Source organism: Dasypus novemcinctus, chromosome 13, assembly GCF_030445035.2.
Source record: "Dasypus novemcinctus isolate mDasNov1 chromosome 13, mDasNov1.1.hap2, whole genome shotgun sequence".
Lineage (NCBI taxonomy): Eukaryota > Metazoa > Chordata > Mammalia > Cingulata > Dasypodidae > Dasypus > Dasypus novemcinctus.
Window position 1 is genome coordinate 29,932,075 of NC_080685.1, and position 142,385 is coordinate 30,074,459.

The window sequence follows — 142,385 nt, forward strand, 5'->3', positions numbered from 1 at the left end:
CCAACGCTTGTTTGTAGTCCTCTGTTTCTTTAATAGCCTCCAGTCTAACGGGTATAAGATGATATTTCGTTGTAGTTTTTTTTTTTAAAGATTTATTTATTTATTTAATTTCCCCCCCTCCCCCGGTTGTCTGTTCTTGGTGTCTATTTGCTGCGTCTTGTTTCTTTGTCCGCTTCTGTTGTCGTCAGCGGCACGGGAAGTGTGGGCGGCGCCATTCCTGGGCAGGCTGCTCTTTCTTTTCACGCTGGGCGGCTCTCCTCACGGGTGCACTCCTTGCGCGTGGGCTCCCCTACGCGGGGGACACCCTTGCGTGGTGCGGCACTCCTTGCGCGCATCAGCACTGCGCATGGCCAGCTCCACCCGGGTCAAGGAGGCCCGGGGTTTGAACCTCGGACCTCCCATATGGTAGACGGACGCCCTAACCACTGGGCCAAAGTCCGTTTCCCTCGTTGTAGTTTTGATTTGCATTTCCCTAATAGCTAGTGATGGTGAGTATATTTTCATGTGCTTTTTAGCCATTTGTATTTCTTCTTTGAAGAAGTGTCTAATCAAATCACTTGCCCATTTTTTAAATGGGTTGTTTATCCTTTTATTTTTGAGATGTAGGATTTCATTATATATACTGGATATTAGACCCCTGTTGGATAGATGGTTACCAAATATTTTTTTCATCGAGTAGGCTGCCTTCTCACTTTCTTGACAAACTCCTTTGAAGTGCAAAAAAAAAAAAATTTTTTTTAATTTTGAGGGGGTTCCATTTACCTATTTTTTCTTTTGTTCCTTGTGCTTTGGGTGAAAAGTTTATGAAACCATTTCCTACTATAAGATCTTGTAGGGAAGTGGATGTGGCTCAGGCAACTGGGCTTCCGCCTACCACATGGGAGGCCGCTGGTTCTGATCCAGATGCCTCCTAAAGAAGACAGCAAGCTGGTGCATCAGGCAGGCATGGCAAGCTGACACAACAAGAGACACAAGAAGGAAAAACATAACAAGAGATGCAACAAAAGCAGGGAGCAGAGGTTCCTGGTGCCTCCTAAAGAAGACAGCAAGCTGACATGATGGGCAGGTGTGGTAAGACGATGCACCAAGAGACATGGTAGAGAAAAAGCAGAATGAGAGACAACAAAGCAGGGAGGAGAGGTGGTTCAAGTGATTAGGCACCTACCTCCCACATCAGAGGTCCCAGGTTCAGCTCCCAGTGCTTCCTAAAGGAACAAGGAAGACGAACAGACACAGCAAATGCAAAACTGAGGGTCTGGGGAGAAGAAAGAAAGAAAAGAAAGAAAAGAAAGAAAAGAAAGAAAAGAAAGAAAAGAAAGAAAGAAAGAAAGAAAGAAAGAAAGAAAGAAAGAAAGAAAGAAAGAAAGAAAGTCTTAAAAAAAAAAAAAGATCTTATAGATGTTTCCCTACATTATCTTCCAAGAGGTTTATGGTCTTGGATCTTATATTTAGATTGTTGATTCATCTTGCATTAATTTTTGTATAGAGCATGGGATGGTGATCCTCTCCATTCTTTTGGATATGGGTATCCAGTTCTCCTAGCACCATTTGTTGAAGAGGTCATTTTCTTCCAGTTGAGTGGGCTTAATGGCTTTGTCAAATATAAGATGACTGTATATGCAAGGATCTATATCCGAACTCTCAATTTGGTTCCATTGGTCAGTATGTCTATCCTTGTGCCAGTACCATGCAATTTTGACCACTGTAGCTGTGTAATATGTTTTAAAGTCAGGTAGTATGATTTCTCTGATTTCATTTTTCTTTTTCAATATGTCTTTGGCTATTCACACCCCTTGCCCCTCCAAATAAATTTCATAGTTAGCTTTTCCATTTCAATAAAAAATGCTGTGGTAATTTTTCTTATTTTGCGGCGGCTTGCTCGGTCGGTAGAGGTGGGGTCTGGCTGCGGACGAGGGGTCGGTCCAGTTCTGGACGAGGGGTCGGTCCCGCTTGGGACGAGGGGTCGGTCCCACTTGGGACGAGGGGTCGGTCCGGCAGCAGACGAGGGGTCGGTCCGGCAGCAGACGAGGGATCGGTCTCACAAGGGGTTGCGCGGTTTGGCTGATGGGGTCGCCCGGCGAAGCCGGCGACGAGGGGGTCGCCCGGAGAAGCAGGCGACGAACTGGGGACAAGGGAGGCCAGGCCCTTGTCGGGGGCTCTCAGGACTGGAGGGCGCACGGCAGAAGAACTACCGCGGAGACAAGGTAAACACGCAAGTCCACTTTATTGAGGGAGAGGCAACAGTTTTATAGGGGCTGGGGAAGGCTGATTGGTCGAAGCCACGCCCTGTTCTGATTGGTTGCCGGCGAAAGGTCAGTTGGCGGTACTGGACGGGGGAGGGGTGGTGGTTAGGGATTGGCTGTCGCTGTTGCTGGGGGAAGGGGCAGGGTTTAGGGATTGGTGGCTGCTGTTGCTGGGGTGGAGGGCAGACTTGAGTTTCCCACCCACGCCTGGCTGTTGCTGCTGTCGGGGGGGAGGGAAAAGGGCAGACTGGATTTTTCCGCCCACACCTGGCTGTTGCTGCTGTCAGGGGAGGGGAAAAGGGCAGACTGGAATTTTCCGCCCTGCGCCTGTGCAGGGAGAAAGAAGAAGAAGGGTGCCGCCCCACAGGCATCGTGTGGCTCCATCCGGGAGGAGGGGCGGCCGCGGAAGCATGGCTGCCGAGAAGGGGAGACCCGAGGGCACTCTGCGCCCATGCCGAGCTCCCTTCAGGGGTGGCGGTGAGTCCGACCAGCCACCCTATTATGGGGGCAGCGGCTTGGCCTGCTGCAGCTGCTCCCCTGCCAGGCCAGCAAACCACACTTCAGCCCGAGGGGTGACCTCATTATTTTATTATTTTATACAGATTGTTAAATCTGTAAATTAGTTTGGGTAGGATAGACATCTTTTTTTTTTTTTTTTAAAGATTTTTATTTTTATTTATTTTAATTCCCCTCCCCTCCCCCGGTTGTCTGTTTTCTGTGTCTTGCTGCGTCTTGTTGCTGCGTCTTGTTTCTTTCTCCGCTTCTGTTGTCGTCAGCGGCACGGGAAGTGTGGGCAGCGCCATTCCTGGGCAGGCTGCTCCCTCCTTCGCGCTGGGCGGCTCTCCTTATGGGTGCACTCCTTGCGCATGGGGCTCCCCTACGCGGGGGACACCCCTGTGTAGCACGGCACTCCTTGCGCGCATCAGCACTGCGCATGGGCCAGCTCCACACGGGTCAAGGAGGCCCGGGGCTTGAACCGCGGACCTCCCATGTGGTAGACGGACGCCCTAACCACTGGGCCAAAGTCCGTTTCCCAGGATAGACATCTTAATGATGTTTGGTCTTCCTATCCATGAACAGGAAATGTTCTTCCATTTATTTAGGTTTTCTTTGATTTCCTTTAACAGTGTTGTGTAGTTTTCTGATACAAGTTGTTTACATCTTTAACTTCATTCCTAGGTATTTGATTCTTTTAGTTGTAAATGGGATTTTTTCTTGATTTCCTCCTCAGATTGCTCATTATTGGTATACAGAAATGCTACTGATTTTTGCACATTGATCTTATAACCTGCCACTTCACTGAACTAATTTATAAGCTCTAGAAGCTTTGTTGTAGATTTCTCAGGGTTTTCGATGTATAGGATCACATGATCTGGAAATAGTGAAATTTTTACTTCTTTTCCAATTTGGATGCCTTTTATGTCTTTTTCTTGTCTAAGTGCTTGAGCAAGTATTTCTAACACAATGTTAAATAAAAGTAGTGGAAGTGGACATCCTTGTCTTGTTCCAGATCTTAGAGGAAAAGTTTTTAGGATTTCACCATTGAACATGTTAGCTGTGGGGTTTTCATATATACTTTTTGTCATGTTGAGGAAGTTTCCTTCTATTATCTTTTGAAGTGTTTTTATCAGGAAAGGATGCTGTGTTTGTCAAGTGCTTTTTCTGTATCTATAGAGATGATCATGTGATTTTTTCCTTTGATCTGTTTATGTGGTATATTACTTTGATTGATGTTCTTATGTTGAACCATCCTTGCATACCAGGGATGAACCCACTTGGTCATGGTGTATAATTCATTAGATGTATTATTGAATATGATTAGCAAGTATTTTGTTGAGGATTTTAGTATCTAGGTTCATTAGAGAGATTGGTCTATAGTTTTCCTTTCTTGTGGCAAATTTGATTGGCTTTCGTATTAGGGTGATGTTGGCATCATAGAATGAATTAGACAATGTTTTCTCCACTTCTATTTTTCAAAGGATTTTTAGCAGAATTGTTGTTAGTTCTTGCTAGAATGTTTGGTAGAATTCACCTGTGAAGCCATCTGGTCCTGGGCTCTTCTTAGTTGGGAGATTTTTGATGACAAATTCCATCTTGTTAATTGTGATTGGTCTGTTGAGTTCATCAATTTCTTTTGTCAGTGTAGGCTGCTTGTGTGTTTCTAGGAATTTGTCCATTTCATCCAAGTTATCCATCTTGTTGGCATGCAATTTTTCTAAGTATCCTCTTACGATACCTTTATTTCTTTGGGGGCAGTAGTGATATCCCCTTCCTTGTTTCTTATTTTATGTATTTGCATCTTCTCTTTTTCTTTGTTAGTCTAGCTAAGGGTCTGTCAATTTTATTAATCTTCTCAAAGAACCAGCTTTTGGTTTTGTTAATTTTTTCTAGTGCTTTCTTATTTTCAGTTTCATTTATTTCTACTCTAAACTTTATTACTTCTTTCCTTCTGTTTGTTTGGGGTTTGCTGTTCTTCTTCCAGTTCCTCCAGGTGTTCAGGTAGGTCTATGAGTTTAGCTGTTTCTTCTTTTTTAAATATAAGCATTTAGGGCTATAAATTTCCCCCTCAGCACTGCCTTTGCTGTATCCCCTAAGTTTTGATAAGCTGTGTCTTGTTTTCTTTTATCTCAAGATATTTACTAATTTCTCTTTGTAAATAGATATTTTGTAATTTCTCTTTGTAAATAGTAAATAGATATTTATTATTTCTTCTGATTGTTTAGGAGTATGTTGTTTAGCCTCCACACATTTGTGAATTTTCCCCTTTCCTGTCTATTATTGATTTCCAGCTTCATTCTGTTATGATCTAAAAAAGTGCTTTGTGTAATTTCAATCTTTTAATATTTATTGAGACCTACTTTGTGACTCAGTATGTCTCTATCCTGGAGAAAGTTCCATGAGAACTTGAGAAGAATGTGTAACCTGCTGATTTGGGTTACAATGTTCTGTATATGTCTTTTAGGTCTAGCTCATTTATCATATTGTTCAGGTTCTCTGTTTCCTTGTTTACCTTCTGTTTGGTTGTTCTATCTAATGATATGAGTGGGGTGTTGAAGTTTCCAACAATTATTGTAGAGATGTCTATTTCTCCTTTCAGTTTTTCCAGAGTTTGTCTCATGTATTTTGGGCCACCCTGGTTAGGTGCATAGATATTTATGACTGTTACTTGTTCCTGGTGGATTGTCCCTTTTATTAGTAAATAATGGCCTTCTGCATCTCTTATAACTTTTTTGCATTTTAGTTCTGTTTGTCTGAAACAAGTATAGCTACCCCTGCTCTTTTATGGTTGCTGTTTGCAGGGAATATATTTTTCCAACCTTTCACTTTCAGCTGATTTGTATCCCTAGATCTCAGGTAAGTCTCTTATAGACAGCATATGGGTGACTTGTGTTTTTTCCAAATCCATTCTGACAATCTATATATATATTTTAAGGTTTATTTGATTTATTTATTTATCCCCACCCCCTTTCTGTTTTTCACTTGCCATGTCTGCTTGTCTTCCTTGTTTCTTTAGGGGGCACTGGGAGCCAAACCTGGGACCTCTGCTGTGGGAGGGAGGTGCCTAACTTTTGAGCCACCTCCGCTCCCTGCTTTGTTATGTCTCTCATTATGTTTTTCCTCCCCGCATCTCTTTTTGCATCATCTTGTTATGTCATCTCGCTGCACCTGCCCATCATGCCTACCTGTCATATCAGCTCACTGTCTTCTTTTTAGGAGGCACTGGGAACCTTTGCTCCCTGCTTTGTTGTGTCTCTCATGTTTTTTCTTCTTGTGTCACTTGTTGTGTCAGCTTGCTGCACCTACTGTCGCACAAGCTTGCTGTCTTCTTTAGGAGGCACCAGCATCCGAATCAGTGACCTCCCATGTGGTAGGCGGGAGCCCAGTCACCTGAGCCACACCCACTCCCCAGTCTATATCTTTTGTTTGGGAAGTTTAATCCATTCACATTCAATGATATTACTAGAAATGCATATAAATACCACCATTTTATTCTTTGGCTTTCATATGTCATATCTTATTTTTGTCTGTCTTTTTATTCTTTTTGGTTATCCTTTCTCATAGTCTTACCTTCTACACTCTCTTCCAAGCCCCTCTCTCCTGTCTTTTTCTTTCAGGCTGTAAGGCTCCCTTTAAATGCTTCCTGCAAATCTGGGTTCTTTTCTTTGAATTCTCTTAGTTTCTGTTTGTTTATGAATATTATAAACTCACCTTCATATTTGAAGGACAATTTTGCTGGATAACAATTCTTGGCTGGCAATTTTTCTCTTTCAGTATCCTAATTATATCATACCACTGTCTTCTTGCCTCCATGGTTTCTGATGAGAAATCCACACTAAGTCTTACTGGGTGTCTCTTTTATGTGATGGTTTGCTTCTCCCTTACTGCTCTCAGAATTTTCTCTTTATCTTTGGCATTTGACATTCTGAGTGGTATGTGTATGAGTAGGTCTATTCAGATTTATTCTGATTGAGTACACTGTGCTTCTTGGATATGTAAATTCATTTCTTTCATGAGAGTTGGGAATTTTTCAACCATTATTTCCTTAAACAATTTTTAGCCCCTCTCCCTTCTCTTCTCCTTCTGGGACTCCCATGATACATGTGATGTTGTGCTTCATGTTATCATTCAACTCCCTAAGCCCTTGCTCGTTTTTTCCATTCTTTTCTCGCTGTTCTTTTCTGTCTTCAATTTCACCTCTTCTATCTTCTGCATCACTTATTCTTTTCTATCATTTCGAGTCCGCTGTTGCATGCTTCTAATATGTTTTATTCCATCCCCTCCCCCTCCCTTGCCCTGCTGTTTTGCTGTCTGTGTCCATTTGCTGTGTGATCTTCTGTATCTATTTCTCTTTTTGTCTTCTCTTCTCATCTTTCTCTTCTAGGATTCATCAGGATTCAATCCTGGGGACCTCTGATGTGGAAAGAGTTTCCCTGTCAATTTTGCCACCTCAGTTCTTGGTTTTTGCTGTGCTTCACCTTGACTCTCCCCTTCATCTTTCTTTTGTTGTGTCATCATCTTGCTGCATGACTCACTTGCGTGGGCACTCACTCACTGCACGGGCACTCAGCTTGCTGTGTGGGCACTCAGCTCACCGCACAGGCGCTGGCTCACCATGCGGGAAATCGTGTGGGCACTTGGCTAACCACACGGGCACTGGCTAACCACGCAGGCACTCAGCTTGCCATGTGGGCACTCACATGGGCACTCAGCTCACTGTGTGGGCACCTGGCTCACCATGCAGGCACTTGGCTTGCCATGCAGGCATTCATTTGGGCACTCAGCTCACCACGTGGGCATCCACAGGGGCACTCAGCTCACCTTGCAGGCACGCTTTCTGTTCTTCTTTTTCAGCAGGAGGCCTCAGGGATAGAACCTGGGCCCTCCCATATGGTAGGCAGAGGCCTTATCACTTGAGCCACATCTGCTTCCCTCTAACATGTTTTTTTTTAAAAAGATTTATTTATTTATTTCTCTCACCCCTGCCCCCCCCCCCATGTCTGCTTTCTGTGCCTTTTTGCTGTGTGTTCTTCTGTGTCCACTTGTATTCTCGGCACTGGGGATCTGTGTCTCTTTTTGTTGCGTCATCTTGCTGTGTCAGCTCTCCATGTGTGTGGCACCACACCTGGGTGGGCTGCAGTTTCACGTGGGGTGGCTCTTCTTGTGCAAGGGCCACTCCTTGTGCAGGGAACATCCCTTAGTGGGCTGGCACTCCTGGCACACAGAAGCACTGCGTGTGGGCCAGCTCACCACACGAGCCAGAAGGTCCTGGGTATCGAACCCTTGGACCTCCTATATGGTAGGCAGACACTCGATCTGTTGAGTTGCATCTGCTTCCCTCTAATGTGTTTTTGACCTTACCTATTGTGTCTTTCATTCTCATAAGCTCTGTTATTTTTCTATTCAGGTTTTCAAATTCTTCTTTGTGCTCACCTAGTGTCTTCTTGATGTCCTTTGTTTCTTTAGCCATACTGTCTTTCAATTCATGGATTTGATTTATGAGATATGTATGAAACTTGTTGATTAGTTGTCTCAATTCTGTTTCTCATCTGGAGCTTTGATGCATTCATTCCTTTGCTTGGGCCATATCTTCCATTTTCTTAGTACGGCTTACAATTTTTTGCTGATTCTAGCCATTTGATTATGATGGTGAGTTTACTCTGATGCTCAATTTCTCTCTCTTGCATATGATTTAGTGGTGGGAGACTGTGTTACTGCCATTCTTTGATTCTTGGTTCAACCTGTTATAGCTCTTTAGTATTATCCCTGTTTAGCTGCTCAATTCTGGACCATGGACCCAGTAATGGGTTGCAGACGCACTTTCAAGGGCCTTGGGGAGAGAGGCTTTAAAGACCCCCAAAAGCCTCCCTCATTTATTTACTTTTAATTTATTCTCATATACTTCCTTGGTTCACCAGCAGATGGCCCTCTTTGGCAGCCCTCTCAATTCAAAGCCTGGTGGGAGTGTGTTCGCTGCTTCACAGACATAACAATGTGACAGAGGATCCTGCCTCAAGGTTATTCAGAGCCTCATAAATCAAACTTTCTCAGGGGCTGTTCTCCAATCTTTGCTGGCAGCTCCCACTTTTTTTCCTGGATAGGAAATAATTCCACTTCCTTTGAGTCCTCAACAACCAGTCATGATCATTAGGAAGATTGTTTGTGAGCGTTGGATCTCTTTAGTCTCTTTAGTCTTGTGCCATTTCCCAGAGCAAACAATGGCATGGACTCATCCAGCCTGGAAGGACTCGAGGGACACAGCAGACCAGATTGGTTGGCCAAAACCTGAATCAGCCTTAGGCTGCATCTTTCTGTACCTTTCCTGGGGAGGTAGACCAAAGCAGCCCCCTCTGTCCATGGCCAGAGGCTGGAGAATTCAAAGCTGTCTGTTGTGAATGTGGAGGGATGGGCACCAGCAGCTGCAGCTGCAGATTTATTCACAGAGTTTTCCTGCTGAGTTTCTTTTCCTTTGCCCCTCTTTCTTCTGGGGGGTGTCCAGTCTTCCCCTGGTGCCCTAAACCCTAAAGTATTTTTTCAGGCTGTTTCTGACTGTCCTTTAGTTATTTTTCAGGGAGAGAAATGAGTCTTGTGTCTCTCTAATCCACATCTTCCTGGAAGTACTGACAATTACTTCTTCATAGCTCTTGTCACCATCTGAGATTAACTTTTTTCTTTGTCTGTTGGTTTGGGGGTATTAATTGCCTCATTCAAACGTCAGCTCTATTAGGGCTGGACTTGGTCTTGGTCACTGTGGTTTCCTTGTGCCTAGGACAGTATTGCAGAGGAGGCCTTCAATAAGTAGATGTAGAATGAATGTGGGCATCTTTAGAAAGGGCAGTTTCAGGGGAGGGTTGAGTTCTACTAGTCAGGCAAAGGTGTGCTGATGCAAAGTACCAGAACTCAGTTGGCTTTCTTTTTTTTAAAGATTTATTTATTTTTATTTATTTCTCTCCCCTTCCGCCTCCCACCCTGGTTGTCTATTTTCTGTGTCTATTTGCGCGTCTTCTTCTTTGTCTGCTTCTGTTGTTGTCAGCGGCACCGGGAATCTGTGTTTCTTTTTTGTTGCATCATCTTGTTGTGTCAGCTCTCCATGTGTGCGGCGCCATTCCTGGGCAGGCTGCACTTTCTTTCGTGCTGGGCGGCTCTCCTTACGTGCACTCCTTGCATGTGGGGCTCCCCTACGCGGGGACACCCCTGCGTGGCAGGGCACTCCTTGCGCGCATCAGCGCTGCGCATGGGCCAGCTCCACACGGGTCAAGGAGGCCCGGGGTTTGAACCGCAGACCTCCCATGTGGTAGACGGACGCCCTAACCAATGGGCCAAGTCCGCCGCCTCAGTTGGCTTTTATAAAGAGTGTTTATTTGGGGTAGAAGTTTACAGTCACAAAGTCCAACTCAAGGTACCATAAGAGGTACTTTCTTACCCAAAGTCTGTTGCCTCGTGTTGACACAAGACAGCAGGTGATGTCCATGAGGGTGGAGCCTTCCTTCTTCCTCTTAAGGCTCCGTGGTCCCAGCTTCTTTCAGTCTCAGCCGTAGCCTGGCACAAGGCCCATCTCTTTCCCTGGGGATACTTTCTTTCTGGGCTCAGCTGCTCTCTTCTCTTCACAAGGTCAGCTATAGACTATCAGGGTCCTCTCTCTTCCAGGGGCCTCTTCAGTGTCTAATGAGCTGTCTTTCTCCGTGTTCTTCATCTCCGCATGTCTACTTCCACGTGAGTCTGTTTTATTTGCCCACCAAGGGGGCTGGGACTCAATGCTAAGTCACACTCTAATGACATGGTTGAATCAAAGCCCTAATCTTAACATAATTTAATCAGACCTCTCAGCTGAAACTAATACAATCAAAGGGTGTCATGCACAGAGGAACAGACAAGTTTACAAACATAATATCTCTTTTCGGAATTAAAAAATAATATCGAACTGCCATGCTCCACCCTCTGAATTCCAAAAAGATATTACAATATTCAAAAAAAACTTTAAATCAGCAACAATGCTAAGAACAAAATCATATCACAATCAGTGTAAAGAAATACAGTTTCTCTTGGGGCAAAGCCTCATCCCATCTGGCTGTAGATCTCTGAAACTTACAAAACAACTTTCCTGCTTCTAATATACCAAAGGACAGACAGAGGATACATATTTGCATTACCATAAAGAGAAATTGGAAGGGAAACATGAGTCACTGGTCCCCTACAGTTCCATAAACCTTCAGGGCATACTCCATTAGATTTCAAAGTCTGAGAGTCATTCTCAAGGTAATGTTTTTTTTCTCCCTGAGGACTCATGGGTGTCCAACTTTTCCACAGGCTTGCCCAATGGTTATTTCCTTGGTTCTACCCCCATCAAGCATTTGGGTGGCGACTGAGTTCCAGACTTCACCCTCTAAGAATGTTGGGGTGATAGCCACACTTTACCAAATCTTTGGGGTAGAATCTCAATCCCCGTAGTACAGTGAGGGGGAAGCAACATTCTCCCTAACTCTGGCCTACAGGCCGAACCCTCTCAGAGCAATGAGTTGGTGACCCGGCCTTCCCTAATCTGTGGGGGGCAGGCCCACCCCTCTCTGACCTATGGGGTGTCGGCCTTATTCTCCCCAATCTTGGAGTGCTCCACCCTCTCTATAGTCTGGGGCAGCAAAGCTTGCCCTGAATAGTGTGTTGGAACATCCACCCTCTTCAAATGCCGGGGCAAACTCACCCTCTCTGAGCACATGGGTGGGGTCCTTCTCTTGGACCAAGGAGAAGTCTTAATTCCAGACCTCAGCTTCCATGATTTCCTTCTTAAAGCCGTTTTCCCTCCCATATCTCCCTTCCATGTCCCTTTTAGTCCAGGCTGACAGTGGTTTTATTCATACAGCTCTTGCAAAAAGCTTGATGATTTAGCATGTAGGAAGCAGGTGTCAAAGCCATCAGGCAGTTAGACTTCCACAAGTCTTTCCCCAACAACTGCATTTTCAATCCCAATTTACAAGTTCCAAGTTTAGTTAAGTTCTCAAATGGGGCACTATCACCTGGGAGCTTGATTTCCAAAGGCTTAGAATTTCTGAACTCAGTTTCTGGTTTCATTGTACCCAACAATTCAGTTCTCAGCTTATCTCTCTCATCTAGCATTTTACTATAAGCTGCAAGGAGAAGCCAAGCTGTGTTCTCTGAGTTTACTTTGGAAAGTTCTTCAGCTAAATGCCCAAGCTTGCCATTTTCAAATTCTGTCTTCCGTAAAATATCAGGAGTTATTCTTGCTAAATTCTCTGTTACTTTAAAACACAGATCGCCTTTCCTCCAGTTTCCAATAATAGTTTCATCATTTATTTCTAAGGCCTCATAAAGAGTCTCTTTAGCATCCATATTCCTACCAATAGTCTCTTCAAAGCGATCTAGGCCTTTTCCATCAAGCATCTCACAATTCCTCCAAAAAATACCCCTTATGCATTTATAAAACTGTTCCAGGATTTTGGTTATTGCAAAAGCACCACCCCACTCTCTGGTACCAAATTCTGTATTAATCAGCCAAAGGGGTGCTGATGCAAAGTACCAGAACTCTGCTGGCTTTCATAAAGGGTATTTATTTGGGGTAGAATCTTATAGTCACAAGGTCCTAAAGAGTCCAACTCAAGGTACCATATGAGGTACTTTCTCACATAAAGACCATTGCCTCATGTTGACGCAAGAGGGCAGGCAACATCTGCAAGGGTTCAACCTTCCTTCTTCCTCTTAAGGTTCTGTGGTCCCGGCTTCTTCCGATCTCAGCTGGAGGCTGGCATAAGGCTTGTCTCTCTACCCGAGGCTCATTTCTTTCTGGGCTCAGCAGTAGACTGCAGATTAGAATGGAATGAGAAAGGAATGGGAGGTGAGGAACAGAGACATCAAGCAAGTTCCCCTCATTCAATTACTGTAGTGAGAAGTTTGACTATAAGCAGAAAAGAGATGGGGAAGTAACTGGAAAGGGCCATGAGGCACAGGGAAAGTTGTTTCTCAAGATGGGGGAGACTAAAGCCTGTCCAATATTTATGGAAAGGATCCAGTGCAGAGGAAGAGGGAGGAGAGGATAACTTAGGGCCTGAGGTTCTGGAGAAGGCAGAATGGTAGGTTCTTTGGAGGTGTTAGCCTTAGGCCAGAGGAGCACGATCAGTGTCTTTGAATTTTTTGTGGTAGCAAGTCCAAAATTTGGTACATGGCATCTGATAAATATTTATTAGAAATGTAATTACAGGGAAGCGGCTGTGGCTCAATCAGTTGGGTTCCTGTCTGCCATATGGGAGGCCGTTTGCATCCTGGGGTCTCCTTGCGAAGGCAGGCTCGCCCGCCAGCGCCGCGGAGTGCTACCTGGCCTGCCTGCACCGCGGGAAGCCGACTCAGCAAGGTGACACAACAAAAAGGGAGACAAGCAAAAACACAGAAGAGCACGCAGCAAATGGACACAGAGAACAGACAACAAGCAAGCCACGGGGTGGGGAATAAAATAAATACAGACAGAAGAATGCACAGCGAATGGACACAGAGAGCAGACAGGAAGCAAAAAAGCCACAAGTGGTGGTGGTGGTGGTGGTGGGGAGTAAATGTAATTACATTCCTTAGCAATATATTGACTTAATATTCTATGCCTGGCACTATACTAAGGAATCCATGGACATTATCTCATTGAATCCTCACATCCACCCTTTGATTTGGGTCCTACTGTTGGTCCTGCTTTACATCAGGAGAACGAGACTGGGAGAGATAAAAAATAGTAATAATACAAGGATTTGAATCCAAGTAGGCCTGACCCAAAGCTTTCATTTTTTTAATTTAATTTAATTTTTTATTTTCAACGTACAAGTCCTGTGTGTTTTATTAGATTTACACTTAATTTTTAAAAAGTATATTTTTATTTATTTTTAAAAGATACTTAGATTACATAAAATGTTACATAAGAAAATGTAAAGGATTCCCATATGTCCACTCCCCACACCCTTCACTTATTCCCACATTAACAACTTCTTTCCTTAGTGTGGTACATTCATTGCAATTGATGAACACAATTTGGAGCATTGCCACTAAGCATGGATTATAGTTTACATTGTAGTTTGCACTTTCTCCCACTCCATTCTGTAGGTTATGGTAGGGTATATAATGTCCTGTATCTGTCTTTGCAATGTCATTCAGGACAATTCCAACTCTTGAAAATGCCCCCAGATTTACAGTTAAGCAGTTAAATATTTTGAGTGATGGTATTGTATTTTCAATTTCAGTGTTTATGTGCTCACTGTTAGTACATAGAACTGCTGTTGGTATTTTGCATGCTTTCCTTATATCCTGTGACCTTGCTAAAATCACTTATTAGATCTAGAGTATTTTTTGTAGATTCCATGTGATTTTCTTTTTTTTTTTAAAGATTTATTTTTTATTTATTTCTCTCCCCTCCCTCATCCCCCCAGTTGTCTGCTCTCTGTGTCCATTTGCTCTGTTTTCTTCTGTGACCACATTTATCCTTATCAGCGGCACCAGGAATCTGTGTTTCTTTTTGTTGCATCATCTTGTTGTGTCAACTCTCCGTGTGTGTGGCGCCATTCTTGGGCAGGCTGCACTTTCTTTCCCGCTGGGCGGCTCTCCTTACGGGGCGCACTCCTTGCGTGTGGGCTCCCCTACGTGGGGGACACCCCTGTGTGGCACGGCTTTCCCCACACGCATCAGCACTGCGCATGGGCCAACTCCACACAGGTAAAGGAGGCCGGGGGTTTGAACCGTGGACCTCCCATGTGGTAGACGGACGCCCTAACCACTGGGCCAAGTCCACTTCCCTCCATGTGATTTTCTATACAGATAATCCTATTATCTGCAAATAGGGAAAGTTTTATATTATCCTTTCTGATCGGCATGCCTTGTATTTCCTTTTCTTTTTCTTTTCTCTCTTTTTTCATTTTTATTAAAGTTAATAGATCACATAGAATGTTACATTAAAAAAACATAAGAGCGGGCAGCGGACTTGGCCCAGTGGTTAGGGCATCTGTCTACCACACAGGAGGTCTGCGGTTCAAACCCGGGGCCTCCTTGACCTGTGTGGAGCTGGCCCATGCGCAGTGCTGATGCGCGCAAGGAGTGCCGTGCCACGTGGGGGACACTAGGGGAGCCCCATGCGCAAGGAGTGTGCCCTGTAAGGAGAGCCGCCCAGCGCGAAAGAAAGTGCAGCCTGCCTAAGAATGGCGCCACCCACACAGAGAAATGACACAACAAAATGACACAGCCAAAAAGAAACACAGATTCCTGTGCTGCTGACAACAACAGAAGCGGACAAAAGAAGATGCAGCAAATAGACACAGAGAACAGACAACTTGGGTCGGGGAGAAGGGGGAGAGAAATAAATAAATAAATAAATCTTTTTTTAAAAAAAACAAAAACATAAGAGGTTCCCATATAACCCACCCCCCACCCCTCACCCCTGTCATTTTGTAAATTGTATTTTTTTGAAGATACATACATCACAAAAAAGTTACATTATAAAAAGCATAAGAGGTTCCAAAACTTTTAAAATTTATTTTTTAAACAGTTTCATTATGATATAATTCACATGGCATACAATTCACCCATTTACACCATGCCATTCAATGGTTTTTAGTACATTTACAGATATATGCAACCATCAACACAATCAATTTTTATCACCTCAAAAAGAAAACCCCTGGGAAGCAGATGTGACTCAAGCAATAGGGTACCTGCCTACCACATGGGACGTCCTGGATTCAGTTTCCAGTGCCTCCTAGAAAAGATTCACAAGACAGGGAGCTGATGTGATGGGCTGGCACAGTGAGCTGACACAGCAAGATGATGCAGTGAGATGATGCACCAAAACGACACAGAGAGGAAACACAATGAGAAACACAACAAGCAGGGAGCAGAGGTGGCTCAAGTGATTGGGTGCCTCCCTCCCACATGGGAGGTCCCGGTTCGGTTCCCAGTGCCTCCTGAAAAAATAAGATGAACAGAGAGCAGGAAGCAAATGCAAACAACAAAGTTGGGGGGCGGGGGGGGATACATAAATAAGTCTTTTAAAAAAAGGCCCCCCAAAAGAAACCCTAGCTTTCAGCTATCACCTCCCACCTCTCCCCATCCCTCCCCCAGCCCTAAGCCATCATGAATCTACTTTCTGTCTCTACAGATTTCTCTATTCTGGAATTTCCCATGAATGACATCACATAATATATGGATATTTGTGACTAGCTTCTTTCACTTAGATTAGTGTTTTCAAGAGTCAATCAAGTTGTAGCATGCTTCAGTATGTTGTTCTTTTTCATGATCAAGTAATATTCCCTTGTATGGATATAGCATATTTTGTTTATTCATTTGTCTGTTGATGGACATTTGGTTGTTTCCACCTTTTGGCTATTAGGAATAGTGCTGCTGTAATCATTTGTTTACAAGTTTTTGTGTGGACATATGTTTTCAGTTCTCTTGGGTAGGGTAGAATAGGCAAATCTATGCGTAATCATTTGAGGAACTGCCAGACTTTTCCAAAGGGACTGCACCATTTTACATTCCTGCCAGCATTGTGTGAGGGTTCTGATTTTTCTACATCTGTAGATGTTATATGACTTTTTTAAAAAAAGATTTATTTATTTATTTATTCCCCCCTCTCATTGTTTGTGCTCACTGTCTGCTTTCTGTGTCCATTCACTGTGTGCTCTCTGTGCCTGCTTGTCTTCTCTTTAGGAGACACTGGGAATCCAATCTGGGACCTCCCATGTGGGAGAGAGGCGCTCAATTGCTTGAGCCAACTCCGCTCCCTGCTTTGTTGTCTCTCTCATTGCGTTTCCTCTTTAGGTCTCCTTGTTGCGTCATCTTGTTGCATCAGCTTGCTGTGCCAGCCTGTTTCACTAGCTTACTGTCTTGCTCATCTTTTCCCAGTGGCATTGGGAACCGAACCTAGGACCTCCCATGTGGTAGGCAGGAGCTCAACCACTTGAACCACATCCGCTTCCCTGACTTTTTAATTCTAGCTGTGTTGCCTTGCATTTAATAAAAATATGTTCAGCATGATCCACTTTCTGGGTCAGAAAAGTGAAAGTGTATAATATGTTTAGGAAGAGACTCGTGAAAATGGTTAAGATAAATAAAGTCTGACCTTTGAGGGAAATTTCAATTAACAGGAAAAAATAGCTTCTAAGTCACATCTACTCCATCAAAAAGGTGAGGTTATTGTACACGCAGATAATCATCATCATCAGGCTAACATTTACTGAGCACTTCCTGGGTACCAGGACTTTAGACAATTTAAGTGCTTTGTATTAGATAGTTTTCTCAGTTAATCTTCACAACATCCCTCTGCAATAGACACTTTTCAATTCCTTATTTACAGAGAGATTACGGAATTGTGCATGGTCCCTGGCTGGTCAGTGGCAGAGGTGGTTTTGAACTCAGGCAGTTTGGCTCACGAATCTGCTTAATCATGTGTGCCTACACACATGTAGCTATGCATATAGGAGTGATTGCGACAGAGCCAGCTCATGGGTGCAAATGCAGCAGCTCATCAGCAGCGCCAAGGGTAATTATTACTCAACCTTCATTCTGTGAAAATCGGGCGCGTGGGGCAGCCTCTGCTGGGAAGTGTAAGAACATACGGCTCATGTGTACTCGTGGAATCCAAATTTAGAATATCTTCCAGGAAAGGTGAAACAGCAGACTGAGGTAGTAGCAAAAGAGGCCCCAGCTCTGATAAGAGATCATGCTTAACAATAGTAGCAAATCCTGCTGCCACTGTTAAATCGACTAGTAGATTGTTCTCTAACACAGGACACGGGACTTCCATGGAGCTGGACTGGGATGCTCTATCAGTTGAGCCACGTCCGCTTGACAACATTTTGCAAATATTAAATAATTTAATTCTCATAAAAATCCTAGGAGGGCACTTTAAATTTTACCTATAACACAAATTTACCTATTTTACAGATGGAGACTTTGAGGCAGAGAGCAATTAAGTAACTTGTCCAAGGACACAAGGCTAGTAAGTGACAGAGCTGATACCAGAACCCAGACAGTCTGGCCCCAGAATCTGTGCGTGTAGAATTACGTTGTACAGTGTGCTAGAAAAGTCCACCCTCTAAAGGAATCTCATGTTATGTCTTTGAATAACGTGAGTCATCTTTCCTTCTCTGCCCACCCCATAGTGCATCTATTTTTTTTTTTTTTGGAGGTATGGGGCTGGGGATTGAACCCAGGACTTTGTATGTGAGATACTGGTGCTCAACTACTGAGTCGTATCAACTCCCCTGAGTTAGTCTCTTTGCTTGTTCACTTGTTTGTTTTCTGTTTTTTTAGGAAGCACTGGGAAGTGAACCTGTGACCTCCCATCTGTGAAGCAGGCACTCAGCCACTTGAACCACATCTGCTCCGTGCATCTATTTTCTACATCTGGATTTTCAAGTTCCTAGTTTGTTTAATCTTATAATTGTGATGCCTTTCTAATATTTATAAAAATTAAAACATTTTATAAATAATACCAGAAGGGGGAAAACTTTTATAACTCCCTTCTGAGAATGGTGCGAAACATCTCTTCTCTGGGGTTAAAACGCAGCTGGGTGATGCAGTGTAAGATGCGACAGGAAAACGTCTCGACTGCAGATGGGATGAGCCTGATTGTTGCAGCCGAGGTGGGGAGCTGGACGCGTCCACGGCCACCGTGAGAGCAGAGAGGCTGCCCTATGCAGGCTGAGGGTGCTGGACCTTGGCTGAGGCCCGACACTGGGGGGCGCCACTGGCCTGGAACACTGAGCTGTGCTGATCAGAGGACCGGGGCAAGCACACCTCTGCCTATCCCACCTACTGTCAGCCTCCTCCCCGGTGGATGAGAAAGGGAGGGGTATGGGTTCAGGGGATCAGGAGCACCTTCCTGAGATTATTGATTAACCAGGAGCAGACCAGAGGCTCGGGGATGGGCCAGAGGACCGGGGCGGGGGTGGGGGGGTGGGGGGGGTTGTAAGTTGGTCCAACCCCCCCCACTACTGCACCTCTCAGGATCATCGCTGCCCTGAAAGACAAACTCGGGAGGTGAATTGGTAACAAAGGATCTCGTTTTAAACTCTTGCAGCTGAGAAGGGCCCTCACATGGCACCCCAGGCCGGGAGGGAACCAGAAGCCATCTCCTTGAGTCAGGAGGTCTGGGTTTGTCACCGACTCGTCTGCGTGATCTTGGCAAGCTGCGTCTCCTCTGAGGCCTCAGTTTCCTTATCTGTAAGGTGAGGGAGGAGGAGCAGATGGTGACTAAGTCCCGTTTGGATCCAAAACAATCTTATGTATTTATTCTGTACGGCTTCCAGTAGGCCTCTGTCTTTGACAAAACTTAAGAAGCTTAATCTCTCCAGGCCAAAGGTGAGAGAGAATTTACTTGCTGGGACAGAGGTGGAACCAGCTTTCCCCTGTGTGGGAGAAGGAGGGTGGCTGTGGAACAGGAACCCCAGTGGGGGGTAGAGGGGAGGGGAGGGGTCTGGGAGACCCAAGAACGGGTAGAGTAAGGAACTCGGGGAGCTCAGCTCATCCACACACCAGGTTCCGTGTCTCACTTCCCCCCCACTCCCCACCCCCACCCCCGCCCCATCCCCAGGACCTAGCTGAGGGGGGTGGACAGGTCCCGGGCCTGCTGAGTCCTGCCTCCATGAGAGTCCTGGGCCAGGAGCCACACCCTGCCCTAGATCTGCCAGTTACCAGCTGTGTGATCTTGGACAAGTCACTTCCCCTCTCTGAGCCTCTGTGTACTCATCAGCAGATGGGGTCAGTCCTCCTAGCACGTAGTTAAGAAGTTCTTAGGCAGGAGTATTGCAGAAGCGCCGGGTCAACATCACAGTGACCCGAGGAAGGCGCCCTGGCTCAGACAGTTCTTTCTGCTCCGGTCTGAACGCCCCAGCCCCAGGCTGCTTCGGCCCTGTCTGATGCTCATCTGTTTCCTGGTGGCTGTGGCCGGTCCCCACCCTGCAGTTCACCCTGCAGCTCCTCCACATCTGCCCCCGGCCTGAGTCTTCTCCCCTGCCTGGGGTCGAGATGCAGCAAGAGGAGCTGCTGAGCCCGGGAGCGCTGCTCTCAGAAGCACACGTGTTTCCTGCCTCTCCTTCTCAATTTTTTTCATAGCAAAAGTCTGGAATGTCGGCCCAAGAATTTTGAACCTCCGCGTAGGGTAGAGCTCAGGTCTGCCTTGACCTTGGGCAGACAGATGGCTCAGCGAATACCCCGAGGGAGGCCGCATCCTCCAGAAAAGGGGCCTCACCAGGTGCCAGGCGCTGCCGAGCAGCGGGATGCAGACGAGCTTCACGGTATGGCAGGGAGAAGGGCTGACTGCAAGGAGCCACTGTGGAGTTTCTATCTATCTGTCTGTCTATCTATCTGTCTGTCTGTCTATCTATCTATCTATCTATCTATCTATCTATCTATCTATCTATCTATCTATCTATCTATCTATCTATCTATGTATCTATCTGTCTGTCTATCTGTCTATTTCTCTCCCCATTCCACCCCCTCCCGATTGTCACTTTCTTGTGTCCATTTGCTGTGTGTTCTTCTGTGTCCTCTTATAGTCTTGTCAGCGGCACGGGGAATCTGTGTCTCTTTGTTGCGTCATCTTGCTGCATCAGCTCTCCGTGTGTGTGACGCCACTGCTGGGCAGGCTGCACTTTTTTCGCACAGGGCAGCTCTCCTTAAGGGGCTCGCTCTTTGTGCGTGGGACTCCCCTACGCGGGGACACCCCTGCGTGGCAGGGCACCCCTTGTGCGCATCAGCACTGCGCGTGGGCCAGCTCCACACGGGTCAAGGAGGCCCTGGGTTTGAACCCTGGACCTCCTGTATGGTAGGTGGACACTCTTATCACTTGAGCCACATCCGCTTCCCAGCATGGAGTTTTGAGGGAGCACAGAGATGGGGCACCTAACTTGCCTTGTGGATAATGGATAATTGAGCCGAGACTTGAGGATGAGAAGGGTATAGGACCAGGGAAAGGAATTCCTGGTAGAGATAACAGTTCCATCATTGACATGGAGGTGAGAAGCCATACATAATACGGTAGAAACACAATTATATTCAAGGCATGGAGATGAAGAAAATGAGGCTGGGGAAAGAAGGATGGGCCAGATCTTTTAATTTGGACCTTGACACCAATAATGTGCATGCTGTTGCCCTCATTTTACAAATCAGGAAATAGAGGCTCAGAGAGGTTGGGTCACTTATCCCAAGTCACACAACCAGCAAGTGGCAGAGCTGGGAGTCTGTGTGACTCTAGGGCACAGGCTTCCCACCAGTGGGGTGGAGAGGAGGAGGCCCACTCGGGTGCAGAAGCCAGGTAGAGCCTGCAGCGCCTGTTTCGGGGCCTCAGCGTCCCTCTCTCAAGCTCCCTGTCTGAGCTGAGGGCTCCGCAGCCTTCCGGTTTCAGGTTGGCAGCTGGTAGTCCCTCTGTGATTATTTTCAGGTCTGCATCTGCCACAAATGGAGGGGAAGGGGGCAACCCCAGTGGGGCCCACCCCCCGCCCTGCTGCAACCCCATTTTCCACAGCAGGGAGAGGGCTAGCGGCCCCTGAAGGTCTACCCCGCCCCACGGCTTTCGTTCCCCGGTTGTGGCACAGCTGGAGGAAGCCCACCCAACCAGCCCCCACACAGGGGGTCAGTGCCTGGTTCTGACCGGCACTGCTGCTGGGTGGTCCCCACAGAGAGACCCCTGCGCATGGGGTCTGAGGGCTGCCCTTCGGAAGCTCTGTCCTCCGTGCCTGGTCCCAGCCCTTGGGCTCCTGTCTAGCCAGCACGAGTGATCCAGAGGCCTGTCGGTCTAGACCTCATTTCAGCATTTTACTTTCCCTCCAAACTCAGCTCTGAAGCCGCGCTATCAGCTCTCGCCCCGTGGGGAACCTCGGTGGACCCTTTCAAGAGGCCCTGAAGGCCAAGTGCCAGCTTCTATCTGCCAAGCCGGGAGGGCGACATCCGTCAAGCACCCCAGGCCAGACGCTGCGTCGGCGGCTTAGCCACCGCCTCCCGGGATCTTCCTAAGCGCGCTGTCCTGTCGAGGCTTTCTTGTGGCTCTCCAACATTCTGCACAGCAGTCAGGGATCGCGAGATGGCAGGTCTGGATGTGGCCCCAGGTTAGCCGCCTGACTCCCAAGCTCAAACTACTTCTTTGCCTCTGCTACAGCCCGCGGGAACCCAGCAGGGCACAGGGAGAAAACCTATCTTGACGATAGTAAGAGATTAAATCAGAATCCCTGCGGCGGGGGTGCGGGGGACCCCGACACGGCAGTGCTGAGGACTGCCCAGGGGACCCCAGTGGGCAGCCCGGGCTGCCAACCACTGCTTTACTGTAACTGCCAGCGGCAGGTCGCCTCCCCGAGGCCTCGCCAGGTGGGACTTTCACAGCTGTCGTCTTGTTCGCGAAACCAAAAATCAAAACCGAGCCGGAGGCGTCTCAGCCTCCCTTCCGCTCAATTGCAGGCCGGGGAGGAGGGGCGCTCGTCGGACTCGGCGCTGCGGGGCCAGGGTCCCCCGCCCTTGCCCCGCTCAGGTGCGGCGCGGGCAGGAAGCCGCCCCCTGCGGCGCGCGGGGCGGCGGCGCGCGGGGCTGTTGCGCCATCCGCTCGGGCTTTCGTAACCGCACCCTGAGGCGGGCGAGCGACGCTCCAGCGCGAGTTCCTCAAATGTTTTCCTGCGTTGCCAGGACCGTCCGCTGCTCTGAGTCATATCAAGTGGGAAGTTGCTCTGACACCGAACCCGGCCAGGGGGAGGCGCTGAGCCCGGGGACCTGCAGTGCGTGCCGAGCGCGCGGCCCCGGCGGGTCGGGGCTCCCTGGAGGCCTGCGCCCGCTGCCGCCGCGCCCCGAGCGCGGACCCCCTCCCGCCTCTGCCGGCGCTCATGGAGCGCTAGCCAAGAAGGAAGCATGCTGGCCGTCCGCCGCGCGCTGCTGGCCGCCCTGCTGGCCTGCCTGGGGGCGGCACTGGCTCCCGGGGACTGCCCCGCTCGGGGTAAGAGCTTCGGGCGCACCGGGGGCAGCTGGCGGGTGGGGGATACCGCCGTGGCCGCAGCAGGAGGGAAGGCGGGGTGGGGGTGGGGGACGGCAGGAAGGAGGAAAGGAGGGGTGACGGCTCCCCTTTAACGTGGTTAGCTTGGGTTACCGCGGCGCAAGGTGTGGGCCCTGGGCCGATCCAGCTGTTCCGACCGGGCGGTCGCTGGTTTCCCCTGCTGCGTGCTGCGCCCTCGGCCCCGCGCGCCCTCCCCGGGACTGCCCTGTGGCCCGGGAGCGTCCCGGACTCGGGGCGCCGTCGGCACCGTGACTGATGAGCTGATCCTGAACACTGCTGCGTCCTCTTCTCAGGACCCACCAGAACCTCTCAACAACTGCGCCCCGCGTCGCTCTTAGGGGAGCTGGCGGCGGGGAGGGCGCACAATGGAGGGGTTGTGTTCCCGCCTGGGGCGCCTTTTCTCCCAGCGTCCACCTTGCCCCTCAGTTTGTGGGGCCACCCTGTCCCCCCGCGGCCCCCCCCCCCCAGTTCCCTGGGTGTCTCTGTGGATGACAGAGCCCTGACTGTGAAGGGACTGACATCACGGGCGCTGAGTCATGGACCCTCCCCATCCTATGGGCTCACTTCAGCAGCACGGGCTCTGGCAAGCCGCATGCCCCAGCCTGGGAATTCACCTGAGCGCAGTGACTGGCACGGGATTGGGACCTCTTGGGGCTGGCACCCGCTGGACTCCCTTTCCAGATAAGGGCAGGTGGGGGGCGGTGAGGCCAGTAGGCACTTGACGCTCGTGTTCACTGTAATTGCCCAGCAGCCTTGCTCTGGGCTCTGGCCCCATGCCCAGCCCTGTGTCTGCTCTCTTGTGCCGACCAGGCGGGCAACGGCTTCGCCAGAGGTTTACTATATAGCGCCCCGCGGGCTTCTTGGATGAGACAGTGGAAAACCAAGGGGGCAGCAGGCAGGCTTGGGGGAACAGATGGCTGAGGTGACCCGCTGCCCTCGCCTGGGCGAACACCCTCAGCTCGATCTCTTCCGCTGGGAGTAACGTTCTGGAACAAGAGCCTGGAGTGCCTGCAGCTCTCTGCTTTCGGAGTAGATAGTTGTGGTCCTTGCAGTTAGCAGAGGAAAGTAAAGTGGCTCCTTTTTTCAGCACACGTTTATTGCTCCTGCCAGAAACAGTCGTGTTGATTGAGGGCTCCCTGCTTAACACTGCGTTCCAGTCCTCTCTCCCCCTGATCTCATTATAACTTTGTTCAACAAAGGAGACGGAGGTTCAGAGTGGCTGGGATGGGAGGTTGTCAGGCCCCAGTGATGGAGGCCTGCCCTCCCTTGGCTCTGTGCTCCATCTAGTGTGGTAGATCCCTAAGACTCCCAAAGGTGCAACTAGCCCAGCAGGTGGAGCTTGGGGTGCGGGGAGTACCCGGGGGCAAGCTGCGTGTCACTCTCAACTGGCTACACACAGGGGCAGAAGAGGCGAAGAGGCCGAGGGAGGGCAAGTGGAGGCCGGGGCTTGGGCACCTGCGGTGGCAGAGAGATGGTGGCAGAGAGATCGGAGGCCAGCCCCCGAGGGAACTGGCCCTCCTTTGCTGGGAAGGCCTCTGTTGCTAATCTCACCCCCCAGGGCATCTGCCCCAGGGAGGTGACTGCTGTGGCGGTGGCTCCTTTTCACTTCGAGGTGGTGGCAAGGCTCTAGGGGGCTGTGCAGTCAGCGCCCTGTTTCCCCTCGTGCTGGAGAGGGGCCAGGCAAGGCGGTCCCAGGGCCGGGCAGCCTGTGAAAGGCAGAACTGAGAGTTTGGGGAGGAAGTGAAAGCCCTCCCAGCTCCAAAGGAAAATGCAGGGAAGTAGAAAAGACCCGGCTCCCCTCCCACACCCACACAGACTCAGCCCACGAACTTGAGAGTACAAATAAAGACCTTGTACAGGAAGCATGGAGCAAATGACTGTGAGAGGTCTCGCTTTAGGGAAGTGAGGGGCAGAGGGGGTAGCAGAGGCTAGAATTGGCTTAGAGGGGAAATCCGCAGGCTTTCCGGGGCCGTGGGGCTGTTATCGCCCGGGAGGCGTGTTCTCCTTGGGATCAGCAGCTGGCGGCGCGGCCGGGAGCCCTGGGGCCTGGACCAGCTGGGGACTTAGGCTGGTGCCCGCTCTTGGTGGCAGGCGTGGGAGGCCTGGCTGCGCAGAACCTGGCCTGTGGATGACTCAGGTTCCCTCCCTCTTCTGCAATGCACGAAAATACAGAAAACAAGCATGCACACCTTCAAGTCTCTCAAAGCCCTGGCTCGACTTCCGAGTTGCCCTTTAGGGCCACCTCTTCCTGCCCCCCAATGCCTACAAACATTCCTAGCCTCACCCTAAATCAGTCCTTCTCAGGAGGGTAGTTCTGGGTCTAGCTGCCTCCGAGTTGGGGTGTGTGTTTTATGGGGGGGGAGCCGTGAATGGAGTTGGACAGAAATCTGATTCTGGCCTCCACCCTCGATTTACCAAATGGGGCGGGAGGCCCGGGAAAAGTCCTTTTCGCCAAGATGCCCCTTGTGATTGTTAATGCCCTGTGCAGTTGGAGGATGACTGGCTCAGAAGCGGTGTGATTGAGGAACTGCAAACCCTCCCCATCGAACTGTTGCCAGAAAAGTGTCCCTGCCTCTGGCTCTGCCCCTTGTTTATTCATTGTAGCAAATAGTCACGGAGTCTGTGCAAAGCCTGGGAGGCCCGGGTGGAATTGTCAAACCAGACTCCACCCTACAAGGAGTCTGAAAATGGTCGCGTATAAATCCTTCTGAGAGGGGCTGAGAAAACCCGGAGTCTCTAACCTGCTTGGCACAACCTGCTGGGGGCTCCCCTGACTGAGCACCCAGGTACACAGGCAGCGACGCACGGTGGCCCCGTGGCTCTGACCCTCGGTCTCTCTGTGAGCTGAGGGGACACTCGCCTCACAGGGTGTTCATGAGGGCCACACAAAGTAAAGTAGGCACTCACCGCTGTCACCGAGCGCCCCTTCCCCTTCTCCCCTTTGCCAGCATTTCCAGCCACCCAGTCTGCTTTTCCAAGCCAGCCCTAAAGGGCTAGAACTGCCTGGTCGAATGTGGTCGCTGCTTGAAATGTAGTTAGTGCAACCAAGGACCTGCATTTTTAATTTGATGGAGGTTTAATGATTTTAAACGTAAATAGCCACCTGTGGCTAGTGGCCCCTGTATTGGACAGCATGGGTATAGGACAGGTATGTCACTGCGGAAAGCTCCCCTGGGCAATAGTCTAGAGCGCTAAACAGCTTTATCCAGAGGTTTTCTAGTGCCCTTCCCTTATCCTTCGTCAGACCGTCTCTCTTCCACCTGAACACAGTTAGCCTTGTACAGCTAAGGCTTTGAGGCGGGGTACATCTCTGTCCAAAGCCCAGCCCTGCCGTTGTGAAAGTGACGTAACCTTAGGCAAGTGATTTAACCTGAGACTCATCTAGAAAATAGAAATAATTTTAGTTCCTCGCAGGGTGGTTACGAAGATTAAAAGAGCTAGGTAAGGTATCATACGGAGTCCAGAGAAGTGCCCAGAGCTTAAATAAGTATAGCTAATCATTCATTCGAAGCAAAATTTTTTTTGAGTGCCTACTGTGTGCTAGGCACCAGTCTAAGAGCTGGAGTTGTATCAGTGAACAAAACACACCAATCCCTGGCTAATTATTTGGGTTTCATTCTAGTGGGGGAGATAATCAGTAGACTATAAGTTAATATATTACGTATTCTATATATTAGATGTGTATGATATAGTATGATAGTGACGAGTGCTAAGGAGAAAAACAAGCCGGGCGGGAGCCAGGGACGTGTGTGGTGGGGCGGGTGCTGAGCTGATGTTTCAGTTGGGGAGGTGGGGGGCGGCCATGCAGAGGTGATACCTGAATGAAGGCCTGAAGGAAATGGAAAAATATTTAGGGATTCCCTATACTTTCGTCTTAGGCAAGAAGATTCTTGTTTCCTCTTTATTACCAGGCCTGGTATTACCTGAGGGTCTTTGGGGTCACACGGGTGTCCTCTGCCCTGGAAAATCTTGGGGGTGTCCTGGAAGAGGCAAGCCATTCAGCCCCATTAGAGGCCAACTGAGCAGGGAAGTGCTAAACGTTGTCTTGTGTGGTTAACAGCCAGTGAATTCGGAGGACTGGAGTGGCAAAGGGGGCTCTTAACCTTCAGACCCTCTGTCTCAGGGAAGCCCTGGGGGGAGTTTCTTGGGGTAGTTAATGTCTGTGCACTGCCTTCTCCTCCTCACTGGAGATCCGAAGCTTCCAGAGTCTCCGGCAGAGCCAGGGGACTTCTGTGGCCCTGGGTTCAGGCCTGACTTGTAGCTGAACCTCAGCTGTCTCCCCCACTGCCCCCAGCCCTTGCCAGCTCTGCCCTGTGGTGCTACCTTGGCGGGGGGGGGGGGGGGGGGGGGCGACTCCCTGCCTCCAAGCTGTCTCCCCACCACCTGTTCTCTTCATCGGGTCCCACTCTATCTCCCAACTCCCTTTCCTGAAAAGCATCCCTCGGTCTGCCCTCTCTACATGATAGCAACAAGAATTGCTACCATTTGTTGGGTACCAGCTAGGTGCCAAGAACTGTGCTAGGAGCTGGACATCCGCCATCTCACTGCCTGTTCCCAGTGGCCTGATGTGAGAGGAGGGGTAGCCCCTGTGTGTAGATGGGTGGGCTGCAGGGCAAGCAGGTGTTGTTGGAGATAACCGCAGGTCAATTGTGGGTGTGTTGAGACTGCGATGCCTATTAGCCACCCCAGAGAAGACGTTGAGAGGAGTTGGATATGGGAACCTGGAGTTTGAGAATGAGGACTGAGCTTGAGATAGGAATCCGACAGTTGTCTGCAGACAGATGGCATTTCAAACCTTGAGATGGCTGAGATCACCTGGAGGAAGGTGGAGAGGGAGAAGAGAAGAGGTCCCCGGGCTATGCCAACCTTACAAGACCAGAAGAGCGGGGAGGAACCAGCCAGGGCGACAGAGAGTGAGGCCAGGGAAGTAGGACACAGGGGAGCTGGTGTCCCAAAAACCAAGGTAGGACAGTATCAGTGGAGGGAGCAATCGATGGCATTAAGCACTGCTGAGAGGTCAGGCAAGAGGGAGATTGAGACTACACCAGTGGATTTAGCAACAGTCCCACAGTTGGTGACCTTGATCTGTGTACTTTTGGTGAAGGGCTGGGGGTCAAAGGCCGATGGGAGAGGATTCAAAACAATGGGAGGACAGCGATTGGAGACTGCACAGATAGGCAACCCTTTTAAAGAAATGAGTTATTTGCAGGCTGGAGAAGAGGGATCAAGAAAAGGAATTTTTTAATGAGTGAAATAACCTGTTCGCATGATCTGGTAGAGAGCAAAAAAATGTTGACAGAGGCGAGAATTGCGGAAGCAACGTCTTTGAGTAGGCGAGAGGAAACTGAGGCTCAGAAAGGTTAGATACCTCGCTCAAGATCACACAGCAAGGAAGTGACAGACCCTGGCTCTTTCCATGGTATCACGTGTGTCTCCAACAACCCCCACCCTTCCCAAAAACTTCCCAGTTTTCTCATTAGAGCCTCACCAACACCACACATATTTGGGGTGACAGAGACAACTGGCCTTTTGCCCCAGGAAGTGCCTGCTGCCTTCTCTTAAGTAGAGAAGGACCGCAGAGGCCACAGTGTGCGTTTCAGCCATTGCATGGTTACCCCTTCCTCTCCCCTCCATATCCGTACACTTTCCATCAGGGAAATATTTTGTAACCACATGTCTCTCTAAATGAGTCCTCTCTGTCTCCAAGAGAGGCAGCTGGTGGAGCAGAGAGAAAAACAACTTTGGGGGCCTGCAACCCGGGCCTGTCTCCTGGCTGCCCACCTCACCAGCTGGGCCACCTTTGGGCAAATCACTTAATGACGTGAAGCCTGGGAGACTAACACAGGCATCCAGGCATACCTCGGAGATATTGCGGGTTTGGTTCCAGACCAGCCATAGAGAGTCAATGATTTTTGGTTTCCCAGTGCCTATAAAAGTTATGCTTATACCATATGGTAGTCACCAAGCATGTAATGCCATAATGTAAAAACAGCATACACACCTTCATTTAAAAATACTTCATTGCTTAAAAATGCTCACCACCACCCGAGCCTTCAGTGAGTCGTAATCTTTTTGCTGGTGGAGGGTCTTGGGGCGATGTTGACGGCTGCTGACTGATCAGTGCCGTGGTTGCTGAAGGTTGGGGCGGCTGTGGCAATTTCTTAAAAAAGACAAGTGAAGTTTGCCGCATCAATTGACTTCCTTTCATGAAAGATTTCTTTGTAGCCTGCGATGCTGTTTGATAGCATTTTACCCACAGAACTTCTTTCAGAATTGGAGTCAATCCTCTCAAACCCTGCTGTTGCTTTATCAACTAAGTTTATATAATATGCTATATCCTTTGTTATCATTTCAACGATGTTCACAGCACCTTCACCAGGGATAGATTCCCTCTTGAGAAACCACTTTTTTTTTTTTTGGCTCATCTGTAAGAAGCAACTCCTCATCCATTAAAATGTTATCATGGGATTGCAGCAATTCAGTTACTTCTTCAGGCTCCACTTGTAATTCTAGTTCTCTTGCTGTTTCTACACATCTGCAGTTACTTCCTGCACTGAAATGTTGAACTCCTCTTAATGTTGGTATTTTAACCTCCTCCCATGAATAACGAATGTTCCTAATGATATCCAGAATGGCGAATCCTTTCTAGAAAGTTTTCATTTTGCTTTGCCCACCAGAGGAATCACTGTCTATGGCAGCTATAGCCTTATGAAATGTATTTCTTAAATAGTAAGACTTGAAAGTTGAAATGACTCCTTGAGCCATGGGCTTCAGAATGGATGTTGTGTCAGCAGGCATGAAAAGAACATTAATCTTGTTGTATATTTCCGTCAGAGGGCTTGGGTGACCAGGTGCATTGTCAATGTGCAGCACTATCTTGAAAGGAGACTTCTTTTCTGAGCTGTAGGTCTAAACAGTGGACTTAAAATATTCTGTAAACCATATTGTAAACAGATGAGTTATCATATAGGCTTTGTGTTTCCATTTATAGAGCACAGCAGAGTTGGTACAGCATAACTTTTAAGGCCTCTAGGATTTTTGGAATGGTAAATGAGGATTGGCCACCAACAAGAGGGTCAGCCTGTCTTTTGAAGCTTTGAAGCCTGGCATTGCCTTCTCCTCTCTAGCTAGGACAGTCCTAGATGGCATCTTCCAATAGAAGACCATGTCATCTACATTGAAATTCTGATGTTTGGTGTCGCCACTTCATAAATTATCTTAGCTAAATCTTTTGGATAACTTGCTGCTTCACCATGCCCTTTTATGCTATGGAGATGGCTTCTTTCCTTAACCCTCAAGAACCAACCTCATAGCTTCAAACTTTTTTTCTGTGTCTTCCTCACCTTCCTCAGCCTTCAGAGTTAGAGCCTTGTTCTGGATTAGGTTTTTGGCTTAAGGGAACCTTGTGGCTGGTTTGACCTTCTATCCAGACCACTAAAACTTTCTCCAGATCAGCACTAAGGCTGTTTCACTTTCTTACCATTTGTCTGTTCACTGGAGCAGCACTTTTCATTTCCATCAAGAATTTTCCCTTTGCATTCACATCTTGGCTAACTGTTTGGTCTAGCCTTACGCTCGGCTGTTGACATGCCGTCCTCACTAAGCTTAATCATTTCTAGCTTTTGAGTTAAAGTGAGAGACATGTGACTCTTCCTTTCACTTGAACACTTAGGGGCCATTCTAGGGTTATTAAATGGCCTAATTTCAATATCGTTGTGTCTCAGAGAATAGGGAGGCCCTAGGAGAGGGAGAGTCTGGGAACGGCAGTTGGTGGAACACTCAGAACATACAAAATTTATCAGTTAGGTTCACCGTCTTAGATGGGTACAGTGGTACCCCAAAACAAGTACAATAGGAACATCAGACTTCTGATCACAGATTATCGTAATGGATAATAGTAATGAAAACGTTTCAAATGTTGTGAGAATTACCAAAATGTGGCACAGAGGCACAAAGTGAACACATACTTTTGGAAGAAGTGTGCTGATAGACTTGCTCCAGGCAGGGTTGCCACAGACCTTCAATTTTTCAATTTGTAACACCTGCCCTCCGTGTCCTTCCCCTCCACTTCCCCCCTCCCCAGTAGCTCTGAAGCACAATAAAACAAGGTATGCCTGTGCTTCTTGAGGCTGTGACAGACAAAAGCAGGCACTCAATAGGTGTGATAAACAAAAGTAGTGCTCCTTATTTGCGTTACTTCTCAGAGCCTGTTTTGATGGGGAGAAGGGGAGACTGATGGCATGAAGACTTTCACACAGGGAAGGGGAAAAAGGCACTTAATGCAGCGGGCATAATTACAATCGCTCACCTGTTTTAATCGGGGAGTTCTGTTCTGAGAATAATGCTAAGGTTTTTACATTAATTAGCTAATGTAATCTTCACAACACTTTGAAGTAGGTGTTGTTATTTCCATTTCATGGACAGGAAACTGAGGTCTAGAGAGCTTGAGAAGCGAGTCCAAAGTCACGCAGCTAGTAAGTGCCTGAGCTGGGGTTGGAACGCGGGTATATCCAACTGTCTGACTCCTGGGCTCAAGCTCTTTAACCACTGCTCCAGATGGACTAGGAACGAAGTCATTCATTTATATTAACTTAAGAATTTCCTCTCATCTTTTTGTGTATTTCTTATGTGGATGCACTGAGTGTATTTATCCTGTCCCTTTTCATGGACATTTCATTTTTTCCAGTCTTGCTGTCACAGTGCTGCAGGGAGTAACTCTCCCTCATGTTGCACACATGTTAAGTACATCTGCAGGATAAAGTCTTCCAGGGAGAATCATTGGGTCAAAATCCACGTGCATTTGTAATTTTGAGAGCTGTCTTCCCTAGAAGTCGCACCAATTTATACTGCCACCAGCAAAGCGGGGCCTGTGTCACACTCATGCATGCCCAAACAGTGTGTTATAAACTGGTATCTACACAGAAAATGGTATCTGTGCAGAATGAATTTGCGTTTATCTTATTCTGAGTGAGGTTGTAGGGTTTTTCCTATGTTTAAGAGGCATTTTTGTATAATCCATTTCTGTAACACATCTGTTCATATCCATAGCACTATTGGATTCTTTTCCTTATTATTTATGGGAGCTTTTAACATAGTAAGGAATTTAGTCCTGTATCTATGATACAATCTGTGAATATTCTTCACCCATTTATCAGTTATCTTTTGACCCTTTTGGAGGGTAGTTTTTTTGTTTGTCTTTAAAGTATTGAATCATCAGTCTCTTTCATGGATTCTAGGTTTTGTGTAAGACTTAGATCTTTTGCATTCCAAAATTATTTTAAAAGATTCTCTTTTTATTTTTTCCTGGTACTTTTGAGAGTTTCTTTTTACCTTTAAATATTTGATCTGTTTGGAATTTGTCATGGAGCGTGTTATGAGGTATGGCTCCAACTTTTTTCCCCCCAATTGTCCCCCAATGTCCCTTTACAGTTCATTGAATAACCCCTTTTTCCCCCACTGATTTTAAAAGTTACTTTTAAAATCTACCAGATTTCTGCCCGTACCTGGGTTGAAATTTCTTGGTATAATAAATCCTTAAGAGCACAAATTCAGAGGCACAACTGCCTGGGTTTGACTCTAGACTCACTCTTAATGAGCTCTATAACCTCCGCCTCCTTGTCTGTAAAATGGACTTTAGGGAGGATCGAGTCATCCCTGCAGCATCTTGGAACAGCGCCTGAGTGTAAGGAACATTTAGACAAGGCTGCTGTTGGTTATTATTATTCTGGACTTGCTAGCCTCTGCCGCAGATCTGTCCATTCGTGTGCCTGCACTGCACTGTTTTAATTATTCTAGCTTTATAATATGCTTTAAAGTGTGGTAGGGCTAACTAATTTTCCTCCCATTTCTTTGCATTTTTGGAATTTTCATGGCTGTTCTTGTTTGTTTATTTTTCCATTTGAACTTTAGAATCAGCCTGCCTAGTTTTCAGAGGAAAAAAAAAGAGGCCCTTGCTATTTTTATTGGGGTAAAGTTAAATTTAGAGATGAACTTAGGGAATGTTGACATCTTTATAATGCTGAGGCTTCCCATCTCAGAACATAGTAGGCCTGACGGGGCTTATTTATGACGGGGGGTGGGCTGGGGGCCTTGGGGCAGGGAAGCTGGACATCCCCATTCCACAGTGTCACAGCGCCTGCTCCTCTTCCATTACCACCTCCTTCCTACACCCAGGTGTGGAGGGAGGCAGGCCGGTCTGGGTGTGTGCGAGTGTGCGTGTGCATGTGTGAGCACACAAGCAGGTGACAGTGTGTGGGGGGTATGCTCGGGCTTGGGCAGCCTATGGAGAGTTGTGGGAATGCAGGTGTCGGCTTTGGGGCCTTTATAAAGCTGTGACATGGCAGTATAACATGCACAGCAGAGTGTGCACAGAATAAATGTAACAACTTGGCAAATTTTCACACATGAATTTATCCACAGAACCCTACTCAGATGAAGAATAGAACAGGGAAGCAGATTTGGCTCAAGTGATTGAGCTGCCACGTGGGAGGTCCTGAGTTGGGTTTCTGGTCTTCTAAAAGGAAGACAGACAGACACAGCAAGTACAGACAATGAGGCGATGGGGAGAAATAAATAAAATAAATCTTAACAAACAAACAAGAAAGAATAGACATAACCAGCCCCCAGAAACCTCCCTTGTGTCCCCTTCCGGGCACTCCCTGCCTCACCTCCACCTTGTGATTGTTTTAATCTTAGCTTTGCTTCCTCCTATCTAAAGGGGTAAACTGCCCCCAGTCACCAAGGCGCTGGGAGAGTGGAAGTGGGAGGGGGTGGCGAGGGAGGGGGCGGCGAGGGATGCAGTTTGGGAGGGGGGGTGGCTCTCACCAGTCCCCCGCTTCCTCCCATCAGCCTCCTGGCTAGTCCAGGGGTGGGTGGGCAGGACCCCTTGGTGTGGGACGCCTGGGAAGGCAGCGGCGGTGGAGAAGGATGGAAGGAGATTCTAGGACCCGGTTGCACCCCTGCGCACTGGCCCCGTGGCTTTCCTCCTCGCATCCCGAAGGACTTTTGCAGCCCCTCTCTGGACAAAAGTCTTTGTGTGCATCTGTGTCTGTGGGTGTCAGTGCTTCACCACCGTGTTGGGCCCGGCCTTTAATCTCTTTATTTCTCAGTCTCCTCCTTGGGACTAGGTGGGGGTGGGGGAGTTGGATTGTTTGTCCTTATTAGATATCTTTTCCTCTAATCTCTTCCTCTAATTAGTTTATAATCTTGGAGAGGTGACCCAGGCCAGACTTTCTTGGCCCGCAGCCAGGTGATTATCTCTGGTGCTCCCTAGAGGACTGGATGTTTTTCTCTTGAGGCACTGAGCACACACGCAGGCCTCTGAGTCAGCACCCAGCATTACCTTTCCATGGGTGCAGAGGAAACCGCGCAGGCCCTCGGTCCAAGCAGTGTGGAGTGTGTGGCGTGGATGGGGCAGAAGGCCCAGCCAAGGTAAATACTGACTCCGCCAAATACAAGACAAATACAAGCAGGTACGAGAAGTACAAACACATCAGTTGGAGAAGGGGGAGGCAGGGGCCCGCTGCAGGAGCGTGTGATCCAGGAAGAGGGGCTCGAGGCAGAGGTGGGGTTGGGAGCTGGCTCAGAGAAGGCTGCAGACCACGGCTTAGAGCCTGCGTGTCTTGCTTGCTCTAGTTGGTGGTCTCGACTCTCCCCAGATGCCAGCAGGACGGTGGCAGGCTGGGCGTAAGGGTAGCAGGGGCGTCCTCTCGAGACTCCATGGGCCCAGGTGTTGGGGTGATCTTGTGAGAGAGTGAGGTTGGGTGTCAGAGCTGGAGGCACTTAAAAAATATATATAAGAGAAGATGTAGGTTTACAGAAAAATGATGCAGAAAATAGAGAGTTCCCATATGCCCCCCTCACGCAGTTTTCCCTATTATTAACACTTTGTATTAGTGTGGTACCTTTGTACAATTGATGGAACTATTATCATAATTAGACTATCATAGACTATAGTTTACATTAAGGTACACTGATTATGTTTGTACGGTTCTAGAGTTAAATTTATTTTTTCTAGTAACATATATACAACCTAAACTTCCCCCTTTTAAAACATTCAAATATAATTCAGGGGTGCTGATTACATTCCCAACGTTGTGCTATCATCACCACCAAACTTTTCCATCACCCCAAATAGAAACTCTATACCAAATAAACATTACTCTCCATTCCCTACACCTACCGCAGCTCCCGATGTACTATATTTCAGTTTCTGACTACTAATTTTCTTATTCTAATTATTTTATATCAGCGAAGTCATACAGTCTTTGTCTTTTTGTGTTCGGCTTATTTCTTTCAACATGATGTCTTCAGGGTTCATCCATGTTGTTACATGTGTCAGGACTTCATTCCATTTTACTACTGAATAATATTCCTTTGTGTGTATATCTCACATTTTGTTTATCCATTCATTGGTTGATGGATACCTGGGTTCCTTCCATCTTTTGGCAATTGTGAATAATGTTGTGATGAACGTTGGTGTGCAGCTATCTGTTCCAGTCCCTGCTTTTATTTCTTTTGGATATATACATAGGACTGCCCAGTTACATCATAATTCTTTTTTTTTTTTTTTAAGATTTATTTTATTTACTTCTCTCTCCTTCCCCCCCGCCCCCGAGTTGTCTGTTCTCTGTGTTCATTTGCTGTGTGTTCTTTTTTGTCCTCTTCTGTTGTTGTCAGCGGCACGGGAATCTGTGTTTCTTTTTGTTGCATCATCTTGTTGCGTCAGCTCTCCATGTGTGCGGCACCATTCCTCTGCAGGCTGTACTTTCTTTCGCCCTGGGCGGCTCTCCTTACGGGGCGCACTTCTTGGCGTGGGGCTCCCCTACGTGGGGGACACCCCTGCATGGCAGGGCACTCCTTGTGTGCATCAGCACTGCATATGGGCCAGCTCCACACGGGTCAAGGAGGCCCGGGGTTTGAACCGCGGACCTCCCATGTGGTAGATGGACACCCTATCCATTTGGCCAAGTCCGCTTCCCTATGATAATTCTTTATCTTTTTGAGGACCCCCAAAATGTTTTCCTCAGTTGCTGTGCTATTTTAAAATTCCCACCTGCAATGAATGAGTTCGTATTTCTCCACATCCTCACAACACTTATTATTTTCCGTTTTGTTTTTTAATAGTAGCCATTTTCCTGAGTGTAAAGTGGTATTTCCTTGTGGTTTTGCTTTGCATTTCCCTAATGGCTAATGAAGTTGAGCATCTTTTCATGTACTTATTGGACATTTGTATATCTTCTTTGATGAAATGACTATTTAAAACTTCCATTTTTTAATTGGGTTGTCTATTTATTGTTGAATTGTAGGGTTTCCTTATATATTCTGTATATTAAACCCTTATTGGATATGTGGTTTCCAAATATTTTCTTCCATTCTGTAGGTTGTCTTTTTGCTTTCATGATGAAATCCTTCGATGCACACAAGTTTTTAAATTTTGGTGAAGTCCCATTTATCTATTTTTGTTGTTGTTGCTTGTGCTTTTGGTGTAAAGTCTAAGAAACTATTGTCTAACATGAGGTCCCGAAGATGCTTCCCTACATTTTCTTCTAGGAGTTTTATTGTTTTGGTTCTTATGGTAAGGTCTTTGATCCATTTTGAGTTAATTTTTTGTAAATGCTGTGAGGTAGGAGTCTACCTTCATTATTTTGCATATGGATATCCAGTTTTCCCAGCACCATTTGTTGAAGATTCTACTCTATCCTCACTGAGTGGGCTTAGCACCCTTGTCAAAAATCAGTTGGCCATAAATATATGAGGGTTTATTTCTTTTTTTTTATTTTATAAGATTTATTCCCGCCCCCCCCCCCCCCCCATTGTCTGCTTTCTGTGTATGTCCTTCTGCATCTACTTGCATTATCAGGCAGCACTGGGAAACTGCATCTCTTTTTTGTTTGTCATCTTGCTGCATTAGCTCTCCTTGTGTGCAGTGCCACTTCTGGGCGGGCTACGCTTTTTTCACATGGGGCGGCTTTCCTTGCAGGGCACACTCCTTGCGTGTGGGGCATCCCAATGCGGGGGCACCCCTGCATGGCATGGCACTCCTTGTGCACGGCAGCACTGCACATAGGCCAGCTTGCCACAGGTCAGGAGGCCCTGGGTATTGAACCCTGGACCCTCCTTTTAGTAGGTGGGCGCTCTATCAGTTGAGCCACATCCACTTCCCAAGGGTTTATTTCTGAACTCTGAATTTGAGTCCAGCAGTCTATATGCCTGTCCTTGTGTCAGTACCATGCTGTTTTGATTACTGTAGCTTTGTAATAACTTTTAAAATCAGGTAGTGTGAGTCCTCCAACTTTGCTCTTCTTTTGCAAAATGGTTTTGGCTTTTCGGGGCCCTTTACCCTTACATATAAAGTTAATGGTTGGTTTTCCCTTTTTTGTAAAGAAAGCTGTTGGAACCTTGTGTGGGATTTCATTGAATCTATAAATCGCTTTGGGTAGAATTGACATCTTAACAATTACTTAGTTTTCCAGTCCATGAAATGGAATGTCCTTCCATTTATTTAGGTTTGCTTTGATTTCTTTAAGCAGTAGTTTTCTGTGTACAGGTTCTTTATATCCTTAGATTTATACCTAGCTATTTGATTCCTTTTGTTGCTGTTGTAGATGGAATTTTCTTGATTTCCTCTTCAGAGTGTATAGAAACACTTAATTTTTGCCTGTTGATCTTGTACCCTGCCACTTTGCTGCATTTGTTTATTAAGTCTAGAAACTTTGCTGTGGATTTTTCAAGATTTTCTATATAGGATCATGTTATCTGCAAATAGGGAAAGTTTTACTTCTTCCTTTCCAATTTGGATGACTTTTATTTCTTTTTCTTGCCTAATGGCTCTGGCTGGAACTTCCAGACAATGTTGAATAACAGTGATGGTGGCCATCCTTTTCTAGTTCCTGACTTTTGAGGGAAAGATTTCAATTTTTCACCCTTGAGTATGATGTTTGTTGTGGGTTTTTCTATATATGCCCTTCGTCATGTTGAGGATGTTTCCTTCTGTCCCTAGTTTTCTAAGTGTTTTTATCAAGGAGGAGTGTTGTATTTTTTTATCCGATGCCTTTTCTGCATCAATTGAGACGATCATGTGGGTTTTTCCCTTCCTTCTATTAATGTGGTATATTACATTGATTTTTTTTTTTTATTATGTCCCACTTTTGCATACCTAGGATAAATTCCACTGATCATGGTGTATAATTCTTTTAATGCGCTGCTGGATTCAGTTTGCTGGTATTTTGTTGAAGATGTTTTCATCTATATTCATGAGGGATATTGGTCAGTAATTTTCCTGTGGTGTCTTTATCCAGTTTTCATATTAGGTTGATGTGTTGGCCTCACAGAAGTCCAAGGGAGTGTTTCCTCCTTCAATTTTTTGGATTAGTGTTAATTCTTTTTGGAATGTTTGGTGAAATTCTCCAGTGAAGCCATCTGGACCTTGGCATTTATTCATTGGAAGGTTTTTGATTACTGATCCAATCTCTTGTTATTGGTCTGTTGACATTTTTTATTTCTTCTTGAGGGAGTTTAAATAGTTTGTGTGTGTTTAGTTTGCCAAAGGGCTGCCAGTGCAAAGTACCAGAAATCTGTTGGCTTTTAGAATGAGGATTTATATGGGGTAAAAGCTTACAGTTCCAATGCCATGAAATGTCCAAATCAAGGCATCAGCAGAGATGCTTTCTCACCCAAGTCAGCTACTGTTGACCCTGGTGCTGTTGCCATGTGGTGAAGCCAGATGACCACCAGTCTTTGCAGAGGTCTCTGCCTCCCCTCCAGAATCTACCATCTCTTGGAGCTCAGCTGTGAGCAACTGGACAAAGGGCTTGTCTCTTTCTGGGCCTTAGCTCTTTTGAGCCTCTTAGGGAGATCTGCTTTCCTGAAGTCTTCTCTCTCCCGTCATGCCAGCTTTCTTTTCCTGTGTTTGTCTGAGTCAGTCTCTCTCTCTCTTTCCATTTATATCAGACCCAGCAAGGGGTGGAGGGGAGACTCAACCTGAGTCACTTCTTACTGGCATAGTCCAATCAAAAGCCCTAAATCGATCTTATCAAGCAATCTAAATGGGGATTCATAAAATAATTTCAAACTGCCACAGTGTATATTTCTGGGAGTTTGTCCATTTCATCTAGGTTATCTAATTTGTCGGTGTACAATTGTCATAGTATCCTCATAATCATTTTTATTTCTCTGGGGTCATTAGTAATGTTCCCCTTTCATTTCTGATTTAAGTTATTTGTGTCCTCTCTTTTTCTTCAGTCTAGCTAAAGGTTTGCTTATTTTATTGATCTTTCAGAGAACCAATGATTGGTTTTGTTGATTCTCTCCATTGTTCTTTTATTCTCTTATTTCACTTATCTCCGCTTTAATCTTATTTCCTTCCTTCTGCTTGTTTTGGGTTTAGTTTGAGATTCTTTTTCTAGATCTTCCTGTTATCCCTGATTTGAGATCTTTCTTCTTTTTTTTTATTTTTAGATTATCTTAAATTTTTTAGAAGGTATCTGGGTTTGAACCCAGGACCTTGTGCATGGGAAGTAGGTGCTCAACCACTGAGCTACATCTGCTCCTCAATGAGAGAGTTGGGTTTGTTTGCTTTGTTTTTGGGAGGTAATGGGGATGGAACCTAGGACCTCATACATGGTTAGCAAGCACTCAACCACTAGAGTTATATCCCCTCCCCTCATTTGATTTTTTTGTAGTGGACCATTTTGAGTTCCTTCTCATTTTATTCTGGTATATTTTTCAGATATTTTCTTAGGGGTTACCATGTGACTTAAATTTAATATCCTAAATCTATAACAATCACATTTGATTATTTATTTTTATTTACTTTTTTATTTATTTCTCTCCCCTGCTCCCCCTGCCCAGTCGTTTCCCGCGTGTTCTTCTGTGACCGCTTCTATCCTTACCAGTTGCACTGGGAATCTGTGTTTCTTTTTGTTGCATCACCTTGTGTCAGCTCTCTTTGTGTGGCGCCATTCTTGGGTAGGCTGCACTTTCTTTCACGCTGGGCGGCTCTCCTTACGGGGTGCACTCCTTGCATGTGGGGCTCCCCTATGCGGGGGACACCCCTGGGTGGCATGGCACTCCTTGCGCGCATCAGCACTGCGCATGGGCCAGCTCCACGCGGGTCAAGGAGGCCTGGGTTTGAACGGACGCCCTAACCACTGGGTCAAGTCCGCTTCCCCACGTTTGATTTGATACCAGTTTAACTTCAATAGCATAGTTGTACTTGTTAGAAATTATATTTTTGTACATTGTATGTCCCAGACCATAGATTTATCATGACTTTTTATACATTTGCATTTTATTTTTTATTTTTTTAAAAGGAGATACCAGGAATTAAACCTGGGACCTCATACACGTGAAGTAGGTACTCAACCACTGAGCTATCCCAGTTCCTCATTTCTTGTTTCTTTGTGTTGTAATCTTTTGTTGCACACCATACATTTGAATGTTTTATGTATTAACTCTGGGATTTAGTTCCTGGGCAATCTGTTCCTTAAGTTTGCATCCAGCTAGTGATATGATGGAGATTTCCTAGAGTGCTAGGAGGCAACAAAACCAGACAAACCAAGGCAAAAACATTTTCAGTCTTTGTGAATTGGTTCTGTTTTGGCTCCGTCAGAGTTTAGCTCTCCTATAAAGACGATCAATCCAAGACAAAAGTGGAGTGCAGGGTCCTCTCCTTCCTGAGTGGTAATGTTGTCATTGGTTAGTTCATGGCCTGAGGAACTTCCTTGTTTGTAGGAATCCCAAAGCCCCCTCAAATCCTGGTGCGATATGTTCGCCTCACCCCTCTGGTACTCCGTTAGGGTGGGCCGGCTGCTTCCGCCTGCAGGGCAAGGTCCTGGCCGCTGAGCCAGCGCGCAGTTTCCTTGTTGAGTCTTTCAGGTTGCCTCCCATAGACGTTATCACCGACATCCAGTCGCCACAGTATTTGCCTAGGGATTATTACTTTTCTGCCTGTGGAATGGGGCCAGGGACCCACAGTGGGAGGACAGGCTGGCGCCCCCTGTGCTGGGGAGAGGGTGGGCCAGCCAGGGCACCGCAAGCTTCTCCTACCGTTGGTAAAGCTGCTTTCTTGATTCGGCACTTACCCAGTTACCGAAACCCTTTAACTGTTTTCCAGGGTTTTGAGGAAGATGGCTGTGCCAGTTTTCGCTAGATGGTCAAAGATTCTGTGAGGGAAGGACGCTGTGGAGTGTCTCACACTGCCGTCTTGGTCAACCAGAAGTCTAGTACTCCAGAGGCACTTTTAGGCTGTAACTCGTTCTACAAATGCTGCCGGTACAGGGTAGAAAGAGGGAGGACACGGGTGCTGGGGTGCTTGGCACCTGAAACCTCTGAAGAACCTTCTAGGTGTGGCTCACTCCCCCCTGACACACACACCGCAAACTTGAGGACTCCCTTCCCTGGACCTCGATGAAGGGTGGAAAGGTGTGAGAAGAGCAGGGAAGGGGGGAAAGAGAGGCTGCTGGGCCTCCCAGAGAAGGGGGAGGGAGGGAGGCAGCAGAGAGACACCTGGCCCCCGGGAGAGGGAGCCTTTGGCCAGACTGCCCTAGATGCAATCCAGGCTCCTTCCCTCCCGTGGTATGTGAGTTTGAGCAAGTTCCTTAACTTTTCTCTGAGCTTCCACTGCCTCAGTAGTCGAATGGGGACAAGACTACCTCCATAGTAGGGTTGCTCTGAGAGTTCTTGAGGTAAAGCACCTGGCATGTGCTCATTGCTCTGTGAGTGGAAATGATTGCTATGATCGTTATTACACTGGAAGTCAGGAAATCACGGTCAGCCCTTGGCGAGTGCAGGAGGGGAAGGAGAACTCGAGGGATTTGCCCTAGGTCCCATGGAACCAAATTCTGCATTCGTTACTGTTTGTACACCCGTGCCTACATTCTTCTGGAAGCTTCTCTCCTTGACTCCTATCTCCTTCCAGATTGCCGCCTTTACTGCTGAGAGCAGCAAAACTTTGGTTCCTCCATGGCCCCTTCCAAAGTCCTGTGCCTCTGTTACCTGAGAGGCTGGGTGAGGCTGGAGGAGCTCTGCGCAGCAGGCTGGCCTGCCCAGCCAGGACCCCCCATCCCTGCTCAGAAACGGGGCCTGGGGATTAGCAGGCACAACCTAAGCCTGTGGCTGTGGTAGTGCTGGGCAGCTGGTTCACCACTTACATAAACAGGGCCAGGAAGCTGAACTTGTTTTTGCTGGCAAGAGCAGTAGCAGGCTGCAAGAGAGTTGGGAAATATGTCTCTACTGCCTGCATGTTTTTCTCTGGTTATTGACATTTGTAAGTTTACTTGAAGAGAGAAAAAAGTAGAGAACACAACAAAGCTGTTTGGATTTCTGGCACAGCCTAGGTCGGGCATGGGGCCCTGCTGCTCAGGGCTTTGTGGCAGTGTCCGTAGATAGAGGGGTACCTGGGCCGTGGTGGGGAGCCAGTGCCCTGGGGAGCTGGGATTCCGTGAGCCTCAGAGGCAGGGCTTGCTGGGATCCTTGCTACGACCTCAGCTCTCTTTCCCTTGAGGAACTGGGAGGCGAGGAAGGTTGTGGGAATTTCCCTTCCCTGGGGCTCTCCAGGGATAGGAGAAGCGTTTGCTTGTGAGCCCTGGGATGATCTGACCGTCATCCCTCTCCAAAAGGCATTATTATTAATTATTAGAATAATAAATCCATAGATTGAGTATGTGTTTTCACGCCAGGCTATTGTCCGAGATAAACAGACATGCTTTCTGCTCTCTGAGAGCTAAAGATTTGGCGTGGAAGACAGACCACAGGAGAGGTGGAGCCAGGGCCTTCAGATCAGGGTCTGAACCCTCACTTCACAGGCAAGGCCAGGGAGGCTCGGCCAGGCTTCCCGCACGCCATTGGCTAGACCAAGAGAAGAACTCAGGTCTCCTGACTCGAGGCGAGCTGCTGCTCTATGACACGATGCCTGCCGCTCTTAGAGCCTTCGCTAGGTTAAATTCCAAGCAAGGCAAGACTACATTTACATTTCTGTCAGCCCCACCCAATTAATAGTCGGTGACTAAATTGAGACCAGACCTGGTGCCAGGTGCCTCCAGCTCAAGGAGAGGCTTCGGGGAGTTTTATTTCCAGGAGGGGACATTGCTGCCCTTTTCGGATCTCCATCCCAGGTGAGGTGCTTTCCTCCTCTCTGCAGAGCCCCGTTTCTTTAAGAGCCCAGGGTGAGGGGTGCTCCCCCTCGGCTTCTAAATCAACCTTGGCAAGAACAGGGAAGGGCCACAGGCCTTGGGAGCCCCCTCTCCTCTCCTGGCCCCCTGATGGTTTGCGATGTACTAGGAGCCTGGGCGCAGGCCTTCATTCTCAAGGTGACGGAAGCGAGGGGCTGCGTCAGCCCCTGACTGGGGGCTGCTGGGGTTGGAGGCGGGCGGAAGCTGACTGCACACACCTTTGGCAGGGCCTCCCTCTGCCTGCAGAGTCTGGTCTAATCTGCTCGGGAGTGTACTCACGGCCCTCCAGATTTTTTCACAGGAGTGTATTTCAGACTTCCGGACACCTGCTTTCCCGGGACTCTCATTTTTCGATGCCTCTTCACATACTATTCCTTCTTTATGAAATGCTGATCCCTGTGGCTCCACTCGTCAAACTCCCTGTCATTCCCCAATTCCAAACTCTAATTCCTCCCCCTTTAAAATGACTTACCCCTCCTTTTGGGTCCCTCAGTATGTCAGGGACATTTATTGCATTATAGGTCGTTTTAAGATTCTCCAGAGTTTGTTTTTTTTTTTGTTTGCTTGGTTTTTGGTTTTTGGTGTTTTTTGTTTTTTTTTAATTAGGGTGAGCTTTATTCCAATATGATTGGCTTTTTTTCCCCCTTTTTTTTTTTTTGAGGTACTGGGGCTGGGATTGAACCAGGGACCTCTTACATGAGAAGCTGGCACTTAACCACTGAGCTGCATTGGCTCCCCTGAGTTGTTTTTTTCGTTTGTTTTTGTTTTAAGGAGGCACCAGGAACCGAACCTGGGCCCTCCCATGTGGGAAGCAGGCACTTGACTGCTTGAGCCACATCCGCTCCCCTCCACAGAGTTTTGTGAGCATTGAAGAAGACTGAGGTATGAAAAAGGTCTGGAGGAATGCTGGCTTGTAGAAAGTGTTCAATAACACCAGTTCTCGCCCTCCTGGATTAGGAGCTCCAGCTGCACACATAATGGGTACACAAAAATTCTTGAATTCTTAAGGAGAGAGACAGGCACAGGCTTGCCATCCAGTCCTCAAATGACTGACCATTGCTCAAGGACAGATGCTAAATCGTGTGCTCTTTGCTAAATGTTGGAGAGTGCAGCACCAGGCTCCCTCCACTCACATCCCCCCACCCCCCTGGACCCCCCTGCACCCCCCTGCCCCCCACCTCCCTGGGCCTGTGTTAGGCATATCAGGCTCAGGTGGGCGGGTGAGAACGGCTAGGGCATGTCTCCTGGGAGCAGGAAGGAGTGCTCACAGGAGATCCCACCCATTTCCCCGCTGCGTCTCCTCCCTTTGACCCTTCCCTTCCCATGGGGCTTACATTGGGAGGATCCCAGGGGACCCCAAGGCACAGAGAAACAGGGACAGATGGGGAGGAATCAGGTGGCACCCAGGGACAGTGCCCTTGTGTCCACCAGGGGCTCAGGCCAGCAGGGGAAGGGTGGGCCAAGGAAGTAGAGTGCAGCGAAAGTGGGGGCACACGGACCTGCAGAGGGTGGGGAGGGTGTCTGTCCTGAAAAATCCACCCCTTAACCCTCCCCTGTTCCCTGGTGCTCACTGCACTCTGCCCCACCTCCTCCCTCCTCACCAGGTGTGATAAGCCAGCAGATAGTCTCCGTGGCTGCTGCTTTTTTTTTTTTTTCTTTTTGAGGAGGTACTGGGGATTGAACCCAGGACTTTGTACATGGGAAACAGGCCCTCAACCACTGAGCTACATCTGCTCCCTGCTTCTTTGTTTTAAATCTATTTTTTTTTCATTAAAAAATTAATGCGAGCAGCTTACTGAAAATTAAATAACCACAGAAAGGTGAAAGGAAGAGAAAGAGATTCAGGTCAGAAGGCAGAGGGGTGAGTGGGTTGGCGGGGAGGGCAGTCCTGCCCATTGTCAGTACAGCAAGTATATATTTTTATGGGCTTCCCACTGTGTGTCTCCTATTATGATCTTTCTGCATATAGTGATTTTAAAAACACCGTTAACACAACGTCATTCACAGGTTCTAGAAGAAATATATTATGAAAAAGGGCTTGTGACAGACAATACTTGCCAACGGGTGGTTTATAATTAATCATACCTTATTTAAAAAAAAAACAAACCAACCAAAAACCACCCAGGGACTCACTTTAAAAGATTCAGAGAGCCATTACTCAAGTTCCTTGGCAGTGGAAGGGGCCATTATGTTGCTCCTTGAAGCTCTGCTTTTGTGGAGGAGAAAAAAACAGTCTTTTTATTTGGAATTTCTCTGAGCTGCCCAAATACGCGGGCCTTTGTTAGGGGGAGGACAGGAACAGAACAGCCCCTGCTATTGTTCAGACGGGTCGCTAAACATGGCCAGCGCTCCCATCTCGACCGCGGCAGAGGGAAGGGACCGGAGAAGCCCATTTCCTGGAACTGGCAAAGGCAGAAGCAGAAAGGTCCCCCCGCCGAGGACTCGTATTTTCCTTCCTCAGCTCACCCGAGCGTGGCTCGCCAGCCCCTCTGATCTGCGCAGGGGCTGCCCGCTGCGCAGCGTGAGGGGCCACCTCTCAGCCCTCTGTGAACGAGCTCCTGGGGGTTCTCAGCGTGGAGGCCCACTCCCCGGGGCCAACTCCTTGGTGCCCCACATCAAACGCACATTTATTAAACACCTGCTGAGTCCTCCGGAAAGTGCTCATAGTGGTGGTTGGGGTTGGAGACCCGTACAAAGATGAGGACAATGCCATGTGAAAAGTGTCATGAGAGGATGAGCCGTCTCGTCCTTGACCCCTGCCTTGGACTTTCACGCAACCTGCACTTGGGTCCGTCTGTGCTGGCGCTGCCAAAGCGCTCTGCCCATTCTGATTTGTGCTTATCAGAGGGTGGAGGCATGTTGCCAGCACTGCTCACCCACCAGCAGACAGGCCTGTTTTGGCAGTGGCTCTATCTTTGTTCCTCCGGAAGTGATAATTCGTGCATGGACTTGAAGAACATGCTAGGTTTTGTCCTTGGAGTTGCTGTATCAAGTGGAAAATGGAAAAGTGGAAATGAGTATAGTGATTAGAAGTGTAGGTGGGTCTTTGGAAGGTAATGGTATTCAGGCCCAGGTGGAAATCATTATGTAGATTCCCTGTGGCAAGCACGGGCCTCCGGCAGGGGCTTACTTGCCTTGTACCCATTGGATGGTGTGTTCCGTCATGAAGAAGACGCTCGCACTAAGACCAGCAGTTCCACTCTTAGGGAAACTCTCGGGCAGGTGCACCAAGGGGCACAGACAGGAAAGTTGAGAGCCACACTCTGTGATACGGAAAATCCAAACCTCCCTCCACAGGGGCATGGTATCGTTGTACGATGAAATAATTCAGTGAAAATGGATGAACTAGAGCCACATGCACGTGAGTCATAGGAACATAATGGATGAGAAAAGCATGCTACAGAAGACTAGATACCAACTAATTTTTGAAAAGTCAAGCAAAATTAGGAAAAATTTAGGGATACATAGTAGTAAACCTATTTTTAAAAGTAAGAGAGGGGGAGTGGATGTGGCTCAGTGATTGAGTGCCAGCTTCCCACATATGAGGTCCTGGGTTCAGTTCCCAGTACAACCAAAAAAACAAACTATTAAAAAAAAAGTAAGGGAATGGTAAATGCAAAATGTAGCATCATACATTTGCTAACTCATGTGGTGAAGAGACAAAACCTTAGATGACCAGCTGCTGCCCTGGACTTGCATCTACCCTTTATCTGCCCTTTATCTGCCAGCCCGGGGTGGAGGGTGCCAGGGTATAGCAAAAAGGGGTGGAGTGAGAAGGAAGCTGAAGGCAGCCTGCATGACCAGGCAGAAGTTGTCTCCGCCCTTTTAATGGACGCGTCCCTGGTTCCTGCACGGTGGCCCATGGCCAGTCTGGACACAGCCCCCTTCTCCCTGCAGCCTAGGGAGTGTTATCCATCTGTGAGTCACTCTCTTAGTCCCTCCGCTCTGACAACCACCTCGGATGGGGTGGGAGGAAGGGCACTCTGCCAAGCCCGTGATAAAAAACGCCTCCTCCCCAAGAAGAAAGCTTTGCAGGTCAGAGAGACACACTTGTGCTTGTCCTTTAGTCCCAGGAGCACAGGAGCGGAGGAGGGCCAGGTCAAGTGCTCGGGTGGCTGCTCGGCCTTTCTGAAGTCTTTGGCTGAACTTACTGCTGCTTGATAGTAAATGGTTTATACATGTAGTTGAAAGGACCAAGTGTGCTTAACATAAGAACTGGCTGTATTCCCTGGCCTCAGTTCCCATAGCTGGTTGGACTAATAGAATGAGTTGGTTAATAAATTAGTCCAAGGTGGTTGGACTAGTTTGTCTTCCTATACTAAAGAAAAAAAAAAGGTTCATCTTGAATAGCACACACAATTTTTTCAGGGGATGCGAAGAGCATTTATTCTTTTTTACCTTCCACGTTGGTCCCTAAATAAAATAAGATTGCCCTAAATGGTTTCTAGGTCTAGGGTGCTGGAGGGAGTGCTGAACAGGGAGCTGGAAGACCTGGCTTGCATCCCGGCTTGGCAGCTAAGTTGGTGGTGATCTTGGGCAAGACTTTGCGTCTCAGGCACCTTCTATAAAATGGGCCATCCCACCACAAAGAGCCTGTGATTCTGGGACTTCTGTGTACTTGTGCATCCTTTGAGTTCCACTGGGCTACTTGGAATTCATTCATTCATTCAGTAATCATTCATTCACATATTCATTTAGTACGAGGTGGGCCCCTGCCATGTCCCAGGCAGTGTTCCAGATGCTGGCATATAAAGGCTAACAAAACAGGGAGCCTATTTTTGTGGCTCTTGGAGTCTTGAGGGGAAGACAGACATGGAATTCATAACTGTATAGCATGATGGGGAAGGTAGCACCGAATGGAGGCCCAGTCTACTGAGGGGACAGGGAAGGCTTCCTGGAAAGAGATGTGTAGCCTGAGTGTGAAGTTGGAGGAGTTAGGATTGGGGTTGGGGGGCAGTGATTTGAGAAGAGCACCTGTGGGGAAGCGGATTTGGCTCAACTGATAGAGCGTCTGCCTACCACATGGGAGGTTCAGGCTTCAAACCCAGGGCCTCCTGACCGGTGTGGTGAGCTGGCCCATGCACCAAGAAGCGTGCAAGAAGCGCCATGCCATGCAGGGGTATCACCCCCATAGGGGAGACCCACGTGCTAGGAGTGCGCCCCGTAAGGAGAGCCGCCCTGCCCCAAAAAAGCACAGCCTGCCCAGGAGTGGCGCCGCACACATGGAGAGTTGATGCAGCAAGATGATGCAACAAAAAAGAGACAGATTCCCGTGCAGCTGACAAGAATACAAGTGGACACAGAGAGCAGACAGCTGGGGGGGGGGTGCGGATAAATAAATAAATCTTAAAAAAAAAAAAAAAAGGGCACCTGTGGAGCCTGAGGGGCGGAGTGGAGAGAGACAAGGTTGCAAAGGTGAGCAGGGGGCAGGCGGTGGCAGCCTCAGGGGCCTTTATCCTGTGGACAGCGGCAGGCCCTCGAAGGGTTGTCCCATAGGGGAGTGGGGTGGTGGGCTCGCTGCTTCAGAGGGCCCTCAGGCAGCCGGGCGGAGAGGGCCCAGGCCGGGGAGGCCAGCGGGAGGCTGTGGCCCCAATCTGGCGGCCTGGACGGGCGGATGGACTTGCGAGCCGTTCAGCACGGAGGCCTCTTGTGGCTTCCCCAGATCAGAAACAAAGCCCCCTCTTCGGGTGGCCGCGGGCTTAACGAGCATCCTCTCCCTTCCCCAGAGGTTCCGGCCAACGTGCTGACCAGCCTGCCGGGGGCCAGCGTGACCCTGAGCTGCCCAGACAGGGACCCCGAAGACAACGTCACCGTTTACTGGATGCTCCAGAGAAGCGACGCGGGCTCAGTGCACAGCAGAAGGGCCGGCGTGGGGAGGAGGCTGCTGCTGCGGTCGCTGCAGCCCAGCGACTCGGGGAACTACTCCTGCTACCAGGACGGCCGTCCCGCGGGCGGCGTGCGCTTGCTGGTGGATGGTGAGTTGGGTCCTTAGGGCCCTCGCAGGGGGCTCCCAGGGCAGCTCTGGGTGCCCCTAAGAAACACGGCTCTGGGCCTTCCAGGCCGATTTTGGCGCTCTGAGCTCCTGCTGTTCCCGTGGCCCCAGCTTTTGGAAACGATTCCTTTGGGTCGGGGCCTGTGGCTGAAGTCTCACCGTGTGGCCAGGGCATGTGGTAGATTGGTTAAGGGCTTAGGACCTGGAGCCCGGAGGCCTGAGTTTGAATCCTCTTCCTTCGTGTACGAGCTTATTCTTTCCCTGCTGTGTCCTCTCCAGTAAAATACTGTTAATGTTATTACTTTCGGAGTTCTTGGAAAGAGTAAATGAGCGTGTATGGTGCTTCAAACTCTTTTAAGTCGCACATACTGAGTGAGTTCTCAAGGAGCTATTCTTATTTCGTAATTGGCAGGTTCTCCACTCCCTCACATCTAGATGAAGGGGCAGGAGGATTTCCTAGAGCTGGTCGCTCTCTGTCTACTAAGGCACTTTCAGGCTTGGTCTCTTCATCAATTCTCCCAATGGCTGTGTGTGGGAAAAAGTATTATTATTATTATTATCATTAAATAAGGAAACGGAAGAGAGGCTGGGACTTATCCAAGGCCACACGGTCAGGTCTGTTTCGGTGTCGCCCTGTTTTCGCTTTAGGCAAAGTAGTCCCCAGGGCTTCTCCCTTCCCTGGTCCAGCATCCTGCTTCCCAGCTCCAGCATCCTGCTTCCCAGCCTGGAACGCTGATGTTGGCGTCCCTGCCATGGCCACGGCGGCGGCGCGTGGCTGCGTTTGGCCCTGGTGGCCTGGGTCCCGGGGCCGGGGGCATGGCTGCGTTTGGCCCTGGTGGCCTGGGTCGCGGGGCTGGGGGCAGAGCCCAGGGCTTCCCCTCCCAGGGGAGGCGGCGCTGCCCGGGCGTGAGAGGGCTGCGGGGCTCCCGTTTCAGTTCCTCCTGAGGAACCCCAGCTCTCCTGCTTCTGGAGGAGCCCCCTCAGCAAGGTGCACTGTGAATGGAGTCCTAGGAGCACCCCCTCCCCGACGACCGAGGCCGAGTTATTGGTGAGGAAGTTGTAAGTATCTCGGGCCGGGCTTCATCACGTTGGTGGAGGGGGGCGGGTGCGCTCAACCGAGCCAGGTGAAGAGGGTGCCTCAGTGCCTCCAAAATGTTATCATTAGATAGTAATTCCTTTGGTATGAGAAGTCTTTGAGACTTAAATTTCAGTTCCCACCTTGTGCTGGGAATTGTGTTCGGAACTTTGCCTTGTTAACTCCATTTAACTGTCACCAATAGCCCTGGGAAGTGGATGTTATTTTTCTCATTTAAAAGAAAAAGAGGTTTAACGAGATTAATTAACTGAAGTTATCTGGCTAGAGAGTAACTCGGCTGGAAATAGCTGATTTCAGTCAAAGTCCAAAGGTTTTGGGTGTTGCTCTGAAGATGCAAATGTCCCTGGCCGGGAAAGGGGATTAGGTCTTATCAGGGGCTTTAAGGTGAGAGCTCCTCAGTCTCTTTCCATTATAAAGGCAGGTGAGGGGAGGTGGTGATAGGGTGGGGAGGGGGAGCTGGGGGCTGCGGGGCAGGAAGTCACACCTGCCTGGCGGTCCCTGGGCCTGAAGTGGGATGCTGAAAAAAATACACCTTCCCCACCAGTTTGCCTGTTTCCATCCCAGAGCCAAGGTCTCCTCCATTCAGATTTTTATAATCGTGTTTGCCCCGTCAATCTCAGAGTACCAAAAAGAAAAAATCAGGAGAATGACTTTACTGGAGTAGTTTGGCTTCCACCCGTGGCTGGCCCTGGCAGGCATATGTATGTTTTGGCCCCTATGCGGAAACATATATTGCTCACCTGCAATTGTTAGAGCTGCCATCAGCCCGGTTAGCTCCCACCCCAAGCAGGGAAGACCCGAATCCCCAGAACCCAAAGCTGGGCTGGGAAGTAAATTGTTGGGGCCTGGGAAGGCGTGCCTCCCCGGACACCGCCTTCCACCCTGGAGCTGGCAGCTGACCCACCAGCTTATCCGAGGGACGCCTCAGCTCCAGCGCTCTGGGCGTTGGCAGCGGGAGGGGGAGGGCCGCGGGCCCCAGCCCACCTTCCCGCGCCCCGGCCTGGGCGCTGCGGGCGCCTGGCTGCGCGGGAAGTCGGCGGAGCCGCTCGGCCTTTGACCTCAGGAAGGGGCCGGGTGGGGGCGGCGCGGGAGCCGCTGGGATCCGGAACCGCCCGGCCCCGCCCGGTGCCCCGGGCTGGGGGACTGAAGCGGCCCCGGGGAAAGAGACCCTTGAGCGCTCCCTTTTTCTCGGGTGTGCACGCACTCTCGCCCCCCGTTACGCCTGCGCACTCGCTCGCCAGCGTCCCGTGCCCCGGGCGTGCGGCGCGGGCAAGGCGCGGGGCTCGGGCTGCCCGAGGGGCACAGAGGGAACCGGGTGCACCCCGGGAACCGGCTGACGACTGCCCGACAACCCCCCCATCCCTTCTCGGCGTGAGGCGGAATGGAGCCTGGGTGCGCTGGGAGGGAGGGGGCTCCAACTGGCCTGGGAGGTTGAGGCAGGCTTCCCAGGGGGGAGAGTTCAGCCCCGTGCTGGACGCTGACCAGGCCAGGGTTCAAACCAAGCGGGAGGTTGGTGGCTCCCCGCCCCACTGGCCGGACGCGTGACTGCCGAGGCCTCACATGCCCAAGTATGGTGAGTGGGTGAAGTCCCCGACTTCGGGGCCAGGTGGGGTGGTGGTGACTCACCTTGCGTGTCTCCAGTCACCCAGAATCCTTTTCTGGGCTCACCTGCTTGAGGTGTCATGTCTCCCTGGCCAACCCCTCCAGCACTTTCTGCTTCTGGAGTGGCATTTTCTATTGGGTGTTGTAATCATCCGGGGTGGGTCTTTTTGTTAGTGCCTAGAGGCCAGGGTGGGGCGCCTTGATCCATTTCAGCCCCCCACCCCCCCAGTGCCAAGGACACAGTACCTGGCACTTAGGAGGAACTCACTAGATATCTGATACCTAAATGCTTGGCATATATATCCATGAATATCATGAATATATGTTATTACTATTAATATAATATTAGCATTCCCATTCTCAAATGAAGAAATGGAGGCTTGGAGAGGCCGGTAAATTATTCAGTCTCAAGAGCTAGTAAGTTGAGAGCTGGAATTCAAACTCTCTAAACCAGGGGTTCTTAAACTTTTTTTTTCCATGGACCCCTTTGCCAGTCAGGCGGAGACCACGGGCCCATTCTCAGATCTTTTTTTTTTTTTTAAGATTTATTTATTTCTCACCCGACACCCGCACCCCCACTGTCTTTGCGCTCATCCCTGTCCATTCTCTGTTAGTCCTGTGCTCCCTGTGTCTTGCTCATCTTCTCTTTCAGGAGGCACTGGGAAATGAACCAGGGCCTCCCACGTGGGAGGGAGGAGCCCAGTCACTTGAGCCACCTCCACTCCCTCTGCAGATAGTTTTATGACACAACTAGCATCCAATCTAACTGCTACCGTAATTAATCTCAAAGTGTGGATGAGCATAAGCGATTTTTCAAGATAGGCGACAACTGTAATGTGATAGGAAATGAATACTACTGTAGTTTATTGCATACATTTGTAAGTGAAGGGAATGCTAGGTTTCAGTTAGAGATCAGAGAAAATAAAAATAAGTTGATTTTTTTTTTTTTTAAATTCAAGCTCACGGGTGCCCTGAAATCTAATGTGTGGACCCCTGGTTAAGAACCCCTTCGAGGGAAACGGACTTGGCCCAGTGGTTAGGGCGTCCGTCTACCACATGGGAGGTCCGTGGTTCAAACCCCCGGCCCCCTTGACCTGTGTGGAGCTGGCCCATGTGCAGTGCTGATGCACGCAAGGAGTGCCCTGTCCCTGCATAGGGGAGCCCCATGCGCAAGGAGTGCGCCCCATAAGGAGAGCCGCCCAGCGCGAAGGAAAGTGCAGCCTGCCCAGGAATGGCGCCGCCCACACTTCCCTTGCCGCTGACAACAGAAGCAGACAATAAAACAAGACACAGCAAATAGACACAGAGAACAGACAAGGGGGGGCGGGGAGGGAATTAAATAATTCTTTAAAAAAAAAAAAGAACCCCTTCGAGCCAGAACTCGTAACCCCTGGTCCTGCTCTTTTCCCCCTCTTGAATAAGTGCAGAAACAATGAAAAACAACAATAAAAAATGAACAACATTAACAAACATGCAAACAAAAAAGAACCATGTCCTGTCCTTGTCTTGTGTCCCACAGTCGGAACAGTCTGGTGGAAGACTTCCAGGAGCCATGCCAGTACCGTCCGGAGTCCCAGCGGTTCTCCTGCCAGTTGGCAGTTCCAGAGGGAGACAGGTCTTTCTATGTAGTGTCCCTGTGCGTCACCAGCGGTGTCGGCAGCAAGTCCAGCAGAACCCAAACGTTCGAGAGTTTTGAAATCCGTGAGTCAGCTTTTCCAGGCCTCCCGCCCTCCAGATCTTTTCTACTGTTTTAGTTTAATAGTCCTTATAGACTTCTTGGAAGGGAAGGGAGGGGGCTGGTTGGAGGGTTTGGTGAGCCCGTACCTTTGGGGCTTTACTTGCCAAGTGTGACTGGGACAGAAGAGGCCCCTGTCAAGATGTGCACGGGGAGGGTCTGGGGGCTCGGGGTGGGCTCCTTCCAGGGCTGCAGGGTCTTCATGGGTCTCCTCTGTGCTGCATGTGATGCAGCTGCATAGAGCCGTGCTTCCTTCCCCACAGTGCAGCCCGACCCACCTGTCAATGTCACCGTCACCCCCGTGGCCAGGAACCCCCGCAGGCTCCGGGTCACCTGGCAAGACCCCCATTCCTGGAACTCATATTTCTATAAGCTGCGGTTTGAGATCCGATACCGGGCTGAAAGGTCAAAGATGTTCACCACGTGGATGGTGAGTTCATCTTTTACTTCTGGGCGGAACACTGCCCCTAGATCCCCCGGGGTAGTAGAAAGGGAGCTAGAAAGGAAAAAATCGGGTTCTAGGTCTCGCATGGCCTTGGGTAAATCTCAGCTTCTCTGAGCCTCAGCCACCTCATTTACCAAAGAGAAATGATAACGCCAGGCCCTTCTCCTCCTCACTGGCCTGTTTGTGAGGGCAGGCTAAATGAGAGGACGACTGGCAAAGAGACCACGGGTTTGTGACTTGCAGGATCCTATAGCGTGTGGGGTTTGGGGAGAGCGACGCACATCTTCGGCCTGTGTAGGTCCTGAGGGCAACCCCATCTCTCTCTGAGCCTCCAGGGTGGTGTGGACGTCTCTTCCCAACCTGGTCACCCCATTGGCCCTGAGAGAGGAAGCACCTCTTGGGCAAGGGTGGCCAAGGGCACCCATCTCCTTGGGGAGCTGCCCAGCCAGCTCCACCCAGGATCTCTGCCTCCTGCCTTCAGGTCAAGGAGCTGCAGCACCACTGCATCATCCACGACGCCTGGAGAGGCATGAAGCACGTGGTGCAGCTTCGGGCCCAGGAGGAGTTTGGGTACGGCTTGTGGAGTGAGTGGAGCCAGGAGGTCATGGGCTCCCCGTGGACAGGTACGGTGGTGGGAGCCAAGGGAGGAAGGGATGTTTCAGTTCTGTTCCTCTATCAGTTATCTATTGCGGTGTGCTTGTGACAAGGCACCCCAAAACTAGTGGTTTAAAGCATCAACCATTTATATGCTCAAGCTTCTAAAAATAAAGTAGCTAGCCAGTTCTTCTGCTGGTCTTTCCTGGCTCGGTAATGCAGCGCTGATCAAGCTTGGGTGGTCCAAGATGCCCTTCCCCCTCTCCCCCAGATGTCTGAGGGTTGGTCCTGGCTGATGGCTGGGCTCATGGATCTCCAGTGACGTGTCTTCCCCCAGGCCAGCCCAGACTGAAGGGGTGGGGAAAACAACTCCACAACTTGATGGCAGGCGCTGCAGAGAATCTGTGGCCGTGTTTAATTACCACTAGGCAATTAAAAAAAGAGAAAATAAGACACCCATATATTGAATGTGTACGTATAAAAAAGGAGAAGAGAAATGACATCAGTTGCCAGTTCCATCTTCACCTTGGCCTCTTTTCTCCCACCCATGGACCCAAGAATGGGCCGAGCGTTTCTCCCCCAGGATGGTGATGTGATATGGTGGCTGCTTCTCCACGGTTTGCCCCAAGGGGTCATTGTCTTTCCTGCCCTTGGGGAGGCAGCGGGTGGGCTTGGAGCTTAGGGTGCCATCCTAATTAGATGTATGCAGTGTTAAGTGCAGGCGCATATCTTTGTTGGTGGTGTGTTCCTCTGGCAGCTCTCTGTTTGCCTCTCTTTTCAAAAGCTTACTCCCTTCTATGACCCAGACAAGAAGGGGAGGCCTAGTAACTATATCTTACTTGGGAAGACCATTTTATTCAATCAGAGCATCCTTCAGGCTCATCTGTCCAGGGTTTTCCTTGACTGTGTACCCTTTGGCCAAAACATGCTCATTACCTAGATGCCAGACATCAGTGTGGCCTTGGGTCCCTCTGCAAGGGGAGAAAACCAGTTACGATGTTGTGCAGAGGAAATGTTCCGGATACAGGCTGATACCTGCTTTATCTTTTCCATCCCAACCACTTAGTTGAGATGGTCACAAACAACTTAAAAAACAGACAAAAACACTGTTGTTAGAAAGTTCTTTGTGAACCCAACACGACCCTCACTAATCCCTGCTCTGTCATCTGGGGTAACCCAGGACGAATCGACTCCCTTGCAGGTGACCAGAGGGCTCGTGTCTGCTTGGGCTCCTCTTCCAGCTGTTGCATGGGGCAGTCTGTGGGCTCCTCACTTAACCTGGACACGGTCCCCTGAATCTGGCTTTGGGCCATTGCTCCAGCCAGCAGGACCAGTGGCTACACCCGCTGGAGCCAGCCCTTGGGTGGTGGCTCGTGGAGATCGTGGCAGTGATGTCATAGCAGGCAGGACGGGCTGGTGCTCTCAGTGCGGGAGCAGATGTGCCGGTTTCCAGGCTGCTGGTCAGCAGCTCTGTCTCGAGTGGTGACTTAGTACTCGCCCGGTGGCAGTTCTCCCTGATAGCACTTGATGGCACTGACATCAAGTAACTCTGGGAGACCTAGGGGTCCCTTTTCAAAGTGAGAGGGGAGCAACGTACCTGGGAGAGGCCATTGGGCAAAAGAGGGTTACGTGTCACTCCCCCTAGTTCTTTTAACTCCTTCTCATGCCTTGCTCACCTTCACCAAGAAAATAAATAGATCCGTATGTGCCAAGCAGAGAACAGAATGGACCGGTTTTGGAGAATCACACTGGTCGGAGGAGGTCCTAGAGGCTGGCATTTCAAAGCGTTTGGGTAGCCTGGAGGTCGCTGCTTGGGTGCTCCAGGCAGTGTCCTCTCCCTGCAGCCCCAGGCCCTGTGGCCATCCCATTTCCATTCCTCTCCTCAGGACCCCCCAGCTAGGAATTTGGGCAGCTTAAAGGGTACCTGGCGATGCATTTCTCAGGCGATCTTGCTCTGGGCACTCCTTAACACGGCATCCCTGCCTCCCAGCCTCCCCGCTTTCCTCCACTGCCTTCTCTGCCTGGGTGACTTTGGTTGGCACACAGTTGAGTATATAATAAATGTCAGCTGTTACTATTTATCTACATTCCAGGCCAATTCTGCCTCCTGAGTGCTGGGTTCCTCCCCCTGCTACGCCCAGACACCTGCCTGGCTCCCCCTGCCTGCCCTGCCTACTCGGCCTGGCCCCAACTAAACTCATCAGTGTCCCCCACAAGCCTCCCTGGTTCCATGTCCCAGGAAAGGCCGCCACCAGCTGGGCACTGGGCCTCAGGCTAGACAGCCCCTCCCTTGGTCCAGGTTCTTATCACGCCTCACCAGAATTCTTTGAATAACTCCCTCCTACCTGATCTCCTGTCTAGTGCATAAGCACCCATGCTTCCTCCACACCACGGCTTCAGGCGTCCTAAATCACAGGCCTGGGGCTGTCTCCCGACTTACAGCCAGCTATTCCCAGCTTCCCATTGCTTTCTGGATGAAGTTCAAGCCCCAGAGCTGGGTGCAGAGAGAGGGACCTCCCCGGCTGCCCCCGCAGGCCTCTGCCTCACACCTGGTCCTCCCTCGCTTGCTCTTTCCCACCCACTGGACTGAACCTGGCCCAGCGCCTTTGCGTGGGTGCACCCTTTCGTCCCCCTGCCTTGTCTTCCTCTGGCAAACTGTGCTTTCCCTTCTGTGGTCATCACAGCATCACCTCCTCCTGTGCCCTCCCTGTGCCTTAGCGCAGAGGTTTCTAGGGTTTGGGATTTCACACATCTGTCAAATTTCAAAAAGAATTTTGGGGACCAAAGAAGGTGGCCAACTTCTCTTTTTGCTAAGCGAGGACGTAAAGTGAAAAATAAGCAAACGTAAAATAAAATGATTGCCATTTACCTTGACCATTATTTCTTAAAAGAAAGGATGCTTTAGGGAAGCAGATGTGGCTCAAGCTACTGAGCTCCTGCCTACCACATGGGAGGTCCCGGGTTCCGTTCCAGTGCCTCCTGGAGAAGATGAGCAAAACAGTAAGCTGGTGCGCAGGGCAGGCTCGGCGAGCTGACGCAACAAGATGACGCAACAAAGAGACATAAAGAGGAAAGACAGTGAGACACACAACAAAGCGGGGAGCTGAGGTGGCTCAAGGGATTGAGTGCCTCTCTCCCACATGGGAGGTCCCAGGTTCGGTTCCTAGTGCCTCCTAAAGAGAAGAGGAACAGACACAGAGAGAGCACATAGCAACCACAAACAACAAGGGTGGGGCAGGGTCGGGGGGTGGGGATAAATAAATAAAATAAACCTTTGAAAAAAAAAAAAAGGGAAGGATGCTTTAGACCCCAAAGCAAGAGAGGACAAATCTCAGAATGAAGGGCACTGTTGGCAACCTGATCCCACGTAGATGTACACACTACCTTGTCTACAATTTTCTCCTTTGGCCTCAGACCAGAAGGATTTCTTGAGGGACCACCCTGGGTTGGTGTTTGGGACCAACTGGACATTATTCATTTCTCCCCAGGAAACTGAGCTCCTCAGTTTTTTGTTTTTGTTGTTGTTGTTTTTGCTTCCATAAACGGAGGAGCAGTGGTTCACTCTCTGAGTGGTGGCTTAAAGGCTGTGAGAAAAGGTGAAGTAGAGAGCCGGCTCAGGGTGGCAGGAGCGCTTGGCTGCTGGGCCTGTGGGTCTCACTTCTGTCTTCCTGGTTATGTTCTGACTTAGGCTTTGAGGTTCTTTCCTCCCTCCTTGTTCTCTGGCCTCTCTGCCACCTTCTAGCCTTCTCTCTCTCTCTTTCCTTTCAGCCGCTCTCATTTTCCCTCACACTCCACCTCTCCCTCCCCATAGTCCCTCTCATCTGGCCATAATAAGCAATTTAAAAATAATTCTGTCAGAAAAAATGCTTTTTTGTTCTCTATTCTTCGTTTTGAGAGTCTTGTTTTATTTCTCTCCCCTCCCCCCCCAGTTGTCTGCTCTCTGTGTCTATTTGCTGCGTGTTCTTCTTTGTCCACTTCTGTTGTTGTCAGCGGTACAGGAATCTGTGTTTCTTTTTGTTGTGTCATCTTGTGGTGTCAGCGCTCCATGTATGCGGTGCCATTCCTGGACAAGCTGAACTTTCTTTCGCACTGGGCGGCTCTCCTTACGGGGCGCACTCCTTGCGCGTGGGGCTCCCCTATGCGGAGACACCCCTGCATTTCAGGGCATCCTTGTGTGCATCAGCACTGCGCATGGGCCAGCTCCACATGGGTCAAGGAGGCCCGGGGTTTGAACTGCGGACCTCCCATGTGGTAGTCGGACACCCTATCCACTGGGCCAAGTCCACTTCCTCTGGTGAGTTTTTAAGCAACTGTTTGTTTGGTCCCACGTCAGTTCAAGGTCCTTTCATATGCATAACATCAGCAGATCTGTCCAGGAGGAAGCCCTTTAGAAACAAAAAGATAGTCCAAAAGAGTTTTATGTCCAGACCAAGATCACACATCAACGTGGTCTCTGCATCTGTTACACTGAATTTCTTTACTCCAAAAACCCTAGCAAACAAACCGAAACCAATTCTTAAACTTACAGAAATAGTTTCTTTAGAAAACAAAACAAAACAGAACAACTCATGTGCGTTCTTTGTTAATCTCATCGATTGGATTGTAGTCATTCATTCATTCATTGATTTTTGTGTGTGTGAATGTAAAAGTACATCTGCAATCTTGTAGAAAACTTTGAAATAGGAACACAAGGAAAACGTATTTTTTTTAAGTGTTTTTTTCCCCCCATAATTGAAATTCTACTAACTGTGTAGTTTTTTAGCAAGTGGCCAGCAAGATGCCAGGCCTGTGTTAGGTAGTGAGTTTACAAAGTTGAGTAAGAGGTAGTCCCTGAGCTTGAGAAATGCTCAATCTAGGATTAAAAACTTTTTTTTTAAATTTGAGTAGTTGTGAGTTAACAAAAACAATCATGCTAACAGTACAGGATTCCCATACATCACCCCACTACCAACACCTTACGTTGTTGTGACACGTTTGTTACAAACAATGAAAGAACATTAGCATAATATCACGGCTATCAATAGTCTATAGCTTATATTCGGTGTATTTTTCCCATAAACCATCCTGCAACATCATGTATTTGCATTGTATATTGTTACAGTTCATGAGAGAATGTTCTTCTGTTTGCACTGTTAACCACGGTCCCTCATTCACCACAGGATTCTCTGTGTTCTGTGGTCCCCTGCCTTGTATAATGGATTTTTTTTTTTAATAAAGAGAAAAAGACGTTCATTCTTGGAGCCAGACAGAGTTAGTTTAAATCTCAACTTTGCCATTTCTTAGCTAAATTTCAGGGAAGTTACTTCTGTGCCTCAGTTTCCCCATCTGTAGAGTTGGGATAATAATGGCACTTGTCTATCTTGGAGTGTTGAGGATTAAGTGAGTTCATTTCCCGGAAAGTGTGTAGAATGGTGCCGTGCACACCGTAAGTGCTTAGTACATGTCGGGTGGTGGCGATGCTGCCATTTCATTACCACCACCACTGGCACGCCGCTGTCAGGACCCGGCACATGGGCTCAGTGGACGTTGGTTCCTTCCTCTCTTTCACCCAAGATGCCAACTGAAGTGGGGCATTAGGATATAACACTGGCGGGGAAAGACCTTTGGCCTTCTCAGGAAATAATGAAGAACTGCTTAGATGTCCTCATTTTCTTTTACCTTGCTTGAATTGCCTCGGTCATGTGCTCCCCACTGTTGATAAGTTCCATAGCATTTCTCACCTCTACAGTCTTTGGAAAACAGGGATATTAGTACCTGCTTTGTACGATGCTGTGGGAGTGAAATGAGATGAAAGTACAGGCAAATGAAGCAGTTGGCACTGATATATGAATCAGCCTCACAAAAGACGAGTAGTAATAGTTTATTAGTATGCTATTAGTGTTATTATGTCACTTCCACCTGAACCCACTTCCTCATCTATAAAATGGAAATGATTGTTAATAATGATACGAAAGTTGCTCCATCTCACAAGGGATGAAATGGTCTGAATCTGGGGTCCTTAGAGTCATCTAGGGAGCTTTTAAAATAGTCTTGTTTTTTAAGACTTAGTTTTTATTCTGCACTAAAAAACTTTCATCCATTCCGGTAACTTTTCTGTGTTATCAGAGATGATACCACAATAAAGTTCCCCCTTCGCCCCTGGAAATCTGAGCCATCAGAGATTAACTATCTTTCTGGGGACCACACTCCGTGCTGGGAGGGTCAGAGTTTCACTTTCTGAAGTGTCTCTCTGGGCTTGGAGAACCTTTTATAAACCCCGATGCTTTGGTCCCACCCCAAGTTTCAGAGGCGGTGGGTCTAGGGTGGGGCCCCGAAGGCTCTGGCGATGCTGAGTATGGGCTGGGTTTGAGGAACAGCTGCACTCAGTGACCACCCGTGGTCAGCCATGCATTGAATTTGGTGCTGGTTTTAGCTTCCACTCCAGCACCCTGGGCTTTCCGTGCGTCTCCCTCAGCCCCTGCAATGAGTCTAGCTCTCTGCTAGGCTGGGCCAGGAGGAACCCAACGGAATGAGAAACTGGGTCCCTCCCATGGATTCTAGCTTTGGTTGTGGGTTTTGTCACTAACTTGCAGTGTGACTTGGACCAGTTCCTTTCCCTCTCTGGGCTTCTGTTTCCTCTCTGGACAGTGAGGGGGTTGGGCATGCTCTTAGGCTCTTCCCCTTCCCTGGCGCTGCTGGTTGTGATTTTCTCCCCTCCCGGGGATGGCACACACCTGCTGGACATTCTCTCCCGAGCAGCACAGGTTCACCCTCTTACTAGTCTTTCCTTATTCTACTCCTGGCTCAGGGAGGCTTGTTGTTTTTGCCTAAACCATTTCTGCGGTATTTTAAGCTTCTTGATGGCAAAATGATGAACTGAAAAGAAAAATCTTTTTGCCATCCACAGCATTCCAGCCACTGCCCTCCCGGCTCGGGCTCTGGTCCCTCGGGCCCACGCTTGCGCCGAGTGCTGGCCTCTTGTCAGCCTTCTTCCTTTGATACTTGGCCTCCTGTTGCCTTCGAGGGTTCTGCAGAAAAACTGTTCCCAGGGAGGGGGAGGAACCTTGCGGGGGTGTCTGGGCCACATCCCTTCCGCAGACTGTGGTACTAAGCTCACCCAGGCGGATGAGAATTTATTGTTTACGTTAAATGTTTTTATTGCAAAAAGGTGCGTAGAAGGAAATCAAGATGTCAATAGCACTTATATCTGGTGGTGCATAGCCTTCCTTCCTTTTTTTTTTTCCCCCTTCCTGGGTATGAATCTATATTATGAGAGATCATGTAATATAAGTAGCAAAATATGTTCCTTTAGAAACTTTGGATGAAACTAAATGGGCTTGTCTTATGCTTTTAATATGATAATATACCATCACATCAGTATTTTTCTAAAATATTTTTAAAGGCTATGGTATTATATGGCTGTATCATAACCTATGTACCTCATCTCCTATGGCTGGGTATTTGGTGATTTCCAATGCTGTGCTCGTCTAAATAACTTTGTAGTGAGCTTTGCTCTGCTTCTGAAGCCCACCCGGAGTCTGTGGATCATTAATAATGACCCTTTCTTCTCCCTGCAGAGTCCGAAAGCCCTGGCACTGAGATGCAGGTGCCCGCCTCCACCCAGGTGAGCGCATGTGCTGTAGAAGCCTCAGGTAGCAGCGTCTAGTGGTTAGGAATGTGGGCAGACACCAGACAGAATTCGGCTCTGATCTCAGCTCTGCCACTTACTAGAAATGGGGCTGTGAGCGCGTTTCCTGCCCTTTGCCCGCCTCTGCCAGTTGGGGCAACAGCAGTTCTCACGTCCCAGGGCTGTCGTGGCCATGGAAAAGGGGGCAGCAGCGCTGGCCTGGCGCGGAGGACGTGCTGCTTCTAGCGACTGCTGTTTGGTCACTGAGCGGTTTGGACATCGTGGAAGGCTTAGCTTGAGATGCAGCTGTGTTTCCTCTGAGCCTCCTGCCCCGTGGACTTCTGGTGTCATAATTTGCTGGAGAGAGGATTGCTTCTGAAGCTGCTTAACAGACTTCTTGAATACCCCGGTTTCCCCCGTCTCCTCCCGGCGTCCTGAGTTCCCTGAGTGCTGAGTTGCGAGCTCAGACACTCTTGGAGCTGGGCGGCACTGGGGAGGAGCCCAGGGCTCCTGAACCTTAGCTGTGTTCCATGCAGGACTGCCCAGTCACCTAAGGAACAACTCCAGAGTGAAGCCGTGCCTGCAGGGCCCAGGGAGCTCCCCTGGCAGGACTAGGGGATGTGACACTGACCGAGGGCCTGCCTGGCAGCATAGGTGTGCCTTGCATCCTTTGATCCTTCAGTTAGCCTGTGAGGAATTAGAATCCTCATTTTATGAGGGAGGAAAACTGAGGCCCCGGTGGGTTAGGAAATCTGTCCAAGGTCACTTTACTAGGAAGTGGTGGAGCCAAGATTCCAGTCTGTGCTTTCCCCAGTAAGTGGTCATACCTCCACCCTGGCAGCCGACCTGGAAGGACAGTTGCTGCCTCCATGTCTCCTCCGAGGAGGGTGTTGTGTTGGAGAGGCAGATGGAAAGAATTCCTCACCTTAAGGTGGCAAGAAGTATATATGTAAATAGTACAAATAATAGTGAGAAGGTTGAGGGTGACACAGATCAGCTATGGGGAGGCTCATGGAACAGAGGAATTTCTTGGGTGGAGCCAATTGAGCTTTGAGGAGGTGGTCCCTGAGTTGGGTCCTGCACAATGGGATCTGCAGAATCAGGCTCACAGTGAGGAATGTCTCTTTTAGGCATCTACTACTAATGAAGACAATGATGATATTATCCATAGAGATTCTGCAAATGCAACAAGCCTCCCAGGTAAGGGCCGGGTATTTTTGCACATTGATGTGTTCTGAAGGGCACAAAAGACTTGTCTCTGCAGAAAGTCCTCTCATATTCAGAAAGGTTGGCAGAGAGCCAATCTGACAATGAAAAGGATCAAAGGCAGAAGTGTATTTTTACTACTTTTTATGCGTTCAAGTTTGATATTGTTAACCAAGCTATACTGAGGGGACAAGAAGAGTGGGACAAACCAGTAAAATGTTTCACAGTTGGCCCACACGGCGAATGAATGTGCCATAAACAAAATGACTGGAGTCTGAAATGGAATACATGTTGAGGGAATTCTTCATTTTGGGGGCCCTTGATTTCAATGCTTCTGGTTTTTACCCAGAGTCTCCTATACCTGCAAGACCAAGAAAACTGACATTTGACTCCCAGGCCCTATGTTTGTTTTATTGTATATGTGGGATTCACCGAGTCCAGATGCCAGAGGTTCAGTAGGTGAGTGCCTCCATCTGATGGCTCTTGGGCTTTCTGCAAATGTCCTCAGCCTCCCTGCCCTTACCTGGGCAGACTCCTTCCTGTACCTGATGACAGCTGGCCAAGTTGCACCATCCCAGGTCAAAGCCCTAAGGAGCACCTACTGAATGCCTGGGCTAACCTCTGCACAGAAGGAATTAAACCCATCCCTGCTTTCAAGGAGTCTACAGGCCAGTGGGGGAGGCTCTGACGGGGCGTAAACTCGTAACTATAATAAAGAGTGGAGAGTGAGATGGGCCAAAAGGGAGGCCTAGAGAAAGCAAAGGTTCAATTTAGAGATTGGAGAGAACATACCCAATTGGGGGAATCGCCAAAGGTTCATGGAGGACGTGCCATTTGAAATGGATCTAGAATGATACGGGTAGGATGGCCAGAGGTGGGGGCGTTCAGGGGCTGCTGTGCGAGGACCCTCGAGTCTTTTCCATCCCCCCTCACTGCTGATCTCATCCCATGTTTTTAAAGACCACTTACGGGCTGATGACTCCCAAATTTATACCTCCATCCCTGACCTTTCCCCTGGGACCCAGACTCATGCATCCAGCTGCCAAGCTGATTCCACTTGCATACCTGGTGGAACTCTCATGCTTGACCTGGCTGAAGGGGAACGCCTGATGCCTCCCCGGCCCTCCACCCCTCTCTGTTTTTCTCCATCTTCTCCATCTGAGTACCTGGCACCACGTCTGCCCGGTTGCTCAGGCCCAGGGCCAGACGGGGTTCCTCTCCTACCCTCAACCCCTCCCAGGCCCGCAGCAGGTCCTGTGCATGTGCTTTGAGACACGTCTGGACACTGACCACATTCCGGTCCAGCCACTGCTGCCTGTTGTCCTGCAGGACTTCTCCAGGAGCCACCAACTGGTGTGTTGGCCTCTGGTCCTGGCCCTCAACAGGCTGTTTTCCAACCTGTAGCCAGAGTGACTCTTAAAACACAAACCCAAGCTCTTCCTTAACTCAACACCGTCTCCCTCAGAATAAAAGCCAGAGTCCTGACAAAGCCCCGAGGTGAGGGGCTCCAACCCCCCCGTCTTCCGACTTCATCTTCTCCAGTCTCCCCCTCGCTCTGCTGCAGCCTCACTGGCCGCCTTGCTCTTCCCCACATCCTCGATCTCTGGGCCTGTGCACTGTTGCTTGCTCTGCCTGGACCTTTCCCCCTCCCCGCCTCCACTTGGCCAGCTCCTTCATACCATTTCGGTCTCTGCTCAGATGTCTTCTCAGGGATGTCTTTCCCAACCACCGCAGCTAACAGAGCCTCCTCGTGTTATTCTCTCCCTTCCTGTACACCCATCGCTGCAGACATCATATTAAGTATTTATTTGCTTGCTTGTCTGTCTCTCTCGACTAGAATATAAGTCTCAGTCCTGCTTTTCTCTGAATATCTGAGACTTAAAGCCTGGCACATGATAGGCTCGCAGTAAATATTTGTTGGAAGGACAAATAAATATCGGGAAGGAGTAAATATTTAAAAAGTGATGAAACGTCAGTAAAGGAGCAGGCTGAACATAACATGGGCGACTGCCCAGAGACGTGAGGCGTGGTCAGAGACCCGTCCATGCAGGGAATGCCTGCTCCTTTGCCCGGACCCATCGCGATGCCCGGCATGCAGCGACTTCATCTCAGGGGGTATCATTTGGGGGACGGGAGCCTGAGTCCTGAGTCCACGTGACTGCTTGCATCGGCATTCCCAGCAGAAAGAGAGAAGGATATTGTTGCTTAGATGCGCTCTCTGTCCAGCTCGGGGCTCTCTCTGGCAGCTGAACAGGAGGGCAAGAGTGAAGAATACACGTGTGGTCCCTGCTTTCAGGGAGCCAGCCCAGGAGTGGAGCTGGAGGAGTAACCAGGAGAGGCGCCTACCCAGCTCGGGGTCGGGGTCATCTCTCAGAGGAAGTGACATGGCCCTACCTGAAGCCCGAAGGCCCAGGAAGGACTGGACGGCAAAGGGGTGAAGCAGGGTTGGGAAGAGCTTTTCAGGGGGAAGGAAGGGGTGTGGGGGCCCTGGAGGGGCGCGAGCATGGCCTGCTGGAGAACTGAATGACGTTCCCAGGGCCCGAGCTTGAGGACCAAGCAGGGAGCAGCATACTGCTTCCGAGTCCTTGGGGATCTGAGTCTCCCTGACAGCAGGGCTGCCGTCACTGAGGTCCCCAAAGCCTTCAGGTTCTTGTACCCCCTCTTGCCTTGTGGGGGCAGGCTGAACACCGCCAGAAAAGCTCTTTTGAAAGTGAGTGGGCGTCTGTGGCTGGCCACAGGAGCTCAGAAGCTCTGAGCTTGAGGTGTCTGTCTTGTCAAGTGGCAGAAGCCGTCAGATTATGCTGGGGTGGCTCTTCTAGAGTTGGCTTTTGCTGGAAAATTGGCAAGGCTGATGGCTGGCAGAGCTGCTTCCTTCTCTAGGAGTGAGTTTCCTTTGAGGCTTCTGACAGCACCAGCCCTCCCTCCTCCTCTTCCTCCATCATCTTCTTTTGTTTTTTTCCCTGTAGTGAAAGATTCTTCTTCGGTGTCACTGCCCACATTCCTGGTGGCTGGAGGCAGCCTGGCCTTCGGATCGCTCCTGTGCATTGGCATTGTCCTGAGGTGAGAAGGGTCCAGGGGGTGGCTCCAGGGGCTTGTGTGTCCAACCTGGTGTTCCTTTGCCTTTTCAGGCATCAGACAGACATACACAGAGCTTTTACTCATCCGTTTATTCATTTAACAGATACAACGCAGACCCAAAGCACCTATTCCACGGTAAACCCCATTTTAGGGGCTGCATGGGGCTGGGGTGCACAGGATAGACATAGCCCCGGCCATCAGGGTCTAATAAGGGGGACAGACACTGAGAGCTAATGAACGTTGTGGTGAGAGCTGCGAAAAGAACAGCCTGTGGCAAGGAGAACTGCCCTGGCCACCAGGAGGAATAGGAGTTGGCCTGGTGAAGAGGAGGTCAAAGAGGGTTCCAGAAGAGATGTCCAGTACGTAATGCAGTTTAGAGCCTGTGTGTGTATGGGGGATGGGATCCTGGGGCAGAGAGAAGTGGAGAGAGGTGGACTGGAGCCAGCTCAGGCGAAGGCTTGAAAGAGAAGTCAAAGGATTTTAGGCCTTTCCTTGAGGCTTACAGGTACCTGCTAGAGGTTTTCGTGAAACAACCTGATCAGGTTTGCAGTTTCAAAAGATCACTCTGAATGCAGTTTGGAGGTTGGATGGGAGAGGTAAACAGGACATGACAGCCCAGCGTCTGGGTAGGAGGCAGCAGTAACCAGTGCCAGCATGGGTTGGAGAACCATGGATGGAGTCAATATACATTTAGGAGGTAGCGTTGACAAGGGTTGACAACATAGTAGCTGGGGAGGATGAAGGAGGGGGAAGGGTCAAGGAAGACCCTCAGTTTCTGTTCAGCAACTGGAAGCACTGGAGGAAGAACACATCATCCTCCAGCAGATGATGATTCCGCTGTGGTACTCACTGAGTTTGGGGTTCCTGTGAGTACCTCAAGTGGATGTGTTTGGCAGACAATTCAGTTGGTCATCAGCATGTAGGTGGTAACTGGAACCTTGGGAGCCCATGGGGGTGCCGAGGGGAAGGGACTGACCCTAGGACCCTGGGGAATTCTAACACCAAAAGGCTGTACAGTGGAGGAGATGAAGAAGGAGTAGCCAGAGAGGGAGGCGGAGACCCAGGAGGTGTGAAAGCGAGAGGGAGGAGTGGGCTAGACCTGTGGAAGCACCTCAGGCCCTGGGGTTGCAATAGCAGTGTGGCATTTCCTGTCCTTCAAGAGCCACAGACCAACATGTTCAAGTACCAGAGCAGAGGTGTGTGCAGTGTAACCCCAGATGCCCGGCCAGACCCCCTTGGGAATCTTTTTAAACTCGCTGTCCTGGCGCATGCTCCTTGCAGCCGCAGTTAGGAACCAGGTTTCCAGGCTGCGCTGGCACTCCACCAGCTGTAGCACCCTGTGCATTTCTTCCCAAATCCCTTTCTCCATTTTGTCACTGGTTTGGTCATTCATTTCTAAGTTTGCAGAAAAGTCAACTGAAGGTGTCCCCAGTGAATGGGTAATAAAAGTTACCAGCCTTCTGATTTTACTGCTGGAACTTGCAATTTCACATATGCTGAAGCCCTAAAAGAAGGCAGGCGGGGCCCTTTGGGCAAGAGTTAATTCTGATGATAACTGCAGGGGAAGGAGAAACTGCACTCTGTCCTTCCTTCCTCTTGCCTTGTGGGGAGCCTTCAAGGGATACCGTAGCTGGTGTTTGTGGGAGGTGGTCTTTGAGGGCGTTTGGGAAGGAGGGTTAGGACCTCGGCAGTGAGCTCCCCACCTTTGGCTCACTGTCCTCCCACCACCCCTAAGCTAGCGCGACCCCCAGGGGTGATCTGGGTGGAAGATTGGCAAGATGATAACGCCACCTGGGTTCAGGGGTGTTTGCACTTAGATTTTTTAGTGAAGCAGTGAACAAGCCGTCCAGAGGGCCTGCCGAGGAGAAGGAGCCTGTGAGCGCGGGGAGCTCCTTACTGAGGAGCCTGTGCCTTTTCTGCCTTTGGGCCTGAGGAGCCACGTCGGCATCCAGAGACCCTGCCGCCTCGGAAGGGACGCCTTGCCTCACCACGGGCACGTTCTGTTTCTATTTCTACATCATTAGGGCTTCATCCGGACTTCCTTATAACCTACCCCAGACTCTATAGGGCAGATATGTGAGTAGATACCATGATTTCCATTTTACAAAGGAGGAAACCAATGTTGAAAGAGGTGGCCTGACCACAGCTCATGATGGTCAAGGCCATATTCAAACCAAAACGCATGTTCCTTGGGCAGGACCTTGGGGCTCATCTAGTCAAATTCTTAAACTTCATAAATGAGGAAACAGCCTCTAGAGGTAAAAAGGACTTGGCCCAAGGACACAAGGCTTATTAACACATGTCCTGAGAGCCCCTGCCCACTGCGCTAGACTGCTGATGGCTGAGAGGCGGGCCCAGCGCCTCGACGCAGCGGGCCGCGGCAGGCGGTCTTGGCCCCCGCTGCACAGGCAGTGCCGTGCTGGTGCTCCCTTACCCACTAGTAAAGAACTGGCTGCGGTCCTCGTCCCAGACCTAGCTGGCTCATCTGCTGATGGCGCTTAGGCTGGCTGGTTGCTAAACAACCAGAGCCCCTGGAGGCACCGGCGTGCAAGTGCCCTGTGCTGAGAACCTATCGGAAGTTTTTTTTTCCTAGCCTGGTGTGTTTCCATTTTCTCCCTTATAAGGTACTATTAGGCACAATTATTTGGAAAGAGGCCAGTCATTTCAAAGTCCCTCATTTCAAGCCAAGGGTATAAACTTAGACATACCACGGGAGTCTGGGGGTGCTGGAGTGGCTGAACCATGGCGACGGTTGGCGGCCGCATTTACGGCAGGCATGAGGGGAGCAGGGGGGCACGGTTCATCTTGCAGCCCATGATGCCATATTTTTACTTTGAGTATGATTATTTTGTATCTAAAGCAGAGCAGAGGATTTTCCTAAATCTTTTCCCAGCAGTATCAGTGATGAGGTTTATAATTTTAAATGTGCCATTGAGAAACGTTGGCCATCTTCTCAAGCAGAATATGGTAACTCACAGAGACCACTTCTCTCCAGCCTACTCCCCTCCCCCCCGCCAGCTCCTATTTTGCACTGCCAGGAACTGGGTATATTGGATTTTCATAGCAGAGAATGACATGTCTGCAGTTATCTAAAATGGGCTTACACTGTGAGGTGAGGGCTTCCTGAGTGTCTATGATTTTAAAATAATTTTGCACTGAATGTCATGTCTCATTCCAGTGTTTTAAAATCACAGTTTCACGGATGTGGTGGGGTGCAGTGGGAACCCTCTGTGACCTGAGGGTGTCCCGTCCTCTCACGGGGGCCTTGGTTTCTACCTCTTTTTTTTTTTTTTAAGAGTAAAGGTTATATGAGTGTTGTTTTTTTTTTTAATATATGAGTGTTTAAAAAAATTGTTTTAGCTGCAGAATCTTTTTTTAAAACACAACTTTATAAAGCCCAAATATGTAAAATAGATAAAAGGTGGAGGCTGAGGTGCAAATAAATTCTGACAGCTCAGCTGTTTCTTCTTTCTCCTCCACTGGCACCATCTCCAGCTCCCAGGCCCTGCTCAGACCCCACTGCTTAGCATGAGGCAGTGTCTAGTGGGGGCACCCCCAGGCTGGCTGGTTTCAAAGGCCCCTCTGCGCAAGCTTAGTATGAAATTTTCAGAAGGGTTCTTCCTTCCTCAAAATATTTAAATTGAGGGAAAACTCACCTATCTAGGTTACCTGCCCAGTTGCTTTGAAAAAACTAAAGACAAACTGCTTTCTATATTGATTAAATGAGGTCAATAGAGATTTTTTTTAAAAAACTTAAGTGATATATAATAATTAGAGGCAATTTGCTAACTCCTCACAAATAGGAGAAAATAGTCATACATTCTCCAAAGATGGCCACTGTTAATTTTTGAAACGTAAGTGTTACTGAAGTATAACAAACACATTGAAAAGTGCACACGTCATAGGTCTAACCACTCTGTGAACACACCCGTGCGCCAACACCCAGATCAAGAACACTTCACTTTTTGATGAATTTCCTCCAAGTCTTTTGCCTCTGCCTAGTTTCTTGTTTGTTTTCACAAAGCTGTGATTCTTCTGTGTTCTGAATCCTGCCTTTTAAAATAAACATTAAAAATTAAGCATTTTTCATGTTATTACCAATTCTTTATAAACATCACTTTCAGTAGCTGCAGGCTCCTCCGCTAGGCAGATGTATCCAAGTTCACTTGACCACCCCCTTATTTATTGGGCATTTGGATTGTCATTTTGCTTTTATATACAACACTGTGCTGGACATCTTTGTGCATAGAGCTTTTTTCCCATAACTATGGTTTTTCCTTATGGGATATTCCCAGAAGTGGAATTCCTGGGTCAGGGGGTCTAAGTATTTTGAAATCCATAGAGTCCCATCAAGGGGGAGGAAAATTCCGCCTAAGGACCCAGCACAGCTCCAGTAAGCACCCCTGCTGGGCTCCCTTCCTGTGCCGCGCATGGCAAAGCCCTAAGTGACATTCTGCAGATTGTTTATTCCATTTGGATAACAGGCTAAGAGCCAATGGCAGATTTGGAGCCAACTATCAATTATTTATCATAACAAGGACAGGAATAGCCCGTTGATACAAAAAGAGACCCAAGGAAAATCCCCAAACCTTGTTTTTGACATTGGTTTCCCCTCCTCCCCCATAGCCCTTCCCGGAGTAGCTGACAGTTGAGGGACTCGAGGGAGCCCACCTGGCTCCCCTGCCTTTGGGTTAAGGGGCAGTAAGTCGGACACAGAATGGACGTAGGAGGGAGGAGAGGCCGGGGCCAGGCTGCCCATCAGGAAGCAGCCCTACTGCGCCCTTGGAGAGCGATACACCGTCTCTTCTTTCTTCGGGCTGTCAAGTGACTTTTCTCAGTTACTGAGCCCTGGCTTTGAGCCCGACGCTGAGCACTGTGAGCGAAGCTGTGATCAGAGAGATGTCTATCTCCTTCCTGTTTAACAGTGACTTTCCTGTCAGATGAGTCACTTGTGCCCAAATGGTGCCCGTGGTAGAGGCTGTGAGAAGTCACCAGCACGGAGGGACTGGCCCCACCGGCACGGAGGGGACCTGGGAGAATGGGAAGGTGGCAGCGAGCGGTCTCTGAGGGCCCTGCTGTTCTTAAATGACGACTGCAGACTGCCTGCCTGCTGTCGGCATTAGTCTAACTGAGGCCCGTGTTCCCTCCCCTCTAAAGTAGGATATTGTCTCTTTCTCTCTCTCTCTTGGATTTGTGGCTGATGATGTGTACCTAATGGACAGCCCTATTGAACAGCACTCATTTAAGTTCTCAGGGCTGTACAGGTTCACTCATGGCCACATGTGCCTCGTTTCCCCAATTGTCAGTTGGATCAACAATACTTACCTATTCTCTTGGGGTGTTTTTTTTTTAAATTTCTCTCCCCTTTCTCCCCACTCCCCAGTTGTCTGCTCTCTGTGTCCATTCAGTGTGTGATCTTCTTGTGTCCGCTTGAATTCTCGTCAGCAGCACTGGGAATCTGTGTCTCTCTTTTGCATCATCTTGCTGCGTCAGTTCTCCATGTGTGCGGTGCCAGGCAGGCTGCGCTTTTTTTCATGCGGGCCGGCTCTCCTTGCGCTGGAGCTCCCCTACGCGGGGAACACCCCTGCGTGACACGGCTCTCCTTGCACACAGCAGCACTGCGCGTGGGCCAGCTCCACATGGGTCAGGAGGCCCTGGGTTTGAACCACGGACCTCCCATGTGGTAGGTGGATGCTCGATCAGTTGAGTCAAATCTGCTTCCCTTGAGGTGTTTTTTAGACCCACCAAATTCTTCAGAATATTACAGAATCCCTGATGGCAAAAAAAAATAAAAAGACGACAGCAGTCAAAAGCCTGGCAGGATGAATCGGGATGAAGAGGTGTCACCCCTTTGCGCTGAAACCCGGGGGGGCCGGCCCACCAGGGCAGCCCAGCTGTTAGTGTTTCTCTCCGCCTGGGTTCATCGCAGGGAAGGCTAAACACCTGTGTGGCTTTGTGTTTGTGTGTTTGTGTGAAGGTTCAAGAAGACGTGGAAGCTGCGCGCTCTGAAAGAAGGCAAGACGAGCATGCACCCACCGTATTCTTTGGGTCAGCTGGTCCCCGAGAGGCCCAAGCCCACCCCGGTCCTCCTTCCCCTCATCTCACCACCGGTCTCCCCCAGCAGCCTTGGGTCTGACAGCACATCGAGCCACAGCCGACCGGAGGCCAGGGACCCGCGGCGCCCTTACGACATCAGCAATAGAGACTACTTCTTCCCCAGATAGCTGGCTGGGGCGGCGCCTGGCACCTTGGGGTGTCAGAATGCTGAACCGTGTGGTGAAAGGGCACAAACCGGCTTAGCAAAAGCTGCTTCTCACTGCCATTCCAGCTCATCTCAGGTGCGTGGGGCTCCGGCTTCGCCATTCCCCGAAGGGCCTCCCGCGGGGTTCCACGCTGCGTGAAAAAATGCTTGCTGTGCCCGCTCGGAAGGAAGAGGTAGCTGGGTTTTCAAACCACCCGTCCCTAAATGCCCTGCTTCAAAGGGGTAGAGTGAACTCAGGGCTTCTCTGAAGAGAGAGATGTCAAGGCTCTACCAGACAGCTGGGGACAGAGCTGGGCCGCTGGGGAGGCCTCAGTCCCCGGGGCTTGGTGTGGACAAGTCGCTGGCTGCCCTGCAGACCCTCAACATGTCCCCCTCTTCCCTCAGGCAGGGGCTGATGTCCAGCCCTGACAGCCTGGCTCTGCTGGTCTACTGCACAGTTTTCATCCTCGAGCTCAAACTCTTGAAACCTGAGTGCCTTTGCTATGCAGTTTTTCTAGGCCTGAGATCGCCTTTACTTCAACCCCAAGGCTGGGGAAGCTCTCTGGAACTCCTGCCTTTCTTCCCCACAGCTGAGAGGGACCTGAGTCGTCTCAGGGCCTGATGGTTTTAAATGCAATTATAATTAGTTCCTCGTTAGCATTTTGATAAATGGGAATGATGATCTGAGGCACTTGCTGAATATAGTAGCAACTGCACTGGCTTGATTTCCCCTTTTGGATTCCAGGACTTAAAGAGGAGAGAAATAGCAAGGACGGAGGGGAGCTGGGGTCTCTACACCCTGCTGTAGTAGCAGGGCAGTCTCTGAAAACCAGTGTTCTCTGTGCCCCCCTCCAAGGCAAGCTGGAAGCAGGGAAGGCTTCTGTCCTTGGTGAGAAGAAGACTGTTCTACTCCAGCTTTGTTTATTTTGTTTTAACCTGAGCCTGAGTAACTAGAGAAGATTTGATGTGAAAAGAAAAAAGATCCCGGCAAGAATGTACTTTAACTTTTTTTTAAACTGTTATTTTATCCCGAAAGGGTGGAAGACGCAGTATTAGCTGAGTGTCGGTATGTAAATAACTGGGTGAAAAGCACGATACCTTGGTTTAGCGCAAAACTGAGTCAAATGAAAAAGGAGGAGGAGAAAGAATATTTTCCCTTATTAGGGAAGAGATTCTGGGTTCATTCTATATTTTGTCTGTGTTTTTAAAAGTGAAAAATAATGATCTGTCTCTTCTTTAAGTGTCGGGGACAAGCAGCTTGCTATTACCCCCCCCAGGTGGTTACGAAGGCAAGGGGGCAAGCTCCTGGAGTAGGGCTGGAAAGCAAACCTCCCATGCTTACTAAGAAGGGTCAGTAGAAAATCCCCACCCCCTGAAAGCCACCAGCCCACTGTTAGCAAGGGTTCATTAAAAAATCCCTTACCTTGGGCGCCTCCCTCTTTTTATGTAGTTCCTTGCATTTGTCGGTTTCACTAATTGAAGCACCGAGTAACTATCTAGCCACAGCACCGTGATAAGCACTTGAGTGCCCTCATCGATCTGGACAGCAATGTTAGTGGTTCCTCGGGTACCGTCAAGTACTGTGGGATATCCCAAAGTGAAACTGTGACAAAAATCAGTCGTGTAACCATCGGCCAAAAATTTGCCAGACCACAACATTTTTCTAGTAGTCTACCCTTTATGAAAAAAAAACCACTGCCACCACCAGACTGGTGGCTAAAGGATGTTTTTACTGTTTGCCAGGTTCCAACTGTTACTATCTTGGGTGAGAAGTGATTTTGGTTCCTGGCCCTGTCTACAAATTTCAGACGCTGTTGCTCCTTTGCGCATCGAATCTTAAAATTGACAAAAGCCAGACAGGTGTTTATGTTTTATCATTGTGATGCTTTTTTTTTTTTTCCTTCTACGTTTCTGGGACCTCAGAACAGCAGAAATACTGCTAAAGGGAAATATCAAAAATAAGAATTTGCATGTGAGAGGGCCGATTCTTGAGCCCACACTTGATGTTACCAAAGCCAGGCACAGCTGTGCCAGCCGGAGATGTGAAATCAGATAGCTCATTACCGCCAAGAGTTAGGCAGCTTTGATCTCCAAATTGTTCTTGCTTTCGTTATTATTGTAACAGAACTGCTTTTTTTTTTTTTTTAATATTGTAAAGGGTTTTTTTCCCTTTATTTTTCATAAGCTAGAGAAAATGAAGGAAAAGTGTGTGTCCTCTCAGGGTTGTAGGTCTCTCTCATTGTCCACGGCTCTCGACCCCAGCTCTCTCTAACCTTGACTTATGGTTAATGAACACCTGTGTAATCACCAGGCTGTTCCGACCTGGGTTTCTGCAGCCCACGCGCTGCCTTCCGTCCAGGCCAGCGTGCTGCTCAGCCAGCATCTGTAGAATCCGCCGCACAGCCAGAAGTGAAACGTGGGCATAGTTTTTACTAAACGTGGCAGCTTACCCTGCTGGGTAGGGAAAGTTTAAACTGTGCTGGTTGAGGGTTTAAAGTGATCATTAATTAGCATTAATTAACTTTAGGGTGTTTTTTTTTAGTTTTGAGGGGTAGGGTTTGATGTGCCTGCAAAGCCCTTGGGCACCCTTGGCTGGGAGCGGGGCCTGGACCGCGAGTCTCCTTTGCCCGCCTCTGGGTTCAGCCCGACTCTCTGCCATTTCCCTGCTGTCCTGCAGGGGAAGGAAACTTGTCACCACGACCAAGTGTGGACTCTACACTGTGGCTGCTGGAACCGGGCTGGGTCCACCTGGCGGGGAGCAGAACCCGGTGGGGCAGTCTGGGAGCGGTCTCGGTTTGTGGGTTTTCTGAAGAATGTTCAAGAAAGTCTTGGCCTGCCATTGTGGTGCTGAGCTATATCATCTCATCACGGGCCCTTAAGACTGTCCCATTTAGGGAGGATTCCGACATCCAGCTCCGAAATGGAGTTGATGAGAAATTTATTTAATTTGGAGGAGCAGGGACAGCACGTGATCCCTCGGAGCACAGGCACTGCACCCAGCTAGCTTTCCCATGTAGCAGTCAGCGGCGGGGCTGTTGCTGAAAGGAGCAGGCCCAATGGCTCAGGTCCTCTGTCACCTGCTCCTGAGCGCCCCCAAATGTCCTTCCTGCCTTGTGTCCTTGGGGTGGCTGGGTGCCAGCTCCAGGGAGTTTCTATGACAACCTTAATGATTATTAAGGAACACTGTCAGTTTTATGAACATATGTTCAGGCTAAGATCTACTTTAGAAGGAAAGGATTGGAACAGCATGTAGCAAGGCTGTTAATTAATATAGAGACCTTATTTGAATGGAAATCACACATCTGTTAAATGGAATACCTCAACTCTATGTTGTTTTTTAGAGAGAAATAATAGTTTCAAGTTTTTGTTTTTTGTTTTTACCTAATTACTGAAAGCAAATACCAAAGGCTGATGTCTGTATATGGGGCAAGGGGTCAGTTTGATACATTTTTCAATGTTGTTTTCTTTTCCTTTTTACCAGCTATTTTGCATTCAACGTGAAAATTGTAAATGTTTGAAATAAATAATTTCTAAAAGCATGCTTGAGATGTAATTATCCTTTTGGCACCTGGGTCATTTAAAAGACAGACTTGAATGGCTAATGAGGGGAAAGGAGAGAAGGATGGGAAGCTTTTGGACTAGGCAAGTAAGATTTCTGGGTGGGCCTCCCCCTTAATGCAGGTTTAAAGTCCCCCTGGAAAAAGGTAAGTTCAAGAAATGAGTGAAGATCTCTCAAAAGGCTTTAATTAGGAAAGCATTTCCCAAAACAGGTCCTGGGAGTTTGGGAAGTGTGGGGGTGCTTCTGCCAACGTTTTTCCCGCCAGATGATGGACACAGAGGGAAAGAAAAGGAAGGGCTGTTATTTGGTGGTTTCACCAAGGCAGCCCTGCACCCAGGTGGTCAGATGGGCCCAATGCGTCTTCTGCTGGAAAAGGTACCGTGGGACACAGCCGTCCGTCATCTTCCAAACAGCAAACCCCATCCTGTGGCTGCTTTGTGGGTGAGGCTTGGTGTGTGAACAGCTCGGGGCTGGGGAGGTGAAACTGCAGGGAAGTCTAGACCTTGTATAACTTGGACTAAAGTGCAGAGTGAGGCCCCTCCGCTCCACCCCTGCCTGGCAGTTGGAGGAAGGCCGGGGACCACAGCTTCAGGACCCACCGTCTCCTTCAGGACACCACGTTCTCCTTTTGGGGGGTTGTCTCTGTCTTGCAGAAGGCGCCACAGGAAACAGATGTCCCCCCGGTGGCTGGGCTGTGTGGGCCGCGGAGAGGGGGCGCAGGAGTGGGCACGAGGAGCCAGGAAGCAGAGGGAGTGCTTCCCTTTTCTTCCCGCTTCCCGGTTAGGATGACATGCTCAGGGTGCTCTTTCCAGAAGAATTTGGGAGAGCAGATGGTGGATCCTGTAGAGGACGGCAAGGAACACTGAGTTATTGGAACAGCCTTAGAAAAAAGCTTTTTCCTTGTTTACCGAGGCCTAAGGAGACCAGAACTTTCTCCGAATCAAGAGGAGGACCGCTCCAGGGCAGGGGGCCGAGTTGGACACCCTGTAGTAGCAGAGGTGTGCTCTGGAAAGGCCTTGACGCTGTTCAGAAGCCACTCTTGGGTGGAGAGGCCGACAGGAGGGCTCGCTGGGTGCTGTGGCTTAAACAGTCAGCGCCATGACGGCAAACCCTTCAAGCACCAACCAATCCCTAATCTCTACGAAAGTCCCTGTCTTCTGCTGTATGATACTTAAAAACAAAACAACTAAAAACACCTCGGCCATGCCCCATTTTGGACCAAATCCCTTTTAGGTGGCAACCCCAAACATGAATACATTGAACTTTCTCAGAAGAATCACAAAATACGCTGTGGGGTAGAGACCGTATTCAATTAGGCTGCTGCTGCTAGGAGAACAGTAGATCACTAAGCTGCCCAGTGTCCACCAAGAGAAGAGCTCACTCAAAATGGGAAGTTGTGTTTTGATACTGTATTAGGATTTGTATTTTGAAAGAATGAAATTTACTTGGAGGACAGTTGTATTTTGTTTCAGGTTTTAAATTTCTGATACACAATAAGGGTTTTGCAACGATGACCAGTGCAAGTGCGACATCCTGGGGTCTGCCCAGCAGTAGAGGAAGGGGCAATCGAGAAGCCGGTGAAGACAGCAGAGAGCTCCCAGAGACATGGGGTGCATCGGCTTCAACGCGATCAGCTTATTAAAGGTCCCCTTCCTGACGTCTCTCTCAGGGATTCCCCGTTCAGTAGGTCTGCGTGGAGTCCCGGAAGCCAAAGAAGCCCCCCGTTCTGCTTAGGGTGGCAGTGAGCCCTTGGGGTGATTAGGGGCTGCCTCGTACTGAAGTCCTTGGTGGACGGGGTGGGTGGGATCATGGGTCAGGAGAAGCCCAGGCTCCCACCCCCAACTCCGGTGAATCACAAAACTGGGTGCTGCCTGCATGGGGTGTAAGTCCCACAGGTTATCCTGCTGTGCCGCCAGGTTTGAGGATCTCTGCGCTGGGCTACTGGGGAGGTCCCGTGAGTATTCGTTAGGAGTCTGCGAAGAGGTACACTGCTGAGCGTGCTGGTTACCACGACGTCGCCGTCCCTTTTGGGTAGCGATTAGCTACGGAAATCAGCTCGTAAGAATGGCTGCTGCATGCCGACACTCCTGCTAGGGCTTTACAAACAAGGCGGTCTCATCTTAATGATGCTGCCAGGTAGTATTTTCACCTGTGTAAGGGAGGACGGAGGCTCATGCTGGCAAAGACAGCGGTCCAAGGCCCCTGAGCTGGTGACGGGCCTGAACTAGACTCCACAGCTGGCGGCCTTTGCCTTCCTGTGCGGCTCGACGCCAGGCTGCTGCTCCCTTGCTGGGCTCTTCCCAACCTGTGCTAACTGCGCCTGGCCCGCCTGCCTCCAGGAAGGTGCACCTGGATTGCCCATTCTGGTTTTCATGCTTATTGGTATGAGCAGGGGCCGAGGCTGGGAGCTGAGCCCCTGGGGAGTTTGAACCCACAAACCACTTCCCCTCCATCTCTGTCTTGTCTACACCTCTGGACATGCACGAACGCCTTGGTATTCGCTGCTGCTCCCTTGGCATAAACTTTAATGAACTTCCCCCAAATCCTCGAATGGTGCTTTATTTCTGGCATAGAAACCTTATTACATCCACTTCCTGTGAAGGATGAGTGGTCCCCAGACCCTCCGTGGGGGTTCCCTCTGGGTGGTGACATGCGAGCAGGGACTGTTTACTGAACCACTATGCGGGCTGCAGGGGTGGAAGAGGAACAAGCCTTTCTCCAGGAGCTGGCAGTCTCCCCAGCCAGCCGCACGCTTAACGGGCCAGCACTGTCGAGTAATGAGGGAAGTTCAGGGGCTCGGTGACTCAATCTGGTCTCAGGAGTCAGGGAAGGAAGGGACAGAAATAGGGAGGCAGAGAGCAAAGATGGAGGAGTGTTTCAGATGCAGAGTGACTTCACTTCACGGCCGCTCCTGGCGGAGGACCCACAGGGAGGGAGGGGTTGCCAAGGACTGCTGGGCCGGGGGAGGGAGGGGGTGGGCACAAGGTGGGGAGGGAGGCCTGCCTTGGCCATGCATGATGTTCAGCAATTCTGCAACATTCTAAGAGTGCCAGGGAGGTACTGAAATCCAGTCTGCCTTTTTTTCTTTCTTTTATGTATAGTTTGCATTTTTTTCATGAGCAGATAAATTTTATTGTAAAAAATCTTTTATGAACAAATGTTGATACCTCTGTATTAGTTTCCTAGGGCTGTTGTAAAAAATGACCACCAAGTGGGTGGCTGAAAATAATAGGAATTTATTCTCCCCCAGTTCTGGAGTCTAGAAGTTTCCAGGTGTGGGCAGGGCCATGCAGTCTCCAAAGGCTCTCCTGGAGGGTTCTTCCTTGCCTCTTCACGGCTTCTGGCAGTTGCAGGCAATCCTGGGTGGTCCTTGGCTTAGAGATGCATCCTCCAATCTTTGCCTCTGTTGTCACCAGGTGAGTATGTGTCTTGTAAGGACACCATTTATATTGGATTTTCGGCCCACACTACACCAGTGTGACCTTGTATTAACTTATGTCTGCAAAGACCCTATTTCCCAATAAGATCACATGAATTTTGGCAGGGGAGGGGGGGCATTCTATAACATAACACACCCCCTATTTTGGGATAAACCTATGAAAAATTATTAAAAAGTGCAAGAAGTAGGTAGGGCCATAGATAAAACAAAATTGGCTATGATATCATAACTGTTGAAGTGGGTGATGGGTACAGTGTGGTTCATTAGATTAGCCTCCAAAAAAGTTTGACATTTTCCATTTTAAAAAAGTGCAAGGATTTTAAAGGGGAATGTTTCACTTGACAGCATACTATTTAAAATAATCCAAAGTGAATATAAACACACCCTTACCCATTTTTTAAAGTAAATAATGATTCTTACTCGTCAACAACATACTGGTGATACTGTGATAAATGAACTGGCTTTTACAGGCCATCAAGTAACAGCTGTCATGAGTGGTCTGTAATGAAGATGGCTCTTTCTCTCAATGAATCCAAATTAGTAATCCTGCTTATTTATGCACACACATCAGAAAGCAATCTGACTTTTAAAAATATATATATACATATCATGTAGGAAGCATCTGAAGTTCTGAGTCACAACGTGGGGGAAGTAATTCTGGTACTACTTGTGGACTTTGGAAATAACCAAGATCTCTCCACAACATAATCATATATTGACTATCAGCACTTAAATGGTCCCAGCAGGACACTGGAATGCCAGGTTCTGTATGTAGAGCCTCCCAAGCAGGAGAAAAGATGCCCGTGGGTCCAAGGACATGGCCTGCTGGACCCAGCCCAGGCTCGCATGGTGGTGGAGATGGATGCATGCAAACCCAAGTCCTATTTCTCTTGCCCTGAGTTCACGTGGCCCACCCATAGGGAAAGAACACACAGCTACAGCTGGTCACACACAACCTTTTAAATGTCCAGCCTGCTAGGTGCGTTTTCATTGTACTGTATAATAATTAGCTGTGATTTTTTTTTAAACTTCATTTTTGACATGCTAAAAAAAGTGCTCGTTTTTACCTCTCAGTCCCACTAGTTTGACCAATTATGTTTTTCAACTGTGAAGACTTCTGCAGGCCACGTACACACTCTCAAAGGGAAAGTGCACGTACAGCAAGTGAGAGCTACTCTAGAATAGACCTGGGCTGCAGTCGGGCTCTGCGGCTTACTCTGTGATTGTTCCAAGCACCAGTGTCCTTTTCTGAAAAATGAAGTAGCCACCTGGCTCCTGAGCCTTGGAGGACTGAGACAGTATCTTACGAAATTTGTTGAGCAGCCAACCTGGTGCCTAGTGAGAGCCTGATCTCATGACTTAGCCTTTCACAAGGTCAGATTTTAACATTCAACACCCAAACCCCAGGCTCTCATAAACATCTGTGTTCAATCTGAGCTGGATTCTGAAACCCATTGCTCTAATCACGAGCGTGCGTGCGTGTGTGTGTGTGTGTGTGTATGTGTGTATGTGTGTAAGGGAGCATTTCTCAATTTGAACTTCCTTTCCTGTTCAGCACAGATGGGGAAGAACAGTATGGCCATGTACCACCTTGTGGCAATTTATATAACTCTTCAATGGAAATTAAAAACTTGATGCTTCTTCCCAAGATTGCAAATGTATTTGCTCATTTCTAAATAGTAGCTTCCAGTGGTGGTTTCTCAACCAAGGTTGTGTATCCAAACAGCCTGGAAGAGCTCTAAATGAAAGATACATGCCCAAACTTCACAACAGACTTAACACAGCAAACCGTGCGGGTAGGATGGGATGTCTATATCAGTAACAGACAATAAAAACAAAAACAAAGCTACCACTCCGATGCTGCTTTAGGGCTGAGAACAAATGCGGTTTACCTGTCTACTCAGGAAAAAGGGCCAATGAAACAGTGGAGTAAAACTTCACTTATGTTGCTATTAATGTTTTATTTGGAAAGGAAAATACCAGAGAAGAGCTCTAATGGTGAACTGACAGAAAGTAAAGGTCAGGTCTGCTGGTTATGTTCAGGCAGATTTATTTATACATTTCATTAACAATGATTACAAATGAAACTTTTGACCCTCCCCACTACAGCTGTAACCACAGAGAGTGTTTTTAAGAAGGGAGCTGATTCTCAAACTTAATTGCATTAAGTAAAAAACACTCTAACTTTCTTGGAATGATGTTTACTTAAAGTTACATTTCAGAGTAAACCATCTTCAGGAGAGCATGCAGCCTGTATTTGGTACTGCAGTATATCCAGAAGTTTTATAAAATGTTTCTGATACAATATAAATAACTAAAGGACTACAGATAGGCACCTATATTACATACAATCTTCAAATATTTTTAAGAGTTAAAACTTCGTATTAGTTGATATTTAATGTGTTAAGCCCCCTGACAAAACAACTAAACAATTAAGAACGCGACAAAACGAGATGCCTGTCTCAGTGACCTGATGCTGGCACACTCATGAAAATACAATCTAGGAGTCTCAACTACACAGCCTGCCAGAGTCCCGGGCCTCGCAATGCAGTTGTACTGCGCTGTAGATCACCCTTTTCGAAGGAAGGGGCCTAGTTCAAGATGGAAACCACCGTGTCCTCGTTTTCCCCCTTTATGAACTGTATCAGAAAGCTTCAGCCAACTGTGAAAGGGGGTAACATCTCAAGGCACCTGATCAGGTTATCCCTCTGTGCGCGGCTGGTTTTCCCGCTGCAGTCTGCTCAGTTTCCATTAGATGGCAGTAATACCCCATCTCTTTCTTCGTACAGAGTCAGGAATTAACGATGGTAAACTGAAGAAAATGTCCACCGCAGGCCAAAGTTGCTCTAAGTCAAAGTTAGTGAGATAACGAAAATTGGAGACAGGGAAAAAGAGGAATGATTCTAAAGAGATCACAGGGCCAAAGCAGTCCTGATTATAGAAAATAAGAGTCAACTAATCAAAGAGACCTGTAAGAAAGGTGCCAACGAAATTCTGCTAAATGTTCAAGGAGCCTTGTACACACAGAAAAAAATCAAATCTAGACATCAGTTTTTTTTCCCTCCTAGACTGAAAAACAAAAACAAAAACACCAAAAAACAAAGCAGTAACCTTGACTGAAAGAGGGCATTTTGATAGAAAAGTTACCCTCATTTAAAAAAGCAACTGATGTCCCAAATGCCTAGGATTGTTCTGAATTAAAATACTGAGAGATACCCAACAATAATGGCCAATCATAGAGTAATAATACAGTTAAATAAACCAATCAAATTAAGACTGGGGAAACGGATTTGGCTCAACTGAAAGAGCATCCGCCTACTACATGGGAGGTCCAGGTTCAACCCCAGGGCCTCCTAACCTGTGTGATGAGCTGGCCCATGCACAGTGCTGATGTGCGCAAGGAGTGCCGTGCCACACAGGGGTGTCCCCTGCGTAGGGGAGCCCCACGCGCAAGGAGTGTGCCCCGCAAGGAGAGCCACCCCGCAAGAAAAAAGTGCAGCCTGCCCAGGAGTGGTGCTGCACACACGGAGAGCTGACGCAGCAAGATGCTGCAACAAAAAAGAGATGCAGATTCCCAGTGCCACTGACAAGAATGCAAGCAGACACAGAAAAACACACAGCGAATGGACAGAGAGAGCAGACAACGGGGGGAGGGGGGGGAACGTGAGAGAAAGAAATTTAAAAAAACAAATTAAGACTGTTTCCCACATGCTTCCAAAGCATTTGGCTATCTCTACAGATCACCTGCCCACTTCCCATCCTAGTGCAGGGGCCAACAAACAAATCACAACTCAACAGAGTATGGAGACTTTTAAAGTGCAGGGAATAAAGATTCTTTGTTTAAATGCTTCTTACAATCTTTTAGATAACTTAAAAGGACATTCCTGCTCCAAAAGAGAGGAGGCATATCCACATTTACCTTTTTGTTATTTATACATATAAATATTCCTTTATGATTTTATTCCTTCTTTAAATACACACAACTCCAGTAGTTGAAATCCATCCTGAGGGAAGCAGCTATGTGTCAAAGTAAGGAGACCAGCCTTCTATCCTCTGTTCTTATATACCTGAAGCTACCAACTAAATAAACTCACCCAGAAATGTTTAAGGTGGTGGTGGGATAAAGGAGAAAGCACGCACAGAAACAGCCAGTCCTATGGATGCTAAATTCAAGGTAAGTGAAAGCTAAATTCTCTAGAAGCAGTTATTCTCTCCAGAAAGAACCAGGAAATATTCTGGGAGAGAGAATTAACTCAAAAGCATCAAGATTACAAGGAAAATATTCACATCAGGACAAAATGATAAAAAGCCAAAGCATTCAGATCTCAGAGAGGAAACTAGTCACAGGGCTTGAGAGCTGCCAGACCCAGGAGGCTTAACAAGGACACCACGACACGCTACTGGGCTGCATGGTCCTGAGAACACCCAGCCCTGACTCCCTGGCTTTTGTCAGCTTCACCACCTTGAGAAGAAAATAGCAACTGGACACTATTTTACTAGATTTCATCTGCTTCTAACCTCCTGTACAATGATAAAGTAACCAGACTCTGGCATAAACCGCAATACCCTTCACTCTTACTTCTGTAAAGAAAATAGCATGACTGTCACAGAGAAACAGTGGAGAGGAAGCACAATACTGGGCACACGAGAGAAACCCAGTAAATAATGTATCAGATCTGCTTTCAAAATGTTATTTCATTATACATTCATCACAGTTGCTGGGTATAGGCCAAAAATCATTTAGTGCACCAAAAAACTTTATAAAGCTTTTGAGCATTCATTAAAATTAGGGTAACTGTTGGATTTCCTTTGTAGAATAAGGCTAAGTAAAAAGTAAGGTTTTGTCTATAGAACGTTGAACTAAAAATAAGTTTAACACTATGAATTATTTGTATATGGAAGCTAATAAATACTGGAATTGAAATTATGGATGCTATAAATTCAGAGATATATCTTGTTCCAAATATATAGTACATGGATCAATACACATTTTAGAAATTCTATCAGTACTTAAAATAAAAACACTATTAACAAACTCATTGTGATCCAGTGAGAAAAAATTCTTCTCAAATTTAAAAACTCAAAGATCATGCAATCTTTTGGCTAAGATTTTAACTGAATAAAAGAGCAGAAATTTAATAACCTCTAAACCATAGTAATAAAATGATAACTAGCAATTAGAATAAGCTTCCCTAAAAATTAACCACATCAACATTTTTCATGTGTTTAAAAGAAGCTACAAAAGTTAACTTTTCATTGATGACAGTCAGCACATTTCCATCTGGACCAGTTTTGAGAACCAAATTATAAACCCCAGAATACAGAAACATCTGCTCAGTTTTAATGAGAGAGCCACTCACCATAATAGTCTTCTCACAGTATGCCATTCCCATGTGGTTTTTTTTTTCACAGTAAGTAAACTGGCAATGTAAGTTCACAATATATCATAAAGGTAACTATACTATGAATATTAATTTAATATCTTAAGCAACAGTAAAGAAAACCTCATCTTTTAAAATATTTTTGTACAATGGGAACAGGTCTGCTTTGTACAGAATGAAAGAATCTTTGCAGGTGTTCGAGACTCATTTCATATAATCAGATCACAGAGTTGTATTTTTTTTAAACTTATTAAAAATGCAGAGTGAATCTAATTTTAGGGACAAAAACAAAAAATAACTCCAGAGCAACTAAAAGGCACAGAGACAAAAAAAAAAAAAAAAAAAAGTAATCGGGGGTTCTGTATAATTATTCAATAAGAAAAGTTTGCTGAACTTTGTAAGTTTTCATACTTTTAAAAAATCAGAAACAAAACTTTTGTTGTGTATTTTATGCTGTAATTTGGAATTATAACAGTAGTGTGGATGCTTAATTACATCTGTAATTTTTAAACTCTAGGGTATATTCCTTCATATTTATGCTTCTATCACTGATTTGCTGAAAAATAATGAAAAAGTTCATGGAGTTTGAGAAAATACAAACTTTCTTAGGAGGCTGACCAACAAAATAATCCTTTTTGCCAGACCCTAAAGTTGTGACTTTTCATGAACTCTAGAGCTGACCAGAGCACACTCCAGGGAGGGGGGCAGCTTCCTCCAAAGTGCCGACCGTTCACATTCTCCTTGGTTCACCCATCTCCTCAAGAAGGCGTTCAGTGGTACGTGCTCTTCTGGTCACACCACCATCCTGAACTGTCTTATGCAAAAGCAAAGGGCTGCACAACAAAGTGACTTTTAGGCTTATTTAGAGACCAGGTATTCCAGGTAACAACTACCACATTTCTGGAGAACATTAATGTTCCACAGCAATGATTAAACCTGGGCAAGAAAGATCTGCAATCCTTCCTGAACTCTTGCCTTACATTCCCGGGGGTCACCCCCTGAACACAACACCCTATTCCAGAGGAGTGAGGCAAAGGATGATTTCTTGTTGCAGAATTACTTAACAAGGTGAAAGGACAGGTCAGCAGGCAGGTGTCCAGGAATGGATTCGGGGCCAAAGACTTTTTGCTCTTTAAATGAAGACTCCCGGTTCCTACTAAGTATTAAGGCAACGTCCAGCCTTGTCCACAGCCATGCTGGTTGGGTGCTGCTGCCCCCTTGGGTGTGAGAGGCTCCGCTCATCCTGTGCCTGGGGCTGCTGTCGCTGAGCCTTAGTGCAGCTTGTTGAGCACGGGGTACAGTAAGGTCATGTGTTCCGCCCCTTTGAAAGGCAACTTTTCATTGGAATAATAGTGTACCACTTCGGGGATGCTGTCGAACACTGCGCTCGTCTGATCCAGTGTGTATTTGTTGTCTTTGGTCTGAGCTACTATGATATGGACACATCCTTGGCTAGTCCTGGAACAAAACAAAAGTCGAGGCGGAGACATGAATGGGTGGAGCAGGGAGAGGGATCCCTCCTCACAGGAAACCATCCCAGCCAGATTCACAGTAAGCTGACAGTTTCTCAGCTCTTCCTGGAACTGTACTACACAGTCAGAAATGCATTCAACAGCCAACACTCAAGCACAGCTCAGGCTCTGCAGCCCTCCACTAAATGTGTATCATCCTGGGGTGCTCATCCTTAATGCATCAGGCACTGGACCAAAAAGAAAACCAACCAACGAAAAAGCCAAGTCCCTGCTAGCTCCTAACTTTCCGAGCTGGTGTTCAAGCCCAGGCACCGGGCACGTAGGTGAGGTTTAATCTCATCCTTCTCAGCAAAGCTAAAAGGACATTTATAAGGTTTCCTCTTCCTTTCTGCCAAAAACACATGAATTAAAAAAATAAAAATAAAATAAAAGAAATGCCCAGAAACAAAACAAAACTGTTTCCTTCCCACATCTGGAAAGGCTGTTCCTGGTTGTGTATAATGACAGCTGGCACCAAAGGCTCCAAGATCTAATCCGCAGCACCAGTCTCAGAAACACAGCAAAGCTATTCCTGGTATTGTATATCTGGTGGCCTATCCCGTTTTCTGAGCCATATTGCTCAACCATCCTCTCCCCCCCCCACCTCTTTTCCCCTCCAGTCTGATTGTTTCAGCTGCAGGGACTCAGCTTCCTCAGGAAGGAAACGCTGTTAGGGCCCTTGACAATGATCCTCCAATATAGCACCACTGAACTCACAGAGCAATGAGAATTTCCATGATCCAAACTCCACCAGACCTACCAGACAAAATTGTATTTTCTGTGTATGATCAGGCAGGGGGAGTAACAGGCAAGTCAGATTTCTTTTGCACCAGAAGAAACTGCTTTCAAGATTGCCGTTGGCATTTTGACAATCAAGGGAACTGATTTATTAAAGTCCCAAACACTATGGAATAAAAGAATGAACTACCCTATTACTAATTATTCTTTTTACCAGGGACTGTTTCTCTACTGAGAGGGTCTTCTGTTAGCTCAGCCAAAGAAAGGTAGAAACTGACCAGTGCACAAATAAAATGGGACCTTCATTGTCATAAGAGACATTGGGTATCAACCCCAAACCAATTCTGCATTCTAAGCACAGTTTCACTTTCTTTGGGCCATGCAAATGCATCTTGTTTTCTGGCAATACACACCTCTGTGAACTACCTTCAAATTATCTCTCTCTTGGCTGGTCATCTCTTCATGATAGCAAAGGGTGTCACAGCACACCCCCTCCTTTGAGACAGGGACGACCCAGGGGGCTTCAGTACTTACTTTAGTGCAATGGAGTACCTACTGTTCCCCGACTCGCTATTTCGAACCAGGTAACCAGCTTCTTTGCATGGCTGTAGCCGACTCTCAGCCTCTGCGCGTGTGATGGCGCCATGATACCAACTGAAAAATGTGGGAAGGGGAAGGTTGTGAGTGTTGAAATGCAAATCCTGACAGGGTGTCATTCCATGCAGCATTATCTGAAAGGTTCATTAGTGCGTGTTCAACACCCTGAACTAGATCCTTCTTCTTCAGATTAGAAAAAATGCAGATTTGGGTCATCCTGAAATCTGCATGAAGTTAGCCAATCATATAGCAGTGAGTTAACAGGGCTAGTGTCCTTTTAAAGGTTACATTCTGTAGTGGAAAATGGAGTTTAAAAAAAAGTACTTGTGATACAAACAAGGCACTTTACGTTCTGCACAAATGCACTGGGCTTTGAAAACGAGCCTTACCCAGAGGAAAAAAGTTTTCATGGACAAAATAATCATGTAAAATGGATCAGTGTGTACCCCCCCCCCCGAAACCCTGCCTATACCAGGCTGTCAAGAAGCTCCCAGCCATGGTTTATTACAAGTGTCTGCAGAGGAGACTCACGGCTGCTTCTCCAGGGGCAGCGCTGGGTCCACTCGCTCCCCCTCGCTGTGGTCAGAGAGGGTGGGCTTCAAGATCTTCTGCGTCCAGCTCTTCTGCCGGTGGTGCTGCCTCACTGCCTCCTCCCTGGCAGCAGGTCGCTCAGATCCTTCAAACTGGACTGGAAGGAAGGCTCCACTTAACACCAGAGGCCGCTAAAGGGATGGACATCAGCTTCAAAGGGAAAAACCTCCTTGCCTGCCTCAGCTCAGGAGAAAAAAGAGGCATGCTCCCCCTGTAATGCTAACGTTAACACGCTGCAAGACAGCCTGGCCGGGCTGAGCTTCCCGCTGTCTTTAATGTGTGATCCCACGGCTAGCCTCCCACATAAAGCCACTTTTTCTGAAAGGTATAAAATACCAGTATGAAATAGTTTTAGAATATGAGAGGAAACCATTTCAATATATTTCAGCATGTACTATTCAAAAATGTTTTCATATTTTTAGAATGAAAGAAGATGAACAGTTATAGGAAATGCATATCCTATGAAACCAAATGGACAGCTTTTTACTATAAAGGGACTGAACAGAAAGAAAAATCGTCCGAAAAGCAGCAGCTATTGAAAAATGCCATAAAACTTGCTATGTCATTGCTGGGGACTGAACCACGTTCTCATGAAAGGCATGTTCAGGTCCCAACTCTGTGGTGTGGACCCGTTTGTAAGGAAGACCTTTGAAGATGTTATTAGTTAAGGTGTATCCAGAACGAATGAGGGTGGGCCTCAATCCAGCGCGGCCGAAGTCCTCAAAAGCCAAGAAAATGGAACGCAGAAAGAGAAGCCCCAGGAAGTCGCCAGAAGCTGGAAGGCAACCAAAGCCAGAAGAGAAAGGAGAAAATGGTGCTATGTGCATGGCTGGGGGATGGAAAAGCCAAGAGCCCCAAGGTCTGCCAGGCAGCCAGAAGACAGCAGCCCAGGAGGAAGTCAGCCTTCCAGCCGCTGGGACAGCGAGCCAATAAACTGCTGTCAAGCCAGCTCTGTGTGTGGCACTTGTTTTAGCAGCAGGGAAACAAAGATAGCCATCTAGGCTGGAGAGAAGAGAGAGAGAAAAATGAGGAGCACTTAGCCGGTGGCAAGAAAATAGCAGGAGCCCACAGAGATTTGTTAAAAATGAGACTAAAATAAGGCAAAAACTGAAGTTAATGTGTGCTCTCAAATATCTTACCTTCTCTATGAACCCTTCACATTGGTTATACTTTCCTATTGCAAACCTGGGTTTAACTGTTAGAGGAAAAAGATATCCCTAAATATTTTAATCATAGATAAAATAAATTATGTGGTCAGTTAAGTAGAAAAACTAGGTACTGGGAGAAGCAGGAGAGGGAACTACCTCTAATATTGACTGCCAACCTACTTATCAACTTCCTCTTAAGTTATCTGAAAAATTCACACTTGAAGAACTGATTCCTTTAGGAGGATTTCTGACAAAATAAGTAAGCTGGTTTCATCCAGTTTCCCAGCAGCCTTTACCTGTAATCCATTTTATCCAGTACTGCCATTTTATAAACAAGGATTTTAAAAGACTTGAGGAGCAGTATCAAGTCAAAGCTAAAAAAAGCTGCTCCCAATTTGACAGAGTCCATGGTGAGGAAATAAATGTAGTGACCAGACAAGTGATTTTAATAGTCATTTACACCATTTCCAGAAACAGCAATACATTGCAAAGAGAAAGGAAAGAAAATGTACTCAAAAGGATGCCGAATAAGGGGAAGGGGATGTTGCTGCTTAGTGTGTGCACAGTTTCTTTTTGAGGTGAAGAAAAAAGTGGGGAAATGGGTGTTGGTGATTGTAGCACAAAACTGTGAATGTAATTAATACCACTGCATTGCACACTTCAAAGTGGTTAAAATGGGAAACTGTGAGTTGCATACATGTTACCACAATAAAAAGTAAAAAAAAAAGAAAAAGGGAAATGCAATACTAAGAGCCTCAACTTCAGAACTTCAGTCCTGGCTTTCCAACCTTGGTCAAATTCTTTGTGTCTACCAAACTCTTTGAAAAAAAAAAGGTACTTGCAGTGAGGAGCAGAGAGAAAATGGCCTTGGCTGGAAAGCCAGCGTGGACGGCGGCTTTGGAGCACGGCTGGGGGGCCTCACCTGACAGGGCGCGCACGATCTGCTCCTTCTTCCACTCCCAGGGCTGCTCGTACTCGGCCGCCGGCCGCTCGTCGTTCTCGGGCAGCCTGCTGTCCGGGGGCCGTGCCTTCCGCTCGGCGCCCGTGGGGCCCTCGGCTCGGGGGCCTGCCTCTGGCGGCTCGTAGGGAGTGTCGTAGAGCTGGGGCGCCTTCCCCAGGAGATCCTTGGAACTCCGCCGTCTGACCAACGCCTCGGGCTTCATGCCGTTTTCCCCTGGCTCACAGGGGCCCTCGAGCAGCTGAAGAGCCTTCACCAGGGGATCTTTGGACCCTCGCCTTCTGATTTCTGAAAAACACAGTGGATGAAATGAGCCAAGCACACTCCATACACGATACTGTGAAAGAAAAAGGGCTTGAGAGGCCCAGTAATTACCCAAATTATCCCCTCACCTGAGGCTGACTGGTTGGAGGTGACAAAGGACTCCAAGATGGCTCCTTAATAGGCTGATTACTGCCCAGCTGTGCTACGGGAGCGTGAAACGCCCAAGGGAAGGTGCCCTACTCTCCTCCAGCTGCCTGAGCCCGATCAGGCCATCAAGTCATGTGGTTAGGGACTGCATCCCAGAAAAAGGCAGGTGTGGCTGCAGGGGGCCACTTGCAGTGTGTAGTACGTGGCTTCAGGCTCACCAACCTGTTTCACAGTTCCTGGTCTTGGTGTCTGCACTGAATCGGGTTCACCTTCAAAGTTCTGTTTGCATCTTGTTAGACATAAAGTATTTTAATAACAATTAGCTGAGTGTTTGCTACATTCAAAGCACTGGGTCAGGGAAGCAGACTTGGCCCAATGGATAGGGCGTCCACCTACCACATGGGAGGTCCGCAGTTCAAACTCCGGGCCTCCTGGACCCGTGTGGAGCTGATGTGTGCAAGGAGTACCGTGCCACTCAGGGGTGTCCCCCGCGTAGGGGAGCCCCACACGCAAGGAGTGGGCCCCGTAAGGAGAGCTGCCCAGCACGAAAGAAAGTGCAGCCTGCCCAGGAATGGCACTGCACACATGGAGAGCTGACACACCAAGATGATGCAACCAAAAGAAACACAGATTCCCAGTGCCACTGATAAGGATGGAAGCGGTCACAGAAGAACACGCAGCAAATGGACACAGACAGTAGACAACTGGGGGGTGGGGGAGGGAGAGAAATATATAAAAAATAAATCTTAAAAAAAAAAAACAACAAAAAACACGAAGCACTGGGTCACATTCACTGAGGGAAGATACTTATGTGCATCACACAGACGGCCTGACTTCTCGGCAGTCTCAGCACAGTGGGTGTGGTGGTCTGAACCTGCACGTTCCCAGAAAAGCATGTTCTTAAATCTAATCCATTCCTGCGGTGTAAAAGCATAGTAAGGAGGACCTTTTGATGAGATTACTTCAGTTAAAGCGTGATCCGCTTCATTTGGGATGGGTCTTAATCCTATTACTGGAGTCCTTTATAAGCAGACGGAATACAGAGAGAGGAAGAAAGTCCCAGGAGAAGCTGAAAGCAAAGACACGTGGAGAAGGGAGACACCAGCAGATGCTGCCATGCGCCTTGTCGTGTGCAGAGCAGCCAAGGACTGCTGGTCTTCGGGAAGAAAGCGTTCGTCTTGATGAGGCCTTGGTTTGGACATTTTGCTGGACTCTGTGAGTGAATAAATTCCCATCGTTTAAGCCAACCCATTTCACGGGGTTGGTTTCAGCAGCCTAGGAAACTGAAACAGTGGGGAGTCCAGTCACATTCACCACCTGCCAGGCTAATAAACCAAAGTGAAAAAGGTGTGTGAAAAACAAAAATGAAACAATCATTCAACAACCAACTCTAATCAATGGCTCACTACACGTTAAGCACCAAGTGCCTTCTAATTTTCCCAACCACTCTACAAGTTGGATATTATTATTTCCCCAATATTACTGAGGAGAAGCAAAAGAGTCGAAGGAAATTGCCCTAATCCAATAAATGGGCTCTAGAAGCCATACTCTGAAGTACAACATTTGAACTGACTCCAACTAGATGGGAAATGGATGAGTTAACTCTGATAGCAAAGGTCATTTCCAGTGGAGGAAACTGCAAGAGCAAAGATATGGGGGTAGGAACTATAAAGGGCTTGGTTCCCAAAAGGATGAGTTGAGAGATAGGTCTAAAGGCCAGGAGAAGAGAGATGCAGTGGGAGAAGTGGTTGGAAAAGTAAACTAGCTAGACACCAAAATGTAGAAGTTTTAAAAAGCAGGAACAATAAGGAGTGGGTGTAGCTCAGTTGTTGAGCATCTGCTGCCCAAGTACAAGGTCCTGGGCTCAACCTCTGCTACCTCCTAAAAAAAAAAAAAAAAGCAAGGACAAAAACTTTAGACTATTCCGTGTGCAACGGAGAACTGTTTTAAGTTTTTTTCAATAGGGGATAACAATGATATTGTGTTTCCCTGGAAGATAACTTCAATCACAGTGTACAGGATGGAATACCTCTCAGAAAGGTATGGTTTGAACTGAAGATCAGAAATGGAGGCAAATCTGCTGCAAATCAACCAACTAACCAGCCACAGTGGGAAGGAATCGGCAGTGTTTGGGCATTGACAGCCTGGGGCCCAGAGGCCTTGGCAGGTAGCGTCAAAGACAACTCAGAGCCTGGACAACCAGAGCTGGTGTTACCAACCACGAAGGGGAAGACGGAAGCATCATGTTATAGTCCTTCTAAGCATCAGGAGGCCTTAAATCTGTCCTCTAGCTCATTATCGCCCAGGAAAACATTTATTTTTTAATTTTATTTTTCTTTTTAAAACTTTTTTTCATTTCTTTTCTTCAGGAAGGCATTTGTAACCACAAACACTATCTCATCACCGAACACTTCATAAATTGTCTAACAAAGTGCAAATTGCTTAGCATGGAATGGGAGACCTGTGCTCAGATTACTGTCTCCCTCTCCAATTTCTTTACCCAACACCCCTGTCCCCACATAAACCAACTCGTTGCTCTAACCAAATGGAACTTCTGAAATTTCCTGCACACGACCTTATGCTCACCAGGATCCCAGTGACCTTCCAATCCTGTGAAATCTAACTCAGCATCTCCTCCCCCTGGAGAAGACTTTCTGGCCCACCTTCTCTGCCACTGTCCCACAGCTGATCATCCCTCCACCCCCTGGGTGACACTACACTGCCAACCCACTCTTGCCTTGCACCCACGGCACTGGATTTATTTGTTGATGTATCTGTATTTCCACGTTGGTGGAGACTTTGCCAGGGCAGGGACCATCCTGTCTTACAGTTGTGCTAGATCGTGGTTTGTTGGCTAGTTGGTTGGGTAGATGGACAGATGGATGGGAGGAGTAAAGGAGGGAAAGGAGCTCTAGAACTTCTCTAGGCAGATGACAATGTGGATCTGGAGCTCAGCAGAGATGAAGGTCAGATGTATAGATCAAGGAATTATTCAGAAAACAAATCCTTGTTAATACCTTGAGAATGAAAGCAACCACCAGAGAAAAGGTGAGCAGACTGAAGAGGAAAGGGGATGAGTAGCAGAACCTGGGACTCCTTCAGTTAAGGGTGGAGAGGAGAAGAGGTGCCCGCAGGGAACACAGAAGAGGTCAGATTTGCAGGAAGAGAAGCAGAAGACTGCAGTGCCATGGAAACGGAGGAGGGAAAGACTTTCTCCGAGTAACTTAAAAATGGAGCATGGAATCATTAACTCAGTAAGACTTCCAAAACAAAACTACGACAAATGAAAAAACTGAAGGAAAAAGTTATTTAAACCAAGACACTAAATTCAAAGGGCAAAATTTATTCATAGGGTGAGACTACAGCTCCGTTTGAAAGGAGCCCCTTACTATAGCTGGCTCAACTCCTGTATATTGCAGTGGTTCTCAACCTCAGCTGCACAATGGACTCACCTGGGGAGCTTTAAAAACGGCTGATGCCCAGGTCCCACCACCAGAGGTTCTGTCTTGGGTACAGCCTGGGAGTCACAGTTGTGAATGCTCCCCAGGTGATTCTCATGAGCAGCTAAACAGAGAACCCCTTCCACACTTGCTGAGCTCCCACAGGCTCCATCTCAGTTCCTCCTGCTCTCCAGAGGTAATCTTGTCATCGCTACTCCCATCCCAAGGGGAAGGGTACTCCCTGCATCTCCAAACCAGAATGTGGGAGCTAGAAGAAGAATCACCCTGCTCCCACCCCCAAGCCTGGAAAGTGCTGCGGAGGGCTAGTGGTGTCTGGGGTCATGCAAGGAGTTGTTGGCAGAGCTTCGACTCTGGTCACAGCCTCCCGACTTTCAAGTCTACCAAGTTTTTTCCTTCCTTGCCTATTCTAGATGGAGCTATGGAAAACAAAAAACAAAACCACACTCTGCTCTTGGTTCGATTAAGGTTGGAATTTTTTCTTTGAAAACTTTTCTAAAGAACTAAGAAAAAAAGAAACAGAAAACCAAAGGAGGTCAAAAGCTAGGTTTAGAATTTCAGGTTTTGAGCAAAACTTAAGTTTACTCCCAGTTTAGACCTTCTGGCGCAACCCAGGAAACCCTTCCCCAAGATCCCTACTTTAATTCTGTCCAGTAGAACTAAAAGGAAAAGGAGTTTATCCCAACCTTACACTAGAGTCTTGCTCACAAAGATCAGTAAGTCTGCAAAAAGATGGCGTACCATGATTGGGATCTTGAGTTCTTATACACATGTGTGTGAGTTCTTATTTTTGTGATGAGGTCCTGGTATTTCCTCTTGTAGCCAGTCTGTGTACCCTTAGACCTCTGGGAAAAACACTGGGAAGCATACAACTGACAATGTTCCTTCCCTGGTGGCCCTGGGATTGGAAGATGATGTGCAGAGCAGAGACATCTTTTTAACTGAACAATGTTTAATTAGGGGGACAAAAGGTCTTGAGCACAGGCCCCTCCACCCCTTCAAGTGGAATAACCTCCCAGTCCTTTCCAACACCTGGCTGCCCCCAACCTGAGGCGCCACAGAAACAGAAACAATCGCGAGGCTGCGAGCCGACCCTTCCTGCAGGGAGAATAGACCCTGACGTGCAGAGCTGGCTCCAAGAGGAAACAAGCCTGAGAAGGAGGAAATGGCAAGAGGAAGCTACACCCTGGCTGCCCATAGAGGCCATTTACCACGGCAGACAACAGAAGGCAATGAACGGGCTGCAGATAAACACCCGTTTGCAGCAAGGACTGAAACTGACCACTGGCCCACATCAATGAGAATGTGGAACTGGTTGGAGACATAATATGGGCTGAAAATTTCTCCTTCTCAATTCCCAATTCTAGCTGTATGTGACTATACTGTGTATATCTACAAACAGAGAATACAAAGACTTTCTTTTACTAACAAATATTGCTCTTATAATTGCCCAGAATTCTCTTTGAAAATGCAATTCTCTCTCTGGAGTGTCTGGATAATCACATTTATCGGGTGTGTGTGCTTGATGTGTTATACTCAGCCTCTCAGCGAAGCCTGACAATGCTCAGAGAGGTGTCGGCCCCACTTTCACAGGTGAACCAAGAGGCCAGTGGCAGTCAGTGGGGCAGTCATTTAGTCCTACCTCCAGTCCATGATTTCTCTACTAAACCATGCCCGATGCCTAAAAGGAAGATTTCATGGAACACGTTAATCCAACTTTCTAAAAAAGGCACCTTTTCCTCTAACTTGCTTAGTAATGTTCCTAAAACATTAAACTTAGAGCCTCATAAGGCTGTGGGCTATTTTCTTGCTAGGACCAGAAACAGGCCTAGGCAACATCTGAACTTATATCTTTTATCAGTGCTCAAGCTTTTCCCTCAAAATTTCTTTAATATTTTCTTACATTAAATAAGTCTAAATATCTAGTCAAAATCTGATACAATTCAGAAACTCTGAAATTTAATTATAATGAGGGAAATAGAGACAGATAAATCAAAGTCTTCTACTTGTATTTTTTCCCCATAATAGGTACTTTCAAATGGAGACCCAAGCTGTTATGGTCTCCTTTAGAGCTATTTAAACAAACCCACAAAATCTTCTGGAAGCAAAATTAAAAATTTTAAAACAGGCGTCTAAAACACTTAACTGGAGCTCAGTAGCTAAACCCAATGGTTGCTGGATGAGCTGGTAACTCTTTTCACCTGTGGAACATAGACAAGTTATTCCATCTTTCTGAGCCTTGGTTTCCTCAAAGTCAAGGAGAGACTTCCAAAACCCATTGCCCAGGGTTGTTGTTAATGGGGCAATAGGGAAAGCTTGGCACTAAATAAGCACTCAGCTGCTTGCAGCCAATATGATACCAGCTGTGGAAGGAATTCTCTTGCTGACTGATGGCTGTCATAGGGAGTGACTAAAGACCCTCCCAGGGCTAAAGTTGTAATTTGGTGGTTAAAACATATAATGCTAAATTATATGGAATATTTCTGCTAATCCTTCTAGCTAAAATGTTCCTGCTAATTTAGCAGAGAGACAATAAAGAGGCTTATGCTAAACTGCCTCATATTCATAGTAGTATATGAATATGGCTAAATCTAAGCGAGAATTTATTTATCAAGGTTTTGGAGAGACCCAGGGAACTTTCGTTCTTGCCCCACAGTCACGTGGCCATTCCTCTTTTCTGGAATCCTGATGCAGATGTGATCCCTCCTGATTCTCTATTTCACAGCTGGCACTTGTGACACTCTGCAATGACTTTCTTCTTTACCGGTGTTAGTCTGTTTCCCCCTCTAAACTGTGAGGTGCCAAAGGGCAGGGGTCATGCTGGGCTTATTCCCTGCAGCCCAGCCTCACGAGTATTGCTTGGGTGAATAAATACCTCCCTCTTAGGGATATAAAATAACATCACAGCCAGCCTTCTCTACACCCAAAATAATGTTAAAATCAGGAGTGTGTTCTCCATAGCCAAAAAAAGGCATCACAGGGGTTATAGGCACCACAGTTAAATCGTATTCATGAGTATCCTTTCCATCTTGTACAGAAATGTTAAAATAAAGTGAAAAGTCCCTTACACATTTTCCAATAAATATGGAAAATTTCTGCACTTGGACTTGACAACCAAGCACACAAGAAGCAACCTGAACAAAAAAGCAAAAGGTTAAAAAAAAAAAAAACCACCAACCCAGCAGCAAATCTTTTATTTCCAGTTTCCGATAAACTCACTTCCTGTTATTCTGTCCAGCTGTGCAACCTATGAGTGGAATAAGTCAAGGTATATTCTCTACATCGAGAAGGGGCTTTGTGATATAGATACTTTAAGTGAAGAAATGTTAAAACCCACTACTGTAATGTTTTTTAAAAGTTAAAAGCAAAGCATACTTAGATTATAAACTTATATAAAATATAAATTTTTAACAAATTTGAATTTATTCACCAACTTGAATATATTGTTTATTCCTAAGTGAATTTATTCACGCAAACTACTTAAAACAGAGCCTGGAACTTTAATAAATAAACTCAAATAATGAATATGAGCTATTACTATGGCATTTATTTCATGTTGCACAATTCTCACTTTTGCTCTCTGAGTCTGAATGGAAAGATGCTTTACTTATTTACTTACAAAGTTTAAAGTGCTTTTGCATACATCATCTCAGATATCTGTCCTGAGGCTCTTTATGTAGGGAACACACCACTCAATCTAGAGTGGGAAGACCTGGGTTCTAGTTTCTGCTCTGGTTCTTAAAACATCTTGTGAGCACAAGCAAGTCAGAATCTCTTTGATATTGTCTCCCCCTGCCACATAACAGGGTAAGATAGTATTGTGTTCCCCTAGTTTTACAGATCTCTTTTTTTTACATTTTTAAAATTTTTTAAATTTTTAATTTTTTTTACAGGGATTACATGAAAAAAAGAAAGAAAAAGATATATCCATTTTTTAAAAAAGCACAGCACTTTGCCCATTATCAGTGCAGCTCCAAAAATAAACAGCTGGTACATATAGAGAGACTCCTTAATCCAGTTAAAGAGAAAAGAGGAATAAAAATCAAAGGACAAAGAAAGTTGATATCAAAATTGAGCATTGTCTTTTTTTAGAAATCCTTTTCCTTAATTTTATGTATAATTAAACTCCCCTATTGCTTTCAAACTTCCAATATTCAAAAAAATTCTGACTAAGTTCATTTTCACTTCCTTTCATTCACAGATTTCATTAGGGGTCACCGTCCTGTGACCCTCGGGGTCACAGGCTGGCCAGGGTACACCCTCTCCAAATGCGAGGCCTTATCTCTGCAAGCAGAGAAGCAGGAAGCAGAGCCGCGCTTTCCTGTTGCAGCTCATTTTCGTGCTGAAGCCCGTCTTGACCCTTCCCAGGTGCCTCAGTTCCCCTCCACTCAATTCTTCTGCGACTACCTGTATGGGACCTGAGCTTAGCAGCCATTCAATCTGCTTTTCTACAGAAGAGAGAGTCTTTAAATTGTGACCAATTCTTTCTTTCCCAGGATTGAAACCCATGACACTGAAACAAGGCTCCTTTGGGTCAGCACTCAGAAACTACATTTTTCATTACAGATCAAAGAATGTTTAAGGAAAATCCTTGAATAAGTAATTTAATGCTCACAAACAACTCTAAATAACTAGAGTTCATGTTTTTTATTTAAACTTAAAAGAAAGAAATGAAAAGGAAAAACTTGAGCCCAAAATGACTGGGGAATTACTCGTGGGAGCTCACAAGGTGAAATCGTTGGGTCTTGAAAAGTTACAAGATTTAATCAACTTTGGCTTTAGGTGGTTTACTTTAAGTGGTTTGGTTCATGCCAGTGCTTGGTTGTTTTTTTTTTCTTTTTTAAAGATTTATTTTATTTATTTCTCTCCCCCTGCCCAAGTTGTCTGCTCTCTGTGTTCATTTGCTACGTGTTCTTCTGTGACCGCTTCTATCCTTATTAGCGGCACCAGGAATCTGTGTTTCTTTTTGTTGCGTCACCTTGTTGTGTCAGCTCTCCATGTGTGTGGCGCCACTCCTGGCAGGCTGCGCTTTCTTTCGCGCTGGGCACTCTCCTTACGGGGCGCACTCCTTACGCTTGGGGCTCCCCTACGCGGGGGACACCCCTGTGTGGCAGGGCACTCCTTGCGCACATCAGCACTGCGCGTGGGCCAGCTACACACGGGTCAAGGAGGCCCAGGGTTTGAACTGTGGACCTCCCATGTGGTAGGCGGATGCCCTATCCATTGGGCCAAGTCCGCTTTCCTATGCCAATGCTTAGTAATAATTCCTCAGTAATTAATTTTTTTGCTCCAATGTTGAACAGTTTGTTGAAAAACAGTCTTCTATAATACAGCAGCAGATCATGTCATGTTTGTGCCTCTTAATTTAAAATCTTTTTAAGTATGTATTAGTTCCTTGGTACAGATTTATGACTTCCATTATAAAGAGGTCAAAACTTCTGCAAGTGGCCAAGGTTATAAAAAAAATCTTAAAACTGAAGATCATACTTTCCGAGCAGATTTGCAAGCTCAGAAGTGTCATCCTGCCAAGAATTAGAAAAACTTGAAAGACCTGCAAATTCTAAAATTCCAAAACATACGAAACTGTAAAGGAGTGAATTAGATATTTCAGACGTATTTTGGGGTCTAATTTCTGTTTCTTCTAGTCAGCGGAAACTGGTAAATCACTTCATCCAGTAACCAGATGAAGTTACTATTTTATAAGGCTCCAAGTATGATATTTCAGTCCCTATTAAGCAGCAGCTGGTTACACACCTGTTATCATTTGCTGTGCATCATACGGTTCCATGTAACCATCGTTCTCTCCCACTCTCTCTGCATCTCTTTGACCTTTTGTCCGTTTGGCATCATAGGGGTCTGCATAGTCTTCTAAAATGATGACCTGTAAACATAACGAGAGGAGAGTTGCCAAGGATTCTCGCATGCCAAAATATCAATTTTATCAAAATGGCTACTGAAACCTCCCACAGATCTGAAGAGGTAAAAATTTCCAACCAGTTCTGCATAGCTTTTGTGCTAAAACATGTTATTTACCAGGTTGGACAAACATCTGATTTTTCTTTTGTGGTAGTGGATTTGATTCACAACAATTCATCTAAACTTTTTTATATATTCCCATGGTTCTTTATACCTCCCTTCCCTCTCCAAGCAATAAAGCATTTTCTGGGTTAAAGGGTGCCAGGATGGGGAGTGGGTAGGGTGGGTGAAGGGCTGTATCTAGGGCTTTAGGGCATGAAAAGACCAACTGGCGTACCACACAACCTATGATTTTGGTCTTTTAAACCCCAAGGAGCTGAGCAATGCAGTCATGGTGAGTCAATCCCCCAAGAATGACTGAAGGCCCACCAGCCCTGGCTAGGTACCTTAAGGGAGTCAAAATAAACCCAGGGCATGCTTTCTGCCCTCAAGGAATTTTTTAACAGCTCTAAAGAAAACAGGTTTCAAAAACAAGAAAGGTACTAAACAGTACTGTGGGAGTCTAGGTTCATTAATTCATAAGCAGACTGATTTGCATAGGCTACAGATCAGGTGGGTGGAGCTTTGACCCTCACCTGTGTCAGAAAGCACCTGTTCTCCCCACCACCACCCCCCAGGGCTCCTGGAGAGGTGGCGCATGTGCAGTAGTCCTGTTCAGCAGCAGGTAGGTGTTGATGTGGGAGATGAGGGAACCCTCCAACCAGAAGAATTCAGATAAACGAGGGAGCAGGGAGGAGACGGGACCAGCCTGGACAAGAGTCTCTGGCTGGAAGGAGATGGCCCAAGAAACCTCAGACATCCAGAAGTGACAGCCATGAAAACAACCAGGCATCTGTGACAGGGGACCGTGACTGTCACTCATGTCCTCATTCCAGTCTTCTTGATTTGTACTACATTTGTGAGGCACAGTGACACGTGGCTCCAAGGAGCTTATGATTGGGCCAAGCAGCCAGGGAGACCACTAAGCAACAGATGAGCTGGGTCACTGTCCATCTTCCTACAGCTCTCCCCTCAGTGCCTGGCACAGGGTAGGCACACTATAAATATCAGTGGAAAGAATGGAGAGGTGAACACAAGAGCCCAGTGCAGACACACATGGTACATGCTAAGGCCTTCTGACTTGATCCAGGCGAGCAACGTGTTTGAAGTCTGGGCATAAGAAAATTAGAGTTCCCACGGCAGGACGTGATTGTTGGCGCTGGAATCTGAAAGCTCAGTTTGAGCTCTTCTCTCCCCTCTGCTCACACAGGAGAGTTGATTAACACACCAATTCATCCCTAAGACCAGAGTCCCTTCGCATGTTCACATTGCTCTTCTCAACTTTCGCACATTGGACAGCACCCAGAAAACCTCTGGTGTGTAAGAACCAGGAAACACCTTCTTTCCTGATCTGTAATTTCCGTACGGGCATTTCCTTGTCATATTCTGTACTCCCTACAGCCCTCAGAATCCTCTGCCCCTCATCCTGTAAGCCTGCTGCTCAACTAACGTTTGCAGAATGAATGAAAGAGCTTTAATCTTGGTGTGTCACTGGAGCTCTGAGCAGCTCTTTGCTAAGTGGAAGCATAAAGAATGGTGGCGCTTCCAAACCAGCCAAGGATGGAGGTGGCCGATCCAGTCAGGGAAGCTTGAAAATCCATACTTGACACAGTTTTGAGTTTACCCTTCCTGAAACTCAAAAAGGATGAAAGTTATACACAGGCCTAACTTTGCAACTTCCCTGGATGTCAAAATTAAACCACATCTATAAGGAGGTCAACTTTAACAAAGCAGGCACATTCAGTTTAATTACGCTTCTAACTGTTAATAGAGTCGAATGGATAGTACATTTCCGCAAAGTACCCCATCCCTAAAATGAGGATTTTGGTTTTTAAGATGAAAGTCTACTGATTTTAAATGGTCCCTTAAGGAGCTGCCGAAAGTTAGCGGGAGGAAGGAGCTTAAGAAACACATGCTCCCCTTCTCTCTTGGGTAAAGGACCCTGAGGTGGAGCAGGTTCACCAAGCCCTCCTCGTGCTGTTTAGCCTTGGATAGGGGAAAGGGGGTCCAAAAGAGACTCGAATTCTTACCGTGTCTTGCTGCTTTGTAATCCTGCCCTTGTCCAGTTCGGGGCCCAGGGAGGAAGGGGAAGAGGACGCGGAGGAAGAGCTGCTGCTGCTGCTACTGCTGCTGCTGCTGGGATAGTTGCTCTTGCCATTCTTCTCCTGAGTGTCCACCTTGATGAGCCTGTTGATGTAGGTGCTGCAGCCTGAGCTCTTGGTCGCGCCCCGGTGGGGCTCCTCCTCGGTGGCCCGGGAATTCTTGCGGCCCTTGCCGGCGGCGGCCTGAATCAGTCCCTGCAGGCTGTCCCGGGAGAGCCGGCTGTCCTTGGGGGGCCCACCGCCCGCCCTGCCGCCCCCCAGCTCTGCGGCCGAGTTCTTGCGGCCCTTGCCCGGGGTCGGCCCCGCGCCGCCCGCCTCCGAGTTCTTGCGCAGTTTGCCGCCGCCGCCGCCGCCGGGCTTGGCCCGCTCCGACACGGTCTTCAGGTTCAGGGGGAACTCCTTGAACCACTTGGCCGCCATGAGGGGGGCCCGGCCGGCGCGGCTCAGGAGCGTCGTGGCCGCGGAGCAGGCGAGCGAGGAGGCCCAGCCCAGATACGCAGAGGCGCCAGGGGCCGGGGACCACTGCATTCCCCGGGGCTGGGGCGCTGGAGGCCGCGGCCAGGCCCCGCGAGGGCAGCTCCGCGCGCCCCCGGCGGGCAGTCGCCCACGCCCGGCAGGGTGGGGCCTCTCCGGCCCGGGGCGGGGGGCCCGGGGCGCCGAGCGGGCGGGCGCAGACCGCCGCTCCGGACACGGACGGCGACAGGCTCGACGCACTGGGGCCCCGCCCGGGCTCGTCTTCAGCGCCTGCCCGGCCCGGGGCTCCGCGGCTCTCCGGAGGCGGCGGGCGCCGGGGGCTGCCCCCAGCTCCTTCCTCCCGAGGTGGGAGAGGCCCGACTCACGGAAGCCCCCCGACAGCCCTCCCCACACTCCCAGAGACAAGAGGGGACCGAGCGGACGCGGCGGGAGTGTCCCCGGCGCCGCGACGGACGGTGGACCGACAGCGGGCCGCCCACCCCCTCCGCGCGCCCCTCCCCTTGGAGGCTGGCGCCTCCCAACCCGCCACCTCCCACCCAGGGGCGGCGGGGCAGCGCCTGCGGCCAGCGGGCCACGAGCCCTCGACTCCCGGAGAGGCGGGTCCGGGGGTGCCTGTTCGCGGGGAGGCGGCAACATCAGCACGTGCTGACTGGCCGTGCCCCCGCGAGCACGGAGCCCCCCACTCCTGCCCAAACGCCTCCCGATCTGCAGAGTCGGTCCCGGCGGCGGGCTCCCGGCAACAGCTCCCGAGGGTGCGCCGCGTGCACCTCTCCACACCAGCGAGGCAGCCCCCTGGGCTCCAAAAAGAGCCGGGCGTCCCTCGTGCGCTCCGTCTCCACTCTTTCAGCAAACATTTTTTTGGGGGATGAGTGGGAGGGGGTTAGGAGCGCCTACGAAGAGTCGGACGCCGAGGCAACGGTCGCCCATCGCGCACACGTTCCTTTGCTCTGCCCCGGGAGCGCCGCCCCGGCGCCGCGAGGACCCGGCTCTTCCCGCCAGGACGCGCCGGCGGCCGGCCGGGCATTGGCGGCGGAGGAGGCGGGGCGCCGAGGGGAGAAGGCGCGAAGGCGGCGGTGGGGGCGCGCCCCGCCGGGGAGAGGGACGGCTCGCGGGGTCGGGCCCCGGCCCGCTGGGCGCGGGGGCGCGGGGCCGCGGGAGGCAGCCGTGGGAAGGGCGCCCCCCTCTCCGCGCCGGCGGGGCCAGGGCGCGCCTTTGCCGCCGGGCTCGGCCGCCCTCTCGCGCCAGGTGCGACTGCCGAAGTCGGTAGGTTTGGTGGGAGCGGACGGGCGAGTCTGAATCTGTGCAGATGGGGGATGCGTTAAAAGACGCCGCTGCCAACTCCTCTCCCTTTCCAAGCGTCTTTAAAAATAGTGTTAAAAACGGAACCCGCTGCAGAGGCTCACGCCACACGTTCTAAACCTGTGAATACAAGCCCCGGGAACGCAGTGATCCAGGCCACCTGTCCTCTCCCTTGTGGGGGTGGCGCTTTGTGAGGTGGAATGGCAAAAGAAATGCGTGCTCACAGGAGCCCTTCTTGAAAATGCGTCTTGACTTTAAAAAAATTTTAGGTATACTTTATATACCATGAAATTCACTTCAGTGTTCAATTCAATGTCTTTTTAGGACATTTACGGAGCTGTGCACCCAGCACCACAGTCTAATTTTAGAACACTTCCATTACCTCAAAAAGAAACCTCGTGCCCATTAGCCGTCATTTGCCAGTACCTCTATCCTCTCTCCAGCTCCCCGCAGCCCCTAATGCACGTCTGTCTCTATAGGTTGGTCCATTCTGAACATTTCATGTAAGCGGAGCCGTACAGTATGTGGCCTTTTGGGCCTGGCCCTTTCCCTTAGCTTTTTTTTTTTTTTTTTTAAATTCATCTATGTTGTAGTTTGTATCAACATGTCATTCTTTTTTATTGCTGGATAATATTCCATTGTGTGACTACATAGCGTTTTACTTATCTGTTCATCAGTTGATGGACATCTGGGTTGTTTTCACTTTGGGGCTACTAAGAATAATACTGCTGCTATGACCTTTGTATACAAGGCAGGGGAGGTTGCATATGTTTCCACTTAAGTAGATACCTGCAGTGCAATTGCCAAGTCATATGGAAACACCACGTTTAACTGTTTTTTAAAAATGTTTCAAGAAACAGGTTTTATTCACAAAATGTAAGAATGATTTTATACCAGACATATTTTTTTAAAATTTCCTTCTTTTAAAAAACTTTTTATTTTGAAATACTTTCAAATTTACAGGACAGTTACAAAGAGAATGCAAACTCTGTGCAGAGAACTCTAACATACTCTCATCCCCCCCCCAGATACCCAGATCCATCAGTTTTTTAAAATAAAATTGTTTGAAGTATGTCATTCATACATGAATATACATAAATAATAAGTATATGGTAAATGTTGTGAACTTAGAAAAACAAACATACGTATCATCACATGGGGCACCCATCCATCACCCCACCACCACCACCTTGCATTGTTGTAAAACATTTGTTACAAACTGTGAAAGAGCATCTTACTACTGACTATAGCCCAGATCTTACATGTGGTGTATTTTCCCCCCAACCCACCTAATTATTAACTTCCTGTATTAGTATTATACATTTTTTATATAATTAATGAGAATGTTCTCAAACCACACTCCATCTTCCATCACCAGATTCTTTGTGTTATACAGCCTCATATTTGGTACAGTCAATTCAAAGTGTACACTCAGTGGCTCTCATTTTCATCACAGACTTGTGCTGTGTACCAGGAATTTTAATATAATTCTAGGAACAATGTAGTTTTACTGGATTACTTATCTATCACGCTTAAACTTTCTGTAAAAAAGGCATTTCTCAGGTTCCTAACTGTGCAAGTGACAAACAACAGGGCCCAGGGTGGAAAACTTTGCTGTATATTGAAAATGTTTCAATATTTGAAAGGAAAAGTAAATATTTTAATAATGCATGAACTGAGTCACTTTAACAAAAGTCATCATGGGAAATTGGATGTGGCTTGGTGATGGGGAGGCCCTGCCATGTGGCCCTGCCATGTGGGAGGACCTGGGTTTGATCCCTGGGACCTCCTGGTGAAAGAGAGGAAGAGAGGGCGTGCCTGCGTGGTGAGCCGGTGTCAGCACCGTGAGCGGAATGCCCACACGAGTGCCTGCGTGGTGAGCCAGTGCCCGCGCAAGTGAGTCATGCATCAAGATGATGACACACACACAAATGAAGAGACAAGGGGAGGGTCGAGGTGGAGCACAGTAGGCACCAGGAACTGAGGTGGCGCAATTGATGGAGAGCTTCTCTCCACACTGGAGGTCCCTAGGATCGAATCCCTTTGAATCCTGGAGGAGAAAGCTAAGACAAAAAGAGAGGTGGATACAAAGAATGGACCCGGACAGCAAAAAGAGCAGGGCAGGGGTGGGAAGGGGAAACAAAAAACAATTAAAAAGTCATCATGATGTCCAGTTTGTTGATCTTCTAAAAGCAGTGTTTATTTCAGAGAGTGCAGTACATTTGAAACAATTTCTTCACAGCCCTTGACTTCTATTAGTTCATGTACCATTTTGAGAAATCTCTTGTTCACCTGGCCCAGGCTAACCTCTTTTCTAGCATGGTGGTAGGTCTTTCTTAATATCCTCTCTGGTCTCAGCTTGCACACATCGTCCTGTTCACTCTCAGACACCAAGGATTTCTTTACTGCTTTCTGATAATCCAGTTTCAGATTTGATCTTCCAACAAAAAAGGCCCCCACGAAGTAGCTGAGGCTCATCAGTCCTTCCTGCTGTTTCTTTTTCACTGTGTGTCGACATCTCTAACAGCATTTTAATATCCCTTTCTATTCAGAGCTTTGTAGAAAACTTTGAGAAATTCACTGCTAAACAAAGGTTTCCCTGATATTGTAGAAAAAATTGCTGAAGCTCCCAAACTTAATGTTTTGAGAAACTATCAAAATGTTTTCCAAATCAGAACCTCTGTTTTACCTGGCAAGGAGGGAGGATGCCAGTACCTTCACATCCTTGCTAATACCCATTATTGTCCCTCTCTTCAATTACAGTCATGCTAGTGGATGTGAAATGGTGTCTTGTGGTTTTGATTTGCTTTTCCCTAATTGAGGATCTTTTCCTGTGCTTTTTGGCCATTTGTATATCTTTGGAGAAATGGCTTTCCAGGTCCACTGCCCATTTTTTAATCAACTTATTTGTCAACAACTTGTTGTTGAGGTGTAAGACTGCCTTATATTTTCTTGACATCTTTTTAAAAAAGACTTTTCCAGACCATGCAATAGTATAGAAGCCACAACTTTGGAATCAGATGGTCTGGATTGAAAACAACCCAGGTTTCTCCATTTATGAGCACAGTTATAGAGTGCCAGGTTATCATCTCTGAGCCTCCAGGAGGCCTTCTGTAAAATGGGGTCATAGCGCTCACTTCTCAGAGGTTGCGGTGAGGCTTAAATTAAACAGTGTGTGTTAGCTGCTTAGCAAAGCCCCTGGAAGGCAGTAGGCAAGCCTCACAGGCATCTTTGCTTGGGAAGTCTTGGTGCTGATGCTGTTCCAGAAGTCTGTAGACATTTCCAGGGATTTTACCAAGAAATTGACACTAAAACCCCATTGCCCTAATTCTGCCCATAAACCTCTATTTTTAATCATCCATACCTAAGTCTTTTAACCATCTTAACCACTTTTAGCTCTGTTTAGATTTAGTTGCAGCTGAAGCTGCTGTTTTCTCCCACAGCTGGGGACAACTTAGAAGAAAGTTTTACTTAAATTTTTAACAGTTTTATTTATGTTTCTCCTAAGATAAAGAACAAAAATTCCTTTAAAACGATTTTGGGGGAGCAGATGTGGCTTAAGAAGTTGAGCACCTGCCTCCCACATGGGAGGTCCCTGGTTCCTGGTGCCTCCTATGGAAAAGAAATAAAACACAATGAGCAAAAACAATGAGCAAACAGATGAGGGAGCCATCTTGGAGGGGTGAGGAAGTCATAGAGAAAGATAAGTGTAGCAGTTTGATGTGGTTATGAATTCCAAAAGTAGATATTGGATTATGTTTGTGATCTGGTCTGTACCTGGGCGTGACTGAGTTATAGTTGGGCCATGTCATTAGGGTGTTGAGTCTCCGCCCCTTGGTGGGTGGGGACTCACAGATAAAAGGCATGGCAAAGGACAGAGTTCAGGGTTCTTAATGTTGGAGTTTTGATGTTGGAGTGTTTTTTTGTTTTTGTTTTTAAAAGATTTATTTTTTATTTATTTCTCTTCACTTCCCCCCTATAATCTGCTCTCTGTGTCATTCACTGTGTGTTCTTCTGTGTCCGCTTGCATTCTTGTCAGCAGCACTGGGAATCTGTCTTTTTTTGTTGCGTCATCTTACTGACGTCAGCTCTCCGTGTGTGTGGCGCCACTCCTGGCAGGCTGTGCTTTTTTTTCACGCAGGGCGGCTCTCCTTGCAGGGCACACTCCTTGCATGTGGGGCTCCCCTATGTGGGGGATACCCCTACGTGGCACGGCATTCCTTGCGCATGTCAGCACTGCGTGTGGGCCAGCTCACCACATAGGTCAGGGGGCCCTGGGTTTGAACCCTGGACCTTCTATATGGTAGGTGGACGCTCTATCAGTTGAGCCAAATCTGCTTCCCTGATTTTGGAGTTTGATGCTGAAGTCTTAAGCTGGCGCCCTGTCAAGTAAGCACACAGAGAAAGGAAAGCAAGTCCCAGGAAGAAAGGAACCTTGAACCCAGAGAGAAGGAAGGCCCTGGAAGGGAGGAACCTGAATCCTCACAGATGTCGGCAGCCATCTTGCTCCAACACATGAAAACAGACTTTGGTGAGGGAAGTAACTTATGCTTTATGGCCCGGTATCTGTAAGCTACTACCCTAAATAAATACCCTTTATAAAAAACAACCAATTTCTGGTATTTTGCATCAGCACCCTTTTGGCTAACTAATACAATAAGAAATAAAATGAATTTAAAAAAACATTTTGACAGCTTATCTGTAGGAAAAGAACCAAGGCTTTGGCATTACTTCAGTTATCTTTTATAATCATAGGCAGATCATCTGATGTCCTTAAGCTTTTGTTTGCCCATCCATACAATGGGAAGATAGTAGTTCACATGGTTAACACAATGGCTACCATTTATTGAGGTGTGAATTGTGGCAAGTGCTTTCAGTGCAGTATCTTACTTCACCCTTGTGATCCATAACAGAGGTATTTTGATGTCCATTTCACAGATACAACTTGCCAACGTCTCTGGGCTCAATCCAGCCTGCCTCTGTCTAATTCCAAAGGCCTTGTTCTTTCCACAGGCCACTGTGCAGAGGTAAGTGTGGTTTTAAAGTTGCTCATGGTATGTATTAGTTTTCTGTTTGCTGCTGTAACCACACATTTAGTGGCTTATACAACACAAATGGGTTATCTTACAGGACGGTAAGTCAGAAATCCTACATAGGTCTCACTGGGCAAAGGGGGCCAGCAGGACTGAGTTCTCTTCTGGAGGCTCTAGGAGACAACCTGCTTCCTTGCCTTTTCCAGCGGCTAGAGGCAGTCCACCTTCCGTGGCTGATGGCTCCTTTCCTTTACCTTCAAAGCTAGCGACAGAGGGTCGAGTCCTTCTCATATCACGTCATTCTGACCTTGCTGCTCTTGTCACATCTCTCTTTCTGACCCTCTCTTCTGCCTCTGTCTTTTAAGGACCCTCGTGATTATGTCGGGCCCAAGCAGATAAACCAGGATAGTCTTCCTACTTTAAGGTCAACTGGTTAGCAGCTGTTCTAGTTTGCTAAAGCTGCTCAAGCAGATACCATAGAGTGAGTTGGCTTTTAACAGTAGGAATTTATTAGTTTACAAGCTTACAGTCTGGAGACTGAGAAAAATGTCCAAATCAAGACATCATCGGGCAGTGCTTTCTCCCTGAGGACCAGTTGCCAACGATTTTGGCCTCCTCTGTCTCATGGCAGGGCACATGGTGGCATCTGCTGGTCCCTCCCTTCTCTTCTAGGTTTTGTTGCTTTCAGTTCTTGCTTCTGTGGCTCGCTCTCTGTCTGAATTTCCTTCTCTTATAAAAGACTGTGGTAAGAGGAATCCTGAACGAGGTGGGCTGCATCTTAACTTAAGATCCTCCTCACCTAAAGATCCTACTTTACAAGGGTCTATACCCACAGAAATGGGTTAACTTTAAGAGCATGCTTTTCTTAAAAAAAGAACTTGCTTTTCTGGGGTCCATACAGCTTCATTACCATCCCAGCAACTTTAATTCCATTTGCCACCTTAATTCCCCCTTGCCAGGTGACCTACTATATCGCAGGTTCTGAGGATTGGGACGTGTACCTTTTTCGGGGGTGAGGGGATGGGGGAGAAGGGGAGATGTTATTCTGCCTACCACAGTATCTATTCAGTGGTTCTGTGGTGCGAATTGTCCTGGAAATCCTCTCTAACTGCGGCTGGTTGGCTTTGCAGGAGATCCTTGGCTTTGCAGGAGATCCTGTTGGAAAGAAACTGCAGCATGTAAGTCGCTTCCTTTTGCTGGTAAAGAAGCCCCGATGCCCCTAGTCTTTTCTTTGTCCCGCTCCTGCCTTCGCAGACCTGGAGTTTAGGAGTCACCTCCAGCATCTGCCTGTCAGTCCTAACGCTGAATGTGGGGGGCTTCCTGGCTTGGAACCTCAATCTGGAAGGAGGAAGGGGGCTGATACAGCCAGCCCCCCTTCTGTTCAGCCCATGTTTCCTTTTGTTGGAGACTGGGCTTGAGACCTGTGCTGCTCTGCCCTGTATTTAACAGATCCTGGAGCAGCAGTGACTGGCGACCCTCTCCTCAACTGACCAGGAAGAATGGAGCATTGGAGGGGCAGAAATCTCTGGGTGAGTTAGCCTGGGGGCTTGATTGGTAATGGGACCGTCGGCCTCTAGCCTCCAGTTAACGATGCTCAGTCCACCGTTTGCTCTCGCGCCTGAAACTTGGGATCCTCCTAGACTGGCTCTTGGTCAGATCAGCCACCACTCTGCCTCCGACACGGCAGCTGCGTCCGCAGGCCCTGGCTCCGGGCGTCCCTGTTGCATCTGCTGCTCGTCAGTCCACGCTCCTTTTTCATTCTTACCTTCTTCCTTTTCACCCTCCATACCATGTCCAAAGTGGTCTTTCTAAGTCACTCCCCTGGTTAAATTCCTTCACTCCCTCCTCCGAGCATGTGGAAGACATTCCTTAGTACGGTATTCCGTGATTTCATATACCTTCGCCCTGCCTGCCTTTCTAGCCTCTCTAACCGCACCCACAGGCAGCGTGGCGTTTAGCTCCCCCTGGCTACGTGCAGTTTTCTGCAGGTGCCAGGCTTTTTCATATCTCCCTCCTTTGCAGGTGCCGTCGCCTCTGCCTGGACCCCCCTTCAGCCTCCCCCCTGCACTACGTGCTCCTCCACCCCTCCCTCAGCTTAATGTCCACTCTGTGTAGCACAACCCCGTGTCCCAAAGCGCTCCGTATAGACGGCATTGAAAGCGCGGGATTCCTGGGCGGCTGACGGTTCTCCGACCCCCAGGGAGGGCTCCTTGAAGGCAGTGACCACCTCTGTAACGACAATCTGACATGGATAGTATTTGCTGAATGACTGAATACAGTATTCGCATTCAGCCTTCATGAGGGCAGGAATGCTTGTCGATGTGTGCGAATAATTTGACATTGAGGAAAATGTGAGTCGTTTATCAGAAGTTCTAACTCTTCTGAATTGTTTAGTCTTACACAAGCCTTTTATCCCTGTCCCCCCCGCCCCCCGCCCCAAGACTCCCTTGTCTGTTTGCTTGTTGTTTTTACTTGTTGTTTGTCCGTTATTTTTTTTCTCATCTGCTTGTCGTCTGTTTTTTCTTTAGGACCTACTGGGAACTGAACCTGGGACCTCTCATGTGGAAGGTGTGCGCACAACTGCTTAAGCCACATCTGCTCCCCTACACATGTCTTTTTTTTTTAGATGTATTTTATTTATTTATTTCTCTCTCCCTTCCCCCTGCCCCAGTTGTCTGTTCTCTGTGTTTATTTGCTGCTGGTTGTCTGTTCTCTGGGTCTATTTGCTGCATCGTCGTCTTTGTCCGCTTCTGTTGTTGTCAGCAGCACGGGAATCTGTGTCTCTTTTGGTTGTGTCATCTTGTTGTGTCAGCTCTCCGTTTGTGAGATGCCATTCTTGGGCAGGCTGCACTTTCTTTGGCGCTGGGTGGCTCTCCTTACGGGGCACACTCCTTGTGCATGGGGCTCCCCTATGCGGGGGCACCCCTGCATGGCACAGCACAACTTGCGCACATCAGCACTGCGCATGGGCCAGCTCCACATGGGTCAAGGAGTCCCGGGGTTTGAACTGCGGACCTCCCGTGTGGTAGACGGACGCCCTAACCACTGGACCAAGTCCACTTCCCCACATGTCTTTTTAATGTTTTTTTTCCCTCTAGGGTTCAAGAAAAGAGAGACAGAAGTGTATGTTGACAATCTTCCACTGAATATCTCTGAAGTATTCTTCATTCTTTCTGAACAACTGCTTTTTCTCGTCTTTGGTCTCCCTCATATATTAATCAACCTGCCCTAACTTAATTTTACCAATTTTTAAAGACATTTTAGAGCTATGAATGAGCAAGCTCTAGTGATTAGAGCAAACAGCTCGTCCTGGCTTACCCTGAACTTTGCCAGTTTTAGCACTGAAAGTCCTATATCCTGGGATTGTTGGTGGATTGGTTCCACTGTTTATCACTGTGGAGTGAGATAATGTGATGAGGTGGCTTCTTTTTAGGAAGGGACTGTGTTAGGGCTCAAGTACTAATCCTTTCATAATAGGGAGCAGATGGGTCTCAGCCTAATACTGCACCATTTGACTTTGAAATGAGCCACCTGAGTCAGATGACTGTGTACTTAGAAAGTGGAATGTAAATGGCTCTAGGAGTCTAATTTACCTGGGAAGGCCAGACCAACAGAAACCCAAAAGAACTGTAGAATAACATAAATCCTTGAATTTTGTAGCAAGTGCTTTTGAAGTACAGATGAAATGATAACAGATGTGTAATCTATCTAATTGAAGTCATCCCCTATATATATTTTTTTAGCACTTACTCAATGCAAAACAATGTACCAGAGATTTAGCATGCTTAAAGATAAATAACCTATTCCTCTATTCAAGGAGCTCAGTCTTAGAAGAAAGATGAGAGAAATTAACTCTTGTGGAGCCCGTGCTTGAGGTCAAACATTTTTCAAAAATTTTCTGGTCTCCATACCCCCTCCCCAACCAGCTATATTGAATCCTCTCTGCCCACGTTGTATCTTATACATCCCATCTATACCACTTACTACATTTCCTGGCACATGCCAGGAAATAGACTAGACGCTTCACTAGTGCGGTTTCATTAAGTTCTTATCATAACTCTGGGTGGTGGGTGGGGTCCCATTTTGGAGTTGAGGCAGCTGAGGAGCAAAGTTTTTGTACACTATTGAAGTTGAGTTAGTATTAATCCAGAGTAGATGATTATAAATAAAATAAGATGTTAATTGTAACCTCCTGGGCAACGCTAAGAGAGGTGACAGAGCTTCTCAGTACCCGCCTCCCCCAGATGACTGCAGGACATCCCTCAGGACCTCCCTTCCCCACCTCACTCTCAGGTAGCAGCCTCACAAGGTGGGGGCAAGGGAACTAGCCTTAACCATCTCTTCTGTCAAGTGCTAAGAATTCCCACCCTGTGATTAAATAGGATGTTGGGTCAAAATTAATTACTTCCTTCTCTGTGTTCCCATGTAATTTGGTTGTTTTTCAGATGAAGAACATAATAGGTCCAGCTTTTATTATGAATTATTCACATGTCTATCTGTTATGTGGTTTGGTACAAGGCAAAGAACATAGGACTTGGGTGCAGCTGGAGCTGGACTCAACTCTTGGCTAACTACTTACTAGGTCTGTGTACTTGAGCGAGGAATTTGACCTCTCAGAGCCTCAGCTGCCTTATCTCCAAAATGGGACCTCACCCATCATCCTCAAAATAGCTGATTTAAACTTTTGGTCGAGTAAATCCAACATTAGGCTCCCTCAGGGACAGTTTCTATTGGTTGCTTTTTTTCCCCTGTGTATGGGCTGTACTTTTTTGTTTTTTTGGGGCCTGCTTTGTGCTTTTTTATTGAAAACTGGACATTTAGAATAATGTATCAACTCTGGAAATCAGATATCCCTTCTCCCCAGGATTTGTCATTGTCATTATTTGTGGTTGTAGCTGTTTCTCTTTGATTGTTGAGTGACTTTCCTGAGCTAATTCTGTAAAGTCTGGATTTTCTGGCCTGTGCAGTCATCGAAGTCCCTGCTTGGTTAGCTTAGTGGTCAGCTAATGACTAGGTAGAGATTTCCTTAAATGCCTGGAACCCATAAATCTCCCAGGCTTTGTGTTGTCGCTCTGTATGTCTTGGGGGGGGGGGGGGGGAGCCTTTAACACTCAGCCAAGAAGTCCTGAACTGTGCCTTAACTTTGAATTCCTGCTTGTGTAGAGATTCAAGGTCAGTGAGAGGTTGAGAGTTTAGGATCTTTTTAGGTATTTCCTGAGCATGTGCATCACTCTACTTGTGTGTGGCCTTTTGGATTCCTGGGAATATGACAAAGCTTTTTGAAGTCTCTAGCTTTTCTTTTCAAGATTTTGATTAGTCTGTTATTTGCCCCAATTGTTATCCACCACTTCAGGCATCCACAAAGTTAAAACACTTGCTTGCATTTGTTTCTCAAAAAATATCTCCTTGGGAAAAAAAAAACTTTTTGCACCAGGTGAGTTCCAAGTCTTATCAGTAGGGACAGCTTTATAAGTGAAATCTTCTGGGGAAACGTCAGACCAAATAGTACCCGTTTTTTGGGAATTAGCTTTTGAAAGAATTCTGCTCCCACAAGTGGCTGCCAGGCTTCACCAGGAATGTGCGCTTATTTTTCAAGGTTACCACTGGAAAGTGGGGGTGGGACTAGAGCAGGTTAAACCACCACAAAACTTACTGTTCTTACTGAGATGCAATTCTTTCTCCTTGAATAAATACTCCGCAGGCTTCTGCAAGCCTTTGGTTAATTTCCATGGTTCTGAAGAAATTGATTCTCACAATTTTTGACAGTTTTCATTGTTTTTATGGAGGAGTGAATTTTCGAAGGTCCTTACTGTGCTGTTTTTGCTGATGTCACCAGTAGTCAGCAATTTTACACAGGTCCCCGAGCTGCAGTTTCCATAGAGCAATGCTAGAGGCTCAGGCAAGAACTGCAAACAGTAGATTTTGTTGAAGGAGAGGAATCCGAGCACAAATGTTTTTCATTTTGATGAAGTCTGATTTATCTATTTTTTTCTTTGCTCACTTGTGCTTGTGCTGTGGTTTCTAAGAAACCATTGCTTAGCCCAAGGTTATGAAGATTTACTTCTACGTTTTCTTCTAAGAGTTTTAGTTTTAACTATTAAATTTAAGTCTGTGATCCATTTTGAATTGATTATTTTGTATGATGTGAGGTAGGGGTCCAACTTAATTCTTTCACATGTGAATATCTATTTGTTCCAGTACTCTTTGTTGAAAAGACTTTTTTTCTTCATTGACTTATCTTGGAACCCTTATTCAAGTCACTTGACTATAAATTCACTGGACTTTATAAAGTCACTGGACTTTAAATTCTATTCCATTGGACTATATGTCTCTCTTTACAACTGTACCACAGTGTATTGCTCACAGTAGCTTTGTAGTATGTTTTTTTATTTTTTTTATTTTATTTTTTTTTATATTTTTTTATTGACTTTGTAATAATATTACATTAAAAATATATATGTGAGGTCCCATTCAACCCCACCCCCCCCCACCCCCCCTCTCCCCCCCCAACAACACTCGTTCCCATCGTCATGACATATCCATCGGATTTGGTAAGTACATCTTTGGGCACCTCTGCACCTCATAGACAATGGTCCACATCATGGTCCATACTCGCCTCCATTCCATCCAGTGGGCCCTGTGAGGATTTACAATGTCCGGTGATTACCTCTGAGGCACCATCCAGGGCAGCTCCATGACCCAGAGACGCCTCCACCTCTCATCTCTTCCTGCCTTTCCCCACACCCATCGTCCACCATGTCCACTTTTCCCAATCCAATGCCTCCTCTTCTTTGTGGACATTGGATTGGTAGTGTCCATTGCACCTCTATGTCAAGAGGAGGCTCAGATTCCACATGGATGCTGGATGCAATACTCCCATTTTCGGTTGTAATCACTCTAGGCTCCATGGTGTGGTGATTGTCCTTCTTCAACTCCATCTTAGCTGAGTGTGGTAAGTCCAATAAATCAGATTGTAGGTGCTGGAGTCTGTTGAGGCTCAGGACCTGGTTATCACATTGTCGGTCCAGAGATTCAAATCCCCTAAATCTATCTTAAACCCTAACGTTAACTGCACCTCTAGCACATTAGCATGAAAGTCTTATGAAGGGAGATCCCATCTGAGTCCAGATTCCTCACACATAAACACCATTTCCAAAGAGGGGCCATCTGCCCTGGTAGTCAACCCCATCGGCCATGACCATAACTCTCATGGGTCTCTTTAGCCTTCATAGGAACCAATATCTGGGGGTTGTATCTGCTTTATCTGTCTCTCTGACTCTGCTCAGTTGTGCATGAGGGCAATCCTTCTGCCAGCCTCCAGACTCTTTTTTAGAAACTCGTAGCCATATAAACTCATTTCTCCTTTCCATTTCCCCCTTACTTTAGGTCAAACAGCATTTTAAAGTCATGTTATTTTATGTAGACATGGATATTCTGCTGATCCGCATTGAATCTTCCATATAAGGTCCTTTTCCAGTTGCATCATCAGTTGGTATTTGATAGTGGTCCCTCGTTGCCAGGGAGGCTCATCCCCGGGTGTCATGTCCCACGCTGGAGGGAAGGCATTGCATTGTAGTATGTTTTGAACTCACACCCATGTACTCTTGTATCCAATAGTTTGCCTTCTATCCTCATCATCCTCTGAAGCTGTTTTTGCTGTGGATATAAGTGACCTACATCATGCCAAATGATTTAAAAACCTTCAAGTGTTTTCTCTTTCCATAATTATGGTAGATTGGATATCCTGAAAACCTTCTCATAGCAAAATATCCAGAAATAGAGGATAAAAATATAAAAACATCACTTTAAAATACATAGTGAAGACTTTAAGTAAGGAAATTAACTGGGCCCCCCAACTAAGCAGCTAACTGAGAAGCAGAAAAGTCTGGCTGATACCCCAGAATCTTTGCCTGCCTTGAAACCAAGGAGGCTGGATTATAACAGCCATCAGGGACAGGAGATGAGACCTGTGGCTATGTGAGGAGGGGATTGGTAGCTATGTGGGAGTTTGATATTATTTATGAATTCCAAAAAGAGATATTGGTTATGTTTGTAAACTGATCTGTTCCTCTGGGCATGATAACCCTTTGATTGTATTAGATTCAGCTGAGATGTGGATTAAATTATGTTAAGATTAGGGTTTTGATTCAACCACATCATTAGAGTGTGACTCAGTGTTGAGTCCCAGCCCCCTTGGTGGGCTGATAAAACAGACTCTCACCCAGGTAGACACACAGAGGAAAAGAGACAGCTCATGAGACCTGGCAGAGGCCCTGGGAAAAGAGATAAGCCTGATAGTCTATAGCTGACCTTGTGAAGAGAAGAGAGCAGCTGAGCCTGGAAAGAAAAGAACCCTGGGGAGAGAGACTAGCCTTATGCCAGCCTACAGCTGAGATCTGAAGAAGCTGGGCCACGGAGCCTTAAGGGGAAGAAGGCAGGCTGAACTCTCACAGACGTCGCCCGCCATCTTGCTTCAACACATGGCAATAGTCTTTGGGTGAGAAAATACCTCTTATGGTCCCTTGAGTTGGACCCTTTAGGGCCTTGTGACTGTAAGCTTCTACCCCAAATAAACACCCTTTATAAAAGCCAACAGAGTTCTGGTACTTTGTATCAGTACCCCTTTTGGCTGACTAATTCAAGCTGACACGGCTGTCTCCTCAGGAAAGTGTGAGTCATGAAAACTTTGCTCAGTGGCCCAGAGTGGTGTTGAGGAAATTAATCTATCTTCATCTGCTCTTGGGTAATGATCTCCCCAAGAACATATAACATTCTTTATACAAACTGGAAGCCATACGCTAGTGTGGCTCTTTTCTTCTTTAAAAGTCCCTATCTTCTAGATATATTCTACCTACCTTCATTAAAAGATCTTGAAGCTGTGAAAACCCAGTAGCAGTAAGCATGCCTAGTTCCTAGATAGTGCTCTCCAAATACCATTCCCACAAAAAGGAACCAGGCATAGAGCTGTTATGCCAGAAAGCTAGAAGGGTATCAAAGGCTACTAGATGTCCATCAGATGAAAAGAGAAGGTTGTGTTTGGGTGTGGAGTTATGTTGCTTGGAGTTATGTGCCGAAATGTTTGCAGATGAAGTGATGTGATATTTTGAGATGTGTTTCAGAATAGTCTAGTAGCAGGGGAAGATATATATGAAATTGGAATGGCCATGAGATGAAAATTATTGACGCTGAATGATAGGTATATAGAATCTTGTCATTTATTTTTCTCAACTTATGTATATGTTTGAAAATTTCCAAATAAGCAGTTAAAAAGAAAAAGACACAGGAGATAGCTAAGAGGAGGTCCCACAGACCAAAGTTGAGACAATTTGAGCATCAAAAATATTCATGACTTCATGTCATTGATGATAAAAAAGAAATAAATAAAACAGACCTCAGACAAATTTAAGGTGGAAAGACAATAACTCATTAATATAAAACTTTATAATTTAAGGGAAAGAATAAGTATTTTCCTGCCTTTCCAACACAAATATTATTTTAGGGCAAATAAACAACCCTAGTAAATGAGGGGAAGTATTTCTTTACAGAAAATCTCTAGCTCATGAATGGAGAAGAGATGATAGAATTAGAAAATCATCATTTTGTAAACCCCAATAAAATATCTGTTTCAGACAGAGGTTATCAGAGCATGGTATAGTCATTAGGTGACATATTGAGGGGCAGTTTTACAATGGAGGGTTGTCACCATCTGAATTTGCTGATTAATTTTAGCATCACTGAAAGTGAGGCAGCCAGATACAAGCCCCCAAAGTGATGCTGTGTGAGGAACACATTGCAGCTATGAAGTATTCTAGAAAAAAAAAAAGAACATACCTTACCTAGCTCTGTGACTAACTTCTAGCCCAAAGGAAATAGGGGGAGGTAGATGCTCAAGGAAAATGCTACCATAAGAAGCAGTGCTCAGCCTGCCCTGATCAAGACGGCAGCCCGAGAAACTTCAGGGCTCTGTCCCTCCACAGAAACTTTGAACCAGAAAGAACTGATAGAAACATCTTTCTTAAAGCTCCAGAAAATAGTTGATGGCCTGCAGAAACAGGGTGAGCACCAAATTAAGAAAAAGCCTACCTAAAAGCATTAGGATTTCATGGTTCCCTGGCTGCCTTCTGTCCCAACCCCTTACTGGCTTGGTAGTCAGCCCACACTCCCTGGTGAATTCTTGGCCCTGGTTCCGATGGAAACAGAGTAACCCTTGTGCACATACTTGGAGCACGTGCGTCTAGCATAGTCTGGTGCAGCCTAAGGGACTTAACCAGGACATTTGACACAGGCTGGCTGTCCCAGACCTTGCCCTCCACATATAGGGCAGCTCACAGTGTTCTCTTACAGCTCTTTATGGTGGTGGCTGCCTGGGGCAGGGGGTTGCTAGTATTGGGATGTACGGTACAGTGCCTGGGACATGAGGAGGAGAGGAATTTGAAACTGTGTAAATGGAGGAATTTCCAGGGCCATACCAACATTCCCAAGACAAGGCACATGCACAGAAAAGATCAGGGAGACCCCTACAGTTGGTCTGGAGCTATTCTCTAAACTCATTTTATGGGTCAGTACTGACCCATACTGAAGGTCAGTACTCATACAGGTCAGTCTGTGAAGACTGGGGAAGGTGGTTTCTCTTTTTCCTTCTTTTTCTTTTCTTTTTTCCATTAGCTCCTGACATTCAAAGAAAGCTCTGTCCTAACACTTGCTGGGTATGAGTTTAGGTCTAAAATTTAGAGCTTCAGTCTAAATTTCAACGATAACACATTAAAATGTCAAAATGTCCAGGTTTCCACAAAAGATTACAAAACATAGAAAGAAGCAGGAAGCGATGGCCCTGGCAAAGGAGAACATTAAGGCATTTGAGACCATTGATGAGGAGGACCAGACCTGGGACATACCAGACAAAGACTTTGTAAGAAATATTCCTAAATATGCTCCAAGAGCTAAAGGAAATCATGGATAAAGAACTAAGGATATCAGGAAAATGATGGTTCAACATGAAAAATATCAATGGAGAGTTGGAAATTATGAAATGAAACCAAACAGAGCTGAAGATCTTCAGTAACAGAAATTTAAAATTTTTTAGAGGAATTCAACAGTGTATTGGAGCTGGCAGGAAAAAGCAACAGTGAACCTGAAGATTAGACAATTGAAATCATCCAGTCTGAGGAGCGGAAAGAACAAAGAATGAAGAAAAGTGAACAGAGCCTGGGGAACCTGTGGGACACCATGAAGCACATAGATATGTACATTGTGGGAGTCCCAGAAGGAGAAGAAAGAGGGGCAGAGAAAATATTAGAAGATGTAATGGCCGAAGACGTCCTAAATTCAGTGAGCAGCATGAATGTAAACATCCAAGATGCTCAACCAACTCCAAACAGGATAAAGCAAAATAACCCCACCCCGAGACATATAATCAAACTATTGAGTGCCAGAGATAAAGAGAGAATTTTGAAAGCTTTGAGAAAGAAGCAATGTGTCAGATACTAGAGGCTGTATTGTTTCCATAAGTCAAAACCATAGGAAAATAAAAGTAGGGGACCTACAATAGATTTTAAAGAGATTCAGAAGAGACTGAAGAGAAATGGCAATGCAGTATTATGAGTGGAGCTGTTTTGGTACTGATTTAGACAAAACAACTGTAAAAACATTTTTACGACAATTGGTGAAATTTGACAATACTAAAAAATTATTGTTAATTTTGTTAGTTTGATAATGGTGTCTCTTCAAAAGGAAACCATTTTTTTGAGGCACACATTGTAGTATATAAGGGTGAAATGACATGATACATGGGATTTACTTTATTTATTTTAAAGATTTATTTTTTATTTATTTCTCTCTGCCCCATCCCCCATTGTCTGCTCTCTCTGTCCATTTGCTGTGTGTTCTTCTGTGTCCGCTTGCATTCTTGTCAGCAGCACCAGAAATCTGTGTCTCTTATTGTTGTGTCATCTTGCTGCTTCAACTCTCTGCGTGTGCGGCACCACTCCTGGGCAGGCTGCACTTTTTTCACACTGGGCGGCTCTCCTAACGGGTCGCACTCCTTGCACGTGGGACTCCCCTACGCGGGGGACACCCCTGCGTGGCACGGCACTCCTTGCGCGCATCAGCACTGCTCATGGGCCAGCTCCACACGGGTCAGGAGGCCCTGGTTTTGAACCCTGGACCTCCCATATGAAGGCAAATGCTTTATCAGTTTGAGCCAAATGCTCCTTCCCACAGTTTACTTTAAAATAAAAAAAGGAGGGAGGAGATACAGGAAATAAATATGGAAAAAAGTTGAGGGTTGTTGAAACTTTGTGACAGGTTTGTGGGGGGTTGTCATGCCTTACTTCTGTGTATATCTGGAATATTTTATAATAAAAAATTAAATATACCCAGATTCTGAGCACTTCCTATTATTCCTAGGACTCTCACTATAATCCAAGTCACCATGATCTCTCACCTGAATTACTTCAGTGGCCTCTTAGCTTGTTTCCCTGCAGTTGCCTTTGTTCCCCTTCAGTCTAATTTTTTTTAGAATTATTTATTTTTAGTTGTGGTAAAATATACCTAACATAAAAATCATGTTAAGCATTTTAAGTGCACAATTTTTTGACATTAAGTACACTGACAATACTGTATAATCACCACTCTCTGTTTCAGACTATTTTCATCATCTCAAACCAAAACTCATACTCATTTACAATAACACCCCATCCCTGCCCCCAACCCTGGTAACCACTGTTTTGCTTCCAGTCTCTATGAATTTATTCTAAGTATTTCCTGTAAGAGAAATCATACAATACTTGTCCTTTCGTGTCTGGCTTATTTCACTCAAAATGGTATCTTTAAGGTTGTAGCGTGTACTACCAGTGCTTTGCTATTTTATGACCAAATAATATTCCATTGTATGGCTGTGCCACATTTTGTTTATCCATTCATCTATTGATGGACATTTGGGCTGCTTCCACCTTTTGGCTGTTGTGAGTAGTGCAGTGATCATTGGTATACAAATATCTGTCCAAGTCTCCACTTACAGTTGTTTTGGGTATATCCCCAGGAGTGAAATTGCTGGGTCATATGGTAATTCTATATTTAGCTTTCTGAGGAACCACCAAACGTTTACACAGAGGCTGCACCATTTTACACTCCCACTTACAATGTACAAGGGTTCCTATTTCTCCATGTCCTCACTAATTTTTGCCATTTTCAGTTTTTTTCATAATAGCCATCCTAGTGGTTGTGAAGTAGTATCTCATTATAGTTTTAATTTGCGTTTCTCGAATGGCTGATGTTGTTGATCTTTTCATATACTTACTGGCCACTTGAATATCTTTGCAGAAATGTCTATTCAAATCCTTGCCCCATGGGAAGCAGACTTGGCCCAGTGGTTAGGGCGTCCGTCTGCCACATGGGAGGTCCGCGGTTCAAACCCCGGCCTCCTTGACCCGTGTGGAGCTGGCCCATGCGCAGTGCTGATGTGCGCAGGGAGTGCCATGCCGCACAGGAGTGTCCCCTGCGTGCCACGCGCAGGGAGTGCGCCCCGTGGGGAGAGCTGCCCAGCGTGGAAGAGAGTGCAGCCTGCCTAAGAATGGCGCCACCCACACGGAGAGCTGACACAACAAGATGACGCAACAAAAAGAGACACAGATTCCTGTGCCACTGATAACAGAAGTGGACAAAGAAACAAGATGCAGCAAATAGGCACAGAGAACAGACAATGGGTGGTGGGGGGGATGATAATTTTTTAAAAAGCAGTGATCAGGCTACACACCTCCAGGTTTTAGGGGGCTAGGTCCATGTAGCCCACCCTGGCACCAGCGGCTGTCCCAGGGGCCTGGGCTGCAGTCCCCGTTGCTGCCTGCCACACAGCTGTGGGGTGCAGGGTGATGGACTGCAGCAGGGTGAAATGCTTTGGTATTTTACCACAGTTAACCAGTCGCTTCCCCCAGCTCTTCCCTGGATGCTGCACAGTGCCCCTAAGTTGCAAATTAGTTAATCCAGGAGTTCCTGCCAGTTTAATAGTTGTTTTGGTGGAGGGACGGAACACAGCAGCCAGAGTGATTCAAAGTGTTCAGTAGGCCTTGGGCACCCCTCTACTCAAATCCTCCAAGGGCTTCTCTTCTCACTTAGGGAGAGGCAGAGCCCCTGTGGGCCCTGCACGGGCCGGTCCCCCGTGACCTGGCACCGCATCCCCTATGCCCTCTCCCTCCCCCTACTTCACCTTAGGTCCTTGCTAGACCACAAACCTGCCTTAGGGCCCGTATTTATTCCTAGGGCTGCCTTAAGTGACCACAGTCTTGGTGTCTTAAAATCACAGGTGTTCATTCTCTCTGGGTCTGGAGCCCGGAAGCCCGAGGCACTGTGCCAGCAGGACCACGCCCCCTCCAGAGGCCCGTGGAGAGACTCTGTCCCTTGCCTCTTCCAGTGTCTGGTGGTTCCTGCGATCCTTGGCTTGTGGCTGTACCACTCCAGCCTCTGCCTCCATGTCCACATGGCCTGTGTGTCCCTTGTGAGGACACTTGCCACTTAAGATAATCCACGATGTTCTCATCTCAAGATCATTCACTTAATTACACCTGCAGAGACCCTTTCCCCAAATACAGTCACATTCACAGGTTCTGGGTATTAGTCCGTGGATATAGCTTTTTGGGGGTTGCCGTTCAACCCACTCCAGGGCCCTAGTGCTCGCTGCTCCCTCTGTCCTGCTCTTCTCCTGGGAGCCGGCCCAGCTCGCCCCCTCACCTTCCTCAGAGCCCACTGACCGTGGCGTCCTCCCTGGCCGCCCTCACTCTTCCTGTCTCCTCTCTGTCTTATGTGTCTCTGTGGCACTTACTCTCAAACTTACCACGCATGTTACTCATTCATCTTAATGATTATTTGTCTTCCCCGAAGAAAATAGGCCCTACAAGGGGGGTGGTTTCTTCCTGCCCTGTTCACTGCACCTAAAACACTTTCTGGCACGGAGTAGGTACTTAATAAATGTTGGTTGAATGAATAAAGCAGGGAGAGGAGGGGAAGATTGTGAACACAGACAACTCCGTCAAGGGTTTTTGTCATACAGGAGAGTGGAAAAGCGGGATGGCAGGAGGACGGGGATGTGGGGTCAAAGAGGACAGATGCCTTTAAGCTCATCGGTCTGCTTAGCCAGTGGAGCGGGACGTGGGTGCAGGAGGGAGGGGAGATGAGTCAGCAGCAAAGACCTGGACAAGGTGAGGGCGGGGACTCCCGTACAGGGCCAGGCCTTCCAGCGGAAGGATGCGTGCAGGTGTGGTGGCAGGTACAGAAGTTCCCGTTGATTGCTTCTCTGTTCTCAGTGAAATAAGGGCCAGGGTTATCCGCCGAGTAGAGAAAGTCTCTAGAAGGTTTGAGCAGAGATGTAGATGTGCAGTAGTTTTGCCTGGGCGAGTCAGGAACTGGGCTGGTCAGGAATATGTAGTGGGAACGCCACGAAGTCCTGTACGCAAGGAAGCGCTCGCAGCAATAAAGCTATTGTGTCCACTGGACTAGCACCTGGACTCATTTCGAAAAAAGAAATAGGGAAGACCCCGCCGGGGCTGTGCCAAACCACCCCACCGTGGGGGCGGCTGAGATTCCAGAGGAAGAGGCTCTGAACGCCGGGTGATCGTCCTTATAGGGGGAACGTATAGAGATCTGCAGCAGACAGTGAGGCTGCACAAAGCCCACCAAGTGTGTTCGCACCTATGGCAGCCGCTTTTTAGATTCATTGGGGCTGGGGGACGAAGGCAGCTGAATGCCAGAGGCCTGCGTGCGAGTTTGGGGAAAGCATCTGTGTGTATGCGCTTTTCTCAGAACCAGATGCGCTCGGGGCGGGCAGCGGTCGGGGCTGGAGCAGCGGAAGCCGACTCACTTCCCGGGAGTTGTGGAGAAGGATTTCCGAGGTGGGGGAGGCAGGGGCAAGGCCAGCACTCAGCGAGACGTCAAAGCTGGGTAAAGAGAACAGCAAGGACATCCTGGAGTGGGGTGCGGCAGAACGGACGACAGGCCAGGCGTGGGCTCAGGCCATTTGCAGGTTGGTGGGAGGGGTCCGGCTCTGGAGGAGCACGGTCGCGGAGCTCGGAGCTGGAGAACAAGAGCAGGAAAGATGGGAGCTGGTGGTCCGAGAGCGCAGGCCTGAGGTTGCCATTTGGGGATGGCACAGTCATGTAAGGACAGGCCCAGGTGTGCCCAGGACACAGGGAGCAGAGGCGCCGGGCGCCGGCCTCTTTTTCTTCTCTACACACACTCATGTTTAAACTAGAGCCCACACATAGCTCTAGTTTACGTATCGTGGCTGTTGTAAAATATTTCTGTGTATGAATCTACCAGCGTGTTTACATGCCAGTAGATCTCAGAGGCTTACCTTAGGAATTTGCTGGTATTTGACCTTTCCAGAAGAAAATCTGAATAGATGCCGTTTCCACATGGTCCATTAATTTGTCCAAGTTTTTCTTTCTTCCAACAGAGCTTTGCTGAAGCAGTGGGTACGTGTGTCGGGGTGCAAGGGGTCAGGTGTCCCTTGGGCCTGTGCCTCAGGGAGGGGTCGCAGGGCCACTCAGTGTGCACATCCTCGGCTTGACCGGGAGTCCCTCAACTTGCCTGGCACTTCCGCCAACAGCGCAAGAGTCCTCGAGTCCTCACCAGCACGTAGCGCCGTCCACCCGCTGAACTGCCGCCTCCGATGGGTGTCGATAGGCAGCGCACCGCGGGCCACCACGGCCCCTGCCCGTCCGGCACAAAGCCGTGCTCCAGAAGCAAAAGCCAGTGCTGCGGATCCCGTCTACGACGTTGGGAGAGACTCACTGACAGGGATATGTCAGTCAAATAGGTTACAGAGCAGACGGCTCAGCCTGACTCTGTGGCGTTTACAACAGATGCGCAGTGCCCCTGGCGGAAGGGCTATGGGTGACGCGTCTTTTTGCTTATCCATGTTTCTTAGTATTCCTACAGTGACCATTTAAACTTTTCATAATGAGGAAAACCCCAGTAAGTTATTATCATTCTTTAAAATGAAATGTAAAAAAACTTGCTATGGGGCACAAGGCAATTTTACGTTAAGGTGCCAACTCCTCTGTGAAATCTAGACTCACTCAAAAATGTTTTAAATAAGCAGATTATTCTGTGGAGGGACAGAGAAAGTGTCACAATTTAGAACCTGCCTTCAGATGTTAGGGGTTCCTAACAATTGTCCATAGTAAGAGCCTCTCCTGATGGGCTGACCCTCCCGAGGACAGGGAGGAAAAGATGTTCTGGGTGAGGGGGGAGGGCAAAGGGGGAGGGTCCTTTTTGCCTCTCACCCTCAAGCACATTTTCTGAAAACTAGTGTGTCCTGAATCTGTTTGGTACTATGAACAGTGATTTCTGACCTTGGCTTCCTATTAAGGTCATCGGGGGAGTTTCTAAAACGTAATGATGCCTTAGTCGCAACCTCTGGCTCTCTGCATCCAGGGTGGGCCAAGCGTTGCATTCGTCGTCAAAAAAGAGAGAGGAAGGGAGGAAGAGAAAAAGAGGAAAGAGTAGCTCCCCAGATAAATGTTTTTTTGTGGCTGGAGAACCACTGCTGTAGATCAGGGGCCAGCAAGCGTTCTCTGTAAAAAGCCTTCCTGGGCCACGTGGTCTCTAGCAGACACTCGGCTCTGCCTCGACAGCGGCTGGGGCCAATGTGCAGACAGATGTGCGTGGCTTTGTACCAGTTATTTATAAATTTATTTCTTAATTTATTTATAAAAACAGGAAAAGAGGTGATGGGCCAGATTTGGCCCAAGGCCATAGTTTGCTGACCTCTGCTAAAGAAGATACAAAAACATTACATAGTTACCTATTTTATTATAATAATGGTAAAGCCTTAGCAGAAAACTGGATTTGCATGATAAAAAGAAAAGAATACAAGATTCGAAGTTAGAAGTCTGGGTTAAAATCCTGACTCTAAGTTGGCTGTGTAATCTTAGGTCAGTTAACCTCTCTGATCCTTATTGTATTCCTCTGTACAATGAGGACAAATAATAATGTGTACTTCATAGAGTGGTTATATGAGGTATATGAAAGTGCTTCATACACTGAAAATGCTGAGCACATATTGCTTTTTCTCACAATTGCTTGTCGCTCAGCATCTTGTAATAAACATTAAATATTTAAAGTGAAGCAAATTAGGAAATTTGAATTTAAATGTAATATAAACATGAAGACTGAGAAAAATAGAGTTACTCATGGTGCATTTTAATTTTCCTGAGCCAATAAAGTGACTTTAGATTGCTAAAAGCTGCTTTTAAAAGAGGCCAATATAAAAGTCCATTTTTCCAAAATAGAGATTTCCTAGGAAAAGTCAGTTTTAATCACGGTAAAAATTTGCAACTGGAAAATGCTCGTGGGGAAGCTGAGGAAGGAGGAAGGGTTGAGAGAGGCAGGTAGTAAGCGAAAGAGCTGCAGCCTGAAGAAACAGCGCCTGGCCAGGCGGTGTGACCTTCAAGAGAGCCTTTTCAGTGGACAGGGCAGGGACTCGCGCCAGACTGCAGGCGGGAGGGAGGGAGCGGGTGGAGAGGAAATAGAGGCATTAGGTGGAGGCTGCTCTTTCTGCAAGTTTGGTAGAAAAGAGGAAAATGGGGTGTAGCTCAAAAGGGCATCAGGGTCACATAGAAGTTATCCCAAAGCAGGGGTGGGCGGTGCCTGTCGGGAGAAGGCAGAGCAGGGCCCGCCTCTGAGGGGTCTGTGGAAGGTGAGGAAAAGGAAAGACTTGAGAGTGGATGTGGAGAAATGTCCAGGCAAGGGGAAGGTTATGCACCCCAGGCTCTGCCTGAGAAACGGTGGAGAGGGGAGAAGTGTGGAGGAGTGTTGGGTCTGAGCAGCTGGTAAGAGTCGGCACCAGACTGAGGCAGCACAGGTGAACGGGTTGTGCGTGGTAGATCTGGTTAAAGCAAGCCTGCCCCCAGAAACAGAAGAAAAGGTGACAGAAAGTGGCCTAAATATCTAGTAGGTGAAAAAACCTCTTCCTCCTGGAAGCCCACCCTGACTACCTCTTTTCCCTCCAATCTGCGTTAGGTACACAGATGCTACGCTTCCTTGGCCATCTGTACTTCTCTGTGGCGGAATTTATCACATTGAGGAAGTGGCCCATTTACTTGATTGTCTTGTCTGTGTTCCCACTTGACCATGAGCCTCATTGAAGACAGAGCTTGTGTCTTTCTCATCTGTCTTTGTATTTGCAGTTCTTAGCAAAACTCCTGGCATATCTGGCCACGTAATAGGTTTTCATTAATTATGAGTTAAATGGAGTACAGATTAGCCAGCTGGGGAGCTGAAATTTGTGAGAACTGGTTATAAGTGGTCTCTGGGTGTCTCTCTCTTTTAAACCCGTCGTTGTAGGAGGAAATTCTCTACCTTCTAGAGGACTTCACCCCTCTCCGCGTCCACAGAGTCCAGAATGGCTGCACGTGGTAATGATTGCTCTTCCTTTGTTTTCCTTGGGAAGCAGCGCCTTTCTTCTCTGTCCTCGTTGCTGATGCCCCCGCGTTGCCGACTGGCCAGCACCTCCCGGGTTCCCACCCACTGTGATCTGGCAAAGCAACACTGGGAAGCCCCCTTTCCACCTTTAACTCTCCGGCTGGGCAGCTACCACACCCTGGTTAACGGCCCTGTTTCAGGGGTCCACGGGCCTGGGTTTATTTTTGGTTATGCCTCTGCTGTGTTTTCTGATTTGGAGTAAGTCCCTGTATTTCCCCACGCCTTAGTTGCCCCTGAAAAATGGACCTCCTCGTAGTCACCCTTTCCTGTTTTCAAGGCCGTACATGTGCTTTGAAGCTCTGTGGAGAGAGGTGTGAAACTCCAAGCCTCAGAGGCATGGTCTGTCGCCACCCAGTCAGCATTTCTTCCGCTCCGAGGAGGCCCTGGAGAGTCGCTGTCGTTGCCCAGACCTGCCCCGGGTCTGGGCATCACTTGGGCCCGCTGGGGTATTTGGAACGGCCCCTCTTCTGTCGCTGCAGGAGAGGCAGAGGAGCCTGTTGCTGTGGCGCAGACTGGAGCCCTCCCCACAGGAGACGTGCTCAGGGCTGCCCCCCCCCTCTCAGCTTTGCGTTTGTGGATCTGGGCTCCACCCAGAAAGTGGCACTTGCAATCCGGGAACTGAATGGGAAGTCCTTCCCCAAACGAAAATTGTACGTGAATTCCAACAGAAGGTCCCGGAAGAGGACTCCTGACCTGGCCGAGGGCCCCTGGAGCTGCCGGTCCGTCTCCCGCCCTCTTCAGCGCTGTTCGTAAATCTTCAGAGCTTGGCAGACGTCGCTTTCAGTCCCTTCATCCTCCCGCAGTTGCAGCCCTGTTGTGGAGAACGTAGGGACTTGGATAAATTTAGGGAACCCTTATGACCTTTAACAGTCGGGAGCAAGGTCCCGGGCAGAAAACTTTGAATTTTTAAATGAAGGGAAGACTATACTCCAGGCAAGGGTGGGGAAAAAGGGTTACTAGACAATCGAGTCGGGGCTCTTTGCACCTGGGATATTGAAGTTCAGGTTTTTACTTGTATTATATAGCAAACATTGTCTGCTGTGTGCACATCCTTGCCCTGGCTGTTGGTGTGAGGTGTAAGACAAAGTGAATAAAATCTGATCCTTCCTGGCTAGAAGATAAATAGGGCCAGATATGAGACCGGGGGTAAGGCGTGGCGGGGGGCTGCCCTGCAGGCAGAGACAGGAAAACCAGGAGGAACAGCCAGCTGCATTGCCTCCTGCGGGAGAGAGGGCTGGTGCTCAGAGGCGGAGGTGGAGGGCTGGGAGCCAGGAGCAAGCCACCCGTCTCAGCCTGCATTGTTAGGGTTGACCTGGCTGCACTCTCAAGGAAATCTGAACAATAGTGGCTTAAACAAGTTAGCGATTTGCTTTTCTTTCCCGTAGATGTCAGGAGGTAAAGAGTCCAAGGTTAGTATGGGGGATCCACCAGAGTTCCAGGCAGGAAGAAGAGGGAGCGGCAGAGGGCAGAGGGGACCCGTGTCCTCTCACAAGCCCTGACCGACAATTGCTTGCACTTCATTGGACAGAACTGTAACGCACAGCCTTAAATACAAAAGAGGCTGGGAAATGAAGTTTTTAACACTAGGCACTTTGCCGCTGAAAACTAGGGTTCAGTTTGCAAAGAGGAAGAGGATGCATTTTGGTAGGCAGCTAGTGTCAGCCACAAAGCTGGAGGAGGTGGAGATGGGAGCTGAATGACGGGTCAGAATTGCTAGAAGTTGCTTATCAGAGTGTTACCGGATTTTATGTAGGTTCTTGGCTATGCTGCAGAAATGAATTTCAAAAGCAAACCAGGGAAGCGGATGTGGCCCAGTGGTTAGGGCGTTCGCCTACCCCATGGGAGGTCTGCGGTTCAAACCCCGGGCCTCCTTGACCTGTGTGGAGCTGGCCCATGCGCAGTGCTGATGCGCGCAAGGAGTGCCGTGCCACACAGGAGTGTCCCCCACATAGGGGAGCCCCACGCGCAAGGAGTGCACCCCATAAGGAGAGCCGCCCAGGGGGAAAGAAAGTGTAGCCTGCCCAGGTATGGTGCTGCACACACGGAGAGCTGACACAACAAGATGACACAGCAAAAAGAAGCAGATTCCCAGTGCCGCTGATGAGGATAGAAGCGGTCACAGGAAAACACACAGTGAATGGACACAGAGAGCAGACAACTTGGGGAGGGGGAGTAAATAAATAAGTCTTTAAAAACAAAACAACAACAACAAAAAAAAGCAAGTTGAGTAAGTTAGGCCAGTAATTTATTTAGGCAGGGAGGGATGAGAAATGGGAGAAAATAACAAATCATGGGTCCCAGCTGAAGACGAAGAGGTTGAAAGTGATAAAGAGGGCTGATTTACAGACTGCAATTCCCCATTATATACTATAAATGCCCAGGTTTACTTGCATGGTCACATGGCAGAGGAAAAATAGCAAGAGCAGCGCACAGAGGGCAGGAATGGGTCCAGAGACAAGAAAGCCAGAAAGCAAGCTCAGACCTTGCAGTCTGCTTTATAAACTATTAATTATTCCACCCCTTTGCTAATGGCAGGGGAGGGGTTCCAGCTCTTTGCTGTTTTGATTGATTATCCCACCTATCAGCCCCTTAGTGAGAACAATGATAAAGTCCTTGGGGAATATCCAGGGCCTTTCCTGGCTTCCAGAAGTCTTTGTTCTGAATGGCAGAATCTTGTGGGCAGGGGCCGTCCAGCAGCCATCTTGGGGTTACTGATGTCCACGTGGACGGCTTGCCAGGTTCCAGATCCATCTATTGATTCCCTATCTTACTAGCCTGTAACAGGTGGCTCCCTTTCCTGGTTCCAAACTCTTTCTCTTCCTTCTTCTTTAAAAGCCCTAACTCTTTGGAAGGGTAAGCTGTCCAATGGTATTACTTAGTGCCCCTCTGCTTGCATTCATCTGCCCTTCTCTGTCATGCCCCCTTTCACTGCACATTTCAGCATTGGCTCTCTCCCTTTCTTTTCTGTTGTCTTTCACATTCAGCATCTAAGTGGATGGCCCACCCAAGAGTCTGGCCACTTAGTATCTTTAATGATCTTTCCTTTTGCTTGCTCACAGTTTGTGATTCCCGTAGCAATAGCTTATATTCTTTTTTTTTCTCTTTGTTTAAGGAGGTCCTGGGGTTGAAGCAGGCACTCAGCCACTGAGCTACACCCACTCCCCAGATCTCAGACCTTGTCTACTAATAGCCACATATCTCTGGCATTTCCATTTCAAGCATCCCACTCTGCCTGCCCCACCCCCAGTCCTTACTCTTACTCAAAAAGAGTGGTTCTCAAACTTTCACAAGCATCAGAATCACCTGAAAAGCTTGCTAGGCCCCACCCCAGAGATTCTGAATCAGGAGGCCCAGGGTGGGGCTAAGAATTTGCATTTGGCTAACAAGCCCCTCTTGCTTGTTAACAAGCCCTGAGACAGCAATTAGACACATTGGGACACGTGGAGAACCTAAATCCACTGACCTCACCATTTTTTCACTATTTGACACTGGCTTCATTCCCTCCCTTTCCTCCTCAGTCAGCTTAGAATTCCATAGTCTATTACTTCCTTCGTCCATCCATCCTTAATTCCCGTGCGCCTCTCCCTAGTCATATCTTGCAAATTCCCAGTCCTTATCAAAACCCACCCCTCGGCCTGTTCTGAACCCGCCACTGAAGAAATTCACACAACCCTTCTAACTGGCCTCGCTGCACCTCTGATCACAGCCTTCCCACTCTTCCAGATGACTGCTTCACATTGTCTCCCCTCTGGAAGGATCCAGCTTCTGCTCAGCTTATGAGCTTCCTTTATGCTTTTGTTGGGAAAAGAGAAGCATTAAGACGAGAACCTCCTCCTTTTCCCACCCTCAAACCTATCAGTCTACTGCTATCTGTACCCACATTCTCTGCCTCTCCTCTTATCTTTGTAGAGATCAAGGTTCTCTAAGGTTGAAATTATTTTGAAATAAAAAGTATAAAAGGACAAGAACATTGAGATTTGGAAGCATTCTTAAGAGCTCTTGGAAATTAGAAGTATGAAGGCAGATATTTAAAATTTAAGGATTGGAAGATAAAATTGCGTTTCCCAGAAAGAAAACAAAAAAAGAAAATGACAAAAAGTAAGAGAGGACATCAAGTTTTATAAGCATAGGTAGCAATATGAACTTTTATACACAGCTTGTGCTAGTGTGAAATTGGTACAATCACTCTGAAAATAATTTGTCATTATTTTGAAAAGTTGTGGGTGTGTATACCCTGAGATAAGGCCGTTCATTTATAGGTCTATAGCCTAGAGAAACTCTCAGATGTGTGCACCAGCAGATGTGTGCAGGAATATTCAAAGCAGTGTTCCTTAAAGCAAAAAAGAAACAACTCCAAAAATAATTCATCAATAGGAGAATGCATATATTGTGTTATATTTATTCAGTGTGAACAATTCAGCAGTGAAAATGATTTGTTGCTATATAGATCAACATAAAAGGATCTTAGAAACATAACCATAAGTGAAAAAGTAAATTTGTTTCCACTCCTGGAAGAATAGATTCTCTGTTGTGCCCTCCTGCAGAATTTCTATTGTCCTTTCTTCCACATTAAAAAAAAAAAAAAATTCTGTTCTCTCTGCTACTTTCTGAGTAATTCTTTCCAGGTCACTAAAACTCTCTTCAGCTGCTTCTCATTTGCAGTTTAGCCCATTCACTAAATTAAAAAAAAAAAAAATTCTAACAAACTCTCATTTCTAAAAGTATTTACTTGGTTTTCAAATCAGTCTAGCCATTTTAAAAAAGTTTTCTGTTGCCTGCTCATTTTGTGATTTTATATTTAATTTCTTTAAACAAATCATGTATAGATATACTCAATTTCTGAGGTCTTTGGGGGTATAAATCTCTTTGCTTGGTGTTCCTGTGACTCTCATCTTGATCTCTGATTAAGAGCTCATATTCGATCGTCCTTAATGTTCAGAAAACTCAGGGGCTCCTGAGATAACACAGCCATTACCAGCTTTCTTATGGTTACTGTTTTGCACAGTGTATCTCTCCCCATCCTTTTATTTTCCATCTGTGTCTTTAAATCTAAGTGTATGTCTTGTAAATAGCATTTAGTTGGACATTTTAAAAATCTAGCCTAAATATTTCTATCTTTTAATCTGAGGCTTACCCCTTCTACATTAAATATCATTACTGATATAATTGCATTTATGTCTACCATCTTGCTATTTGTTTCTTGTTGATCTCATCCATTCTTTGTATCTTTGTTCCTTGTTTCCTGCTTTCTTTGGGATTAATCAATTTTTTAAGTATTTCATTTTACCTCCACATTTGGCCTCATTTGTTTTAGTGGTGGCTCAGTTAAAATATGCATGCTTACCTTATTACAGTCAACATAGAATTAATATTATACTGCATCATGAACAATGTTAGAACCTTACAACAACGTCATTCCACTCACCATCCTGCATTCTTTGTGCCACTGTTGATATAAATTTTAGTTCCACATGTATTATAAACCCCATGATGTACTCTTATTAGATTGATTGCTTTGAAGAGATAGTTATCTTTTAAAGATTTTCTAAGATGTCTTATATTTACCCTCGCATTTGTACTTTCTGGTACTCTTTGTTCCTTTTAGTCAACTTGGGATCATTTCCCTTCAGTCCCAAGAATTTCCTTTAATATTTCTCATAGGGCAGGTCTGCTGGCAGTAAATTCTGTCACCTTTGGTTTGACTCAAAATGTCTCATTTTGCCTTCTTTTTGGATGGCATTTTCACTGGATATAAATTCTAACTTGACTTTTTTTTTTCTTTCACCATTTTCGAGATGTCATTCAGTTATCTTCTGTTTTCTATTATTTCAGACGAGAAGTAACAGTCATTCTTACTGTTGCTCCCTGTTTTAGTTTCCTGACTGCAAAAACAAAGCTCATACAATAGGTTAGCTTAAACATAGGAACTTACTGGCTCCTGGTTCTGAGGCTAGGAGAATTCCAAAATCAAAGCTTCAGAAAGGTGATACCTTCTCCCTGAAGATTGTGGCTTTCTGGGACTGGCTGCCCACAATCCTTGGTCCTTGGCTTTCCTGTCACATGGCAGTGCACTTGCTGGCATCTTCTCCTTTCTCTTCTGAGTTCCATTGATTTCCAGCTTCTGGCTGCAGCCCATGGCTTCTCCTTCCATGTCCAGTTTCATTTGCTTCAGCTATCCTGGATTAAGGCCCACCCTCCTTCAGTGTGCACACAACCTTAACTAATAACATTTTCAAGTGGGTTCACACCCACAGGATTAGGGTTTGGGACCTCAACATGCCTTTTCTGGGATCATGATTGAATCCCAACATTCACTTTTAATATAATGTTTGTTTTTTTCTTATTTCTTTTGAGATGGTGTCTTTATTTTTGGTTTTAAGCAGTTTGACTCTGATGAACCTAGTTGTGGTTTTCTTATACTCCTGTTTGAAGTCCATTGAGTGCCTTAGATCTGTGGGTTGATACCTTCCTTCAATTTTTGTAAAATGCTTATTCATTATTTCTTTAAATATTTATTCTCCCCATGGTCTCTTCTCTCCTTCTGGGACTCTAGATACACATAACTTGAATTATTTGATGTCCCACAGGTCTCTGGTACTCTTTTTTTTGTTTTGTTTTGTTTTTTCTTTCTTCTCTTGGGGCTGCTGTTTGGGGAATTTTTATTGAACTGTCTTGGAATTCTCTAATCTTTTCTGCTGCTAGTCCATCTAATGGGTTTTACATTTTAATATTACATTTCTCAATTTCCATTTAGTTCTCTTTTTTTTCCATTTCTCTCCTGAAATCCTCTGGTTTTTTTAACTCACTTAATCTATCTTCTAATTCTTTAACATATTTATGATAGTTATTAGAAAATAATTCCCTACTAATTTCAACATCTGGGTCATTTGTGATCTGTTTTTATTGACACTTATCCCTTTGATTATAGGTGAGATTTTTGGCCTCCTTTACAAATCTAGAAATTTTTATTGTATGTTTGACATTGTACATTTTGTATTATGGAGACTCTATATTTTATGTTACTGTCCTTTAAATATGTTGACTTTTTTTTTCTACCAAAAATTCAATTCTTGGAAGATCTTTTGATCCTCTTAAGGGTTGGTTTTCTTAGGCTTTATTAGGATAGATTTACTTCATGGGCAAAATGCTTTTTCCTAAGGCTTGACCTTTCAGGAGTCTGAGGTGAATTCTTGGGGTGTTTACCAAGTTCTCTGCACTTGGACTGGATTGGAACTCTGTTGTCTCCCGAGTTCTTTGAGACCTCGTCAAGGCCCTGCAGAACTTTCCTTGCACATGGATACCTTAGGATGCATCCACGGTTCTGGGGTCGCCCTATATTTCTGGGACTTTTTCTCTGAAGTTCCTTCCTCTCTGGTGCCCTGCCCCACAAATTTCTGTCACCTTAGCGTTCCTGAATGCTCATCTGTGTTTATTCTGTCCAGTGAGTCTGCTACTTTCTGCGTAGGCCCTACTTGCATTTGCTGTGGTTTGGAAATGCCTCCAGGCAAAAATCCAGAGTGAATGTGAAGCTCACCTTATGTGCTTGCCTTTTCTCAGGCAAATTTCTCCCTGCCATTCACTACCATTAGTCTTGTGTCAGAAACAGTTCATATATTTTATCCAGTTTCGTAATTGTTTGTAGTGGGAAAATAAGTTCTGTCATGCCATAAGCAGAAACTGGGAAAGAATGTCAAGGGTTTAGCCTTACTTTTTCTTAGGATGGATATGGTTTTCCAGGAACAGTCTTAATGCTTTAAAATTAGAAATAAGTAACAACAAGATGAACAAAAACTTCCCATATATTTGGAAATTTAAAAACACATTCCTAAGTAAATAGCACAAGGATCAAAGAAGAAATCATAACAGAAATTAAGAAATGCTTAGAACTGAAAAATTAGGAAAATACCACCTGTCAAAATTTATGGGACACCATGAAAGCAATATTTAGAGGGAAATATATACCATTAAATACTTGAATGAGCAAAGAGTAAAGATTGAAAGTTAATGAGCTATCAGTTAATCAAAGAAATAGGTAAGAAACAAAAATAAATTCAAATATAGAAAAGACATTTTAATGAAATATTAAAAAAAACAAAGCTCTAATAGAAGGAACAATAAAAATTTTTAAAAGAGCCCAATAAAATAAAAAAATTCTAGCATAAATTAATCAAGAAACTCAACAGAAATGGGCTGAGTTGATTTTAGCCATCAAAAAGCAACCTTAGGAAGCGGATTTGGCTCAGTGGATAGAACATCTGCCTACCATATGGGAGTTCCAGGGTTCAAACCCAGGGCCCCCTGACCCCTGGGATGAGCTGGCCTACTCACAGTGCTGATGCGTGCAACAAGTGCCGTGTCACACAGGGGTGTCCCCCGTGTAGGGGAGCCCCACGCGCAAGGAGTGTACCCCATAAGGAGAGCCGCCCAGTGCAAAAAAAGCGCAGCCTGCCTAGGAGTGGCACCGCACACACGGAGAGCTGAAGCAACAAGATGACACAACAAAAAGGACACAGATTCCCTGTACCACTGACAAGAATACAAGTGGACACAGAAGAACACGCTGCGAATGGACACAGAGAACAGACAGCTGGGGCAGGGGAGGCGGGGAAGGGGAGAGAAAAAAAAAAAAAAAGCAATCTTAGGTATAGATCAACCAGAGATTAAAATGTTATGAGAGACCAACATGTCAACCAACATGGTAACATAAGACACTATAGGGTGCTGCTCCCCGCCCCCAGAATCTTTTAAAAACCAGCAAAAAACCCAGCCATCTTCCTCAAAGCCCTGGAAAAGTTAGAGAGTTGCAATAACTAGGCAAGCGCCAAATCAAGAAAAAGCAGCCTGAAAACTGGTAGGTGAAGCTTGTGGTGACCTTGCTAGCCATTTCCCCGCCCCTTCCCTGGCTCAGTGTGGGGCCAGCTGCACTCCCATTGTTGCCAGATTTTGTCTAGGTCCTTGACTGTGCTGCAGAAATGAATTTCAAGAGCATGTCGGTGAGTTAGGTCAGTACTTTATTAAGGTAGACCAGGACAAAAACTTGGAGAAAGTAACAGATCATGGTCCCAAATAGAGAGGAAAGGGCTGAAAGGTGATAAAGCGGGCTAAATTGTACAGACGACAATTTCCCATTATCAATTATAAATGCCCAGGTTTTACTTGCATGTTGATCTATGCAGGGGAGAAGGCGGCCAGAATTGGGGTCCAAAGGGGAGAGAGCAAGTTCAGGCCTTGCACCTGGTTTTTGAACTGTTAATTATTCCACCTCTTTGCTAATGGCATAGGAGGAGTCCCAGCTGTTTACTTTTTGATTGATTACCCCATTGTCAATCCCTGGGAGGGTCCAATGATAAAGTCCTTGGGGAATATCTGGGGCTCCTCCTGGCTTCTGGAGGAAGTCTTGTTCTAAGTGGCAGAATTGTGTGTGTGTGTGTGTGGCCTTCCAGCAGCCATCTTGGGGTTATTGATGTCCACATGGCCTTCTTGCCAGGTTCCAGATCCATCTGTTGATTCCCTGTCTTACTCGCCATTGTGGGTCCCTGATCCTGTTCCAGAGGGAGCAGAGTAACCCCTGTGTGCATAATGGGGTACCTGTATGTCAGTGCCAGTCTATCGGATGAAAGCCTGTGAGACTGAACCAGGAAACTTGTCTTGGGCTCATCCTCCTTGAATTAGCTCTGAGGGCAGAGAAGCACTTGCAGATAGCTAAAGGAGTCTAAGAAACAAGTTGAAGCTGCCTGGGGAAAAGGAATGTCTGCATTTAGTCATACAGTAGAGCTCCCAGGAGAGGGTGAAAGCCTATTTCAAAGGGAGTAGAAGGGACATTGGAACTCCTGTAAACTATAAATGGAGTTCCTGAGGCCACCAGCAAGCACAAGCCCAGGAAAAGAATTAGGCTCCAAGCAAGCTCAGGTAAGACAGAGAGGACCCTGAATTTCACATTTGTCTTGGGCAGATCTTCTTGATAGGAGGGCTAAACTCTGAAGAAAACCACAAACAGAAGCAGAGTTAATTTGCAAAGACTGAAAGGTGCTTTTTGCTTTGGTTAGATTTTGTTAGCTCCTGGCACTCAAGAAAATCTCTGTCATATCACTAGCTAGATACAGACTTAAGGAACAGACAACTCAGGGACTAAATCCCAGAGTTAATACTTTAAAATATTAAAATTCACAGTTTCATACTTACCTGACAGGGATGATACCATAATCACAGAGATGGTTTTTCTAGGGCAAGACTGATCCATTAACACTGGGGATCTGCTGACCCCTGTAATTTCCCCTGACTTTAAAAAAAGAAAAAGAAAATTCACAGTTTCACAGTATGCAACAAAGATTACAAGACAAACAGGAAATGATGTCACATCCAGAGGATCCAGATAAGAATCCAGAAACCATCAGTGAAGAGGATCAGACTTTGAATACACCAGTCAAAGGCTTTTTTTTTTGAGGTACCAGGGGCCAGGGATTGAACTTGGGATCTGGTATGTGGGAGGCTGGTGCTCAACCACTGAGGCACATTGTCTTCCCTGAGTTGGTTTTTCATTTGTTTTGCTTGTAGTTAGTTCTTGTTTTTTTCAGGGACACCAGGAACCAAACCCAGGACCTCCCATGAGGGAGGTCAGAGCTCAACCGCTTGAGTCACATCCGCTCCCCCAAAGACTTTTTAAAAACAAAAAGATCCCAAATAGGCTCAAGGAGATAAAACACAGAGAAAAAACTAATGGGTATTAGGAAAGTGATGTATGAATAATATGAGAATCTTTGAGATTCTGAAAAGGAACTTGAAGATCACAGTAACTGAAATGAAAAAATTCCTAGAGGGTTTCAACAGCAGAGTAAAGCTGGCAGAAGAAAGAATCAGTGGTCTAAAAGACAAAACAATGAAAATGATTCAGGGGGAGGAGCAGAAAAAAAAAAAAAAAGAAAAAAGTAGAGCCTAAGAGACCTGTGGGACACCATCAAATGTACCTATCTATACATTATGGAAGTCCAGGAGAAGAAAGAGAAAGGGGCATAGGAGCATCCAATAGTAATGAAATAATGGCAGAAAACTTATAAAAGTTAACAAAAACATGACTGTGCACATTCAAGAAGCCCAACAAATCCCGAACAGGATAAACTCAAAGAGAACCCTGCCCAGACACACAGTACCTCAACTTTCCAGTGCCAAGAACAAGGAGATAGTGCCGAAACTGTAAGGAAAAGCAATGCGTTATGTGCGAGGGAGTCTTACTAAGTATAAGTGCTTATTTCTCATCAGAAACCATGGAGGCAAGAAGACAGTGAGAGGAAATATTTAAAGTGCTGAAAGGAAACAATTGCCAGCTAAGAGTTTTTATCTGGTGAGACTTTCTTTCAGGAATGAGGGAAAGATTAAGACATATGCAGATAAACGAAAGCTGAGAGGGTTCATCACCGCTAGACCTGCCTGTAAGCAAAGCTAAGGAAGTTGTTCAGATTGAAAGGAGTGGACACTAGACAGTAGACCAAAGCAGGATAAAGACGTAAAGAACTACAGTAAAGGTACTCATATGAGTACTTAAAAATGCCAGTACTATTGTATATATTTTGGTATGTAACTCCACTTTTTACTTTTTACAGGCTCTAAAATGCAAAAGCATAAAAAGTGATGATGAATCTATGCAGTATGTAAAGATATAATTTGTAATTACAACAAAAAGGTGGGGAGGGGGACCAAGGAGTGTAAGAGCAGTGTATGTATATGCTATTGGAGTTAGTTTCAGTAAATTGAACTTTGTGGCAATTTGAAATAATTGTAGGAATCCCCGAAAGAGAGAGATTGTGTTTGTAAACTAATCTCTTCCTTTGGGTGGGATACCCTTTGATGGCATTAAATTTGGTTGAAGGCCCTTTTGGTTAGGTTCCTTGATAAGATCACTTTGGGGCTTTCAGTTGGTCTGTGTCAGTGAGCGGACTCAGGTCAAGTCTCTGCCCTCTTGCTGGGTCTGATAAAACAGAGAGACACACATGCAGGAAAGAGAAGCCGCCATTTTTTACCCTGCCACCGTAGGAAGACTAGAGGACCACTTAAGCACGGAGGCCCGAGAGGCTGGGCCCACGGAGCAGCTCAAGAGAAGAGAAGCCCCCGAGAGTCTGAAAGGGCTGAGGCCCCGTGAGTGGCAAGCCATATATCCAATGGCTTACCGCTGAGCTCGGGAAGAATGTGGGACAGCTTAGGCTGATGGAGGAGGCCTGGAAAGAGACCAGCCCTGTGCCTGGCTGCCCTCAGCTGAGCTCAGACCTCAGCAGAGGTGGGTGTCTTTGGTCAGAAAACACCTCTTATAGTGCCTTGATTTGGGTTTTCATGACCTTTTACCGCAAATAAACAGCCTTTATGAAAGCTAACCCATTTCTGGTACTTTGCATTGGCAACCCTTTGGCAAACTACAACAAACTTGGACAATTGCTTATCCATGTAGAAATATGTGAAATTAGATCCCTACCATACTTCACACAAAAGTAAATTCTAATAGGGGTTATATGATTGATGAATGTGGGATGTGTATAATTAAAATTAGTTTTAAAAAACCAGGTGGAAAAAATGTAAATTCTAGCTGGATTATAGACTTTAATGTGAAAGGCAAAACTTAAAAATCTTTTAGAAAAATATATAGAAGAATATATTTATGACCTCAGTGTAGAATAAGGTTTGTTAGGGCATAAAGTATCAACCAAAAAAAGATGGGTGAATTTAAACGAAGAACTTCTCTTCTTCAAAAAGACAAGATAAAGGAGATAAATTCAAGCCAAAAACTGGGAGAAGATATTTGTAACAGTATAACCAACAAAGAATTAGGAAAGGATTCAGTTAACCTTGGCCAGAGGTTCAAATCTGGCCCACTACCCTCAAGCTAAGAAGGTTTTCTTTTTCCAATTAATTAAACTTTTTATTTTGATATCATTGTAGATTCAGTTGCCGTTGTGAGAAATAATTCAGAGAGATCCTGTGTACCCTTAATCATTTTCCCCGATGGTAAGTCTTGCAAAACCATGCACAGCCAGGACTGACATTGATACAGTCAAGACACAGAACATTCCCATCGCCACAAGGGCACTTCATGTTGCCCTTTCATAGCCTCACCGACTTCCTTCCCAACCCACCCCCTCCTTAACCCCTGGTAACTACTAATCTGTTCTCCAACCCTGTCATATTATCATTTCAAAGATGTTGTATATGTGGAATCATGCAGTGTGTATCCTTTTAGGATTGGCTTTTATCACTCGGCATAATTCTCTGGAGATTCTTCAGATTGTTGCATGTGCCAGTAGTTTGTTCCTCTTTATTTATTTATTTATTTTTTTTAAGATTTATTTTTTTATTTATTTAATTCCCCTCCCCTCCCCTCCCCTCCCCTCCCCTCCCCTCCCCTCCCCTCCCCTCCCCTCCCCTCCCCTCCCCCGGTTGTCTGTTTTCTGTGTCTTTTTGCTGCGTCTTGTTTCTTTGTCCGCTTCGGTTGTCGTCAGCGGCACGGGAAGTGTGGGCGGCGCCATACCTCGGCAGGCTGCATTCTCCTTCGCGCTGGGCGGCTCTCCTTATGGGTGCACTCCTTGCGCGTGGGGCTCCCCTACGTGGGGAACACCCCTGTGTAGCACGGCACTCCTTGCGCGCATCAGCACTGCGCACAGGCCAGCTCCACACCGGTCAAGGAGGCCCGGGGCT

The 142,385-nt window shown here is 47.3% G+C and overlaps 2 protein-coding genes across 5 annotated transcripts; one reads left to right on the forward strand and one right to left on the reverse strand.

The window, feature by feature from the left end:
* Window positions 1-22,189: 22,189 nt before the first annotated feature.
* Window positions 22,190-76,057, forward strand: IL6R (interleukin 6 receptor). Of its 4 annotated transcripts, none has more exons than XM_058309753.2 (10): window positions 22,190-22,695; window positions 48,650-48,898; window positions 49,851-49,974; window positions 53,133-53,314; window positions 53,612-53,778; window positions 54,275-54,416; window positions 61,944-61,990; window positions 63,124-63,193; window positions 66,166-66,259; window positions 72,255-76,057. In XM_058309753.2, the coding sequence occupies exons 1-10, from the start codon at window positions 22,611-22,613 to the stop codon at window positions 72,499-72,501; spliced, it is 1,407 nt and encodes a 468-aa protein (XP_058165736.1). In that variant the 5' UTR covers window positions 22,190-22,610; the 3' UTR covers window positions 72,502-76,057. The 4 variants fall into 4 exon arrangements, with proteins under 4 accessions (XP_058165736.1, XP_058165738.1, XP_058165739.1 ...); XM_058309755.2 differs by lacking the exon at window positions 22,190-22,695 and adding an exon at window positions 42,759-42,866; XM_058309756.2 differs by lacking the exon at window positions 22,190-22,695 and adding an exon at window positions 48,228-48,338.
* Window positions 76,058-81,549: 5,492 nt separating this feature from the next.
* On the reverse strand, window positions 81,550-103,340 carry SHE (Src homology 2 domain containing E). The gene is made up of 6 exons (XM_004475021.5): window positions 102,355-103,340; window positions 100,064-100,190; window positions 90,405-90,728; window positions 88,275-88,431; window positions 87,681-87,800; window positions 81,550-86,355 (listed from the first exon to the last, which is right to left on the reverse strand). Exons 1-6 carry the CDS (start codon window positions 102,952-102,954, stop codon window positions 86,169-86,171), a joined length of 1,515 nt encoding a protein of 504 aa, XP_004475078.2. The 5' UTR covers window positions 102,955-103,340; the 3' UTR covers window positions 81,550-86,168.
* Between the last annotated feature and the right edge of the window lie 39,045 nt (window positions 103,341-142,385).

What these genes read in the sequence shown, in the direction of transcription:
- IL6R (XM_004475020.5), top strand. Translation starts at nt 48,538, where the DNA reads ATGGACTTGCGAGCCGTTCAGCACGGAGGCCTCTTGTGGCTTCCCCAG. An exon ending in GAGTTATTGGTGAGGAAGTT is followed by an intron (nt 49,975 to 53,132) that starts GTAAGTATCTCG and finishes TGTGTCCCACAG; the next exon opens with TCGGAACAGTCTGGTGGAAG. An exon ending in CATGGGCTCCCCGTGGACAG is followed by an intron (nt 54,417 to 61,943) that starts GTACGGTGGTGG and finishes TTCTCCCTGCAG; the next exon opens with AGTCCGAAAGCCCTGGCACT.
- SHE (XM_004475021.5), bottom strand. Translation starts at nt 102,954, where the DNA reads ATGCAGTGGTCCCCGGCCCCTGGCGCCTCTGCGTATCTGGGCTGGGCC. An exon ending in TGCACAGCAAATGATAACAG is followed by an intron (nt 90,729 to 100,063) that starts GTGTGTAACCAG and finishes TGTGTTTTTCAG; the next exon opens with AAATCAGAAGGCGAGGGTCC. An exon ending in GATCGTGCGCGCCCTGTCAG is followed by an intron (nt 88,432 to 90,404) that starts GTGAGGCCCCCC and finishes CCTTCCTTCCAG; the next exon opens with TCCAGTTTGAAGGATCTGAG.